The sequence below is a fragment of the Ictidomys tridecemlineatus genome, chromosome 2 (genome assembly GCF_052094955.1).
Source record: "Ictidomys tridecemlineatus isolate mIctTri1 chromosome 2, mIctTri1.hap1, whole genome shotgun sequence".
NCBI lineage: Eukaryota > Metazoa > Chordata > Mammalia > Rodentia > Sciuridae > Ictidomys > Ictidomys tridecemlineatus.
In genome coordinates, this window is record NC_135478.1 from 67088870 (window position 1) to 67233048 (window position 144179).

Here is a 144179-nt window from a genome sequence, read left to right on the forward strand (position 1 = left end):
GCCACATCCCCAGCCCCATTACCATAGTATTTTTACAATTTCATTTTCCAACCAGGTCTGTTTTGTCATCACAAGGTAACAAATAACTTAGTGATCTTAACACACTTTTCAATTTTTCAATATTTTTTCTAATACTTTAACACTGAAAAAAAACAACATTAATACATCAAAGAAAACTAGTAATTAATTGCACTTGGGACCCATCCCCTCAGGCTCAGGAACCTCCATCAGCATTCCTGCTTATTCCCTGCATGTTCACAGAAACCAGTGAGGTCACAGTGTTAAATGATGAGAGTCACAGTCTCAAGAAACGGTACTTATTTTCAGTGATACTGTACAAAATAGTGAAGGAGAGAGCTGGGATCAAGCTAGGTTTCCCTCAGATCTCAGGGCCGGGATAAGCCCAGCCTGCATTCCTAGCTTTTATTTATTTATATATTTATTTTACGTTTTTTTTTTTTTTTTTACAAATCTCAATACAGCTTTCCAGAGTTGTGCTTATTTGCATTTCTACCAACAACATATAAGTATACCTCCCCCAATGCTCACCAGCATGTAGTATTATTTGTATTCTTTATGTTTGCCATTATAACTGAACTGAGATAAAATTTTAGTGTAGTTTCAATTTTCATTTACCTGTTTAACTAAACTTTTTTAAATGTATTTCTTGGCAATTTTTATTTATTCTTTTGAGAAATGCCTATTTATTTATTTTGCCAATTTTCATTGAGTTTTTTTGTTACTGATGTTAAGTGTTTTGAGTTCTTTTATCTGGATATTAATATGTGGTTGGAAGAGAAGCTGCCAAAGATCTCCAATTCTGTAGACTTTTTTATACTTCTGTTTCTTTTGCTGAGCAAAAGCTTTTACTTCAAATTCATGACACTTATTTATTCTTAATTTTATTGTTTGAAATTTATGGGTATTTTCAAGGAAGTTGGAGCCTTGAAAATATATTGAAGAATCAGTTTTCTATGAGCCCAATATGGCCTTTTCCACGAACTTTCATGTTTATTTTAGAACACCATTATTTTGAATTGAATCACACAGAATAAATAGCACTTTACGTTTTGCTTTTCAAATGCTCTTCAGCTTCTGCCATATAGTTCATTGTCCATGAGTATTAAAATATATGAAAAGAATAAAGAAAAAGAAGGCTGAAAAAAGAAAATGACTTTAAAATAGCCGTGCATTCCTCTCCCTTTTTATCTTTTTTCCTTTTATTCATTCATTCATTCATTTTCAGTACAGGGGAGTGAGTCCAGGACCTCATGTATCCTAGGTAGGTGCTTATCTACTGAATAATATCCCCAGTTTTTTTATTTGGAGACACACTCTTGCTAAGTTTTCAATGCTTGTCTCAAACTTGAAATATTCCTGTCTCACCCTCCCTATTAGGTGGATAACAGGCATTTGTCACCATGTCTGCAACTTCCCCTGTTAACATTATGTAATGAACCCCTGTCACTTCCTTAGCATCTTTAGACAGCTAGAACAGAATAGGTAGTTTTAATTGGTGGTCCAAGGAAAACTGTCCCTGGATTCAGTGTGTCTGCAGACACCTAGTACTATGGTAGGTGGTGAGTATGGAAGACTCTCACTGCCTCTGCTCAGCTCAGCCTCAGCATAACCTAGATTGGGATTTCAGGAAGGAAGTTTGAAGATTGAGATGCTCTGAAAGTTAGTGACCACCAAGGCCTCTACTCCTCATCACCTCCTGCCCCCTCCTGCTCCCAGTTCCAGGCACTCAGAACCTTCTCCAGACCTCACATCCTCATAATGCCTTTCTCCATCCTCCATATACTCTCTCCAAATCTTCACCTTTCTCCATATCCTGTTCTTCCTCCAGACCCCACCCGCATCCTCCAGACCCTAACACTTCTTTACACACCATCTCTTCTCCTGATTCCCCCAACTCTTCTATATCCACTTTTTACTATGATCCTGTCAAATTTGCAGTCCCTTCCCCTCTCCCAATCTCCAGCCCTCCTCAAGTCCGTATACCTACTTCAGAGAAGTTCTCTGTTTCAGGATCAAGCCCTTTTCCAGATACCGAGCTCCAGATCCGACCCAGATTGAACCTATTTCTGTATAACCTAACCCTTCCTCTGGACATGTCCCTTCCTAAAGACCCCAACTCTCCCATGCCTTGCCCTCCTTGAGACTCTGCCCTTACTTCAGACCCCACCCTTTTCCAGGCCCTGGCCATTCTAGAGACCCAACCTCTCCTCCAGATGCAACCCCGTTCTCACTCCACCAAATCCTAGCCCCCTCTAGATTCCACCCCACCCCAGGCCCACCTCTCCTCCAGACGCACAGTCCTCCTGTCTCTGTCTTCCCTCCAGATCCCACCTCTCTCCTGGCACCACCTGCTGGGCAAGGTGGAGCAGCTACACACTGTGTTTCCTCAGTGTGATAATTGGCAGTTTTTGCAGTGGTACATAAAATAATGCCTATTTTATCGACATCTCTCCTGCAATGGATGAAGTACCTCAGGTTTTCATATGCATTAAACCAAATTAAAAAAAATCCCCTCCTTCTGTTTTAAATATTTATCTATCTATCTATCTATCTATCTATCTATCTATCTATCTATCTATCTATGTATCTATCTATCTATTTATTTATTTATTTATGTGCCAGTGATCAAAACCAGGGGTTTCTATCCACTGAGCCCCTGACTCAGTGCTTTTTTACTTATTAATTTATTTAATTTTGAGAAAAGGTCTTGCTAATTAGATGAGGCTGGCTTTTAATTCCTGATTCTCCTCCTCCTGATTTGTCAAGCAACTTGGTTAGTCACAGACATTAAAATAAAATCAGCTGGGGTTGTGACTCAGAGGTAGAGCTCTTGCCTAGCATGTGTGAGGCACTGAGTTCAATTCTCAGTATTGCAATAAAAATGAATAAATAAAAGTCGATCAACAGCTAATATATATATATATATATTTTACAAAAATAAAATCATAATTTGTCAAAGGTTAATTAACAGTCATTGCTGATCCCTGATGATTCTATGGTCTTTTTCAGTGAAAGATCTCTTAGCATCAGTCCATGTTTTCTATGTTTATTGGTCAGTTTATAGTTTCCTTATTTTAGAGTCATTTTATAATGTCAGAAATCCTCCATGTCCAACTGTCTTCTAGTTCAGCATTTGTTTTTTCTTTTTCTAGTTTTCAACAGAATCTTGTGAACTTTTGCTGTTTTTTTATCAACAATATTTTAAAAACATACTTTTAATTTACTTTATTTTTGATTAAAAGACTTATCTTTTGGAGATTCTTTTGGTACTATTGACTTATTTTAATTAAGTTGAGCTTATTTAGACATCTTTAAGGGCTGGGCATGAAGCTCATGGCAAAGCACTTGCCTAGCATGTGAGAGGTCCTGGGTTTGATCCCATCACCACACATCCACACAGAAGATGTCTTTGAAGGACTCAAACATAAGAGGTATCCAGAGATATGGTTAAAAAGATCGTGTGCTTGTACATATATGTGCTCATAATCCACAATACATCTTTCTTATTTGGATGACATTATTCTAAGCAAATTTTTTTAAATCAGTTTTAGAAGATAGAAGCAGGATGGTGTGTTTTAATTTAACTTTTTTTTAAATTTTAGGTACTTGTTCTAATCAGTTATACATGACAGCAGAATCCTTTTCAATTTATTGTACACAAATGGAGCTTACTTTTTCACTTCTATGGTTGTACACAAGGTATGGTCATGCCATTCATGAAATTATACATGTACCTAGGTTAATGATATCCACCTAATTCCACCAACTTTCTGACCTAGGATGGTGATATTTTTCATATCAACTATTATAATGCATGAAACTTAAAACCACTATAGATTAAAATTTCTCAGGACTCAAACTATTACAATATGTAAGAGATAAGTCATGAGCTGCATTTTGTAATTTAAATACATTTTCTAAATAATCTATTTATTATATCTATTTATAATTATTTTTTATAATTTTAAAATTTAGAAAGAATATCCTTATATCTTATTAAAATATACATTCACCAGAAAGTTAATTATTTATTGGTTGCTAGTAAAAAGACAGGCTTTCTGATAAACATCAAACTTTATTGATATCAGGAATAATTGTTGTAGAACTCTATTATGCTTCACTCCTCTTCAAAATATCATTTAAAAATGCACCAATTGTGATTTTGGTGTTAGAAGTTTGAATTTTTTTCTTTGAGATTGTTTGTTTATTTAGGGTTATTTCTTGTGAAAGTTCCATGATAATATTTTATCTTAATGTTGGTGCCTCCATGTGCTTATAAGGTCGCTTTTAGAGCAGATTCAAGTGTACATTCATAGTATTTGGTGGATTCATTAGAAAAGCACACACACTTCTCTTTTTTAATAGTTATAGATGGACACAATAATTTTATTTTATTTATTCATTTTTATTAGGTGTTGAGGATTGAACGCAACACCTCACAGATTCTACGTGAGTTTTCTACCACTAAGCTAAAACCCAAGCCACAACATATACTTTTTATAATATTTAAAACGTTATCTTTTTTTGAATTTTTGAAAGCAGAGTTTAGACATGTTAGTATTGTGAGTTCAGGTATAGTTTAATAATTTTTTGTAAGTTTACATAGTGGCTTCTGCCCTATTCTACTTCTTCTATGATTGCCTGTGATCAGATATATGAGCTTGAGAATTTTTTGCACTGTTGATTGTACCTTTGGTTTACACATGCAGGGCAAGCACTGAAGTACAAATATCCCCCGCCCTCTTATAAAGTATATTTTGAGACAAAGTATTTCTAAATTACCAGGTAGGTCTCAAATTTGTAATCCTATTTCCTTAGCTTCCCAAGTATCTGGAATGACAGGCTAGTGTCAAAGTTTCTGGTGTGTCCTGGAGTATTCATGTCAGTATCATGTTTCCAGTATATTAATAATTTTCTAAGCTATACTATGCCCATTTTTTTTTTAATTTCCCAAAAGTAAAAAAATAAAGCTTTTTTGGTTGTTTTGGTGGTGTGTTTAATGTAAACATACTTACAATGTTAAACTGAAAGTTACTCATAGTCTAGCTATGCAATTTAATGAGAGGAAAGTATTTTGATTCTGATAATATCAACTGTATTTCAGGTCCAACATGTTTTCCTAAAAGCAGCGATTATTATTATTTTATTTGATTATACAAATAAGGCCATTTGTTTTCCTTTTATGTGCTGGGAGTTTAGCCCAGTGCATTCTTAATGCTTCTACTGAGCTCCATCTGCAGTTCTCTAAATCTTTTAGTTATTATGACCTTTTTGGCTAGTTAGATTGACAATAAAATCACATTCAATTGAATAAAATTCAATTGAGGTTTTTCCCCTGATTTATTAAGGTGTCATTGACAAATAAAAATGATATATTCAAGCTATAGCATGTGATGTTTTCATATCCTTATACATTATGAAATGATTGCTACAACTGATAAGGCAACATAGTCATTATCTCACAGTTAACTTTCTTTTTAATGGGAAGATCATTTAATATATAATTAATATCTATTAAGATAATACTCTCTTTGCAAATTTCAAATATGCATTGTTAACTATGTCTATTAACAATATGTAGTATCAATTATAGTCCCCATGCTATACATTTGGTCTCCAAAACTTAAGTGGTCATTTTTGTTTCAAGGCTTTTTTTTTACTTTAAAATTTATTTATTTATTAAACATCAGAAATTTATTGTTTCTCAAAACATTACATTGATCTTGAAATATCATATATCATACATTTGTTTCAAATGGGGTATGAATTCTTATTATTCCCACGAGTACAGATTACAGGACCACATTGATTATACAGCCACATTTATACATACTGCCATACTAGTGTCTGTTGTATTATGCTGCCCTTCCTATCCCCTTCCTATCCCCCCTCCCCAAATGACCAGGCAGTGTCCCTGAGTGGGTGCGAATCAATTGAGTCTTGAACCATTCAAGAGTTACAGCATCTAGTAATTCCTTGTGATTTTTAAAACATAAATTATTTTTTATAAGAAAGCACCTGGGCTGCCATCCATGCTGCTCTCCTCACACTACTTCCTTCAGAGCAGCAAGAGGAGGTGAACATTTATTTTCTATTAAACACTTCTGTTGGGAGGTTTCATTTATTGTGATTACCAAACCTATTTATATTTTTTTGACTACTGGTCACAGTAACAAATATTTGAATCTATCAGTGCTAAAGGATAGGCATAGAAACAAATTAAAGACACTTCTTTGGGAGTGATGATTCAGACACAAGTAGCCAAATTGCCATTGCAATATATTATATTTTTAAACAAAGTCACTCTTTTAAGAAAATTCAGCCATTAAATTTATAAGACTTTTATTTTTTTATTCCAGTGATCATATTCTTAGAAGGCATACACAAAATGTAGTGACAGAACATATATAATTTACATATGTGTCATGACTTCACATAAACATGTAAAAGAAGAGGCACATATCTTGAATTATATATTAGTTTGGATTCTTTTAATTTTCTTTTGGGTGCTGTGGATTGAACTCAAGGCCTTGTGCAGGTGAAGTAAGCACTCAACCTAGCCCTTGATTGGATAAATTGATTTTATTTAATAAATTTTCATAATATAATAGACAACTAGCTGAGTGTGTAGTTAACAGTAATTTACTGTATAAATAATTTTAAAAGTAGTATGTGTTTGAGAAAATAGAGCCATGTCTTTATGTTTTATTTTACTGTGATCTCTGCCCTACCAGTCTCTGCTCCAACCCCTTTTCTTACCTCAGCACGAGTAGTCAGGTGGATGGAGCAGGTGCAGAGATGCAGACCATGACCTGAATGAGGTGTAAGAGCAGAGAAAGCAGAGGGCCATGACAGGTTCACCAAGGGACACCAAGCCTTGCACTGGGCTGCCTGCAGGCTATGCTGGAGCAAGGTGGACAGTGAGGAGCAGGGGGGACAGAGAGGAGGAAAGGAGCTGGAACAGAAGCCCAGCTGTCTGCCTGAAAGAGCTCACATTGGGATGTGCACAATGTAAGAACATGGAATTAAGTGCTCTTGAGCATACTGGGCAAGGTGATGAGGAACAGCAAGAAAGTGCTCAGAGACTGGCGGGGCTGCATGGCCACAGACACCATTCTGGTTGCTCTGCAGAAAGGCTCTCTTTGCCTACATCAACCCCTGGTCACAAAGATGACAGAAAAATGGCTTGAATATTACTGTAGGCCTGGTCTTGTACATCCCTAACTGATGAGAGAGGAATACAAAGATTATGGCACATGATTTATAAAAACTAAGGAGCAGAAGCCCAAGGCTTCATGATCTGTGATGACCCTCAAGTGGGCCTGAGGCTCCACACAGAGTGTATGGAATGGGATGAACCAAATCTGGCAGGATCTGCTCAGAAGTGTTTTTGTGATTCATATCAGTGGAGATAATTGATACATAAGCTGCATGAGGAATCAGATAACTTGTTGAACTACAGTTTGTATTTAACAAGTAATAATTTTAATACACAATTTTTTTCAAATTTTTAAATCTGCCTACAAATACAATGCATGTGGTTGTGTAAGTAATTGTGTAATAGAAAAGCTGTACCAGCATCTTCATATCATTGAGAATTTTTTTTCCTATTATGGTCACTTACAAAAAGCACATGGCAGACCACTCTTATTCCTTTGAGATATTCTCTGCATTAGAACCTGACATTCTATTTTACCTTAAATGATCCATTTTACATTAAGTCTGAGATATGGAAACTGTACAAATTATCCACAGCAACACAGAGAAACAATCCACTTTTATTTTATTATTAATTTAGTTCCTATTTTAACCAATAAAATCAAATCTTTTAGGAATAAACTAATATATATATATATATATATATATATATATATATATATATATATAGAGAGAGAGAGAGAGAGAGAGAGAGAGAGAGAGAGAGAGAGAGAAAACTTCACATAGCTTCTTTAAAGGGTATTTTTGTTTCCAATTCATCATATTTAGGTTTTCCAATATGCTTCTTTGAGCATTTAGATACTAGTGGATAGATAAGAAGGAATGCCCTCAAGTGAATGTTCTTGCTCTAGACTCTGGGCAGCAGTTGGGAAGAGAAGGAAGCAGGCATGCCTCTCACTGAGTAGATCATGTGAAATTTCTTTCTTCAACTTTATTCACATTTTTCTACTCCAAAATTGCCATGAAGAGAATCTTTGGATTATTCTCATCTTTAGTCATCATCTCTGCTCTAAACAAATGCTGTTTGAAAGCCATGTTGATTGGGAATACTATACAATGCAGAAAAATGATTTTTAAAATGCAGAAAAAACAATAGTAGATTATCTATGGCCTTTTCCTTTAATGCTAAAGTAGTACTCATGATATACCATGTAAAATTAATATAATAAATACACTTGCCTTTCAATATAAATATAGTATCCATGCATCTAAATATACTATCCATAGTATGCATCTAAAACTCATATAATAACTTCTCTGTAGATTTCAGTACTAATATATTATTTATACTGTGGCTTCTAAATCTAATATGATAACTGTTTGGAGGCCTTTATTTCTACCATATTCATACTATAGCATGGGAAACTAATAAAATATCTGTCGTATGGCTTTTACTACTAGTGTGATTTTTATATTGAAACATCAAATACATAAATAAGAGCATTCAGAGAACTTTAATACTAATATGATATCCAAATTATAGTATCTAAAATAAATAAAATCACTGTAGTGTGAACTTCAAATCTATTGAGAAGGTCATATTCTAGCATGTTGAACTAATATAATATCACCACTCTAGCTTTTCGTACTAATATGATATCCATATTATGGGCTCTAAAACCAATGAAGTAGATATCTGATTTTTTAATATTAACATAACATTCTTTTTATACCTTATGAAACCAAAATACTAACATCTGGGTACATTTTAGTATTCATTTTATATCCATACTATAGCATCTAACACTACTATTTTCCAAGATTGTATAAAGATAAAAAAAGTAAAAGAAAAATAAGCAAAACTGTTTCTCAAATGAATAAAAATACATTCTATCATAATGCCTTCAACCACTTAATCCTCAGATTATTTTCATGTTTCTCTAGGAGCCTGATATTGTCCTTTATAAAAAATATCATTCAGAGTCATGAGATGAACTTAAGTGCTGTATTTTATAGATGCCTTTAGATTTAAATATTCCTTAGTCTTTTCTTGACCTTCATGACCTTGAATCTTTTAAGGGAGAAAGCTCATAGAATGAGCTTAAGATTAATTTTCTGGTTTCTTTATGATTGGAACTAGATTACATGTTTTTTGGCAAGAGTATCATAGAATCAATTCTGTGATTTTCTCTTTGAATCATATCATATGACCTATAATATCCTCATTACTGCTGATGTTAATATTGGTTATTAAGGTGGTATTTGCAGATTTTTATTTCTAATTTTTTTCTGGGGAGATAGTTTGAGACTATAAATATCTTAGTTAATTATTCATCACTAAATTTATTCATTTATTATACCTATACAGATTCATGGTTTATTTTATTGAGTATGCTGTTACTTGTTAATATTTTAAAAAATTATTTTTCTCTCAGAAATATTCTACTTTTACAATCTCAGATTGATAAAAAAGTTAAAGTAGTTAAAAAAGATTTTCTAAGAAATATTCCCAGAATGTTACTATTTTGTTATCTTGTTGTATCTCTTCTTCTCCATTTCTAGATAAGTATAAGTACATAACAGTTTTTATCCCTGCACCATGCAAGATGCACACAATGTATTTTTATTCCTAAATACTCATATTTTCTAAAAATGAGAAATTATCTTCTATAACTATGGTGCAATGATCAAAATAGGAAAAGTATAACTATATAGTCTGTAAATCTTTTTCAAAATTCGTCAGTTATTTCAACAATTGTCTTTAAACAAAAATAAATTCAATTTTGGGAAATTTTTAGTATTAATTATTCACTGTGTCCTTGTTTCTTTTTTATTATTTTTTTATAACTGGGATTGTTCCTGAGTATCTCTGGACTATTCATAACACCTATGATTTTTGAATGATGTCTGTCAGTAGTAGTTCTGTAGATTTTCCTTCAGTATAGAATCATATGTTTTCTCATAAGTGGATTCAGGTTATGCCATTAGAGGAAGACCATCATGCATACAATGCCTAGTTTTTACACTAGATTGTATTCTGGCAGCACTGACAGACATGATCACAAATTATGATTAGCCTCTAGTAATGGTGGACATATCCTCCCACATTTAGACTTAGCCTCTACTTAAGAGTAAACAAATATCTGGGGTCTCATTCACATAAGCCCAAGAAACTATGGAAGTATACAGTGTCTCCATCACTGGTTATTGTTGACTAATTATTTGGGTATGTAGTATCTGCCAGTTTGGTCCATGATAATCATAGTATTTATTTGTGTTTATAATTTATAAATATTTTATGTGGAGATACTTTGAGAGTTTGTAAATATCTGCTTGGTCCTTAAGATTTCACCCACTAGAATTAATATATTTCATTGATGATTCCTCCTTGTGTCAAATTATTACTATGATGGTAGCCAACGGACAATTTTTTTCATTGATTCTACATTAACAAATATAGCAAAACCAACCAAAAGAGAGCAAGAAGAATAAGCTTATCATTTTGGTACTCACATACCCCAGATATGGACAGTAACTGCCATTTTAAGCTGATTACACCAATTTTTTTATGTGTTCCTATTCATCCTGGAGTGCTTTTGATTTTCTTGCACAACAAGATCTTTCAAGCACATCATTTATTTTCTTGTTATAGAGCTGGAATTAGCCATTTTTTTCTAGTAGGTCTGTTTTCTCTTAGAGGAAAAACAGCTGACAAGTATTTGTGATGGTTGTCATTATTACTTTTGGGGTTTTCATGTTAAGGACATTTATCATATATATAATATAAAAATGTGTATTTTTTTCTTTTTAATAGCTTTTTAGTTGTCAATGTCCCTTTATTTTATTTTTTAATGCACAGTGCCGAGAATCAAACCTATTGCCTAACACATACTAGGTAAGCGCTCTGCCACTGAGCCACAATCCCAGGCCAAAATGTGTACATTTTATATATAAAAAAAAAACATAAAGAAGGGTCTTTTGTATATATTTCTGAAATATCTTGCCATTACTATTTCTGGAAGCATATTTTTCTTGATTTTATATTATCACAAAGTTTACAAAATTTTTGTACATATTTGTGGTTTGAAAAAGATCTTAAGTCTTCTGACATCGCTTAATAAAAATATTTTTAAATAGAACAGTCAATTTATGAGTCTAGAATATTTAAATCTACTTTACATGGGTGTATTTGTTTTAATCATTTAAATGAAATTACATAAATAGCAAAATCACTGTTTTCTAATGTAACAGAATTTAAAAATTGAATTTTTTCTTGTAATTTCATTGAAACTCTGAAAAGCCAACCTAGAGGAACATGAATTGCTGCAAATATCATTTGCCTAGAGAGTAGATAATTGCAAATTGATTCAAGATCAAACTAACAAAATAAAACAACAAGCTCAAGAAACACACACACAAAAAGATTTTTTGTGTACATTGTTCATCTTTATTTTTCACAAACTGTTATGTCCAACATTTAAAAATTAGAGCAGTAACTTGGTGATCTTATTATATGCAATTAATACTCAGGCTGATTTAAGAATGAATACTGTTACAGAGCTGCTTTTGTAATCTCCAATTCTTTCCAGTTATGCTTCATAATTTTATAAGTTATTTCAATTGCATTGTAGGTGTGATATCGCCAGTTACAGGTGATGAGTTCTGCTTCCCTACATGTTGAAGTTTTAATATTAGAGAAACATGCAGAGGCAAGCATATGAATCAGGATTTATATAAAAAGGGGTAACATAGACTTCTCCCACGAGAAAGAAGGTGGCCATAGCTGGTATTATGATATCCCAAGAATCGAGGTGTTCTGTCCTTTTTATATATCCTAGGCTTCCTTTGTTCTCCTGCTTTCCCCCTTTATCTTTCTTCTTTCTGCTTACTTGACAAGGTGCAGGAATGCTCAGTTGGATGCCCAAAGGTGGGAAACAGGTGGGCAAGTGTAGTTCTGAAGGGGGAAGAGCAGGACAAGTAACCAAGGTTACTTAACAAACTTATAGCTCCCTGTTGGGAGGGGAGATTTCTGGCATCAGGATGGAGCAGGGGCAGGTTCTTGATAAGATTCCTCAGGGAACAAGCCCCCAACTTCCCAGACTCACTCAAAGTTGGCCTGTTGAATGACCTAACTTGATTTACCTATCCACACTGACTGCTTGTCTAATTTTGACATCAGGTGCATATGCCTATAAAAACATGTTTTTGACATGCTGTAAATAGGTCTTAAAATATGAAACAGGAAACTACCAGTGATGTAGAAAGCAATATTAACAAAATGCATAAATGTTTATAAAAGTTAAAGTTAGAAGCTGATGTGTAGCTCTGTGGTAGCCCTGGGTCCAATCCCCTGAAGGAAAATATGAGAATTTATAAAATGTGCAGTGCTAATGAAATTTGGCTTCAAAATTGCTGAAGTCAGTAACAGGAACTTGAAATCTAGAGGCTAATATCCATATTATTTTTTTTTAGTCCACGAGTTCAAGCTTAGTTTTCAGTCAGAGTTTGCAAGACCTAATGGTGATATCTTTACCTTCATAGGATTTGGATTTTTATTTTCATAAAGTACCATAGTAGGGGCATACTATCAGGCAGCACTTTCAGACAGAAAATAGATGCAAGTATACAAACAGCCCAGTTGGTTACAAAGTCAGCTATCAGGTTGCAGATGGTGTTTGTCTTTTTTTTTTTTTTTTTTTTGTCTCCCTGCTGTTATTGGCCGGAACTTTCTGATAGTTAGGAGCATTCTCCTAGCTTGAATTTCAGTCTTCTAGATAGTAAACTAGATTACAAATGGTGGTTAATTTCAAAGTAACCCTGAGGGAAGGAGAGCCAGAGTAGGAGCAGGGGTGCACAAAAGAAGTGGAACAATGCTAAGCTCTTATGGAGTTGTAAACAACCCAGGATTTTTTTGCTAAAGGGAGTAAGAGCCTGTACAGGAGCTTCCAGTCAAGTGGCATAAAGGCCCATGGGTATGCAAAAAAATCATCCCACTAGAAAATGAGAGGGTGTGTGCACCTGACTTCATCACACACCTCAGCCACAGCTAAAACTTGCAGATTCTTTGTGAGACAAGACTCAGCAACAGCTCTATTGCTAGTTAAGCATCATGTGAGAGAAGTCACCATCATTTTTCTGAGGCTGTGGTCACTCCTCCTGGTTTGGCCAGGTTTAAATGTTTGTTTACTCTCTTAGGAGCTTAGGGATCAGCTAGTTCTCCATATTTGCAGGTTTTACACTCTCATATTCAATCAAACTTAGCTGCAACATATTATAAAATGTACTAAGAAATGTACATTTGTTCTTGTAATTACTGCTTAACTTATTACATGTTGTTTATGTTGTACTGAGTATTTTATGTAATCTACAGATGTTTTAATGTATTCAGGAGGGTATACAAAGAGTACATGCAACTAGTATGACATTTCATATGAAGGACTTAAGCATCCCTGGGGCTTTGATATCAATGGGGATTCTGGAACCCATTCAAGCTGGAAGTTAAAAGCCAGATTTCTGGTGATGCTGACCCTCTGCAAAAGGTTAGGTGAACACTGCTTCCAGCAATACCTTCTAAGTCTGGCCCTTGTATTCTCATTGGCGAAGAGGAAATAATACCAGCTAGTGAGTTTAAACTATTTCAGAGATTTAATCTTAATCATTCTAGTTAACAAGTTGGATATTAAGAGCATTAAAAGTAGTTTCATTTGGTAAATTATAATTATGTAATTTCATTTTACAATTAAATTCAAATTATTATAAATATATTATTTTTATAAAAATTAAATGAAATACTGAAAAATAATTTGCATTGACAAGTCATTAGAAAACATGAAGAATTGTAAAAACAACAACAACAACAACAACAAAAATCTTCCAGTATAGGTCAAAATCCAGAAAAAGCTGAGTTGAGGCTGATTGATCTTCTAGGACACTTTTGTCACAAGAGGAGGTGGGTAATGGCTTCATAATTAGGCCAATTACACAGTTACATAGAAGGCCAAAAAATAAAATGGTAGAGATTGACATAGGAAATAAAAGGAAGAGATGAGGGCTACACAGGGTATGATATAAGGTGATGCAGAGCAAAACAGAAGATGAAGGCAAAAAAAAAATGGTTGAGGGAAACACAAAAGGAGATGAGGAGCACTGCATAGAATATGTGATTATATGACACATGAGTACACTGGAGGCCATGAGAGAAGGAGGGGGGGTTGGAGGAGGTGGTGTAGTGGAGGAATACACAGGGGCTGTGAGAGGACATAGTGGTGGGCTAACCAGGAAGACAAAGAGGAGGTAGGGGAAGGATTTCAGCACCCTTGGGAAGAGGTGGTGTAGGCAGAATTACTAGGCCAAAGAGAAAAAGATGGGAGAATACATTAATTTTTTTATAAAAATTTAAAGAAAATAGTGAAAAATAAATTTTCCTTGTCATTACTCTTTAACCTGTTACATGTTGTTATGTTCTACTTGGTATTTTATGTAATCTAACCAGGATTACACAGAGGGAAAGAAGGTGGGGGAGATCTTTCTAGGGGCCATGAATTGTGGTAGTGTGGCTAATCAGGAAGAGGTAGAAGAAGTGGTCTAGGGATACATGGGAGATAACAGGATCCATGAAGAGCTATGCTGGAAGATGTGAGAAGAGGTGGTAAAGGGGTTAACTGGGGCCGTGAGACAAGAAAGGGTAGGGCATGCCATATATGTGTGGCAGTGGTAGTATAATCGACAGTAGAGAATGAAGAGAGGTTGTGGAGCTTATACTGACAGAGATAATAGGAGGTGGTATAGGGCCACACAGATGAGAAGAAATCATAAAGGAATGAAAGGAAAAGATGAGAGGAAATGATGGAGGTCTGCACAAGGGATGAGAAGAGTTGGTAGAGAGTTATACAGAATGGGGAAGGAGAAGGATGTTGATGCATAAACAAGAAGCAGAGAGAGGCAGTGGTGGAGGGCTACACAGTAGCCTGTAAGAGATTGTGTTTGAGGGTTACACAGGTTGATGTGTAGGAGGTTGAGCAGAGATACACAGGAGATGAGAGCAGTTGGTATAGGAAGACACAGAAGTTGAAAGGTGGATGGCTGCAGAGAATAGGAAAAGAAATGAGGTTAGAGTGCTACTGTTGAACACACGATGCAAAGAAAAGACCACTGATGACAATTTTAAACCAAATTAAAGCTCATCGTTTTCTGGGTCCTGCCCAAGAAATATCACAGGGAGGCCTTAGGAAATTCATGCAATGAAGCTGAAACATTTTATTGATAACAATTTTATCCAGACCAGGTGTATTGTAGCAGATGACCTCCTAGGCGTGTCTCTGTTCACCTTGGTGAACATTGGGGCCAGGGATGGGGTGGGGAATAAAGACTAGGGCTAAGAGGCAGTGCCCTTGATGCAAGCAGGGAGAGGGCCTGGGGGGTTGTCATGGAGGGCACTGGTATGGACACCAGAGGAGCCCAGATTCCAATGTTGTCTCTTGCCACTTCCTAGCTTTGTGACTTGGAGACCATTGCTTAATCTTGCCACTCCAATTTTTCCTCTGTAAAATAGGGAGGATGGTAATACCCTCTTAGGGCAGTTGTGAGGATCCTTGGGTGTCTAAAGACCTCAGCTGATATGATTACTATTTTTACTACTTTTATGTGTTCCAAGCTGGGGCTAAGGCTCCCAGGTCAAGGGCCTAGACAGGCAAATGCGCACAAACACCTGGAGGCCATGTGAGACCGAGGAGCTGCCTACCACCTGGGTTTTAATCCTTTATGGGGTGGGCAGAGTGGATTCCAGGGCGGGGCTGTGGATAGGAGGTCAGAAGAACAGCTAGTCCTGACCATCAGGCGCCATTGGCACTGTAAAGGGGAGGGGCCAAGTTAGTTCCAGGCCGGGTTTGCTCAGCGGTGAGGGCGGGGTAGTGAGGGGAGGACCAAAGTCTCGCGAGATCTCACTGCGTTGGCGGTCGTGGCGGCGAAGGAGGCATCCTGAGAGGTGAGCAGCGGGCTGCTAGGTGGCGTGGTGGCCCTTGGGGGCTGAGGAGGGTGAGAGCAGCAGAGACCAAGGCCCCTGGCGAGGGGGAGCCGGTTGGGCAGGCGGGTGACCAGCATCTTTGGAGGCAGTCCCCCACGCCCCGCGGCTGCAGCGGCAGCCTGGTCTGCACCATCCCAGACCTGTGGAGGTGGGGCAGCTGGGCCAGAGGCCAGTCCCCCTGCCCAGTCAAACCTCAGGATTGGTGCAACCCCGGTCCCACCTCAGTCTCCCACGGTGGCTTGGTAGGCAATGCTGGCTATGGCAGCTCCACTTTGCTGTGTGCCGGTAACTTGTGCACTTCCATGCTCTGGCTGCCCAGAGAGGTGCAGCACCCTGCCCAAAGTTGCACTGCTGGGACGTGGTGGGATGGGGCTTCCAACACCCATGCAGGCTTGTGCCTTTTCCTTGTATCAGGCTTTACTCCCAGCAGTGCTTGCAGCTGGTTCCCTGGGCTCCTGGTGGGGCTTCAGAGGGTGTGTCTGGGACCTACTCTGAAATTGGATGCTGCATGGTATGTGAGTTTTTTGGGACAGGATTTTCCATGCCTTTTGTCTGATTCCCAGAAGGTCTTCCACCCCTAAACTATCATTTTGCCCTGTGTGAGAGAGCAGAGGTGGGATTAGAGTGACCTTTGTGTGCTAGGGGTGGGGTCAGTAGCCCAATGAAAGTGGAACACTGGAGCCCAAGGCTTGCCTCAGGCAAAGGAATCTTTGATTCCCTTTGAAGCAAGTGATTCTAGTCTGGTACAGGTTGTTGTCAACCACAAAATCAAGGCTCCTCTCCTTGGTGTTGAACGTTTAAGGAGCCTACTTTGCTACTGAGCAGTGAGGTTTTTAAATAACAGAACCTGCCTACACACATAAGTGAAAGTGGGTATGATACATTCAGTTACATGTAGAAGAGAAATAAAGGGAGAACAATGTATGATATGCAGTGCTGTCTCACTTATAACTAGAAATTTCAGCTGTGGTGGAAGACAGCATGCATTCAAGTGCTTGCAACTGCTGCTAATGAAGAATTTTGAGTTGGTTAAAAAAAAGTATTAGGATCTACAAAAATCAAAGAGGGAGATGAAGATGGAAACTAGGGAGAAAACATTTAACATTGGGATAATCTTATTTAAGCTAATAAAAAGCAGAGGCTAGATTGAAGTAGGGATGACATGCCAAGGTCAGTTACAGGCTGCCTCAGTCTATCCACAGGTCATACTATGGCCCTTGCATGGATCCTATTTCCCACCATGTTGCAACACATCCTTTGTGTCTTGTGCTTTGAGGTACTGCTACTTGAAGGAACAGTAATGAATTCAATTGCTAGTAATAACAGTAAAATATTAACAAGATTGAAATTTTTGGATTCATTAGGGTGCAACTTATGTGCCATCTCATACTGTTAGTATATATACTAGTCTATGTATACTTGTTATAATTTTAAATTTATGTTGAGTTAATGTGTAGTGTGAAGAAATGAACACTAATTTTCAATTTCCTTATTCTCCTGAAGCATCGCTTATTAGTTTGTCTTACATAATTTGAGGCAATCTGTGGGGTTTCCTATGAAAACTTTTAAATATTGTGTCTTAAAGAAATGCTCATTTAAAGTGGGTTTGATTAAACCATTTTAAAGATCAAAATTCTTGTGACCAGGATTAATCTTGATGATGCAGATCCATCCTACCCAAAGATTGTGTGAAGCCTAGATCCTGGCCCCCAAACACTAGATTCCCCAAGGTGTCCCCCAAACTCTTTGATAACTTTTTTTTTCTGGGAAAATTATCATTTTTTCTGAAGTGTCTGACATATAACAAAGACATGGTCTTGGTTTGTGACACTTTTGTCAATTATTCTAGAATTGTGGGAGGCAAGGTTATTTCTTGTCATAAAATTTTGTCTGTATTTGATGGGAATTCACATTAGAAATGTTGACAACTAAACACTAGAACCATTTTATCAGTTTGATGTGAGAAAAGAGTTGGGAAGTGACAGCAGTGTGTATGATAGCAGGTCTGAGTTTAGTAGAATATACATTTGTGTCATCACTTAGGGGCTGGGTCACTTATAGAGTTTGGATTGAACCCATAGGCAATCTACCACTGAATTCCAGCCCTTTTCTTTCTTCTTGAAATGGGATCTTCTGAAGCTATTGAAGCAGTCTCAAACTTGGGATCCTTCTGCTTCAGCCTCCCAGATTTTTGGGATTACAAGCAAGCAGCAACATGCCCAGCTGTAATCACTTTTAAAATAACCCTTTCTACTTACTGGTGTTCATATTAGCAAATTTGGGAAATGTAGATAAATGTAGATATACCAGTCTTCGTGGTATGACTCATTACAAATTATCTTTTCATTTGAAACACTGCTAGTTATGATAGAGAAAAATTAAAGTTTAGCTTAAACTAGCTAAAGTATAACCAAAATTTCTTCAACTTGATTAAGTCTAAAAAGGATATATATTTTGATTTTTAAAAAAAATCTTGTAAGGTGTCTTTTGCTTATTACTATTGAAATGTGCTATGAAAACAAATATTTAAGTAAAGACTTCTTGGAAAAGGATATATTTTCAATTGTCTAGAGATATATTGAATCTCTTTAACATGAGAAGTTAGCCAACTTGAAAATAATTTATTTTTATTATTTTGAGGAATTAAAATGTTCCAGAGTAAAAGAAGTCAGTACTGTTAAAAATACTCTTAAAAATCATTCCTTTTTTTCATATTCACATGTTACTACGTAAACTAAATAAATAACAAATTACAATGATTTTGAAAATGTTTCAGTTTCTAAGCATAGTGGATGTGTTTTCAATGGACAAAACATGTGTGACTTCATGGTGTTTTACATGTGAGAGACATAAGAGTTAGCTAGGATGAAATCAAATAATTTGCCCTACAATTCTGTGGTTTATAATTAAGGCATTTCATTGATTTTTAAGATGCCCATCTGAGATTGATGGAATCTAAAAATTGGCATGTTTTAACCACATGGCAGTTTTTCTTCTGAGTGGTACATAGAATAAGAATGTTCTAGTGTCTTAAAGGTGATGGCATCTCAGAGGCAATGAAATAGGAAATATATAAAAATGTCAATTTATTGGTTAATTTTAACACCAAAAACTATTCAATGGTGACTTGCAAAATGAAGATACACATTTCTTTATCCTTCTTTTTTTTTTGAGGGGGAGGTGGTGAGTACCAGGGATTGAACTCAGGGGCATAGAGCCACATCCCCAGCCCTATTTTATATTTTATTTAGAGATAGGGTCTCACTGAGTTACTTAGTGCCTCACTGTTGCTGAGGCTGGCTTTGAATTTGAGATCCTCTTTGCTCAGCCTCCAGAGATGCTGGGATTATAGGCATGTGCCACTACATTTGACTTCTAAATACTTCTGTCTAAACTAGAATTCTTTATTTAGATGATTCCTATAGAGATCTTTGTCCTCATGTAAAACAAATGGAAGACCAGTGTTCATAAACATGAGTACCTTTTATTTTGAAAAGTGTTTGAGGGAAACAAACTTCTTGGTGCTTTTTCATGGAGAGCACATGGTGGGCAGTTAATTCATTTGAGGTGAAGTTGCTCAGAAAACACAAGCAGAATTTATGAAATATGGATTATTTTTGTTTCTTTTTCCTATTTCTGAAAGCTTGAAGGTTCATTTATATTTTTTAAGACATCCTTAAGTTGGATTTTGATGATTCATAGTTGCTATTGATTTTATAAGAATGTATTTGAAAACATTTATTCTCTGTGTACATAGTTTATGTGGGAAAATAGCTCCATGATATATATTGGCTAGGAAGCCTGTAAAAGGACTTTTTTCATTTGATACTGAAAACAGATTTCATAGGAAACTCAACCATATGAAGGTTACATACCTTTTTCCCTAGAAGGACTTCAGCTTTGCTTATCCAAGTGTGGTATGAGGTCCTGGAGCTTGTTTGAAATGCAGACTGGTGCTGTTATGAACCTGTGGGAAGCACCAGACAACATATGTGACTCTCATGCTTGAGGGTATTACCAGCATTGCTGGACTAGTACAAAGTTTCTGATTCAGTTGTCTGGGTGTGAGCCTGAGAATTTTAATTTTAACAAGTTATCACATGATGCTGATGCTACTGGTACAGGAACGATACATGAAGAACCATTATACTAGAGGGCCCTCATTGTACATTTCTCTCCTCTTTCCTAATTTCTTACTCCTTCAAATAGATTTTTAAAAACAGATTATCATATCCTTTAACTTGATTGAAGGGGGGGAAAACATTTTTTTTTTTTGTGATGAGCATACCAAGATTACTTTTCAGCATCTAATTTCAGGACAGAAAATCTCTTTAAAGCTTGGCTTTAAGTCTTATTTATAGGTGTCTCTTTATCTTCTTTCTGTAAGTATTCTTTTTAATGTTTAAAAATTATTTTAATATAAATAACATATTTTTATGGTTCAAAAGTTAAAATGACACAGGCATGCTTGGGAAAATCTGATTTCAAACAGCTTCCACCCCCCCTTCACTCCTCTTTATTAGACAACCTCTTTTAATTTATTTCTCATAGATGTCAATTGTTTCCTTTTATCGTAGGAGAAATGCCAGTATACTATATTCTTTTTATATAAAATGTAGCATACTATGTAACTAATTCTGTTCCATGGCTTTTTCTTTATATGCTCTTGAGATATTTTTCTTTTAATATTTATTTAGAAAGAATATAATATTTGTTTATAGAAAACACTTTTTAACAACAGCTTTGTTTAAACAGCATCTATTAAGTACATTGTTTATTTCACCAGCCCCCTTGGTGGGTATTTGGGTCATCTCTATGTTTATCACAGACCATACTGTGGTGAAACAGCTTGTATACATATCATTTTATACATGTGCAGGTACATCTGTGGGATACATTCCTAGAAGTGGGATCACTACACCAGTGGGCATTGCATTTATACTTTTGTTAAATATTTCCTTTCTTAAGTATTGCACCATTTTGAACTCCCACAAGAACAGTTTCTCCTGTTATCCATGGAGTATTGGTTGTTTGTGGATACGTAAATTCAAGGATGATTGAGTCTCTTTTATAAAAAAGGCTTAGTATTTGCATGTAACTTATGCACATCCTCTACATACTTTTAAATTATCTTTAGATTTCATAGAATACCTAATACAATGTAAATGACTTGTAAATAGTTGTTATTGTTTAGGGACTAATTATAAGGAAAAAAGTTGGTGTGTGTTCAGTATGACAATTTTTTAAAAAATATTTTCACCTATGATTGTCGAATCCAGTCTGGATACCACAGATACAAGAGGGCAGATTGTAGTGTATGAGAGAATTCCTATTTTTCTGGCACCTTTCCAATGTACTATGTTTACAACCCTTGAATTTGTTAACAGTTTGATAGATGAGAATTATCAATATAGAGTAGTTTTAATGTGCATTGCTATCATTATTAATAAGGCTGAGCATTAAAAACTAGTTGTATTTCTTTTTTCTGTGAATTCTCTGTTCATGTGTTTTGCACATTTTTGTTTTGGATTCTTTTTTTCCCTTCTCAATTTCTAGAAATTTATAATTTGGAGAGATTAGTCTTGTGTGATATAAATTGTAGTTTTCCCCAGATTTTCACTTATTTCATTTACATTCACATATTTTAGTATACAGAAGTCTTACATTTTTTTCTTTGAATTTCACAGTATATATTACTTATTATGGTATCTAGATTTTAAGTCACTGAAACTCTTTCAAGATTTTTAGAATTTTCCCATGGTTCCTTTTAGTATTTTTATGGCATCATTTTTACATTTAAATGTTCAAACCAGGATTTATTCTGGTGTTCAGAATGATGTGTAGGTTCAACTTTATCTTTTATTGTGTGCCTGTTATTTTCATCTGTTGGTTTTAGAGCCCTTATTTGAACACTCTTATTGTATTTTAAACTTTTGGATGTCCTGAAGTGTCTCTGAGTTTGTATGCTATTAGTCTTTTTCTTCATGTGCCAGTATCACATTATTGGTTTTATAAAAGTTTTAATAAAAAACTAACTAGTTTTTCCTTCTTGCTTTTCAGAAAGGAAACAAACAGTCTTGTCTTCAAGTCCCTCCTGTTTATTGCTCTCTTGTGTGCACCCTAATAACAGTGCTACTCAGCATTTCCCAAAGGCCCCATGTGTCCTATGATGCCATCGTTTCCACCCAGAATCTTCCACACCGAATTCTGCCACTTAAGATATGTTATCTGCCACTTAAGATATGTTATACTTCCAGCCAAGTAAAAACCAGTGTCTGTCACTTCAAGCAGCTTTCCTGTGTTGTGGTGTGAGCCTTGGTAGACAGGACACTCCTTGGGAGAAACTGTTGTCTGTTCTGTAAAGGAGAGAATGCCAGAACCCAGCAAAATACCCGACAATGTTCACATTGAGATGTTTGTTAAACGAACAAATGAAGAATTCACTTTGGACTTTAGCCTTACATGTCTGGGTAGCTCCTCTCACCCATTACACATTAGTCTGTGTAGAATACAAAGACTATGCCTCTTTTCAATAAGAGTTTTAAGAAATACAATAAATAATAGGGGTGGATGTGGTGAGTGGCAGATTTTTTAATTATGTGAGAGGCTATAATGTTAAAACATTGAAAGTTTGTTCTAAGAACTATTTTAGAGACTCTGATGTGGATTATCCCTCATATTCCTTAGAAATCTTCCTTATGGGCATTGTTATTATACATATAAGGAACAGACTCAAAGAGGGGGGCTGACATGACTTGCCCTTGGTCACAGGCAAGTGGGAGAGGCAGGGTCCAGGTGCAGGAGATGAGCGTGCCATGGTGCCCCTGACATATGCACTGAATGCAATCATTTACATAGGTTAGATTTGTAATAGTGCCCAACTTTACTTCCCAATTGTCCTATTCTGTTAACTTCTGTTTTGTTCTGATTGATCTCACATGTTCACATTCTCCAGGAGGATTTCTCTAACTGCCTTGGATGCTGGCATGTGTTTGATAGAAAATAATCTTTACTTTTCTATTTTCAGGTTCCTAATGAAGGTGATAAGAAAGAATGTAAGGCCGGAAAACAACTAAATATTTTTACTTTGGTAAGTATTTTATGATTTTACATTTTAAAAATTCTTTAATTATTATTTGTTTAATCTGGTTCGTTAAGGTGTAAAAGGGATATTGTTTTAGGAGTGTTTGAGTTTATAGAACCTATGGGTGGTATGGTGAATGCCAGGAATATGGGCTGTTTGAATAATGATGTTTGCCTTTCTCTATCTCTTTGACTCTAATATTTTAATTTCTATTATCTTGTCATTTTAAAGTGTGGTTTTGAGAAGGAGATCCTGTATTACATCTACTTGCAACATTCAATGAATTCTTTTCTTTTAACTAGGAAGTTGAAAGTATTTGAAGTAATTTTGGTGATATAGAGGCACTTCTTTATCTTAAAATTTTGTTGTGATTTTTTATTATAATAATTAGAAAAATTTCTGCCCATATGAAACAACATAATGACAAAAGTAAGTCCTCATCTCCTACACAAAGAAATGGCCACCATTAACACACTTTTGGAAACTTATTGATGTATATGAAAGTATATATAGGACTTTAAATAAAATTCAGTCTCTCTCTCTATATATGAAGCTATGTGGTCATTTTTAATGTGTTTTATATATCTCTATTTGTGAGTTGAAACTGATGTGCATAATCATCTGTGATCATTTTACTGGCTGCCTCTTTATTTTTTTATTTTTTTTAGTTGTCAATTGATCTTCATTTACATATATGGTGCTGAGAATTAAACCCTGTGCTTCACACATGCCAGGAAAGTGCCCTACCACTGAGCTACAACCCTAGCTCTGGCTGTCCATCATTTAGAGGCATCATACTTTATGTATCTACTCCTTTGATAACCATTTAGATTGTTACTTGTTTTTCTTTCTTGTGAATAATGGTATGTTGATGACAGTATACTTATTCATTTATCTTCTTAGAGGTATAACTGCCAGGTCAAACATTATACATTTTAAATATTGATAAATATGGCTAAGCTTTTATCTGTAAAAACTATTCCCCCTCAATTTTAATGAGAATACTATTTTCAAAACCCTTGCTCATACCAAGTTTTGTTAATCTTTTTAATCTTTGCTAATCCAATAGGAAAAAAAAGAGCATTTTTGAGGTAACATGTTTTTTATTGGTACTGGAGTTTGAACCCAGTGGCACTTCACCAGTAAACTAGATCCCCAGAACCTTTTGTTTTATTTTATTTTGAAACAGGGCCTTGCTAAGTTGCTGAGGCTATCATTGAACTTTTGATCCTCCTGCCTCAGTCTCTTGAGTTGTTGGGATTACAGGTGTGTTCCACTGTACCCAACTATTGAAGAAAACATTGTATTATTCAAAGACTTCTTTTATTCAATATTCTTATTAACATAAAGAATTCTAATCCTTAAGAACATACTTGTGATTCTTATTTGTGATATATTCTTAGGTATTAAATGTAATGAAAATATTTAAACATATTGAGTTATTTTTAGGTCTTTTGCCTTGATTTTAACTTATTATTAATATTTGAAAACTTGATGGTTGGGGATGTGGCTCAAGTCATAGCACACAAACCTGGCATGTATGAAGCACTCGGTTTGATCCTCAGCACCACATAAAAATAAAATAAAGGTATTGTGTCCACCTTAATACTTTATCCTTTATTTCTCCTGTTACCTGCATTTGTTAAAATTTTTTATACTACATTTAAATAGATATTAAGACATAATTACATGGCTGGGATTTTGGCTCAGTGCTTGGCATGTGTGAGGCACTGTGTTAGATCCTCAGCACCACAATCAATCAATCAATCAATCAATCAATAAAGCTATTATGTCCATCTACAACTACCAAAAAAAGACTTTATTACATGTTAAATGGGATGGATTTTGTGCATTTGGAACAGTTTCTTCCTATATTAGGCATAAAGCTTAGTTTAGACTGGCATAGTAAGTGATCATTTAATTGGAAATTTGGGTAGACAGAGAAGTTCAGTCTTCCTTTGCACAATTTAAGACTTTGTACCCTTTGAGATGGAACAGCTATGCAGTCAGGGTGGTAGTACTGAGCTGCAGTGGGAGGAGAGATGCCAAGTGCTGATGTACAGTGTAGATGAGAGCTGCTCAGGGTTTCCTTCTGTAAACACTGCAACTGACCAGGTCTCCCCCAGGGGCACTGTTAACTCAAAGTCTTATGGGTGGAGTTTTAGAAAAGGGAGGAAAGAGCAGTAGCTTTGGGGTACAAGGTCCATAATGAGCTCAGAGTTTAGTGAAACTCTTTGGGGATATTCCAAAGTTCTTAGAAATTCCCATCCCTCTGAGGAATTTCCTCTCTTCTAACACTGAAAGTTTTTTCCAGTGTGTGGCATGATGCAAATTTGTGTGGAGCTATGCAGAGTGAGTCTATTACTACAGAGTCTAGACATCCAGCAATCCAGCATGGGAGTATGGCTGCAAACCACTATCACCTTCCCCACACCTTATCTATAGCAGTGCAATTGAAATTTCACACAAGCTTTTCCTTCTTTGGTTTGTACAGAGAGGACACCTTGGTGAAGCTTCTGTTTGTGTATGTTAAACCCCATGTGTTTTGTTTTAGATATATTTCAGTCTTTTCTTTTTTTTTAAGAGAGAGTGAGAGAGAGGGGGACAGAGAGAGAGAGAATTTTAATATTTATTTATTTTTTCTTAGTTCTTGGCGGACACAACATCTTTGTTGGTATGTGGTGCTGAGGATAGAACCCGGGCCACATGCATGCCAGGCAAGCGCGCTTCCACTTGAGCCACATCCTCAGCCCTCAGTCTTTTCTAATATAAGAAAGTTTTTCAGTATGAACATTCTAGCAGCCATCACTCAAACATTAACTGCTGTCAATGGGAAAGGATATGTTCCCACATCTTCTCTTGGTGCTTGAAGCCATCCCACTTCATTTTTCTTTTACTTTAAGAGCAGATAACAGACACTTGGGAATTATAATCAGATTGTATCATTTTTTATGGAAAGTTTACCAATTATTACACTGCAAAATAGTCATTTCATTGTAATAGAGAGTGTTTCTCTCCATGTCTCTCTTTCTCTTTCTCTCTCAGTTCAGTGCTCTGAAAATACCTCTTAGGTGAATGAATGCTTTGTGTCATGCCCTGATTTAATATGTTTTAAAGAGATCTTATTGATAGGGTTTTCAAAAACCTATATGGGAGGTGGATGAAGGAGAAAGATTATTCATTCAATGTGAAATCTTCATAGATCTTTAGATGTCCACAAGTTAGAAGGATGGCCAATGTTAATCATCCATCCCTACTCTGATATAAGTTCTGAAATGAGTATTTGCTGTGAAGAGTTGTGAACAGTGAGGATTTTTGTGGTGGGCTGTGGATTGAGCATTGCACTGTGCTCTTTGTGTGCATTACTTCATTTTGTTCTCAATACAGCAAGAACTCAGTAAAATTGTGAAGTTTGTCCTTGGCCATGTAGCAAGCATGTTTTAAAAAGATGAAAACAAACAAACAAAAAATTGTCACTTGAATTCAGTTCTCTCTAAGATCAAGTGCTTTCTTATGGATACAGAAAGGTGTATTGGTAGAAGCTTAGAAAATTATATGCGACTTCAGAGACTGAAAGAGGAAGATAGATAGTATAAGGCCATCTTCAGCAACTTAGTGAGACTCTGTATTAAAATAAAAAGGTCTGGGGATGTAGCCCAGAGGTTGTACATCTCTGTGTGGTTCAATCCTCAGTTCCACAAAAAAAAAAAAAAAAGAAAAGAAAAAAAAGGAGAAAGTTGTTTGAATGTTTCCATGGTTGTAGTCTAGATAATGGAAGTGTTGAAAAGACTGACAATAACTTTATTCTGTCATCACCACTGCCATTATTAATACTATCCTCTTGGGATGAGGATGTGGCTCAAGCGGTGTCGCGCTCACCTGGCGTGCGTGCAGCTCGGGTTCGATCCTCAGCGCCACATACCAACAAAAGATGTTGTGTCCGCCGAGAACTAAAAAATAAATATTAAAAAAAATTCTCTCTCTCTCCTCTCTCACTCTCTCTTAAAAAAAATACTATCCTCTTTATTTTTAATGTTCTTCAGCATCAACTAATGAAGTCTAGGAGCATGCCAGGGTGTCTGGCTCATAGGCTTGTATAATTTAGCAGCACTCCAAAATGAAAAGTTTATGCTGCCAAGTACAAACAGATGTTCTGTGGATTGTTAATTTGGTTATAGGAGAGAATGCTTGTTTTTCCTTTCTATGTGCTAATAAAGAATCTGGAAGATTTTCTTATAAATGTAATGGATTTTGACTTGTTCAAATCCATGTAATTGAAAAGAAGTAGGCATTCCTAATAAACATTTTTTTTCTTTTGTAGTGTTTGGTTAGTTTCATTCTGTAACCTGCCAGCTAATTGTGAATTGCATGCTCATTTATTCTTTGCTCTTTTTACTTTGGATCTGGTTTTATGGTTGGTTTCAATAGGAATTTATTGGTAGGAACATAGATTATTTCCCAATTTGAACACATTGTGTGTTTTTATGATAGAATATTCTGTCACAGGCAGAGTGATTTAACCAGACCCTTATGCAGAGGTGTTACTATATGACTTTGTGCAATCATTTTAAAAAAGAACAGTTTTATTGATATATAATTCACATTGCCATCAAGATCACTCCTGAAAAGTACAATTCACTGAGTTTTAGTATATTCACATGGTTGTGTGCCTATCTTGCTGTCTAATTCTGAAACACTTTTGTCATCTCCAAAGAAGACCCATACCCTTTAGTCATCACTCTCCGCTCACTCTTGCTTCATGTATCTATGAATCTCCTTTTTCTCTTTGTGGATTTACTTGTTCTGGATATGTTATATAAATGTAATCATTCAATATATGGCTCTGTGTGTCTGGCTTCTTAGCCTATTTTTGAGGTAGCCCATATCAGAATTTTATTCCTTTTTTATTGCTAAATAGTGTTCTTTTATATGGATACACGACAGTTTGTTTATCCATTTATCAGTTGTTGGATATTTGGATGACTTGCACTTTGTGGTTCTTATGATCATGCCACTGTGAATATTTGTGTTTTTTATTTGACTTATGTTTTATTTGGGTAGATATTTAGAAGTGAAATTAATAGATCATAAGTAACTCTGCCAGACTGTTTTATAAAGTGACTCTACCATTTTACATTCCCATCAGCAATGTTTGAAGATTTCATTTCTCCATATTCTTGCCAACAGTTTGCCATGGTATTTTTTTTCATAGTAGTCATCCTAATGGGTATGAAGTGGCATCTCATTGTGGTTTGGACTTGCATTTCCCTGATAACTAATGATATTGAATATCTTCATGTACTTTTTAGCCATTATTTATCTTTGTTAGACAAATGCCTATTCAGATTCTTTGCCCATTTTAAAATTGAGCTGTCTTTTTCTTGTTCATTTGTAATAGTTCTTATGTATTCTGGATATACACAAATGTACTCTTATGAGATATGAGAAGTATAAAATTTTTCTTATTCTATAGTCTTTTCACTTCTTATGAAGCAAATAGATTTTTTGTTGGAGTCCAATTTACCAGTTTTTTTGACTGCTTATGCAGTTTTCTCTGAAATTTTCTATAAGTTAAAAAAAGACCTTATTTCTCAACATCTGCTATTAAATTTTTTTTTTCTACAGAAACTATGATCATTTCTTTAAGTACAAAATAGGTTAGAGATATTAGAAAATATTTTGTGTTTTCAAATATTTTCTTCAAATTTAATGGGTGAAGCCCAAGTTTTCAAACCTGATATCCAGTGTACTTTTTTTTTTAATCAGAAAATGTCTTTGAGTGTTCTGCTTAGCTCAGAATGCACATATTATTCTGTAAACATTTATAAATGTCTAATGTATTCTGAAGACTTGACTGGGCTTGGAGATCCAGGGATGCTGGGAACATGGTCTTGTCCTTAAAAAACAAGAGGTCATGTGCCAGGCTACAGATTTCTATGGAGTGTAGCGGCACCAGTGGAGGAAGAGGGGCACGGTCTGGGTGAGAAAGCCTCACAGGGAGTCAGTGCTGGTATTCTGTCTGCAGAGATGTGTGGGTGATCAGAACCTTTAGTTATAGTATACAATTCTTTCTTTTAGACACTTGCTGTTGTGTGTGTTGTGTACCTTGGTGCCAGTTATATAACAGCAATATTTATGGATATTGATGTAATAAAATGTAAATAACAATATGATGACTTTGATACATAGAAGAAAGCCTGAAGAAAGCCACTTTTCTTTGATTTCTCCAGGTTTTCGAGAATGGGAACTTCCTACTTACTAATTAATTCAGTGTGGGGTGTGTGTGTATCTGAGTTCCAGCCCAAACCCAAGCAGTTCTGGGTAATCAGAGCTAAAATGTGAGTCAAGGAGGAACAGCTATTTGGATGGAGAGAAGATTGTGTATAGACAGTGGGGTGAGTCCTGTTAAGGAATTTAGATCTTTCTTTAATAATGGAGATCCATTGATGAGTTTGGGCGTATGTGGGGAACATGGACTCTCCTGTTAACTGTAACACAGATGATGGTTTTGAGGACTAGAGATAGGAGATTTGTGGGGCTGTTGGACTAGTCCAGATGAGAGCCAATGAGGACCTAAGCTAAGGCACAGATGATAGAGGTGGATACACAGACTGGAAATGTTTAGAAGGTGTAAGTTGGGATGCTTTGCTGCAATCAACCATCATTAATTAAAAGGAGGATTATTGAAGAAGGAAGATTTCTGAAGAAGGATTAAAGGAATAAAATGCCACAGAATCCAGCATGATTTTAGGCCCTTGGGGGTAAAAGGTGACATAGCAGGGGGCCATTTTCAGGCTCTCCCACAAGAGGGATGAAAGAGTCTCCTCCCATCTGTGTTTTTTAAAATCCTAAGAGCACTCTTTTTTTAAAAAAATATATATATATATATATATATATTATTTTCTTTACTTGTTGATGAACTCTATTTTTTTTTTACTTTTATGTGATGCTGAGAATAAAACCCAGTGCCTTATACATGCTAAGCAAGTGCTCTAACACTGAGCCAAAACAACATCACTCAAGAGCACTCTTAGCTTGGATATTGTGGCCCCTGCTCAGGCAGAAGCTTTGATGGGAGTTCCTGCCATCATCACTAGCATTCCAAGAAGAGGGGAAGGATTGTGGAACAGAACCATCTGTTTCTCTTTGGTAATCCAAGCTGGCTTGGCCAATTGTTGAGATCTGAAGAGGAAAGTTGAGAATAGTTCAAAAGTTTGTGACATGGATAGCCTATGATTACAGCATTTCTGTGCAAGAACAAGGTTCACAAGTGAGTAGACAAGAATGCAGAAAATAAACAGAGTTTGCTTTTAGACCAGTTTTGTTTTGGATGTGACTGTCCAGATGTTATGTTTTTGTGACTATTCCCCTCTAGAGACTGGTTGTTTTCTTTGCTATGACTTTCCAGCATGGATTTTCAGAGGTACCCTTTTCAGCTTCTAGAAAAATTAATTCATTTTATACAGTGCAGCTTATTGAGTTTTTTGTTTTCTGCCTTTTTTTGTACTAGGAATTGAGCCCACAGTGCTCAACCACTGAGCCACATCCCCAACTTTTTTTTTTCTTTTCTCTTGAGACAGAGTTTTGTTAAGTTGCTTAGAGCCACACTAAAGTGCTAAGGCTGTGTTTGAACTTGCAGTCCCCCTGCTTCAGGTTTGCAAGCCATTGGGATTACAGGTGTGTTCCACCAACCTGGTTGAACAATCTTTCTTAATGGACAAAGAACAGTAGATGCGATTTAACTGGTTCTTGCTCCTATGCTAGTGAAGTGTGAATTTAAATTTCTTTATGCATCTCAAAGAGAACACAATATTGTACAGCAATTCTAAAAGGGTGGAAGTTATGTGGTTTCTGTAAACTACTTTTTTTGATGTTATCCATGAAACATCAGTGTGTTTAGCAGTTAAATAGAAATTTTTGTCAGAGGACAGTGGAAGGCTGGACTGGCACTACACTGTTACACCAACAGCATCATTCAAAAACAAGCATTCTTGGCTGGGGATGTGGCTTCCCTCACATGTGTGAGGCCTTGGGTTTAATACTCAGTTCCACAAACAAATCACTGTTCTATGTTTTCATTAATGAAATACAAAGTCATTTTTGGAGGAGTGAAGTATAAATTACTCATTTATATATCTTATTTGTTATAACATGACATGAATCATTTGCTTATGTGATAAACACTGCTACAGTTAAGATCAGAATTGTCTTGAATATATAATGTAACTTTAAACATGGTCAGGATTAATAATAATAATGCTGGTAAGGCCACTCTATAGATGTCATTTTACTAAGGATCTTGATCTTGCCTAACTTTCCAAGATATAACAATAAAGGCTAGCTGAAAGCCAAAACTCAGAAGACAAATTGTTGCACACACTCAGCTCTGCCACTATGTTTTTTCTCCTCCATGCCAAGGCAGATGGTCAGATTAAGGTGAATTCGAGAAAAATAACTGTACTGAGATTAAATTGGGAGTTACTCATGATGGGATGAATCCAATTTCTCTGGCAGGTTTGGTCCAATTTGGAGCCCTCTTGTTAAAAGGTTCAAGATATACTCTGTGTTGTCAGTAATGGGAAGTAGCTCAGTGACCTTGGACAAGTTATTTAAGGTTAGTTACACTCTACTTTTCTAAAATATTCTCCATTGTAGCATTGGTTTGAGGATGAGCACAGCTGCTGCATATAAACTGGTAAGCACAGTGCCAAGCACATTACAAATTACAAGTAGATCTTACTCCATGAAACAGTGTTTTTCTTCAAGGTAAAATGCAGCAGGAGGGCAGTAATTGACATTGGACGTATCATGAGGAACCACAATTTGGCTCTTAGCTTCAATGGAACTCAAGCTGTAGCAGGTATTATTTCACAATTTTAATTAAAATAAGTATCAGAGGTAAGATGTAAAGCTTCATAATTTTAATTAAAAGTGGTTAAATGTTTTTGCTTTTTTCACCAATTTACCTAAAGCAAACCATTTACATTTGTAAAACTCCAAAAATCAATAATTAGAAGATGCAATAACTGAATACTATGGTTTGTTTCATCTTTGTTTAGTGAATATTGCTTCTCCATGAGGATGAGAATTCTTGAATATTGTGCTTTCAGAACTCATGTTCTGCATTCCATGGTTACTGAACACTTAGGATTAGTAGTGTTTAATGTAGATATGAATTTGGGTATGATGTGTTTGGAACACATGCAGAAGAATCCTGTCAGTCAAAATTTACTAAAAGCTTATTGTTTAGCAAAACTCTATCTTTGAGAACACAAAACATGACAATTCTGAAAAACCTGAAGAAATTTAGAAGAGTGACTTTCTAAGCGAATCAGAAGCACATGCCGTCCATAGTTATTGCTAACAATTGATTTTTATAGATTTCTGTGTACCTGGCATGGGTTCTTTGGATTCTTTTTTAAAAATTATTCATTAGTTATAATCAGTTATACATGACAGTAGAAAATGCTTAAATTCATTGTATACAAATGGAGCATATGTAGGGTTCTTTTAGAGAAACAACCTTAAAGGATAGTATCATTTCAAGGGAAAAAGATAGTGGAAGATTTACAAATGGATTCCCTTGCTAAGCTGTAAAATGTCTTGTATATTGTGGCAGAGCTATGGATGATTTTATTTGTGATGTATAATTAAGCTTGGCAGACTTCATACTCACTGTGTGAGAAAGTAATTTGTAATCTTTGTTCTGAGTTCACTTAAGATATGAGAAATACTTGTAATTTTGGAATTAAGCTGTTAGGATACAGTTCTTCAGTCATATTATCATTGAAATTTATTATTTTAACCTTTAATTAGGAGAGTCACTGTTCTTGGCTGTCTGTGGCCTGTTTCCATTGCTATTCTTTCATCATGTGATTTAAATGTTTCTAAATCTTACAAATTATTCCAAAAGAAGACATGGAATAACTTTGTAGTTCGGTACTGTCCATTCTGCATGAAATCCAGCCCTTTTAACAGTGGCATACAGAGAGCACATGTGCAGTAAACATTTATTTGAATTAATGAATTGTTTTAGGGCAGCTTGCAAAAGTAATGTTGTCAATATTCAATCACTGAGCCTTCAGTACTGGTAGTTCAGCTAAACATTCAGACTTCATTTGAAGCCAGTAAACAGACAACTGTGCAATCCAGGGAGACCAATTTGTTAACTTTTCTATCCAATAGTAATTTACTTTCTTTTAAGAGAGAGAGGGGAGAGAGAGAAAGAGAGAGAGAGAGAGAGAGAGAGAGAGAGAGAGAGAGAGAGAGAGAGAGAGAGAGAATTTTTTTTAATATTTATTTTTTTAGTTTTTGGTGGACACAATATCTTTATTTTATTTTTATGTGGTGTTCAGGATTGAACCCAGTGCCTCACGCATGCCAGGCAAGCACATTACCACTTGAGCCACATCCCCAGCCAGTAATTTACTTTTACAATCATGTTTATGTAGAGTAAATGTCAAAAGAAAAGGTGTATTTGAAGCAGTTACATGAGTAAGTTTGCTACAGTGAAAGAGTTTTGGTATGCTGATGGAAAAGGGACAATTTAAAATTTATATTATAAATTCAGGTTGCTCTTTTTAAAGACAGTTTTATTGAAGTCTAATTGACATCCAATAAACTTCGTGTTTAAAGTGTATGATTTAATCAGTTGTGACACATGTGCACACCCAAGAAACCATCATCACAATAAGGAGAATGAACAGATCCATCACCACCCCAAATTTCTTTGTTCTTCTATCCTCAAGGTCCTCTGTCCCTTTCTCCAGGCAACCACCAACCTACTGATCTACTATCACTGTAGGTTAATTTGCTTATTCTAGGGTTTTATGTAAATGGAATTATAAAACATGTGTTCTTTCTCTCTCTCTCTCTCTGTCTCTCTCTGCTCTTTCCCTCAGTGTAATTATTTTGAGATTTGTCTCTGTTTCTGATTATATCAGTAGTTTGTTCCTTTAAGTGCTCAAAGTATTCTATTGCATGGATGTGCCTGTTCACCACTGACAGACATTTGGGTGTTTCCAGCATTTGGCTCTTAGAACTAAAACCCATCTGAACAACTGTATTACAGATCTTTGTGTGGACTTAGGCTCTCTTTTCTCTTTGGTAAATACCCAGAAGTGAAATGAGTAGATCATGTGCTAGATGTATTTTTAATTTTTTAAACTGCCAAACTATATTCCAAGTTATTGTTTCCTTTTACATTCCTAACAGCAGTGAATGAGGAATCAGTTGCTCCAAGTCTCTATCTTAAATATTACAGTGGTAGTCTTTTTAAATTTTAGTCCTTTAAAAAATACATAGTATTACCTCAATGTGATTTTTTAATTTTTTTTAGTTGGATATATACACAATGCCTTTATTTTATTTATTTATATTTATACAGTTCTAAGGATTGAACCCAGTTACTTATATGTGCCAGGCAAGTGCTATGCCACTGAGTCACAACCCCAGCCTCTCATTGTGATTTTAATTTGCATTTTCCTATTGGCTGATTATGATGTTGAGCATATTTTCATGTGCTTATTTGCCATTCCTTGGTAAAGTATTAAATCTTGTATGTTATTATTTATTGAGGTATTTGTTTTTCTTATTAAGTTTTAAGAGTTCTTTATATATTCTAGATACAAATTCTTTATTAGATTTATGATATTTTGTCTCAGTCTGTAATGTTTTACATTCCACTAGCAGTGTCTCTCAAAGAACAGATGTTCTTAATTTTGATGAAATTCAATTTATGAATTGTTCTTTAATGCACTTTTGGTATCATATCTAACAACTCTTTGCCTAACCCCAAGTCACAGAAGTTAGCTCCTGTTTCCTTGAGGAGGTTTATTGTTTTCGGTTTTACACTTAGGTATATGACCCATTTTGAGTTAATTTCTGTATGTGGTGCAAGGCAGCAGTCAAAATTCATAAGTTTTTGTATATGGGTATTTAGTTCTAGCACCATTTGTTAAAAATGAACATTGTCTCTTTGCTGAATTGCCTTTGTACCATTGCCAAAAATCAGTTTTTTTTGTGTACATGGGTCTATTTTGGCCTCTATTTTGTATCATGATCTACTTGTTTATCTTTATATCAGTACCACATTGTCTGAATTACTTTACCTTTGTAATAGTGTTTTATTCCAGATTTTTTCTTTTGCAACGTTTTTTGGACTGCTCTGGGTCCTTTGTATATGCATTGGAAGTTTATAATCAGCTTACCTGTTTATACAAAACAGCCTGCTGGGATTCTGAGATATTGAATATATGAATCAACTTGGAGAGAACTGACTTCTTAACATCATTGAGTCTTCCAACAAATGAACATGTTATTTCTTCCCATTTGTTTAGATTTTCTTTAATTTCTCACAGCAATCTTTTAAAGTAGAAGTTTTGCATATCCCTTTCAAATTTGTCTTAAATATTTGACATTTTTAGTGTTATTAAAGTATGTTTTAAAAATTCAATATAAAATTTTTCATTACTAACATAGAACAAGAATTCAGTTTTGTATCTAGCTCTTGTATCATGCAGCTTCGCCAAACTCACCTTCTTGCACTAGCTTTTTTGGGGGCATATTTCATCGGATTTTTCTATATAGATAATCTCATCATTTATAAAATGATGAATGTCAAGTTTTTCTTGCCTTATTAATCTAAGCAGAATCTCTGATATATTGTTGGATAGAAATGATGGGAGTGGTCGTCCTTGTCTTGTTCCTTATATTAAAAGAAAAACATTCAATCTTTTTTAATTATGTGTGCTGTTAACTCTAGGGTTCCCCGCCCCCCTTGGATTCCTTTTATCAGAATGAGACTGTTCGTTCTATTCCTAAGGTTTTTATTGTTGTTTTTGAACTAAGAATGGGTATTGGATTGTTATTATTTGTTTGCTAATATAATGATGTGCATTGTGTTTTGAATGGAAAACAAGCTTCGCAATATTAGCATAAATCTCATTTAGTCATGAGGTATTATTCATTTTATATATTATTATAATTAATTCATTAAAATTTTGCTTGGGAATTGGATGTGTTGGCATACACTTATAATTCCAGGTACTCTGAGGCAGGAGGGTCACAAGTTCAAGGATAGGCTGGGTAACTCAGTGAGATCCTGTATCAAAATAAAAAGGACTGAGGATGTGGCATTAGCCTAGCCACATTAGAGCATTAGCTTAGCATGTGTGAAGCTCTGGGTTCTATCCCTTTTTACAACCACCCACCCCCTCACAATTTTGTATAGGATTTTGCACCTGTGTTAATGAGGGGTATCCGAACCTCTTGTAATGTCATTGTCTGCCCTTGATAGCAGGTTAATGCTGGCCTCAGAATAAGTTAGAAAGTATTTCCTCCTATTCAGTTTTCTTATAGAATTTGTATAATTTTTTTCCCTACATGTTTATTGGAATTTTCTAGTGAAGCTATCTGGATCTGAAAAAAAAAAATTAAGAAAAGATTTTCAAGCTATAAATTTTCTTAAATATAAACCTGTGACTATTCAATTCAGATTTTGATTTTAGGTGAGTTTGGTGGTATCTTTCTAGAAAATTTGTTCTCTTCATTTAGGTTGATGGATTTATTGGCATATATCCTTTTCATGTCTCTACAAACTATGGTGATATCATCTTTTCTTTCCTGATTTTAGTAATATGTATATTCTCTCTTTTTTTTTCTCATTAGCCCAACTGGAGGTTTCCAATTTTTTTCTGTCTTCTCAAAAAACCAGTGGTTGTTTTTGGTTTTTTTTTTTTGTTTTTTATTTTATTTTATTTTTTTTGGGGGGGTGGAATCAAGACAGGGCCTTACACATGGTAAGCACACACTGTACTATTGAGTTATACCCCAGCCCAAGAACCAGCATTTAATTAGTTTATTATTCTGTATTTTCTCTATTTTTTGTTGTTTATTTATTCATCTTTCTGCTCTTTCTTCATTACTTCTCTTCCTCATTTGCTCTCTACATGTAATTTAATTATTTCTTTTGCCATATTTTAAAATTTTTATACATAAAATATGGTTCTTTGAAGATTATGATTTAAATTGTTCCCTCCCTGAGACATAACAATATTGAGGCACAGAGTAGTGTGTAGCTCAGTGGTAGAGTGCTTTCCTCACACATGTGAGGCACTAGGTTTGATCCTTAGCAGCACATAAAAATAAATACATAAAGATTAAAAATAAATAAATATAGATTTAAAAAAAGAGGAACTAGGAGAAACTAATGTCTGAGGTACCTTACTTTGTTGATATCTGTGGAAACATTTCTGAGAACAAATCCTAAGTGTTACTTTTTTTGTCACTTTCTTTTACTTTTTTGCAGTGGCAGGGAATGAACTCAGGGATGCTCTGCCACTGAACTACATCCCCAGCCTTTTTTATTTTGGGGCAGGGTCTCAATTGCTGAAGTTGGCCTTGAACTTATGATTTTATTGCCTCTGTCTCCCAAGCAGCTGGGATTATAGGCTTGCACCTGTGTGCCCAGTTTTCCGCTGTTAGTTTTATTTTTTTTTTTTAGATGGACACAGTACCTTTAATTTATTTATTTTTATATGGTGCTGAGGATCTACATGAGGACATGACTCTCTGAGGACTGGAAGGTAAATAAAATTTGTAATTTCAAAGTGTATTCCTGGAATTAGTGAAAATAGTAATTAAACCACATCTAATGAAAAGTGGCATAGCACATTTGAAAGGAACCCTCTTTTATGATTTTTAGCTCCAGAATATGATGTCAATTAGATACTGCCTTTGCCTTATTGAGAGATTTGCATCCCCATGGAACTTTATTTCTGGCAAGGGTGACACTGACGTAGCTCAGTGGTAGACTAGCTTTGTTTTCAACATGTAGTAATATAAATAAATAGGCCTAAAATGTTGACCCCATGATTTATTTTCCAAGAAAATTCTGGCATAACTGGACAGGATATGTAACATTCCTTAACAAACTGTTATCTGCTGAAGAAATGCAGTTTCAAAATAATGTTTATAAGAGCAACTTAAGTGACCCTGAAGTGAAGAGTTTTGTGACCTTGCTATAGGCCAGATTCTGGAACTCAGAGAAATAAAGATAATTCTTACTAATCATAAAATCTGTGAGAGTTTATGCTTAAGAATTCAATTAGAAATGGTGAACATGAGCCTAATTAACCTAAAGTTGTCATGGCAGAGGATACTTGAGAGTTTGATGTTATCCTGCTGTCAGTCCATAGTCAAGAAGTGTACCTGGTCAGGACTCTTTGGGATCTTTTTTTAGATCTTCAAAAAAACTGAAGTTCAAGAAAGTCATGCTATTATCTTTTCAGAGAGAACACACGTTCTTCTGTCAGAGTGTCACCCTGTTCTTCCTTCACATCACTTCTAATAAACTCATTGCCTGCCACTCTTATTGATAAGTTTGGAAAGTTATGTCTTGATTGAAAAAAAAAAGTTTGCATTTGAAGGGAGTGGTCTTCATTCTACCTCAATTTTTCAGAGTGTCCCAGCCCTGTATCACTAAAAGATCATTGCCAGCTGAAGGGCTATCAGAGACTCCCTGGAGTGTCTTTACTTCATAGTTTATACTGCTCTCTAGAGGGAGAGACCCAGGAAATGATATTCACTAGATACTCCAAAAGAATTTAGACATGGTGGAGAGACCCAGGGAATGATATTCACTAGACACTCCAAAAGAATTTAGACATGGTGGCTCTTCAAACCTTTTGTTAAGCACTTATGAAACCCACAAGTAGGACTATGTAGGAGGTTAGAATGAGGACACATCACACAGGAAAATCTTAAAGGAGGAATTTCAAATCAGATGTTCCTACACATCCTGTCTGACAGGGTCACAGTGTGGGGGATTCTGTGGCAGGGCTGCACAACCTGGAACCCAGAACCATGGGGAATTTTAAGTGTTTTGTTTATGATACTCATGAGATAGATAATAGGGCATACAACAATCAATAATAAAAGTCCATGTTGCCTGAGATTGCAAGAAAATTCCCAGAATGGGATTAAGGATACGACCTGAGATGTATTTTAGTATCTTTGACAATACAAACAATAGTGTTTTTTTTTTAAGAAATTCACAGGGAAAAGATTGCAAATCAAGGTTCCTGAGAAAAGCTTAACAATTTACACTAAGCCCCTCATTCTAAAGCCACAACCTATGCAACATACATTCCCTTTACTAACAGAGCCTTTTTTGCCCTACACAGGAATTTATGATGAAAATAGGAAACACATAGTCAATACTAATAGCAAATGAGTTGAAGTGCAGAGCCTGCTCTTTAATTAAAAATTATAAAAACATTAGAATTCATAATTTGATGAAGGATCAAAGAAACTCTTTAAAAATCAGTTAAATAGGTCATGTGAAAAAAGAAAATTACTTTGGAAAAACAGAATAATGTAAAATTTTATATAGGTATATTTTAGAGTCAGTTCAGAGGAGTAGGCTTTTAAGTAATAGGCTTTCACTGTTTTAAGTGTGTATTATTAGGACTTTAGTTTAGAAGCAAAAAAGCTTACCAATAATCATATGTGTGCTTTAAAGTAAAGTTAATAGGTCATGATACAGGTAGTCAAGTTGCATAGTCTAGTACTTAGTGATTGAAGTGAAAATGTAAAAGCTTAATCATGATTGGCAAAGGTTACAGGAACATATTTTAAACAATTTGTTCAATATCTTATGAAGTTAATATATGTCAGAAAAGATTGCAACTCTTGAAAATTATGTAAATGAAAAAAGTTTTGGGCTTTGATGCTATTTTAACCACATGAATAAATACCTTTAAAAAGGGTACAAAAATAAACACCCCTCTATGGGCATCAGATCCTTCTGAAGGCTGCTTGTAATTTGCAACCTGTTATCCTGTCTCCTCTTTTTTTGCTGAGACCACATATCCTTCAGTATCCAATGTCATTCATACTTCAGGACCCCTGGATTTCTGCTAGGGCTGGACCCTGGCAATAATAATTAAAATTTTCTTCATTTAAATTTGAGGTTGACTCTGTTGATGGGCTATATTGAATTATAGAAAAAAATATATATATAGACATAATGCCTGTGATTTATGCTAATATTCTCATGGTACCCCATACCAAAGAAAAAACAGACATCATAATTCTATTATTATGCTCAAGGCAAAATTGCAAATAATTTATTTTTTAATTTCTTATACTCTAGGTTCTGGAATACTGAGAGATCTAGAGACCTGGCACCATTCACCTCTTGTTTATTTTATTAAGCTAGAAACTTTAAAATTTTATTTTTGCCCCAGTTTTTGTAGGGGAGTAGGGACAGTGCTGCCTCAGGGAATTACTTATGAGTTGAAGTCTCAAGCTCTTTTCTCATAAGGCCAGAGAACAGAAATATTAAATAAAAATTTAAAGTAATTGTGATATGTAATTTTTATATAAATGCACTTCTGTCTGTACTAGATCTAAATATTGGGATGAAACTCTGTCATGAAATAATTTTATCCTGAGGCACTTAATGCAATTCACAGCAAAAAAATAAAAATAAAAGTAAATAAAATAAAAAGATTCCAAGGCTGTGGAGCAGTCCTCTAATATTGTAATATCAGTTACTTGAAAAGCCATCAGAGGAGAATTTGTGACCCTTCCCCAGGATTCTATGTATGTTTCTATCAATTCATCAATCCATTCATCTGCGGTCCTGGGACGCTGTAGTGAATAATACCCATGGGTCTGATCTCCAGTATTTTTTTTTCTACTGGCAATTGATCTCAGGGGCACATTACCACTGAGACCACATTCACAGCCCCATTTCTATTTTATTTAAACACATAATCTCAGTGAGGTTCTTAGTGCCTCACCATTGCTGAGGCTGGCTTTGAACTCACTGTCCTCTTGCCTCAGCCTCTCCAGTTGCTTGGATTATAGGCATGCACCCCTGCATGCGGTAGATCCCCAGTGTTTGAGAAATAAAACAGCAGACAAAAACCTGTCTTTGTGTCCTTATTTGATTGTGATCTGGATGAAATTTACTATTACTCAAACAGTAGGCCTACTGAATTAGGCAGTCAGTGTAGATAGGTAAATTGAGTCAGGATAAATCTAGGAGGCCAATTTTGAGTGAATCTGGGAAGTTGGAGACTGTCCTCTGAGGGATATTATCTAGAAACTGCCCCGCTTCAACCTGTTACCAAGGTAACCTGTCTCAGGAATTTCCCCTCCCTACAGGGAGCTATAAGATTGTAAATGTGTCCTTGTCTACTCCATCCTGCCATTCCCCCTTCAGCCCACCGGTTTTCTATTCCTTTTGTTTTTGGAGCCTGCTATTCATTGAATCCATTTCTCTGCTTCCAGGTTTCTGTGCTACACTGGAGCTGAAAAATATATATATATGGGGAACACTAAGCATCTTGAAAGCCAGGAAATGGTAAGTGTGTGTTCTTATTTTGAGACTGGGTAGGGAGGCTGTTTGAAGCCAGTGGGATTTGCAATGATGGCTGGAAACTCCTCATAATTGTCACCAGAGTCTGGTGGCTAGAGGGTCTCTCTTGGCAGCTCAGGCTTCAGTTCTCTCTGACTAGTCTAGTGAAGCATAGATCTGTATTTGAGACCTCAAGTGTTTTGTTCCATAATTGAATGGTGTTTTCAGGGCCTTCGTGAATTCCTATGTGGGCATCTGTGTGGCATTAGCTCAGCATGTCCCTAGATTGTGTGGTGAAGTCTGGGATAATCATCAGAAGAGGACCCCAACTTTATCCATTGTGTTCCTGTGTGAGAGAAGCTGTGGTGTTTTTCAGGACCCCTGTTCTTATTCCTCCTGTTTATTGTTGTTGTTTATATGTTTGTTTATTTTGGACCAGGAATTATTCCCAGGGATGTTTATCTACTGACCCACATTCTCAACCTCTTTTTATACTTTTATGCAGAGATAGGGACTCACTGAGTTTCTTAGAACCTCACTAAGTTGCTCAAGCTGGTTTTGAACTCAACATCCTCATGCCTCCTGAGCTTTCTATATGCAGACTAAGAAGTATCTAAAATCCAGAATGGCTATCTGATAGTTTAGCTATTTATAGGTCTGAGATTAAATCTCAAATTTCCAGCTCTCTTCACATTCTCAAAGGCAGGGTTCCCTGCTCACCTTGATTGAGAAAAAAATAAAATAAAATAGATAGTAAAATGACCAGGCAGCAGCATAATGGACATCTTATTTAACCACACCTGGAGGATAATGGATAGATATGTTAATGAGCACCATTAAGGCCTATTCAAATTAAAAATCACTTGAGACTCACTTGTGGGAATACATCCAACCAAATTCTTTGTCCTTGGGGTGCAGCCAGTTGGAAGTCACTGGAAGAAGGATGGGTTACAGAAAGGACAATCAAGAACCCAGTTGGTAATAAGAATGCCTTTTTCAATACTTATGTAAAATAGATTTTGCCCCATGCTCAGCCAAAAACCAGAAATAAACTTTGAAGCTGACACCAAAAAGAAAAAAAAGGGGGGGAGGTTCTTCTGCTTTCATGCCCTCTACCACATTGTGGGAGTTATATTTCTTCTTGCTAAAATAAATCCTATTATTTTACTATTACCTCCCCTGCATGTCCATAGATTTGATTCTTCAAAACTTGTGAGACAAGATCCCAGAGAAAATTGGTTAAATGGGAAATTTAGTTTTATCTCAAAACTTCAGTTTCAACATAATAATTTTTTCCCATGTTTTGTTTTAAAGGGATGCCTTATTTGTAATATTTTCTCTAAGAACTGGAGGGCAGTTTTAAAAGATTTTGATTTATCTTTATGAGCCTTTCACATAAGAAAAAAGCAGGGAAAATTAGATGACATTAAAAATAATGACTTTTTTTCTAAATAAAATAATGTAGTCCATGTGTCCCAGTTTCCAGGGTTCAAAATTGTGACATATGCAGTCAAGGAGAGAAATAAAATGTGTCCCCATGCTTCTGCCCTTTCAATGCTTTATTCACTCAAATTGCACTCTATAGGTTCTTACTCAAAAAATAACAATCCTGCATGCTAGGCACTGCAATAAACATAATCCATTCACAGCAAAAAAAATAGGTTGATTAATTTACTGCTAACAATCCTAGATTAATTCTAAACACTGAAAAACTCACCTAATCAAGACAGGCTATTGACAGACATTCCCTCTGTGTGCTAAGTTTAAATGTCAGATCAAAAGTTTTAAGCCTTAGGCTTTTAGTCCAGCAGATGCACACTCACTCAGACGATGGTGACCAGGTCCAGAACCAAGGCAGGCTTCTCCTGGCTTGGAGTGGACAACAGGTTGAGGAGAGAACCTATGGAGAAGTTGTGGCTTTCACCAAAGTTCAGATGAAGTGGTAGAGTTTGAGAGATGAGAAATTCATGCAGAGGATCAGAAGAACAATGAGAAGTGATGGGATGTCAGGTCCTCTTCAGGCTCTTCAGCTTGAGTGCATGCTAGTTTCTGCTGGCTAAATCCCCACTCATTAGCTCCATTATTTATACTAAATTTGGGGGCTTTTAACCTCTCTTTTGATTCTTATTAGCTATCATGGGATTTCTCCATGACATCATTTATCCTGGGGTCAGAAACTTCTGGTCTTGTGGTCTCCACTCTGATTTTCTTGTCTTTCTCTCTTATCAGGCAAGTGTAGCCTGCCAGATATTTCACTCTGTTTATAAAGTTAAGGGGAAGTAACTTTTTTTAGGCCATACTGGAGTATTCTGTGTGTGTGCCTGGTGCCACTGCATGTTTAAAACTGGAGTTTTTAAAATGGAGTTGTTTAAGCTCAGGGCTAAGGCCATCCTCACAGTCCCAATTAAAGACTTTTTAAAAATGTAATGGGACCTTAGTTGATGTTTTTCCCTCAATATATGTAAGGCCACTTTATTAAAATGACCTGTAGAAGCATTCCAAACATTTCCAGGAAACATCTTTGTCCTAGTGTGGAGGAAAATAAAGATGGGACTGGACTTGATTTAAACTATAAGGAAGTTTAATCATAAAGACTAGAGTACATAGTGAATCTGAACATAAAAAGCCATGTGAAAAAACCTGGTACATTAAAAAAATAGTTATCAAGGGACTTTTATTTTACTTGCTGATATGTGGATCTGAGGATGAACCCAGTGCCTCACCCATGCTAGGCAAGCATTTTTTTACTGAGCTGAAACTCCAGCCCTAATTTTGTACATTTTTAATAACCTGTTTTACATAGACATTAACCAGTAGCCTTAATACTTTTTCAATATCTGTTTGGATTGAATTAATAACCCAGAAATCAGTGAAGCAAAGAATCTAATTTTATCTCCAACTGTGGTTTCAGATATCACAGTGTCTGAGTTAAGATTCCCCTTTGAAGAACTTAACTGTGTGTTGTGTTCTCATTCCAATGTCCCATATTTGCCCAATCCTTAGTTTTAGAACAGTCTGACATAAAGTGTCCACTGTTATCAATGTCTCTAACCCTATTTAGAAAATATCATTATCTGAGTCTTGTCTTCTAGAGATCAGTTTGAACTATAAGTGTGTAGCATCTAAGGGGAGTAGTTCAATGCTGTGAAGCTGGAAGAAATCTTTTGATATTTTTTTTCATCTAAAAGGATGTTTTTTGGAGAGGTGCATACCAGGAATTAAACTCAGAGGCACTCCACGACATAGGCTCATCCCCAGCCCTATTTTACATTTTCTTTGGAAAGAGTTGCTTAGTGCATTACCATTGCTGAGGCTGCTTTGAACTCTCCATCCTCTGCCTCAAACTCCCAAGCCCCTGGGATTAGAGGCATTTCCCACCATGACTGACTGGCATTTCATTTTTTTTATTAGATACTATGAATAAAGTTACAATAAAAATGGAATTGCTGTTATTTATTTGAGAAAAGTTTTCCAATTCATTTAGAAATATTATTACTAGATTGTATGGCACTTTTTAGCCAGATTTATCATTATTATTTTTATTTTTGAGTCACTATAGATTAACCCATGGGCACTTTTTCACTGTGCTATACACCAACCTGTACCCCTTTTTTGAGACAGCATCTCACCCATTTGGTTACAACCTTGCCAAATTGCTGAGACTGGTCTTGAATCTTGAGATTCTCCCTTCTTATACTCCTGAGCCACTGGAGCATGGGCATGTGCAGCCTTGCTTTGCTACCCAAAATTATTATTAGTGAATTATATGTCATTTTTATCTTGAGCTTTGGAAGAACCTTAACATTTTTCAAAAAATATATTTATTAATTTTTAAATTTTCACTAATATTTTTACATGTATATGTACACTGGCATAATTATAATATTTCAGAAATTGTACACCTTAGTTTGTTTGGCACTGGGAGATAAATCCAGGAGTTCTAACCACAGAGCCACATCCCCAGTCCTTTTTATGTTTTATTTTGAGACAATTTGGAGAAAACAGGAGCCACTTAAGTGAAACTAAAAATGTATCTGATCCCAAGAAAGCAATTTTTTCAATCTACAGCATTTATTTTATTTTGAATATACCTCCTCTTTTCACCTATTTTTTCTGGTTTCAACAGCATGGACAAACATATCTGTAGCCTTATGCTATCATATAACTACATATTATCAGGATCAGAAACACAGTATTTTATATAGGCTTTGCTACTGTTTGAGGAATATCATATATATTAAATAAACACTTTACATGAAAAATAATAGCAATTTATATTCTTTCTCTAATTCAAGAGAAATTGTTTCTTGTCCTCATCAATACTGTGTAATTTTTTTTGGCATCAGATATTCACTTGCATTTTTATAATTTGTTAAGGTGTTAAGAGGTTTTAATTTTTGAACATTTCTCCTACCATAAGTATCATTTTCTTTTTTATTAAGTATTCTTAACTTTTATGTGAGCTCATAAGTTCTCCCACTTCTCTTTATACCTTTTCTTAAAATTATGTTATTATTTAGTTGTGGCTGGACATAATACCCTTATGTTATTTATTTATTGCTATGTGGTGTTGAGGATGGAACCAAGGGCCTCACATTTGCCAGGTGAGTGATCTGCTACAGACCCAGAACTTCAGCCCATCATTGTACCACTTAATAAAAAAGTTTATTTCTTAATGTTGCTCAATTTATAATTTTTTAACATATTTATGTAACTTTCTGAAAATAAATAACTGCTCTGTTTTGTGATTCTTGAGATTTAAACCAAAGTTGCCATTACACTCATCAACATCCCCAGGCATTTTTTAAAAGTCTTATATAGAGACAGGTTGTTGGCAAGTGGCCAAGCTAACCTTGAAATTTTAACCTTTCTGCCTTAGTCTTCCGAATAGATGACATTAGAGGCAAGTACTATGACATTTTCAATATAAATCACTTTTATTCATGCTGGGGATTGAATGCAGGGACAACTGACAAATGAATCACATTCCCAGGATTATTTTATATATTATGTAGTGACAGGGTCTCATTGAGCTTTTTAGTGACTCTTTTTATTGTGGCTGGCATTTAACTCACAATCCTCCTACCTCAGTCTTCAGAGTTTTGAATTGGAGGCATGTGCCACGACATCTATCATAAATTCCTTGTCATAGTAACTTTTGACAGATATAGATGGGTTATTAAATCTAGGGGTGGTATACCCTTAAGTCACAGCCATATACCCAGGCCATTCAATATTTTATTTTGAGACAGAAACTTCCTCATGGTGGTCATGGCCTTCCTCTGTTGACAAGGCTTTCTTTGAAATTTTGGTTCTTCAGCCTCTACCTCCCAAGTCATTGAGATTACTTGTGTAATACCATCCACAGCTCTATTTTATTTTTATATTGAAGTATATAATACTTCTGAAAATGAGTTTCTTCTGGTATTAAGAAAGTGTATAATATAGTTTTCCCCAAAAATAATTTCTTGACCCAATGACTTTTTGGAAAGAATGTCATATTTCTATTTGTGCAAAGCACTTCAAACTTTCTCTAAATTTCAAGTTTCTTGTTGTTTGTTTTGTTTCATTTTCTTTTTCTTAATAAAGGTTCTCTGTTACTTACATCTATTTATTCATATTATTATAAGGTACATAATTATTTCTATAAGTTCATATTGTACAACAATGTGTGTTAAAATTCATCTGTTGTTCAGTGATGTACTTCAAGTAAATATAATATGTAGCCTGAACATTTGGCAATACAAAATTCTAGATGTCAGTATTCACTATGACATATAAAAAATAAATAAGATAAATTTTTAAAAAAAGTTAAAAAAAATTAAAGTTCATTTCTTGCAATGTATACCTATTATTAAATGAGGCATATTTGGTACAGGTACATATATATTACTATTATATACAATTAATATTTTATTGCTACATCTCAAATTAATCATATCTCTTTCAATTTAATTTGTCTTCTGGAAACACCCATACATGACACTCTATGCAGATGTACATTTTTTTGTGGTGAGAAAATTTTGCTTTTGCTTAGTATGTTCTGCCCTTTACTCTCCTTTTTATGAAATTGTCATTTCAAAATTATACATTTTCCTGAATTTTAGACCTTTTAACTAGTGAAGTCTGTAGATTTTCTTTTTATCCTCAGCTTTACGTGCTTCCCACTATATAAAGTTCTAATGTTCTGTAATTGACCTCTAATATTCTGTAAAATTTACCCCCAATTCTTAGCACTCTGGACTATTGATGTCTGAATGAAAAAATCTCAAAATTATTTATGCAAAAAGCAGGAAATGGATGGATCAGAATGTAAGACTGGTGGATGCTAAGTATGTAGGTGACATTGTTTTTTTTTAAGTATTGGTGGAGGGGCTGGGCTTAGCTCCAGATTTTTGACCTAGTACATAAGAGGCCCTGTGTTTGATCATCAGCACCACATAAAAATAAATAAATAAAATAAAGATATTGTGTCCAACTACAACTGAAAATAAACACATTAAAATTGTGGAATATATGGGGGTAGGAAGGAAAAGATAATGAAAAAAAAAACTTGAGCAGCAGAAGGGTTCAGATGCAACAAGTCTACAATGGCATCGTGAGGTTAGAGGGGTAGTGTTCTTGGAAGCAGAAATAAAATTTGGGAAGAAACAAAAAGGTAACTCTTGCACTATTCCCAAGTGAGAGAGCCAGTTGAGTGGGTTCTGTTTTTAACTCTTCCCATCTATAAGTGGAATTTACAATTCATGAGGTATGTCTCAGCAAGTAGTAGAACACCATATCGAAGTACCTTTACACTTTTTCAAGGCTACAAGCTCTCTTTTACAATTGCAGTCACATTACATCTTTGTACTTTTAAATTATTCATTCATTCATTAAATTATTTTTTCTTTATTTACTCACTTTTTCTTGTCATTGTTTTTATATTACTAGTGATTATATAATGGCATAAATATCCCAAATGTTAACTTCTCTAATATTGGTTTATGTGTTTAGGTATATACTTATTATTTGAACAATTTCCCCCTTGCCAAGCCTGATTAATATTAGATCTTAATCTTGTTTTATAAATACTTGATAAAAACACATTATTTTAAACAGCTTAAGGATCTATCTCCTGAGCATGATTCCAATTACAAACTAAAGTGGGCATCTGGGTCAATTAAAAGCTGTGTCAAATATTTTCTTTGTTCCTATTTACACCTTAAAATAGGACTCCTCTCTCACTTGTATATGTTTGAGAACATACTAATTTGAATGTAGCATTTAATAAATATAGATGAGTTTTCATCAACAAACCCACTATTGTTTTTAAATTGTTTAAATCCTTGACACTGAAAGTTTCACTGATTACCCCCACATCTCTCTCTCTCTCTCTCTTTCATATTACAGATTGAACCCAGGAATGCTTTTCTTCTAAGAAACATCCTCAGCCCTTTATAAAATATTTTATATAGAAAAGGGGTTTTGTGGAGTTTCTTAGAGACTCACTAAGTTGCTGAGAATGGCTGGCTTTGAACTAGTGATCTTTCACCACAACCTCAGAAGACTCCAGAATTACAGGCATGCACAACTGCACACAGCTTTTGATACTCTCTTTAAAATAATCAGTCACAACTCTAATAATTGAAATTGCATTCACATCACTCTTTTCTAATGCAGTAATATATTACCATCTAAAATATTTTTTGAAACAAATTTATTAGATGACCACTATTTTATTCCCAGAATTTATTCTGTTACCTCTTTAGGATTGATAAATGGTCTTCTTCCTCTTCTTTCTTCTTCTTAGATATGTGTGGTCTCTTGTTATCAAATGGGTCTATGATAAGTGTGTTGAAAATTATGATTCTAAACCTATCAAGAATCCCAACATTTCCAAGAGTATTGAGAGCAGAAAAAGAACAATATTCATAACTAATGAATCACTTTCAGTGGAAGCATAGTACCAGTGTCCAAGGTGGAATGCAATCAAGATGCTTCAGTGGTAAGGTGGTGTCAGAACACCACCCTAGGGATTTGGGGACCTCTAAAGCACCATGTCCATATTAGAATCTTTTATTCACCTTTTAAATACAGTTATTGCTGCTTGCATACAAAATAAAACACTATATATAAGAAAGGTGAATGAGAATTAAATCCTCTGGAGACACCAAGATTGATCTTTAATTCTAGCAGATAATTAGTAAAATAAGAAAGACCTTGCAATAGCCCCATCTTTCCCAACTACATGGAATAGAACATTTAGATGTACTGAACTGAAGTGACAAAAATGCATTTCATGGAGGTGGTATCAAAGAAATTTTAATGGCAGAATCCTGGAAATGTTAGATAAAAATATACACATACATATACAGTTATACAGAGAAAAAGATAAATGATAAGCTCATAAATGCAAGGGTAAATTCAGTGTACATGAGTTGTATGTACAAGATAGTGATAACAGCATGAGTTGTATGTACAAGGTAATGATAACACTTAAAAGATGAAGAAAGTAGTAATTGAGGTGATTCAGAACTCTATAATTGTGGGGAATAATAATAAAAATTTAATAAAAATAGATACTGTTATATCCCTTTGGGTATGCCTCTTTCCTCTGCTTTTCATCTGAATTTGATTCTCTCAAATAAGCTTACGTGGGTAAAGTGCTTTCTGAATTTTTGTTTTCTTTTGTTTTCAGGATTTTGTAAGCTAAGTCTTGTAATGCCCAGTCCTGAACTCACTTTTGCTGCTTTTTTTACAACTTATTCTCATCTTCAGAGGCACAAACCCACTTCACTCATTTTGTTCAATGAACTGACTTTTTTATATCTTTGCACACAATGTTTGGAATAGTCAGTCTATAGGAGGGTTTTCCATATCATATAATATGGTTCTCAGACCCTGTGGGAATTGAGGGTAGTTCCCTGCTGTTTAACTATCATCTTCCCTGTGAGAAGGCTTATCTATCTACTGTAATCCACCAACTCAGAAGAGAAGTATTTGTGGTCACAAGCTAAAGAACACTAGAAGCTATAAGATTTGAGAAAATGCAAGGAATAATTTTCTCTTAGACTTTTATAGGAAGTATGACTATTTCATCAATTTGATAAAAATTTATATACTCACAGTCATTAACACTGTGAAAGTCTTGTATTTAAATAATCCATAATTATAAGTAATAATTTCTGGTTATTTCATTCCAATAAGTGACTTAATTTTCTTAGCCATATTAAAAATCAGAAATTACTGAAAATCAAATCTATGTATTCAAATTTTCATCATGATAATATGATCAGAATTAAGTAGGAATTAAAAGAACATTGAACAAAGTTGCTATAAAATATCATTGAAACTTCCCTGCCTTTTCTGAGTGTAAGAAGCAGGTTGATAAAACAACATTAAATTTCTGAATAGTATGTAAGTTTATTTGTGATTCATTTTTCAGTACTAGTTTCCAGTGCTGAGGATATAGCTCAGTAGGTAGAGTGCTTGCCTTGCATGCATAAGGCCCTGGGTTCAATCCCTAGCGCGCGCGCGCACACACACACACACACACACACACACACACAGAGGGGAGAGAAGACCTGTTTCTTTGTGATGTAACTTATTGGTATTCTTTGCTAAACCATTCTCTTCGTGTTAGATACTCACATGTTCTCTTTGCTTTTAGTTACTTCTGATAACTTCTGCCTTAACTTTTATTTTCTTATGAATCTTATAGGGATACATTTTATTATTTGGAACTAAAAAATGATTTTCACAAAAGGAGGTTTTCTACTGTTTTTTATATATATATATATATTCTGATCATTCTAGTTTTATATTTTGGTGATTGGCTGTTTTATTTTCAGCTTTTTAACTTACTCAATTTAAACTTGGTCAATTTGTTGACTAGTTTCCTATCATTTTTTTCATCAAGTGAATGTAGTTTGATCAATTTTATGGTCCCATTCTCTACTTTTCTACCTCATTGATATTGGTTTCTTCAAAGTTTCCCATCAAAGTCTCTGATTGGTGGTGGGGATAATTAGAAACTAAACTCAGGGCTACTGGAGTACTGAGCCTCATACCCAGACCTTTTTTGTATTTGATACAGTGGCAGGGCTTCACAGATTTGCTTAGTGCCTTGCTGCTGAGGATAGCTTTGAAGTTGAAATCCTCCATCCTCAGTCTCCAGAGCTACTGGGATTCTAGGCTTAAGCCATCTTACCCAGCTAGATCCTGCACGTTTTAATTTGATGTCATTTTAAACTTGCAAATACAACTATGTTGCACTTACAGAAATATATTTCCATTCATTATGCAACTATTATTGTGGTAGCAATTTTTTTGGGGGGGGTAATGTTTCTCTCTAATTATTCTGTTGTACTTACTAAATTAAATATATATATCATATTAATGTCATGTTATTGGCAGTGTTTTACAACATTTACTATTTTTGTAGTTATGTAGTAACTAAAAATGAATAAGCTCATATTTCTTCAATCTTATATGACCATAATGTAGCTAGTTTCAGACATACTTTTTACTGTTTGTACTCAAACTTGTCATTTTATGATGAGTATGCCAATGACAAAATTTAGTTTCATTCAAAAAATCAATATTTAATTGTATTTATTCAGGTTATCATCACATCTGATAAGCCTATAAAGAAAATAGTAGTGTGACTACTTCATAGGTGATTGTGAGTTGTTTTAGTAATTAATATGTTACCACAATATGTCCATTAGAAACAGCTCATAATTTACTCAGTGTACATTCATTAAAATATGATATTTTGGGAGACCTTTAGCATGACAGCATGAAGATATTCATGAAAAGTTAGCCCAGCAGAACTAGTGAACAGGAAAAAAAAATCCAACTATTTATAATTGCTGGTCCAGAAAAGTAGCTCAAGAAAATAGACAAGTAAAGGTACAAACAAAAGTATAAAAGGCAATAGAAATAAACATTTTCTAATTTCTTAATGGATATTAAAAGCAACATATAAAACTGCATATTTAGAATATATGTCCCTAGTTCCTCAAAAACCCTACACTGAAAACTAAAAACAAAAACAAAAAAACCTTTCACTATGTGGTAAGCATTCTTAGTATTCTTCTTTATATTGTTTGACACATATTTTGAGGTTTCTAAAGAAAAACATGTAAAAAAATAGATAGTATCTTCAGACTGAAGTGTTTAACATTTTTTTTCATCACCCATACACATACATTTGGCTTGGTACAAAAATCCTTGTTTAATTCTACTAATTTGAACTTTTTTTTCAGAGTGCAACCAAATATTTCAGGATGTGTATCTTCTAGTCTAGCATGTACTTAGTGCCACATTAGTTATTCACCAATGGAAATCAGTCCTCAAAAGGCACTGATTAATTAATTATTTATTTTTTAATTTTACTGTGGAATTGACTTAAGTAAATGTGTGGCTCTTTATTTTATTCTTCTTATTTTTGTTCTTCTTTGTACTAGGGATAAAATCTAGCAGTGCTTTATAATTGAGCAAAATAATCTCTGCCTGCGTTGCCCAGTTAGGTTTGTACTTTCATTAGTATCAGGAATTAAACCCAGAGGAACTTAACCACTGAGTTACTTGAAAAACTTTTTTTGGTTAAATTTCTGAGATTGCTTTTAACCTTGAGAATTACCTGCTTTTTCCTTCTGAGCTACTGGTATTACAGAAGTTCACCATCGTAACGAGGAATCTTGTACTTATTTGGTTGGCCTCACCATCACAACTTATTAAATTATAGATGTACACTGTCATGCCTGGTGCTTGCTGAGCAAGTTTGAGGTACTGGGTTCAATTCTAAGCATCACATATACATAAGTAAATAAAAATTAAAAGTCCATCTACAACAAGATACTTACTTCAAATTTATTTTTTATTTTATTACTAAATTAATATTTGTTAATAAAACTGGTTATTAAACCCATACTATTATAATTAAGCTTTATGAAACTGAATAATGAACTAAAAGTAATGTATATGTCCTGGTCTCAGGAGATTACAGTTCATCAGTTATTTACAATATATATCATGTTCCTTTGATTTGCAACTGTTAGTTATCTCCTTCAAATAGAAATTAAAGTAGAGGCTAAAAAACTTTTAGGCCATATTTGTTTCACCTAAGTGCTAATTTTGTAATTTAAAGAACTATTAGATAATTAATTTTTAGTATATTTCAGATATTAGTCATTTTAAGGGTTTTGGTGATTGACCCCATTGACACTTTACCAATGAGTCACAGCCTGAGAATTTTCAATTTTAAGATATGGTCTCTCTGTGTTGCATAGGATCTCACTAAGTTGTTGAAGTTGGACTCCAACTTGCAATCCTCCTGACTCAACCTTCAACATTTCTGTGATTACAGTAGTGTTCCACTGCCCTCTAAAGTTATTAGATTTTAAGAGAGGACAATTGGAAATAGAATGACCTTGCTTAGTTTGCTTTGTATTTGTAATTCTCTGACCTCAGCCTCCAAAATTGCCAGTTTTACCAATGTATGATAAATTGTGTAATTTGCATCTTTGTGAATTACTCATATAACTTATGTGTAAATAACATGTCAGGAAACTTTATGCTCAGGATCTTATTTCTCAGGTTTCATTTTGTCTTTTAGTAAATGCCTTGTGACTCCTTTTTCATAAATCTGACTGTCCCTATGCATAGTTTCTTCTGTATGAAAACATGGCTATGAATTATGGATGATTTTTGTTTGTTTTAATGCAGACTTGTTCCTTGCTATGTTAGAGTAAGACACATGACATATGCAAGAGCATAGATAAGAGAGACTGCCAACACTGAACTAGAGCAAAAGCAGGAGTGAGGAGGCTGAGGAGCCCAGAGAACTGAGGATTGTGTGAGACTGAGCACACTAATCAGCAGGGAGATCAAGTTTATATTCAACATAAAATAAATAGGCAATACAAGAAAGCATATATGTGAAGTATTAGAAGATACTAGTTAATCATGTGAAATTTTTACTCTCTCATAAAACAGCAACAACAATCAACAGAGTATTAGCAGAATGTTAATTAGAACATAATAAATGTTTACTTTTGCAATAAGAAATATATATAATACAGTTGAAAATTGGCATTAGATATCTTTTCAATAAGTGAAAATAGATATAGCGAGACACGCCTGTAATCCCAGGACTGAGGGCTGAGGTAGGAGGATTATAAATTAGAGGCCAGCCTAATACACTTAGAAAAACTCTCTGCCAAAAAAATCAAAAGGACTAGGGATGTAGTTCAGTGGTAAATGACCCCAGGGTGCCATCTGTGACCAAATATACAAAACAGAGAGAATGAGAGAAAGATAGAGAGTGATGGGCTAAGAGAGAGACAAAGAAAGACAGAAAGAGAGGGGGAGAGAGAGAGAGACAGACAGACAGACAGAGACAGAGACAACCAAGATTAAAAATATATATTTTACATGGGTTGTGGCAAAACAGTCAAACACCTGCCATGCTTGTGCAAAATCTTGGGTTTGATCTCCATTGGTGCATGCACACACACACTCACAAAAATGAATATTAATTCATATAAGAATATTAAAAACTGATGACTTTACAATAGTGGTTGATGTATAGACATAGTTTTCTTGTATACTTATTACAAATTATAAAGTAAAAATGAAAATTTTAAAAGTCACAGTATATTCACATAAATGTAAGTGGATCTCATAATGAAAACTCAGTGGTTTTTTTTAACAGTAATAAGTTACAATTTTATTTCCCCATTTTACAGGCTTTAATTTTGGCTGCTTTATGAATTCCATAAATTATTTATCTTTTCATTCCTAGAAAGCACATGTGAACTTAAAATTAACTTTATAAATATTTTCAGGGTGTAATTCTTTATCATTTAGTATATTCACATGTTTACCATCCCCAGAATTTAGTTTCAGAAACTATTTTAGATGAAAAGAAAGTAGTGCCCACTAGGAGTTTTTCCTTTTTGTATTTTTCACATAGCTCTAGGTAATGACTTATATGTGTTTTGGATTCATGAATTTACTTGTGCAAAAAATTAAATATAATATTAATTGTAAATCACATTACAGTTTCTCTGTTTACTTTCAATTACCTAAAGGTTTCCATGTACACAGTCATTGTAACATTTAGTGCTCTCATGAATCATATTTGCTCAATATGGCTGGGATAATAACTCACAGGTAGAGTGCTTTCCTAGCCTGTGTGAGGCCCAGAGTTCAATTTCTAGCAACTCAAGTGTAATATTCCTGAGTAACAGTCTACTGTGAGGATTTACATGTTTCCATTTATCTATTTACCTTGAATTGATTTTACATATTGGTTCTTATGAATAGTTCAGTTATAAATATTCCTATATGAATGACAGTCTCAATAATTTCCAGTTGCTTTTGGTATATTTCAGAAATAAATGCTTCTTCATCTAGTACTTCTTTATTTTACCAAGAAACCATCAATGTAATTTTACTTTTGTATCAGAGAGGCATGGAATTTTCAATATTCTGCATATTTACATTTTTTTCTTTTCCATATTGTTTTTTGTTTTAGGGTATTTTTGCAAATATTTGTATTTTTTTTACATAATATAAAACAGTTGCTTTAGATAGGCAAAAGGAACAAAAGAATAATGTCAAAAATAAACACATAGTTGTTCATTCAAAGGTATAACAAAGACATATTAGAACTGTGGTAGCAGTTCTATGTACTCTGTACTATATACTATGTACTATAAAGTCATCTAGATTTTAGGAATTTTTATTGACTTAACAGCTTAAAAATTTGGGGGTCTCTGGGATGTATAACATTTTTTTTCAATGGTTTAGTCCCTTATTGTTGGGTAATTATGAAGGGTGCATTTTGGCACTGGAGTATGAGAGTCTAAAAGGTAATTATTTGGGCTCTGGGCTCAATCATCCTCTCAATAAGGAGGAATGACTGCCCTCTAGCCAAGGCTAAAAACTTGGAAAAGATAGTTCTTAGCAAACAAAAAGGAAAACTTTATAATTATGTCTTCACTTTCATGGTGAGGTTATTTTTTGTACAGAAGTTTTTTCAAGTCCAATTTCTTATTTTTTATTTTTACTTTGGAAGCATAATGAGGACTCCACAGCTGAATCTGATTTATAAATATGTAATTGTTTTTTTTTCTTAATTTTTTAGTTTTAATTCTTATATTCTAGAATTAAAACACATTTTTGTTAAATATTGTACATAATTTCATGTAAAATCTAATAACATTACTTAAATCATAAACATGCATTTATTTCAATTTACATTAAAGAGGAGACTACTTATTCTCCATTTAATTTTTCTGACACAATTGTCAAAATTAAATTGACCAGAGGTATGGAGTTTACTTATAGACTTCTAGTTTTCTTCCATTGTTGTGTTGTTCAATCTTATTTGTATATATACTCCCTGAATATTCAAATAATTATAATGATTAAGGTAATAGGATATGTCAATGTTAGTAAGATATAATATGTAATGACAGAACATTTTTACTTAATTTTATGAGACATTAACAAGAACAACTAGTAGAAAAAAATGAAGCACAACATTTTTAGAAAAAATAAACAACACTTTTTTTTTACCTTGGATTGAGTCAGAGGCACTTCACCACTAATCCACATCTCCATACCTTTTCATATTTATTTAGAGACAGAACCCCTCAAAGTTGCTTAGAGCCTCACTAAGTTGCTGATGCTAACTTTGAATTTATTATTTTTCTACTCTACCTCTTGAGCCACTGGGATTTTAGATATGTGCCATCATGTTTTGTTAGTTTTTGTATTTTATAAAGATGAAATATTGTTAACTTTCATTATTGAAAATCATTCTCACAGAAGTGTTAATAATCAGAAAACTTTAGGATAAATGTGGCCTCTTTAGTTAATAACTGGAACTGAATTTTTATCTGTATACCAGGGATTACTCTTGTGACAGAGGGGGGTTTACATACCTCAGGTTTCTCTTAGAATTGATTTTTATTTAAATTATTTTGGGGTTTCTATTCATTTATATTTTTTTTACTCTAACTCATATATGGATTTCTCTTGTTATATTTAAAATAATTTTTGCAATTAAATTTAAAATAGTGCTCTATCAATGCATATATATCATAATCATGGAATGCATTTCCCAATTATGTCTATTTGAAATCCTTTTGTATTGACACAAGTTCCATGTAGCTTTATGTTCTCATATAGAAAGGCACAGATAATAATCTCATCAGGGATTCTAGTGTATTCCGTAGTATCTTGTTTAAAAGTGCTGTGTTCTTCTACACTCTTTCATGGGTTTTTAAATTTTCATTTTTAGCAATTTTGGGACACAGATGATGTATTCTTTTTCTAAAATTTCCATAGAATATTTTAATGCCATGCCTGTGGGATGCATTGTAGCATTTTCATATTTCTCACATGGTAAGAAATTAAGAATATATTGTTGATAAATGATTTTTTTTAATTGAGACATCAGCCATTACTCAAAATTATTCCAAGTTCTTTTTAGAAGGCTCAGAAGTACACTCTTGAGTATATTATCCCCACTGGTGATGTACACAATATGGATACAGATCCTGCTCTTTTTGGTATGTCTCTGTTCGAACCCTAAGAGAGTAAGCAAATTTGCATGTAGTATGTGGTTTAGTGAAAATCTTTAGGTTTGGAGTCATGCATAGTTGATTCTGAATTCTACCTGGTAAGCTTAATAGCTGTGGATATACAAACACATTTTTCCTTCAAACCATTATATAAGCTTCATGTATAAAATAGGGTTGAATGATATAGAGTGCTTGATATCAGCATTTCTTCCTTATTTTCTGCCTTTATAAAGTACGTATTGTGTTTTTCATCTTCACCTGTTAAAATGCAGAATCTAAATTCCTAAGTCTATCTAATATTTATTTCTTTTTTTTTAATTGGAGTGGGGGTGGAGTACCAGGAATTGATGTCAGTGGCACTTGGGTACTGAGCCACATCACCAGCCCTATTTTGTATTTTATTATAGACAGGGTCTCTCTGAGTTTCTTAGTTTCTCAATATTGCTGAGGCTCAGTTTAAATATTTTTAAGAATTCTCCAGCCACAGTATTAACACTTGTATTGAGACACTTGTATTAAGTTCAAGCACCATTGTTATTTGCATTTTTTTAAAATTTATTGTGGCTCATAGGAACCAGTAAAGATGAAAGTGAATAGTATAGTACCTACACTCAGAAGATCTTGATTTCTTTTGATTTTACTTTTCAGACCCTATTGTGTCCAAAATAACAAGAATACATTAGTGGAGGAATTATCAAACCAGAGAATCAAGGTGCTGCTTTTGAGGATGATAGCTAACCCTCTGAAGTTCACCAGCCATCAGCTAACTTTTTCTACCAGAAAAACCCAGATAAGCCCAGCTTGAATTAATAAAGCAGCCCAATCATAATCTAATAAGCTCTAGAGTCAATTATAAATCATTCACCATTTATAATTGGAAACCAAGATTCTGTCACATACTTGGAGAAAATTCTGTGGAAAACAGCAGTTGCCTATTGGTAGTGTTTTCTATTTCCCCTAAGTAAAGTCTGGACCATTATTGAGGTGCTTTTAGCTTATGCAGACATGTATACATCAGATTGATGCAAAAACTGTCACAATACCTCATACAAACTGAGGAAAAAATATCAGCCTAGGTAGGCATTAGGTCAAAGGCTAAGTTACAAAATAAGATATTTGTCTTTAATATATTTAAGTTTTAGAGTCAAGGCTGTGAAAAGATATACCAAAATGAGACATCCAACTCTTGGAACTCTCTGTTTTGCTATCTGACATCTGAAATGAGAATGAATCTGTGTCCAGCATCAAATAGAAAAAGAAATCATTATCTTATATACTTTGTCTTTTGGTCTTCCTTCTCTTTCTGAGGGCAGTGCCACTACTGATGTTTGGTTTTGTGAAAAAGCATTTATTATAAAGTGTATTCTCATATCTCTTGTATGGAATGCAGGGGTCCACACCCTTTGACTCCCCAAGGACAGGGAAGCCATATTCTCAAAATGGAATGTGATCATTATGAATTAATTTGTGCTAGAGCATTAAAATTGTGGGAGTTGTGAGGATGGAGTTCTAAATACATATATATTATTTATTAGTAATTTTATATTTGTCTCATAATAAGAATACTCTAGATATATTCAGTTTTGTGATTAAAATAAATTTCAACTATGTCTATTTTATTTTATATACTAAAATAGTTAAATATACACCTGTGCCTAACATATTATTTGTAGTTGGAGATCAGGGGAGTGCTTCCCAGTTCAGAGCTCTAACTGTCTTAGATCAAGAGACTTTAATTTAAAAAAAAAAATTTGCTCATTATATAGTTTTCAGTAATTAACAGTATGTATGCATTTAATTCATACATTGATATTATCCTATATAAAAGGCTTAATGTAAATATCCTATTGCCAGGCTAGATTCCATAACTTTTGGATAAACTCTCCTTTTAAAAAAAGCTGCTGTCTGTACACAATTATAATCACCTTTAAAAAATGAAGTAAATGCACACAAGAACATGCATTTCTTGACTCATTCTGGCTTCCTTCATTCCTGGAGTTGATGCCATCTACTGTTATTAGATAGTAGGCTCAGTGGATTCAGACTAGGAGAGCAGCAGTTTCCAATTGGGTGCTCTTGGATGATAATTGTTTAATCCAACATATGATAAGTACAAAAGCTATGACTTACACTATCTGATCGAGTTTTAATTTCTGGAGCTTGTCATTCTTTCAGATTAATTTCTAGGCTTTTTTCACAGTGATCAGGAGACTGAGGTTCTACTTCCACCTAGATAATAAAAAAATCTATTGGAAAAATGCAAGTCACCCTGAAAGCCAGGCAATAGTTACTGTCCAGTGTATTGAGACTGTATCTATACACTGTAAAGGGAGAAGCACTCTGAAATATTGTGTGGAGATTATCTGGAGAGTAGTTGGATGCCCTGCACCTGAAATAAATCTCCTGAAACAACCTTCGCTTAAGTCTTTTTTTTTCTTTGACTATTGGTAATACTGCTACACGATAATGGGCATGCAGTCATTTCTTTTACTTACTCATTTTAACTCCTTGAATTTATATCCAGAATTAATTTAACCATGTTATAGGTTATTTCTGTTTTAAATAATTCAAGTTTACATTATTTTCACAAGTGACTTTTTTAAACTTACATTTTCAGCAACAGAGTGCAAGGGTTTTCTTTTTTTCCATATCCATAGTTTCTTGTCTCTTTGTTTGGTATTAGATTATTGACAAAACTATTCTTCTTTTTGGGGGGTAGGAACTCAGGATTTAACTCAGAGGCACATCCCCAACCCTATTTTGTATTTTATTTAGAGACAGAATCTAACTGAGTTGCTTAGTGCCTCATTTTTTCTGAGTCTGGGCATTGAACTTGAGGCCCTCCTGCCTCAACTTTCCAAGCTGCAGGGATTACAGGCATGTGCAACTGTAGCTGGTGACGAAAGCTACTCTACCACCTGTGTTCAGTATACAAGTGTCCATTATTTGACTTGTTTATCAAATATGTCAGGGAAGATTGTGGAGTCCAATTTGTCAAGTATCCACAGAGAGAGTGTGTGGAAACCTTTTCTGGGAATTAACAAATATATGTGCTTTAAACACCTTATCTGAACTACTGCTTGGGATTTTAGAAGCCCATTTAGATGCTTGCAAATCAATAGTAAAAAAAATATTTTGTGATCTAGGGGAGATTTGCATATGATCAGTAAGCTTTATTCCCAGAACTTGAACATATGGAATGGCTTTTTATTTGGGGTCCTCTGCCTAAGCCTCCTACTTTTCTTTCTCTAGAGTGTTTTCTTATATGTGAGGAAACTAGTTTCTTCCATTGAATGGAAGATGTTGAGATACATCAGTCAGTACAAAAAAAATTTTCTGCTGGGAAAAATTGGCTGTCATGGAATTTTTAGAGGGGCAAGCTGAAGACTGGAGCTCTTTGTGTGCTGAACACCCATAAATGCATAAACCAAGTTATTTGTGATTTAACTTCTCTGTCCCAATCCCAGGGTCTTAAGCTCATGGATGCCCTTGCAAGAACTATCATTTTTTTTCTGTATTCTTAGTAGTTTTAATGTGAGGATCTTTCTTCAGCACAAGCAAAATTAAGATCTAAAGCACAGAAAACAGTTTAGAGGTAGGGTGTTATATATATGGTCCCAATCTTCCTCTTCTTGGGGTTTCACTAGCTGTTGGTAATTCTGTTCCTTTTACATAGCACATTGCCTAAGCCTGGACTAAAATCCCAGCCTACCCTAGCTTTTTTAAATCATCAAAGTGTAGACATTTTCCAAGTTGTAGAGTTTATATAAATCTTTCAACTCATTTTTTACTTTGCCTAAGAGGAACATAAAATATAATATTTCCATTTAATGTACTCATTAATGGAAAGTGAGTCAGGAGCTACTACTTATTTATATTCCCAACATTGCCCTCACTTAATGTATGCCTTTTATCATTGGGCTATTATTGTAATCCTGTGTTTTGCAGATTGTACACAAACTATTCCAGTGAATTCTTCTCCCAAGTCGATCTTTCTTCAGATTGGCCATGTCAACCATTCACATGTGATGTTGTTCTTGAGGTGTTTAGATTTATGTTGACCTTTCAATTCCTATTAAGTATACATAAAGTTTTACATACATATACATTCATCTATGGATTTTGTTTTTTATTATTGTAAAATAAGTTCTTCTTTAAATTCAGAATTTGGGGGTTGCTGGTTTCATATATAACATATAACATTCCAGATGAATTTTAGAATTTTTTCTCTGGTCGCTTCTCTCATTAAAAGTTAAATATGCTAATATTTTAATTAAGTGATATTGTAGATTTAGGGGAAATTTTACATCTTGGTAATGATAAGTTTTATCATGTACACAATGATGTATATGATAAAGTCTTTTATCTTCTTTTGTATATTTTTATTTTCTCAAACTACATATTTTTATACATGCATGAATGCAAAATAACACATGTACGACATAAAATTATGTGATGACTCACATATTTGTCAAACTGGATATGTTATGATGAAAATGGGTTTTGAAAATCATTTTTCTCACTGTATTCCCTTTGCCTTTCTAACCTTATTCTTGTTAAATCTTTCTCAGTGTACATTGCTTTTTCTCCATGTCCTGGATTTCAGCTGTTTGGACCAATACAGCTATATCCTTATATGTTGTCATGGTTCAGATATGCAGTAATTTTAATAAGCATATGCTTCTGCTGTGGAATAGACATGTATTTCAATAGCCATTTCTTAAAAGAAATAACAATTTTTACTCTCTCTTTAGTTCTGAAAATTTTCTTGCTCCATGTTTTTATATATACTATTTAATTTTTGTGCCACAGATATGATTTTAATTGTCATTTTCAAATTTCTAAAGCTATTGAGCTATTTTATATTTATTGAACACTATGTTTCCTTTTAAAAGGTGGCTATTGAAGTCTTTTCCCTTCCTTTTATTGGCACGGAGGATTGAATTCAGTGGCACTTAACCCCTGAACAACATGCTAGATTTTTTAAAATATTTTCTTTTGATACATGGTCTCACTTGATTGCTTAGGCCCTTACTAAACTTCTGAGACTGTGTTTGGACTCACAAATCTCTTTCCTTTGTATCCTGAGCTGCTGGGAGTATAAAATTCTGCCACCAATCATAGCTCTTACTTTCTCTATTTTGGAGTCTCTGTGTTTTTATTTACTATTTTAGTGCCCAGTTTTAAAATCAGGGATTCTTAACTACTGTGCAACATCCCCTAATATTTTTATTTTATTTTTTTAAGTTTTAGAAAGGGTCTCTAATTTGCTTATGGGCTTGGATGTGTTGCTATGGCTTGGGATACTCTTGTCCTAGCTTCTGTTACTCCTTTTTTATATGTGAGGCAATTAGTTTTTTCCCCAATTTGTTACTTCAGTTTGTACCCTTTAATGATATCATATTATAAATATGATTTTCATTTAAGTATTTTCCTGGTTTGTTATAAAAATATCATTTAGGGGATGGGGATGTGGCTCAAGCCATAGTGCACTCACCTGGCATCTGTGGGGTGCTGGGTTTGATCCTCAGCACCACATCAAAAAAATAAAATAAAGATGTTGTGTCCTCTGAAAACTGAAAAATAAATATTAAAAAATTCTCTCTCTCTCTCTCTCTCTCTCTCTCTCTCTCTCTCAAAAATAAATAAATAAAGGTATCATTTAACTTTGAAAATAAACAACCATATTTCTGTCTCTTAATGTTATTATTATTTTCATTCTTCATGATTGAAAAAAGGTGTGTCATACTACTCAGACACATTCACAGCCATTTCTAAAGTTTATTTTGAGTAAGGATCTCACTAAGATGATTAAGCTGATCTTAATTTTGCAATATTTCTTTCTTTTTCTTCCAAGTAGCTGGTATTACAGTCACCAACCATTAAGTACACTGTATAAATTTCTTTCTTGTAAAACCTTTGGCATATTTTATATTTTTCTTTTATATTAAGGTGTATTTTACCAGTGAATGATTTATTAAGTAATAACAGGAAATGATACAATGGCATCTTTTGTTATGTAGATACTCCATTGTTTAAGCAGATTTTTTTGGAAAGTTTATTCTTTTTTTTTTCTCCTTCATGGTAGTTCTGTTTCTGTGTTATATCATTGTCTAAATGGCCAGAGTCTTCTTAAGTATTCTGTCTTTAGTTCCACAGGGCTAATAACTCACCTCATCATGATATCTATATTGATTGCTATAATGTTAAATCCAATAGACATATGTAGCACAATGTTTTCATTAATGATGGAATTTATGTACTCTAATGGCTAAATTATAACCTAGTTGTGTAGTGGTATATAGCATGTAGAATTATGTTAGTACCCTGCATCATTAGTAAAATAACAGAATCCCCTTATGGTGTGTTTCCTATAATGTATCCACATAATTAAATGAGGCATCATTATACATACCATACATTTTACAAGTATATAATATATAAATAATATAAAAATTTTACTTATAAAATTTACCAGAGCTCTTTTAATTTTACTTGTGTTCTCAATGCAACATTTGGAATTACTGATAATTTCTATGCTATATTCACTGTTAATATGTTCAAGTATTACTCCTTTGTTAGTATTTTCCCTATACTCTCTACCTATAAAAATTCCCTTTCTCAAAATATTGAGACTGATATTTAGTGAATGAATTCTTACTTTAATTTTGAATTAGTCATTTAATAGTGTAATTTCTAATAGCCTAATTTTTTAGTCTCCCTTATGCTCTTCCCCACCAACTTTTATGAAATTAATTTGATTATATTTAAAAATGCAAATACTTGATCAGCATCACACTCTACCGATTAATGAATTATTACAAGTGGAACATACTATATGACTACTATTTCTATTAAGAAATAGAACATTAATGATGCTACAGAGAACAGCTTCATGTCCTCTTGCTTTCACTATATACTCCAGTCACCCTAGTTGTAACTTCAACTTTTTTGTTTCAACTAGTTATTTTAAAGTATTATTCTTTAAACAAACAAACAAACAAAAAACAAGTGGGACCATTTATTTATTTTATTAATTGTACAAGAAATGAGTAAAATATGTATCTCATTGTGTAGGAAACAAAATCTTACACCAATTATGCCTGAAGCTTTTTTGGTGGAGCAAATATGAGGGTGATTCAGGAGTCATAAAAAAAGAGGGGTAGCTCAAAATGTCAGGGATGGAGCATTAAGTGTTCAATTATGAGAGGTTACCTGAGTTTAAGGATTGGTGGGATGGTTTGAAGAAAAAGAAAGAAAAAAGATTAGGTATGAGTTACTGAAGACAATCTGAGGGAGCTCAGACAGAACAGGTAGAGGACCAGCAGTTTTAAGTTGGATGAGCAGTGCCTGGAGAGGGATAAATTCGAAGTCTTGAAAGAAAATGAGAGTGACATTTCTGGTAAAGCTCTAAGAGCAGGAAGCCAGGTGTGTGGCATACTTGATTGATTACAGCATTATGGTTTTTAGGAATGTCCAAATATGAGGCCACTGGGGTAAGTATCTGGCTGCCAAAATATTCCCTGTCTTTTTCCCCATGGGATCAAACTCTTTTCTCATCTAATACACAGTTAGCAGTTTCTTCATCCTCCTTAGATTCATTCATTTAGTCAGTGGAAGATGGTGGCAGAAGCACTGTATTTTCATGATGAAAACAGCAGTGACAGTAACCTGTTGGAAAATTCAGAATATTTTATTGTCCAAGATTAGAACTGATGACTCATTGAGGTATACCTATGTAGGCAGTATAAAATCAATTTTCCACAAGGCTTGTAATTTCAGTCATTTTTTTTTTGCCATTCTATTTTATGTTCTTCTTCCTGATTGATATGCAATAGTAAATTTGCTTTTTTTGTAAACTTGTCTAAATAGTCATGATTTATACTTTTTTTGTAAATTTACATAATGGTTTAATATTTCCTCTTTAATTAAGTGAATTTAGAAATATTTTGACTGAAACATACTCTTTTGGTATGCCTTCTTTCCTCACAAATATAAACCACTTTCATTCTGTCATCAACTTTTTGCTACATATGTACTTTGTAAGTATTTTCTCTCACTTTATATTTTAGCTTGGATACCTGAGTGTTCCTCATCTACAGTATTAAAAATTGGCCTTCACATACATAAATCCATGAAAATAAACAGGAAAGGGTCTTAAAAATTGAGTAATATAGGTCACTTATATAGTTTCTCTTTTCACAGTATTCAAATAAGTACCATGCACATTCATTGTAAGAGGATGACCAAGGACATGCAGAAAGTATAAATAGAGTATTAGTTGGAATAATCCAAAGCTCCATGTAATTGAAAGGGTTTACAGGGTTTCAAGAAAAAAAATAAGACTTCCACTCTGTACACAGCTCTGTCCTCTGCTCTGCATCTGGAGACAATGTATTATGTCATAATTTAATCTATCATAGTCAGTTTTGTGCATAATTAACCTGTCTTGCTATGTTCTCCTGGATAAATGTTCCCTCTCTTCCTTCATCCACTGTGCATGAAATTTTATTTTTTGTGATTCTGTCAAATACTCTGTGCAAGAATAAAAATAAGCTCAATGGAGGATCTAACATCTACGTTGCTATAATTCTCAGATTCTATGAGGCTTGAATGTTGTAACTTGTTATGACAGCACCATTCCCTCTTGCTCTCTCTCTCTCTCTCTCTCTCTCTCTCTCTCTCTCTCTCTCTGTGTGTGTGTGTGTGTGTGTGTGTGTGTGTGTAGTCTCTCTTTATTCTTTTGAAGGCTGTATTAGTACTATAAGAAGGAAAACATTTGTAACCACAGAAAAAATACTAATAGCCATTAAAAGCAGGAATGATTTTCTTCCAGAGTTTCTGAAGGAGTGTGTCTTTGCTAAAATTTGTTATTAATCCTCTATCCTGATAATAAAAACATCCATAACTATAAAAGAATGAGTTTCTATTATTTTAAGCTGTTATATTTGTGATTATTTCCTTTAGTAGCAATAGGAATCTAGGAATTTTTTGCAAGTTTAATTGACAATGTAACCAAACTGAATCCTCCTAAAGTGGTAGGTATCAAATATAAATACTGGTTGTCCAGGTTGTTTATATATATTTGCAAGTTTAATTGAAAGCTGCCTAGCATATTTTCAGAAACAGAATGAGCTTGGTAAGGCAAATTCTTCAGTATTTCATTTATTTATTTATTTAAAATCTTAGCTGCTGTTTACTGCAGATGTTACTCTATCTTTTATATAACTTCTCATTACTTATTCTTTATAAAATATTTTGTTCAAAAATACTTTTTAATATATTTTATTTTTGCAGTTTTCAAAAGTGTAGGGCTGATTGTGACAAACTTTCTGAAAATGTTTTTATTTTTAAAAATTGGAGGAATTCTTTATTGCTTCTCTCATCTACTTAATTGAGAACAGAAAATTTACAGGTTCATGTTTCTTTCACTTCTTTCACTGAGTGGATGTATTTGCTTCTGTTTGGTGGTCTTGTTTTTTTGTTTGTTTGTTTTGTTTTGTTTTGTTTTGTTTCTTAATTGTAGATTTTTGAGATTCGAACCAACGTTTTTAATATGGTAAAAGTAAGGTATATACCAAGTAGCTTACTTGTGTCTCTTGCTATTTAATTTTGTTTTTTCCCAAAATGAGTTACAACAGAGCTAAAAAAGTAGATATTTTCAAGGTCACCATAAATGAAGTGTGTAAAAATAGAAAAAAAATTAGACAAAATGGAAAAGTCAACAAAACATATGCACTTGGGCTTCTGACTAATGTGGTAGATTTCTCGCTGAATGTTATCTAAAGTGTGCTGTCATTGTGTACATAAAAATTTGAGAGTGAAGACTTAAATTCAGAATGGTCACATAGAAGTCTTTTTCATCTCTAATGTGTGTTAGAGTTTTTACCAGGGGTATTAAAGAATCTCTATACTCCTTATTGGGTAGTGTTTAGTGACTTTGAAACCGTTTATGAATTCACTTTCCTGAAAACTTTAAAATGCTGAGAATAAGTATCTTGTAAAACATAAAACAATCAGTATAAAAGTTCTGTTGTTTAAATGGTATCTCAACCTATAAATAGTGATATTAAAAATCTATACTTAGAAATATGTGCACATAGCAAAGAAAATTTACCAAAAACTACATACCTATTAATATTGCAGCCAAAATGTCACTAATAACATTTTATAATTTCTCAGTATTATCTATTAAATTCTGTATGTGGTGCATTATTGTCAAAGTTTTACCCCACTGCCTAAATTTTGTAATATATTAGAAATCTTCTCTTTTTTTTTTTTTTGGTACCATTGATTGAACCTAGGTACACTTAAGCACTGAGACGAATCCTGTGCTCCCATGCCCTTTTTATATTTTTATTAGAGACAGTGTTTTGCTGAGTGACTTAGAGCCTTGCTAAGTAGCAGAGGCACTATTTGTCCTTATTATCATACTGCATCATCCACCCAAGTCACTGGAAGTATAGGTGTATACCACCATGGCTAACATATATTAGCAACATTAAGATTGACACTTGTTTCTCTTTGTTTTATAATAACCTATGGTTATTTTGTACAAAAATTATGCAATGTATTTTGGGATGTATAATGTGTACATAAACATTTATAGTACTTGCACAAAGGGTACGAGAAAATAAATAGTCTGTGGTAAGGTTTTTATTTTGTATTTAGTAAACTCATATAATATTGGCTCTAATTAAATTGAAATGATAAGATGGGAGTTATAATTTTCTTAGCAACCAGTAAAAATAAAATATAATGTCATTGAAATACTAGGAAAGAATAAGCTGAGTGGAATAATTATTTGTTTAAAATTATTGATGGCCCCACTCATCCTAATTGTCCAAAATAAGAAATAACTCAAATATTCTTGAATGTTGAAATGAACAATTTGTAGTGCATATAAAATACAAAAGCAGTCACCAATAAAAAGGAACACTTTACTAATGCACACATGATTATTGACTCTTACAGCAGCTGTATTTAAATTATATTGCATTATGACAGGCAAAATAAAATTATAGTTTTTATAATACATTACAGTAACATCATTCTGGGGAAAACAAAGTTGCATGTAAAAGAAATTTTTTGGGGGGTGGAGCAATGATGTAAATACTTTGTGCTTAAAAGCAGTGAAGGTTTTTAACATTCTAATTTGTTAAAACTGTATAATGTATTTCTATGACATTCAAGATTTGTACATATGACTTCACTGAAAAATAAATATACAAGGAGGATGGCTGGCCTATGTTGTGAAATGGGTAGAAGCATAAAAAAATAAAAATGGCATACAATACACAGGTATTAAATCTGGGTAACTGGTAAAATATTCACTTTTTTAAGATGCATTTTACATTTATGTAATAAGACATTCCCATGCTAGTTATTAAGAACCTTTTTTCTCTTTGGGATACTAGATGAAAAAACTTATTTAGACTTTACTGAGCAAGGCTGATACAAAATGTGTTTACTTTTGAGTAACTTCTGAATCTTTTCATAAATGCTTTATGTGGTTTTATATGTGCATCATACTTTAATGAAAATTTTAAAAGTTATGTTTCTGAAATAATTATGTTTCTCAGAATACTAGTAACAATTTATGATTTGGTATAAATCTCAAATTGGTTTTCTTTCTATTTAATATTTTATCATTCTCAAGCATTTATTCATGTTCTAACACTTGGACGTAACTTTATTTATTTATTTAATTCAGCAACCATTTGGTAAAGATTATTTTTTATTCACTTTTTCCCACAGTACACAGGATGGAAGTAAGTATCACCAAACACACACACACACACACACACACACACACACACACACACACACACACCAGTGGATATATATATATATATTCATTCATTCACTGGTAAAATATTCACTTTGTGAATATACTTTTTTTCCTTTGAAATGACACCATACTATGTTATGAATGCTGTCATTGAACTTGCAATCCAAAAGCATAAGTTACATTTATTGCTAGGATTATTGGCATGCAGCACAACACATGGCTTAACACATTTTTAAAATAATTTTCTCCAATTAAATTATTTGATAAAATGATGTGGTTCATAATCAAGGCACTTAAAACTGTGCCTGGTGTATTTCCAGTAATTTTTAACTGAGTTGAATTGGCAAAATGAATATCAATGATCCGTGTATGCAAAGGATATCAATAATATAATACAGGCACTCTGGTTTGAATAATTGCCCAATAATAGTCCATATATTTACGGTTTATTTTCAAGGGTGTTTTATTTAGTGGAAACTTTGCAAAAATAAATCATATTTGAAATTGTTTAGTTCATTGTACAGTATGTACTTGAAAAGAATTGTTGATACCTGGTGCTTCTGTTTGCCATGGGCTTCTGTCATAATGTGCTCACTCACCTCAAACATAAAGGAATAACACCAAGCATTTATCAACCATAATCTCCAGAACTTTGATTTAAAAATAAGATTTTTTATTTGTTAGTTGATTATCACAAGTATATTTCATAGCTAAAAAAAAAAAAACCACAAAAACAAAAAATACTGAGAAATTGGGTGGCCAAAGTAATGAGCACATATCTTATATGTCTTTGCAACTCATTCATCAAAAGATGTTAATTTAAAGTAGTAGTTTTTTGTTTTTACTACACATGATAATTTATTTCATATCTTTCAAAGACACACATGCCTGGGTTTCTCTCCAGGGATATGGATTACATTGTTTTAATGCAATATTTATTTATTTTTATTTTTGGAAATTAAGGAGCCCTTTAGGTGACTGTACATTTTAGCCAGAACTAGGAACCATTGGTTTATAGTTGAAATCACATTAGCTCTGTGTGGTTTTCTTGTGTGTTGTGTAGAGTTGCCCACTTCAGCCTTGCATGTGGGGGTATATAGAGAATAGATTTGCCATGTTGAAAAAAATCAAAGAATTATATATATATATATATCTTCAGTTGTTTAGTCAAACTAGTTGTGGAGGAAATATTTTTTTCAGTATACCTATCTTGTTCTCTTGCTTTCATGGTAAGAAACTCTTTAATTAAAAATAATATTTAGGGTTATTCTAGGTTAAAAATTATAAGTAGACTATGAACACCAAAAAAAGAATAAACTAAGTTGAAGATACATTATGTGTTATGCACATTTTTACTATTATTTCATGATGAAAAGTAAAAATGAATCATTTACCTTTAATTTCAAAACATAGTCCAAATAAATTTACCCAAATTATTCCCTACTAAACACACACACACACACACACACACACACACACACACACACACACACACATACACACCCACATGCACAAAAACTTGAATGTTCTAAAAAGTGTTTGAATAGGAAAAAATAGTAAAGGATATGAGGCTTAAAAAATTGTGCTTCTATAACATAGGTGTAATTCTTCAGTTTCTTAATTCTTAGAAAAATTTTTTATGATTTTTTTTGTGCTGAGAATTACACCCAGGGTCTTTTGCATTCAATTGAACTATATCAAGAGCCCTAGAAAAGTTTCATGATTATTGTGACCTGGGGAAAATCTGAATTCTTGAGGCAGGCTGTTGTGATTCTAAGTTTAAAACTTGAATAACCTTTTAGTACCTGTGGCATTGTAAAGTTTTATTAATTTAGAATAAACATAAAACTTATTCTCTGAAAGAAAAGAAAAAAAGCATAAAATGCAAAAATATCTCCAGTTCCATATCCTTTCCTGTATCCCAGCAATTGGCAGTATTCTTTTATAACTGTCCTTATGAAGAGGCAGTATCTCTTTGCCAATATGTGAATTTAAAAATAGCTATTATATTACACCAAGTAGAAGAGAGAGAATATGCAAATGTACTGGTATTGTGCTTAGATCTAAAGTGTCTTGAATTCTTCCTGTTTTTGTCTTTGTAAACCTCATCATCTTAAGAAGAAGAAGCTCATATTAAGCTTATGAAGGAGAAGAGGTTATGTGGATGAGAATGAAAAGACCAGAGTGGACAGCCATCTCTCTTCCAGAAACAGGGTAACCATGTCAAGTAGCTGAGCTTACACTTGTAAAGTATCTGCTGAAATCAGAATAGCCCAGATAAACCCAGTCCAAATTTGGCTTGCTCATTAACTGCTCATTTGAATCATGAATTAGTTGGCTGGTAGTTTGTGATACTTAACAGCTTTGTAATACTTAATAGCTTAAATACATTTAATAGAAACAGAAAGCCAGAATTTACACATGCTAATTTCAAGTTAACTGCATAGATTTAGGCTTGGAAGAAGCACTGAATTTATTTTTCTTGATTTAATGTTGAAAGTCCTATAAAATTATATTGAGTAATGCCAAAATTCATGTAGACATGAAAATGTTATTAGTACATTAACTCACAGCATACTCTGCAACAAATATAAACCAGACAACCATAGCTGGATTACTAGGATGAAGGCCCAATGAGAAAACAAACCAAAAAAAATTGATCTTTTTGTTCACAACTAAATTTCAGTTTCAAGGTTTTGACAGATATCAAGACATGAGAATACTTTTCCCTGGATTTTTATCATCCTTTGTTTTCTGTCTAATATATGAAAAGGCTACTGACCTTAACAGTTTTCAGTTTGGAAGAATGGCCTGCCTTAGGCAACTCTCACCTTATAGCACACTCCTGGGTCTAAAAATACCATTTCTTTCTCATTTGGTTTAAAGGAGAAATATTGTTAAAGAAGACATATTTCCTCACCTCTGATAAGAAAGAAGGGTTTTAGTCATTCAATTATCTGCAGTCCAGGGAATCACAGCATATCAGATATACACTTGTGATGTGACAGCCATTTGCCACATGTGGCTAATGAGTTCTTGGAATGTGGTTGATCTTCATTGAGAAGTATTAGAAGTGGAAAGAAGTGTGAGATTTGAAAAAATTAATGAAAAATACATAAAGTTAGCAAACAATTTTCATTGTTTCTATATTGGAATGATAAAATTATGAATATTTGGGTTAAAATATAAAAAAAATTACTTGGAAATTATAATCATGATTTTATTATATAATGTAATGTTTAATTATTTTATAACTTAAATTATTATAAAGTACCAATTATTTGTAATAACCTATAAGTTATAAGAATTTATAGGAATTTTTTTATACATTCTTATAATTATTTATTTTTTTTGTTTTCCTTACAAACCCTAAAAGTTCAGTTACACATATATTTATCATTTTATTTCTTCCAACTATGATGCTGTAGAAGATTGTCTACTTTTTATAAAATCTAGTTGCTTCAAAATTTCTGAACATGAGCTGGGCATGTTGTTGAATACCTGTAATGCTGGTGCATCAGGATACTAAAGAAAGTTAATCATAAGCTTAAGGACAGCCTCAAACACTTAGTGAGATTCTGGCAAAAAAATAAATAAATAAATAAATTTTGAAAACAACTGGAGATGTTCCTCAGTAATGCATCCCTGGGGTCTATCTCTGGAACAAAAACAAACAAACAAAAAGCCTTATTTAGCCAGAGTATGAAGGTTATGAAATCCAAAAATGTAAAGTAATTCTCGCTCTATTATTTGCATTTGTGAATCAGTCATTGGTATTACTGTCATTGATAATTGATATAAAATTATATTCAACATTAAATACTTATGTCCCCTTTTATGGCCAGTATTCTTGCACATAGAAAGCTCTGTCTGAGAAGGAGTATAATTAACATTTTGTTATTTTTGGGTCCTACAGCCTGAATTGAAATTATTCACCTTGCACTCAGAGGCATAGGGGTCCAAGCATGGTATTTTTTCTATTCAGGTCAAAATTATAAAAATAAAAATTATTGAGGTGATAATTATTGAATCAGAGGAAAAAACAAAGAATAGAGGTAAGGCTTCAAAATCTGGGAAACAATTTATCTCTGTCTCAGGCAAATCTCTTGATACACCTCCAGGTTTTTGGATGCATGAATGGCTCTGTAATGGACCCTTTCCTTCTGACTTTCAGGGTCTAGAGTATTTAAAAATAAGAAGTCTTCAGGGCTGGGCATTATAAAATAAAAACAAATGGGCTGAGTAAAAGTATTCAAAACTAATTGTGAGAACTGCACTTTCCTGAGGTCACCTTTGTAATATTTTAACCCTACTCTAAATTTGATAGACCTCAATATACTGCCATGTCTGTCCCATGGGGTTGACAGTCAGGATTCTACTTTTTGTCCTCTGTATGGTGACCTCTGTCTGGCCTGAAACCAGCTCTGTACTTTCTTACCTACACCCCTTCAGAGTGGTTGTTAAATACAGGATCAGGACATGAGAATTTTGACTCATATAAATAATTCATATTTGAGAGGAGTTGTGGTCCAAGGAGTTTTAATTTTCTCTTTTTTTATCAGGGGGCACCCACTTTTTTAAATGCATCTTCCAATGTAGGCAAGCATGATTTTCCTAAATGCCATATTTTCTCTGCTGTATATTATGAAGTATTGTTCCCTGGAACATTTCCAATTACACAGAGTTTTAATTCATCTTTTCTCTTAGCTTTGTATGGAATTTTAAAAAGTGAGTGTGTGTGTGTGTGTGTGCATTTGTGTGGTTGTACTTTTACATGAGAGGAACGTGTGGTTATAACTTGAAACTCTTTATAAAGTATCTGTACCTAATGTCAGGTGTGAAGATGCAACTTCATAATCTCAGCATTTTAATAGGCTGAAGTGAGAGAATTAATATATTGAGAATAAAAAATATAAAGGAGAGGTGAATGTTTCTCAGTGTGTAGGCACTGCTGAATTTAATCCTTGATATTAAAATAAAAAAAATCTTTAAACTTTTGTTTATTTGTCTTTCGTAAGCATAGACAGCAAGTTTAGGTGCCCCTTAAGAAAGTTTAGAATATGATGTCTCTTCAGTATCTGCCATGTCTTTGAGTGGCTCTGGGGTAAAAATTACATGAAGCTGACTGAAGGTCTCATCAGGTTCCATGTTTGTTGAATTACCTAGAGAATGCTAACCTGTGTGTAATCCTCTCTTCTTACAGAGCAGCTTTTGGTCAGAGAATGGAACACCTTGTTGGACTAGCTGGATACTCTAGATACTCTAGAGATTGCAGGAATATCCTTTATAGGTTTCATCTAAATACTTCAGATATTGGAATATTAATATTATTTTCCCCAAATGTTAGGTTCAGCTCCCCAGAAACACATTACTGCTCAGATCTATTGATTCTGTAACTGAAAAGAAAGGGAAATTTGATTTTTATCCTCCTTTTTCTTTCTCATGCAGGGAAGATTGAGTATAAGGGGCCAGAATTTGAAATGAGAATAAGCTGTAGCAAGAATTTAGAAAAAACAACATCCTAGTGTTTTTGTGCACACGTCTTCAAGGAAAAACTCAGTATATGCTAATTGGAAGACATAATGTAATACCTCAAGTTTGGGGTGGTAACTAAATATTTAAATAAATAGGATGGTGGATTTAGCATGTCTCACTTAGTCTAATATTTTTATTACCTATAAAATGCAATTTATCACTAATATTTGAAAGATTAAGAAAAGTTGCCAAAGAGAAAATATACAGGCAAATTCCAAATAAAATTATATTCAAACTAAGGTAATTTTTTGAGCCTGAAAAAGAACATCATTGAAGGTTAAGTAAGATCTTAGTTGTATCTGTGGCTATAATTTTCTTTGCTGTGGAGCTATTTCTAGAATGTCAGATTGGAAAAAATTAAGAGATAGGTAATAAGTAGATTTTGTTTTTCTAAATCTACTTTGCAATACTTCAAATTCATCAAATATAAGATATGGATGCATCCAAAATCTTAGGCTGTCAAATTTTTCTTTTTAGAAGAAATAGCAAATAAATAAGGTGAAATAAAAATGGACCAAAGAAAGTTAGAGCATTCATATTTTTCTGGGCATATTGTAACATGCCAGAAATCACAACAACCTGGAGGTTGAAGAAGAAAGATCAAAGCTGAAGCTTAGTGTAGCAACTTAGTGAGAGACTGTCTCAAAAAATAAAAATAAAAGGCCTAGAATATATCTTAGTTGTAGAACACCCCTGTACCAAAAAAAATCAAAATTCCAAATGAAGTATCCTTTTCCCTGAAGCCAATGAATACTTAGGAGTTTTAAGAAAATTCTGTGTATGTTGGTTTGGGCTGCCATGAGATGGCTCAGTATTCTAAGGGTTTCATATAAAGGAAATTATCTAAAGAATACCAACCTGTTTTTTTTTTAAACAAATATTTTGTTCTTACCACTGAATGTAAAAGTGTTCAATTAAATATTATTTTATGTAAAACAATGGGAATATTCAGAATGAGTATCTGAATCAGCATATTTAAAATAGTTAGGATCTTCTAAATCACATTGGGAAAGGGCTCTTCTATGGCACTACATAAAAATTGGAGGTAATATCTTCAACCACTTATTTCTTAAAATGGCCTATATAGTGTCCCATTTTTCTCTGACTTTTTTTATATTCTATGCAAGGTTTCAATTGTCAACTTCCATATTTATATAATTTATCTCAAGCTGGTATACATAACTGTGTTTTTTTTTATCAGAATAAATTACTTGAGTGAGTAAATGTAGAGTCCCCTAATTTATAGGAAATTGATTATAAATATGAATATCGTTCTATTCTGGGGCTTGAAACTGGTACTTCATTTAGTAAAACTTGATAGGAGTGAACACCAAACTTTTGGGATCTGTACTAGATGGTATCAGAACTGAATTATTGGACTACTAGTTGTTGAAATATTGGTTGTTGAGCAAATTTACACATTTGGTATCAAAAGTGGTTGCAGAGTCAGGAACACTGGCACAAACCTGTAATTATAGTGATGTGGAAAGATAAGGTAGTAAGAAAGTAAATATGATTCAAGACTCAGTAATTCAGAGACCCTAAGCAACATTGTAAGCCCATTTATCACAATAAAAAAAACAAAACTTCTTGAAATGCATTTCAGGGGTAGAGTGCCCCTGGATTAAATCTCTAAATTAAAAAAAAAAAAACATGCTGTTTCAGAAAAAAGACATCACAGATCAGAATGTTAAACTAACTTCATGTATGTGTTTGTTCACTAGTGATAATTGAGACCCTGGTAAAAGGAGTATTTCCAAGCTGTCAGAGAGGCATTTAGGGTACAAGAACCATTCAGAATTTTTTTCTTAACTGCTTATTATTCTCTCACTTTCTACTTTGAAATGAGCCAAGTGAGGCTAGAGTTTCACAGTGAGAGTGGTTTTACAAATCTGGGAATGGTAAACCTGATATGTCTGTTTCCTTATGAACTGAGAGAGTAACAGTCTATTCACTTAATTTGCTTTTTTATTTTTATATTTTGTTATAACTTTGTGCCATGTGATTCAAGTTCACCCAAGTACCTAAGTGTTTTGTAATAGTTTGATAGTTAAAAATTTTATTCTTTTGTATTAGAAGTGAGTTGTGATTTTGTAAAAGTAATTCTTTTAAATACAGTATAGATTTATGTTATATTTAAATAATGAGAAGATAGACAACTTTGGTGATAAACATTCAAATAATTATGTGGACTGTTGAAAGTTTTGGTGTGTCTTTAGTGATCTCTTATGTCTTCTATATACTAAGGTGACCACTGTCATATGAGTATAGTTATTACTTACAATTTTGCTATGCATATTTCAAGTATCATTGATTTGTTTCATTGTGCTTCTTTTGAATATTCAATAACTAATTGCAACTATTATTTATCCTTTGGAATTTTGTTGGATTTTTTCCCACTTTTTTTGCTTCATTGATTTTCTTTACATGTGCTGCTCCCTGGGTTTTATTATAACAAAATTATCCACCAATTTTACTTCTTAAATTAAATTATTTAGGCTGAGGATATAGCTCAGTTGGTAGAGTGCTTGCCTTTCATGCAAAAGACCTTGGGATCAATCCCAGGCACCACAAAAAACGTATCTTATTGAATGGTTGATATCACTACCATTTGTGAAACCCACCTCTTTTAACTCTCATTAAAATTTGTATGAAATTAAATACTATGTCATTAATCTTATGATTTATGTATTATGTATTTCTTCATTTTTATTTCAGGAACCATTGACATTAAGGGATGTGGTCATTGAATTTTCTGAAGAGGAATGGAAATTCCTGGACCCTTCTCAGCAGACTTTATATGGAGATGTGATGTTAGAGATCTATAAAAACCTACTCTTTATTGGTAAGCCTAAATTTCATTCAGAATTTTTAATTCAAAACCAATATTTATTTTTCTAACTTTATACAGTATCTTATGATAGATTTTATTCTGCATTAAAAAGTTTGTTTCTTGCTTTTAGTACAAAGATTGGGAATTTGTTTATGTAGAAAAGAAAATATTAAAGATTTTTTTTTCTTTTTATGTTTAACTTATCTTTTCTAAGTAGTGCTCACAATGTAGAGAATGAAAATGGTTTCAAAGTATTTTAGAGTTTTTGTCTAGAAAAAAAATGTTTAAGAAAATAATTTTGTAGACTCTTATAGGATATTTTCTCTTTCTTTTTTTTCCTAATAAGGGTAACATTAAAAAGACTTCTTTAGTTTCCAAGAAAATAACAAAACGTGACATATTACATCAAAAAATATTGATGTCTCTATGTAATCTTTGGTCACCATTTGATCTCCAATGAAATAACCTTGGGATTTGAAGAGAAAAGTGAAAGTAGACATATCAAATTGGGTAGAAATCAATGAAGCAAAGATTACAGATAAAAGGTCCAAAATTAAAGAGGAATTCACATTTAAAAATGTTAATTGATAAGCTAAAATCTGACAGAAAATATTTTTTCAAGCCTAGGTTTGTTTCAGTTGCAATCATTAAAGAGCATTTCATTCTCTCCATTTACCATGCATATCAATTATTTAAGCTCCTTTGCTACTTCTTGTTCTTCAGTGATCTCCCTACATTTAAATTAACAAAATATTGTAGGAAAATCAAAAGAAGAGGGGCTGGGGATGTGGCTTAAGTGGTAGCATGATTTCCAGCAGCCTGGGTTTGATCCTCAGCACCACATACAACAAAGATGTTGTGTCTGCCGAAAAAAAATATTAAAATTCTCTCCCTCTCCCTCTCCCTCTCCCTCTCCTCCCCCTCTCCTCCCCTCTCTCCCTCTCTACCTCTCTCTCTCTCTCCCCCTCTCCCTCTCTCCATCTCTCCCTTTCTCTTCCTCTCCCTCTCTCCCTCTCCCTGTCTCTCTTAAAAAAAAATAAAATCAAAAGAAGACACAGACAAGAGACAGGAAATGTGACATAGTACAGAGAGGCCAAACTGCCAAGCTTTATTTATATCAACAGGTTAATTTAGGTCATTGGCATCACTAGTACATACTGTTTATTTTATTACTAGGCAAGTTACAAACTTAGCAACATTATGCAGCTTATTTCTCAGTTATATACTACGTTGCAAAGTGCAGTGTTAGGAGTTTTGTGTAGCTCTCAAGAAAGTCCATTTTATAAACTTACTGTTTTGTGGACAGGTTTAGGCTCAGTGAAACATTGTGCTTGTAAAAAACAGAGTTTCTTTATTCCAAGAAGTTGTGTGCCAGAGATTATGTTTGAGGCTGATAACATTCTAGTGCAGAACCTTTTCAAGCATGGCACTGCCATAGCAGCTTGACATTGCACATGTATTTAATTACTTGACTAGTTCCTAGGGAAAATTGCAGGGAATTCTAAGGCAGGGAAACAAAGTACTGTTACCCTTGGGAGTTTTCTCACCAGAGGAATGCTTCTCTGCATATTTCCACAGTCAGAATCCCTACAAATTATTCCACAATGACTGTGAGGATATGCATAACCTGGCATTTATTTGCATTTGGGGGGTCCCTAGAAAATCTGCTCATTTCCAAATATCTCTAGGTTAAACCATTGTAAGATATTAATATTACAGGAGAGTTTCTTTAATATAATTTAAATATTTATTTATTCAAATTTTTCTCATCAGAACTTTATATGAATGCTTATATTGAATATTCTGTGAAGTTTTTCTGCCATGTAATGAATAGCAGTATTTCACAATACCTGCTCCTAGTGGTTATGTAAGTATAGCTGATCAATGTGGTTCAAAGAAGAATTTTCAGGGCTAGGGCTGTAGTTTAGTGGCAGAAGGCTTGCCTCACACATGTGAGGCATTGTGTTTTATCTTTAGCACTACCTAAAAATAAATGAATAAAATAAATGCATTCTATCCATCTATAGCTACAAAAAAATTAAAGGAAAGATTTCTATTATAATACAGAAAATTCATACTGGAGAAAAGCCATACAAATGTGAAGAATGTGGCAAATCTTTTAATACAAAATCAAACCTTATTCGACACCAGAAAATTCATACTGGAGAAAAGCCATACAAATGTAAATCATGTGAAAAAGCTTTTAATCGAAAATCACACCTGACTGAACACCAGAGACTTCATACTGGAGAAAAGCCATACAAATGTAAAGAATGTGGCAAAGCTTTTAATAAAAAATCACACCTTACTGAACACCAGAGACTTCATACTGGAGAAAAGCCATACAAATGTAAAGAATGTGGCAACACTTTTAATCAAAAATCAAAACTTACTCAACACCAGAGACTTCATACTGGAGAAATGCCATACAAATGTGAAGAATGTGGCAAAGCCTTTAATCAAAAATCACAACTTACTAGACACCAGAAAATTCATACTGGAGAAAAGCCATATAAAAGTAAAGCATGTGAAAAAGCTTTTAATAACAAATCACACCTGACTGAACCCCAGAGACTTTATACTGGAGAAAAGCCATACAAATGCAATGAATGTGGCAAAGCTTTTAATACAAAATCATGCCTTACTCAACACCAGAGACTTCATACAGGAGAAAAGCCATACAAATGTAAAGAATGTGGCAAAGCTTTTAATTGAAAATCTTGCCTTACTCAACACCAGAGAATTCATACTGGAGAAAATCCATACAAATGTAAACAATGTGGCAAAGCTTTTAATCGAAAGTCACAACTTATTCAACACCAGAGAGTTCATACTGGAGAAATGGCATACAAATTTGAAGAAAAATGGCAACGTTTTAAATAAAAAATCATGCCTTAATCAACACCAGAGAATCCATACTGGAGAAAATCCATAGAAATATAAAGAATGTGGCAAAGCTTTTAATCAAAAAATCACACCTTACTCGACACCAGAGACTTCATAGTGGAGAAATGGAATACAAATGTAAAGAATGTGGCAAAGCTTTGAATCAAAAATCATGCCTTACTCAATACCAGAGAATTGATACTAGGGAGAAACCATACAAATATCTATAATGTAGCAAAGCTTCTAATTGAAGGTCACTCCTTAGTCAACACCAGAGACTTCTTATGGGAGAAAAGCCATACAAATTTGGAGAATGTGGCAAAGCCTAATCAAATATAACTTATTTGACACAAGAGAATTAATACTAGGAAAAGTCCATACAAGTTTAAAGAATGTGGCAAAGCTCTTTATCAAAGATCACACATTTCTCAACACCAGAAAATTCATGCTGGGGAGAAACTATACAAATGCAAAGAATGTGGCAAAGCTATTCTATTAGGAAAAGTATTGTTGTTCACCAAATATTCATACTGGATAAGAGCCATGTAAGTGTTAAGAATGGGGCATATTTTAAGTATGCTTCAAGTGTTAACAAGAAACAGATCATTCCTACTTGCAACAATTCTCACAAATGCATAGACTTAAAAGTCATTTCCTGTAAGATCAAACCTCATTGGTCACCAGAAACTTCATACTGGGAAGAACAATTACAATTGCCCAGAAATAGCTCTGTAGCATTGACTCCATAAAATTGCAACCCTTGCCCAAATGGCCATTACTCATTAGCCCATGGAAGTGGGCAGGAAGCATGATTGGATGCTTCACCTTCTTTCCTTCTGTGGACCTCTCTAGGTTCAATTGTCCTTTCCTCAGTTTCTCTGTATTGATTGAAATCAAATTATCTTTTTTTTCAAAAGCTATATCTGGACTTACAGGCCTATTTGTACCAAACCAACACATTAATAAAAAAAACCTTATGCCTGAAGTCTATGGTCACATCAATTTATTCCCCATAATCTCAGCTGGACAGCATGGTCCTATGTCGATGTCTTATTTTATTTATTTAATTTTGTTTTGGTTGTATACCGAGGATTGAATTCAGGGACATTCAACCCCTAAGCCACATCCCAGCCCTATTTTGTATTTATTTAGAGACACAATTTCACTGAGTTGCTTAGGGTCTCACTTTTACTACTAAGATTGGATTTAAACTTGTGATTATCCTGCTTCAGGCTCATTCACTGCTTGGATACAAGGCATGCATCCCTGCACCCAGAAATCAATGTCTTTTGCTTTGTAGTTAGTTAAAAAATTTTACTCAGGATTTTATGTCCATAAAAAGATGGTTTTGTCACACTTCAGGCATCAGATTCTGGCTTTTGAAATGTCCTGCATGAAACATCTTAGCTTTCTACATCAAATGCAGAGATCACAAATTTGAAACCAGGTGGCTGAGAAACAAAGATATTGAACAGTAAAATGCAACATATGTTGTGGTTAAATCCACACATGTAGTGGGTATGAATGCTCACACTAAATAGACATCAAGAGGCCTGTCCATGACCCCTGAGGATCCTGAGCCTCCAGGGAGTCTGCAAAAATGAGAAAGAAGCACACTACATTTTCCCACCCCTAGACATACTATAGCTTTTACTAGACAGACCAGGGAAAGCACTGTGTGTCTTTGTAGCAAAGTGTGGCTCTGCTTGCATATATATGACATCTGTTTTAGAGAACACTGAGACAGTACCTGATAAAACATAGTTGCCCTTTTTCCTCTTAATAGAAAACCACAGCCCTGCAAATTTTTTAAATCAATAATTTTGTTACAGTTGAAAAATAATAATAATGGTTAAAAATGGTGTCAATGAAAAGCATTTGAACTAGTGAGTCCATCCTTCCAGTAATACTTACAAGGATACAGCTCTGTCACTCAGAAAAAAGTCTGTCCCAAGCCACACAGTGAAAGCTCAGAAAGTTACATCTTTTCCTGGACCCATCCTTGGCTCTTCAAATTGCTTCTTCCAAGTAAATGATATTTTTAACAGTTAATAAAGTATGAGAAAATCTCTTCCACTGCAGTACTTCAGGTCCTCTCAGGATTCTGGAAGGCTGGGCACACTTTTTATCCAAGCAGCAGGGGAGTTCAAGGAAGGAGAATCACAGTTTCAAAACCAGCCTCAGCAATTTCACATGAATCTAAGCAACTTAGGAAGATCCTAACCCTAAATAAAAAGATTTTGGGATGTGGCTTAGAGGTAGAGAGCACTTTGGTTTGATCCCAAGTACAAAAGAAAAGAAAAAAGACAAAGATGCTCAGGTCTTGTGGTCATCAGACTCAGTTTTTGCTGTACATAAGTCTGAACAATTGCATTATTTAAAAACTTTTTTTTAAAAAAAATGTACTAACTATAGTTACTTAGTGATCACCATAGTACTATAAAGCAGAGATACCTCCACTAACTTTTACTGTCACAGAAATACCTGCATGATAATCCCAAATATTAATATGGTACCTCTGTTGATGGAGCGATTCATCTGTTCAATTACTCTCTCACAACAGGTGTGCACTAAACCCCTGAAAGTTTCAGTAATTTAGACTAAAAAATCATGCCTTACTCAATACCAGAGAATTCATACTGGAAAAAACCCATACAAATGTAAAGAAGGTGGGAAAGCTTTTAAGAAAATATTATGCCTTACTCAACACCAGAAAAGTCAAACTGGGAAGAAACCATTCAAATATCAATGATGTGGCAAAGCTTAGAAACTTATGAAGCTAAATAAAGCAGACTCCAAGAAGGCACAAAGACACCCATGCAAACTCCACTGCAGGTGTGAACTTAGTTTTTGTGCCTCACTGCTAAGTAGTTCTCAGCCATGGCAATGGTTACACCAAGTGGATATTGGGCATTCTAGAGGCATTTTTTATTTTCAAGTAGGGAATAGGATTACTAAACATCATCATGATGGGCAAGCCCCTTACCAAAAACAAGCTTTGGTCTCTAAGTATTACCATGCTGAGGCTCAGGGTAGATCATACATGCTGAAAAAAGAACTGATATTTCTCTAATTTATTTTTTCTCCCAGTGCTTTAAGCATAATGATTGTCTCCCAGTAGTGAGGAAGGGAAGAAAGAAACAAAAGAAGGAGCAGAAGGAAACACACAGCATATTATAAGAAGAAACATAAAGCCTGCAGGCAGGAGAATTATTAATTTGGGCCTGATTGTGTTGCTACTAACTCTGTCAAAGAGTTCTACCAACCTTCTAAAACTTACCAGTCTTGCGTCAGTTGTCAGTATCAAGCCAGATGCCCCTACTTGAACAACAGGCAAGATTCTTCCTTAGCAGAAACCCGATTGAATAAGCAGTCTTTCCACGTCTTCTTTTCCAAGAATGAATAGTGAGTCATTGAGGACTTCACCTGCATTCTTGTGTGTGTGCACGTGCACACACACACACACACACACACACAAATTAATATGCAGACCATCAGAATCTGCAACCCAATGCTGGATCTGGTGACCTGGGACATTATCTTGCCATCTACAAGAAAAATCTGTGACTTCTGATCCTGCACATTCCAGAATTTTCTGTGCAGTGTTTCACTTTCCCCTTCTAAGATGCCATCCGAGAGAAACAAAGCTACAGTGAGATTCAAAGCCTTGCCACTGCCATCTTCTCTCTATCTGAGTATTCTGTACTTGTCCCATACATCCTGAGTTTGCCCCAGGCAGGTATCACCTGGTGACAAATTGAGGAAAAAAGGACAGAGGAGAGATTGTTGAAAGGCATCAAAATTCTCTGCTCTTCCGGCCAAGATTTATGGCTCACTGGAAGACATTCTATTAAAACAAGAGTCCTGCTGCTCTGCAGTAACTCACAAGGCTGCATAGGGCCCATTAAGCAAAAAAAAAAAAAATGATCACAGTTCCTTGCCCGAGGGAGCAGAGAGCAAGCCTCTAGAAGAACCTACAGAGTCATTTTCTTTTTCTTTTTCTTTCTTTTTTTTTTATGGAAATACCAAGTACTTTTGTTACCAAGGCCTTTTACAGTTGGGACTTTTTTCTTTGACAATAGGGCTTTGTTTACCATAAAGGGGATAAATTCTTAGACTGTGTATGTGTGTGGGGGTGGGGTGGGTGGGTGTATTTGGGGGGCAGAGGAAGTTACTGTGGATTTAACTCAAGAGCATTTTATAGCTATTCTACTATACCTGAAGAAGATCCCTAGATGTGTTTTTTAAATTTTACTGTGATCCAGGATCTCACTAAATTGTTGAGGCTGACCTTGAACTTAAAATCCACCAGCTTCAGTCCCTTGAATCACTTGATTTATAAGCATGGACCACCTCACCCAGGCATGAACCACTTCACCCAGTCATGACCTTCTGGAGAGAGCTAATTTTTAGTGATAGTCAGCCATTTTCCCAAGTTGTTCATTTGAAAATTAACTAATATAATCTTCATACTACCAATATCTTTTCTATTTTGCTCCCAGCATCCAAAGTCAGTCTTTGTGTGATCTAATCATGGCATGTCTAGTTACCAGCATAACAGAGATGGCTCATGGCCCCTAAAGCTCACTGAAATTATAATAACATAATAACCCTAAATCCACTTATGCTGTATCATCTTTTCTTCCTGTTTGAATAGAAAAAAGTCTCTTTTCCATGTTCTTCATCACCTCCCACACCCTCATTTCCTGACCAACCATGGAGCTTCCCAAATGGCTCTCAACTACTGCTTATAGAAAGCTGTAGCTCTCTGTGACAGTTCATGTGTTCATGTGCATCTTCGCACTCTTACGACAATGGCAAATCTATAAATCTCCTCAAAAGGGCCAGAACAACTGCATCTGTAACCTGTACCACTTGGACTTGGTTATAGGGATGCACCAAAGCCTCTGCTTTCTGTTAGGCCTTCCCCATCTTAGTGCTGGGGAACACAAAAGGCTTCCAGAGGTGGGAGGAAAGGAAGGGCTCTGCACCTGGAAAATGGGAATTGTGCAGGCACTGTTCCTGTTGCATACAGTTTCTTCCAGCATTGTTGTAAACATGGTTGCAGAAGAGGTACATTAGCAGATAATATCCATAATAGTGTGGAGTAGAGCTAGGCTTGGATTCAAATTCGAGATATCTTCCCACCTTCTCAGTTACCTTCCTTATAAACACTTTAAAGCATCAAAAAAAAAAAAAAGGCAGGCCATATGTTCTGGGTGTTCATAACACAGAGTATAAATTTCAGGAGAAGAAAATATTGTCTCTAATTTTCTATTTCAGATTGGTATTATTAGAGCCTATGACCATATCTCTGCCACTATCAGGACTTCAGGCTGTGGGCAAATAGTCAGCCTGTCCTGTATGAGGAGGAGGACCTGCATCATTTTAAATAAATTTCCTGCTACAGTACTATAGTAGTACTGTAGTCAAAGACCCTGGCTTCATATCACTTCCTGGAATCTGCAGTAAAACTTGCCTCAGCATAGGGACACTTCAGGAACGCTGATGGGACCAACCAAGAGAAGCCCCCAGCCACCTGTAGAGCACCTCCACTGGCAAAAAAACAAAACAAAACAAAAACGCTCTCCATCTAGTGGTCTTAAAGGGCAAATGTGGGTATCTGAACATCATGATCCAGAAACTTTATTTAAGAAAACCATAATCCATCCAATCATGGTTACAGTGCAGTAACATGGCCTTTAGAGATTTTTTATTTTTTAAAAATATTTTGTTTTCAATTGCTCTGGCCAGTGTTTGAAGAACTATATTGAAACACTATATAGTGGTGATAGAGGGCATCCGTGTCTTGTTCCAGATTTTAGAGGGAATGCCTTCAATTTTTATCCTTTCAAAATGATGCTAGCCTGAGGCTTACCATAGATAGCTCTTACAATGTTGAGGTAAGTTCCTGTTATCCCTAGTATTTCTAATGTTTTGAACATAAAGGGATGCTGTACTTTGTCAAATGCTTTTTCTGCATCTATCGAGATGATCATATTAAGTCTATGGATGTGGTGAATAACATTTATTGATTTCCTTATATTGAACCATCCTTGCATCCCAGGGATGAATCCTACCTGATCATGGTGTACAATTTTTTTGATGGGTTTTTTTAACTGATTCACCAGAATTTTATTGAGGATTTTTGCATCTAGGTTCATTAGAGACATTGGTCTGTAGTTTTCTTTCTTTGAGGTGTCTTTGTCTGGTTTCAGAATCAGGGTGATGATGGCCTCATAAAATGAATTTGAAAGCGCTCCCTCTTTTTCTATTTCCTGAAATAATTTGAAAAGTATTGGTATTAATTCTTCTTTAAAGGCTTTGTAAAACTCTGCTGTATACCATCCAGTCCTGGGCTTTTCTTGGTTGGCAGTCTTTTGATTGCTTCTTCTATTTCATCCATTGATATTGGTCAGTTCAAATTGTGTGTATCCTCCTGACTCAGTCTGGGCAAATCATATTACTTAAAAAATTTATCAATGTCTTCACTATCTTATATTTTATTGGAATATAGGTTTTCAAAATAATTCCTAATTATCTTCTGTATTTCTGTAGTATCTGTTGTGATATTAGCTCTTTCATCCTGTATGTTAGTAATTTGAGTTCTCTCTCTTCTTCTCTTCATTAGCATGGCTAAGGGTCTGTCGATCTTATTTATTTTTTCGAAGAACCAACTTTTAGTTTTGTCAATTTTTTCAATAGTTTATTTTGTTTCAATTTCATTAATTTCTGCTCTGATCTTAATTATTTCTTGCTTTCTGATATTTGCTGTTGTTTTGCTCTTCCTTTTCTAGGGCTTTGAGATGAAGTGTGAGGTCATTTATTTTTTGGTTTTTTCTTTTTGTGAGAAATGACCTCCAGGCAATGAATTTCCCTCTTAAAACTGCTTTCATTGTGTCCCATAGATTCCGATATGTTGTGTCTGTATTTTCATTTATCTCTAAGAATTTTTTGATTTCCTCCTTTATGTCTTCTGTAACCCATTGATCATTCAGTAACATATTGTTCATTTTCCATGAGATGTATGATTTTTCCTTCTTTCTTTTATCGTTGATTTCCAGTTTCATTCCATTATGATTAGATAAAATGCATTGTATCAGCTCCACCCCTTTATATTTACTAAGGGTTGCCCTGTGGCATAATATATGGTCTATTTTTGAGAAGGATCCATGTGCTACTGAGAAAAACATGTATCCACTTGATGATGGTTGATATATTCTATATATGTCAGTTAAGTCTAGGTTATTGATCATGTTATTGAGTTCTATAGTTTCTTTATTCAACTTTTGTTTGGAGGATCTGTCCAATGGTGAGAGAGGTGTGTTGAAGTCACCCATAATTATTGTGTTGTGGTCTATTTGATTCTTGAACTTGAGGAGAGTTTGTTTTATGAACGTCGCAGCACCATTATTTGGTGCATAAATAATGATAATTGTTCTGTCTTGTTGGTGAATGGTTTCTTTTAACAGTATATAATGTCCTTCTTTATTCTTTTTGATTAACTTAGTCTTGAAGTCGATTTTATTTGATATGAGGATGGCCACCCCTGCTTGTTTACGAGGAGCGTGTTTGTGGTATATTTTTATCCCAATCTTTTACCTTCAGCCTGTGTATGTCTTTTCCAATCAGATGTTTCTCCTGGAGGCAGCATATTATTGGATTTGTGTCTTTAATCCATGTGACCAGCCTATGTCACTTTATTGGAGAGTTTAAGCCATTAACGTTTAGAGTTTCTATTGATATATGGTTTGTACTTCCAGCCATGTTTGATTATTTATCTTTTTTTTTTTATTTAATTTGCTTCTCCATGATTATCTTTCCCCCCACCCTCTGTCTTTATTGAGGTATTTCCCACTGTTGGTTTTGGTTGTTGTTTTTCAATTCTTCCTCATGTAGTGTTTTGCTCAAGATGCTTTGCAATGCTGGTTTTCTGGCTGAAAATTCTTTTAACATTTTTTATCATGAAAGATTTTTATTTTCTTTTCATACCTGAAGCTCCGATCTACATATTGTGGGGTCGGGCTCCAAATTTCTTAATAGAACACCCATAGCACAAGAGTCAATAACAAGAATCAACAAATGGGACTTACTTAAACTAAAAAGTTTTCTCTCAGCAAGAGAAACAATAAGAGAGGTAAATAGGGAGCCTACATCCTGAGAAGAAATTTTTACTCCTCACACTTCAGATAGAGCCCTAATATCCAGAGTATACAAAGAACTCAAAAAATTAAACAATAAGATAACAAATAACCCAATCAACAAATGGGTCAAGGACCTAAACAGACACTTCTCAGAGGAGGACATACAATCAGTCAACAAGTACATGAAAAAATGCTCACCATCTCTAGCAATCAGAAAAATGTAAATCAAAACCACCCTAAGAAACCATCTCACTCCAGTAAGATTGGCAGGCATTATGAAGTCAAACAACAACAAGTGTTGGTGAGGATGTGGGGAAAAGGGTACTCTTGTACATTGTTGGTGGGACTATAAATTGGTGTGGCCAATTTCGAAAGCAGTATGGAGATTCCTGAAAAAGCTGGGAATGGAACCACCATTTGACCCAGCTATTGCCCTACTCTGACTATTTCCTGAAGACCTTAAAGAGTTTACTACAGGGATATTGCCACATCGATGTTCATAGCAGCAAAATTCACAATAGCTATACTGTGGAACCAACCCAGCTGCCCTTCAATAGGTGAATGGATAAAATTGTGGCATTTATACACAATGGAGTATTACACAGCACTAAAAAATGACAAAGTCATGGAATGTGAAGGGAAATGGATGGCATTAGAGCAGACAATGCTAAGTGAAGCTAGCCAATTTCTAAAAAACAAATGCCAAATGTCTTCTTTGATATAATGAGAGCAACTAAGAACAGAACAGGGAGGAAGAGCAGGAGGAAAAGATTAACATTAAAAACAGACATGAGATGGGAGGGAAAGGGAGAGAAAAGGGAAATTTCAAGGAAATGAAAGGAGACCCTCATTGTTATACAAAATTACGTATAAGAGGTTGTGAGGGGAATGGGAAAAAACAAGGAGAGAAATGAATTACAGTAGATGGGGTAGAGAGAGAAGATGGGAGGCAAGGGGAGGGGGGATAGTAGAGGATAGGAAAGGTAGAAGAATACAGCAGTTACTAATATGGCATTATGTAAAAATGTGGATGTGTAACCGAAGTAATTCTGCAATCTGTATATGGGGTAAAAAGGGGAGTTCATAACCCACTTGAATCTAATGTATGAAATATGATATGTCAAGAGCTTTGTAATGTTTTGAACAACCAATTAAAAAATTGTTTTTAGTTTGAGGTGGATGTATTTTTTTTTAATTTTATTTTATGTGGTGCTGAGGATCAAATCCAGTGCCTCATGCATGCTATGAGAACACTCTTCCACTGAGTCCAGCCCCCTTTAGTTTTTAAACACGAGATTAGGTATCACTTTAATCTCTGGAAGAGAAGTAAAGGTTAAAATGTTTACAGGGATTGACTCTTAGCTGTGGGTGTTGTGGTTGAAGGTCTTAATAAGGTTATTGCAACAGTATTCCGTGAACATCTCAGCAGTAGAGATCCATGCACCCAGGCCTTTGCATCTCAGGGTCGCTCCACCAGGGCTGAAACTAGACAATTTTGGATTCACGTCATTAAGTTAGTGAGGTCAGAATAACTTTTTTTTGTAAAGTGGAGAAAAAAAAATTGTTCTTGGAGGAGAGACCAAATCAGGGCATAGATTGTAAGCCCCAACCAGGCAACTGAATAGATCATAAAAATTAAGATTTGTGAGCCACTGTGAGTCTCATATAATAAAGCTGAGCTGCAACCTGAGAACCCACATTTCTATCCAGTACTCTGATAAAACTGATGTTTGTCTGGGGCCCAATCTTTGTGATGTAGGATCAACAACAGTATGAGTTAGGCAAAACTACTTCTTGCTAAATGATAGGGGACAGATGTTAGTGGTGAGAGCATGAGGTTCAGAGAATAATTCTATAAAGTAGGGGTCACTGTGCTCACCCCCCCATGCTTTTCTTTTCATGAAGAAATTAACCTGCTACCCTGCCTGCCTTAAGTGGACAGGGTATATCACATTTATCAGTAAACTGTCTGTTATCTGCAGGAGAAAGACAGGTATAAAATAAATGTCCATAATAGGAAGCCATGTTACCTTTAAGAAGGGAACTTTTCTGATTCTTTCTACATACCAGCTTCTGAAACTCAGAGAGATAAAAATATTTTTTCTAGCTCTAAAATCTACAAGAATTTATAGTTAAGAATCCAATTCGAATCAGTTGCATTGGCCAAGGTGACTTAACGTTATCTTAGCAGTGGGGACTTGACAGTGAGATGCCATCCAGCAGTCAGTTCAAAGTTAAGTAGTAGGCCTGTGTGGGACTCTTTGGAAACTTCTCTGGGATACCCAACAAAAGTGGATTGCATGAAAGGCACACTGTCTCTCTCCCCTCTCAGAGGACCCATGATATACTATGACAGTGTCCCCTTTCCTTGTTTATCTATTTAATAAACTCATGCCTGTTATTCTGAGTGAAATGTCTGAAATCTTTCTGACTTAGTTACAAGAATTAGAGTTTGAAAGGGGGCCTTCTTACTCTCTCAGTTTATTTGAAGTCACGAACCTTGTATAATTAAACATTTACAAAGTTCTCATGATATACATTAAGCTTGCTCCAGCTACATTTTCAAGATTTACAAAGTTGTAGTCTCCAGCTCTTTCTTTTACCATTTTTAAATGGTGTGACTGTCTTTTTCCTCACACTCTAGTGGTTAGGACCACCAGGAGATAATGTTGAGCCCAGTTCCTGTGCAACAAAGACCTTTGTTTCCCACTTCTGCATCCAAATTACCAATGAGGTTAGAATGGTCATCATCCACAGTATGTGAGGCCAAATATGAGATTTTTTCACAAGATACATGTGCATTTTCATTACTTTCAAATAAAGATTTGCATGTGAGGTGTTTTATGCTAGAAACTCACCAAAACAAATGGTAAGCCTGTGCACTGGGGAACCAGAAGAATTTCATCAGAGGATCAGTTCCATTCTGTATCTCCAGCATAAAGGGCTCTGGTAAATGCTTGGCTCAATAAACAACTCTTAGTTTAGAAATAAGCAATAGTCTGATCTCCACCCACAAATTCTTCTCAGCTTATTCAAACCACTAGTACATGTAGCCAATCAGAAGTTATCCCTGCTCAAGGGGCACTCAAGAAACTGGAATCCATAACATGGCTCTACCTGTTCTACTCACTCAAGAAATGTATCTCAGTTGATATGGTTTTAATATGCATTGCAGAACTAGTAAAAAAAAATAATGTGCCTGAAACTAGAAACAAATTATTGGTTATGAATGTATGTATGTGTATATATATATACAGTAAAATAAACAAACAAAAAACAACACTTTCAGAGTTAGTTTATTCACTGAGCAACATCCCCAGCCCTATTTTGTATTTTATTTAGAGACAGAGTTGCTTAATACCTTGTTATTGCTGAGGCTGGCCTTGAACTCAGGATGCTCCTTCCTCAGCCTCCAGAGCCACTCGGATTACAGGCATGTGCTACTGCACCTGGCCACAAATTTGTTTTCTTTTACACGTAAAATATCTGTGGGTAGTTCTGACTGAGGCACAGCTGACATCAGGAATCCGTGTCTTTTCATCTCTCACTTCCCATTTTATTTTCTGGCCCTGTAGTCATAGTTGGCAATAAGCTTTCCATGCTCACTTTCTATTTTTATTTGTGGCCCTCTGGATGAGTATGTTCAGACCAGCTCAAACCCACTTTGCAGGTTAAGAGCATCTTGTTCAGGGGGCTTCATGCTATGACTTCCTGGTCTGAGTAACCTGTCTGACTCGCCCCACATGGAGTGGACAGCAGAAGGGGATTCCCAGAAAAAAAACACAAGCAACTTCTGGAAGAAGAGAAAAGAGTCACTGGTGATAAATAACAAATCAGACTCCCTTCTGATCTCCAGGAAAGCCATTGTCTATACTGTAAAGCTGAGAATATATTTTAGTTCATGACACTGTTTAAGCACTCAGGGCTCAGAACATCTCCATTTTATAGATGAGGAGACTAGAGCTCACAGGGAGTTTAAACTTTCTGTCAAATGCCACTGGCCTTGAAAGTGGTAGACCTGAATATGAAGACAAATCCAGACTGTTTTGAATCAGTGTTGAAATCCCTGCTCAAGGCTGTACTCTCCATCAAGTACAAGATGATTATCATTGACATAGAGGAGGAAGAGGGGAGGCAGGAAAGATAAAGATCCCCTGATAGAACTTCACATAGACCCTGTACTGGTAAGTTTGTTCTTGAGTTTCGGAGGTTGCCTGCCTAGTAATATCTTGTAGTGGTTGATAAACATATATATTTCCACATCACCTTTCCAATTTTGGCATTCATATTGTTTTTTTGTTCACTTATTTTTCTTAAGTCAACTTGTCTTGTATACTTACAGAAATGTCCTCAAAACCTTAAGTGTTTGTGGCAGTTTTAAATCAAAATGAGTAATGCTTGCCTCAAATAAAAATTACATTAAAATTCCATGAAAGAATTAAATAAAAGGCTAGCCATCTGCTCACCTTTTAATATCATCCCACAACTGAGGTAGGGTCTTCTGAATCAATTTGAATAATTAGAGCTACCAGGTCACACCAGAACACAAATGACCACTATGCTTCTCCTACACATGCAGTTTTCCATTCCTGTATTATCCTCTGCACTCTAAGAGCAAGTCTAAGGAAGTACCAGGTCCTCTAAACCAGGATTCCAGGTTACCCTACTCCAAATGTGGCCAAGTCTCCACACCTTTCCTCAGGCACTAGATCCTGGCCACTGCACTCCCTAGTTTCTGAACACATAGTTTATAGGTTAATAATTTTATTCAGGGGCCTTGGTTTCTTCCAGCATTATTTTGTGTGAATACTATCATGTTGTAACTCCCATTTTACCTTTAGTGTGATTATTGCTTAAGTGCCCTTGGAAGAAGTCAACAGGATTGCATTGTGTATCCAGGAAGCCAGGCCATGCTAGGCCTTGCACATCTTTTTCCACTTTTTTTCTGCCTATCTGTTGCACAAATGTCTGTCTTAGACGAATTTTCAGGAGAAGACAGAGAGGCTACCTACCTCAGAATAAAGAAGAGCCTTTGAGAGTAAGAACAAATACCAGTCAATGTGAAGAGAAAAAAAGTCAGTCCTCAGGGACCTGGTCTAACAATCTTGCACAAACCACTAGGACAGAGCTGTATTTGATCAATATTCCCTGATTCCTTGCACAAGGATTTCTTTTATTCAACTGACATTATTTCTATCACGAATGACATTGATCTCCTTTCTCTGAGAACAGAGTGTGCAAACTTCTCATTTTAAAATTGACTAGTCTCTGTGGAACAGCCATGTAGTCATAATGACGTTCTCTCACTTAGGAGATGAACCATGTGACCTCCTAAAAGCTAATGATCCTATAGAAATAGAAATTAAAAAAAAAAAAACTTGGAAAAACAAAAGGATATAGAGAGCCCCATCACACCTTGCCCTCATCCTGAAGACTCCAAGACATTTTATCCTGTGTATGGAGAAGGCTTCATGTGATTGCATAAACCAGAAGGCTGCACATAAAGTACATTTCCTCTGTCTCAGAAAGCAATATGAAGTCATTGTAGCTTGAACTCTTTTCTCTCACAGTTGGCCACTCAGCTCCCTTCTGCTCAGCCATGTTTCACAACTGGGTTTCAATCTGGCTACTCTCTCAGTGCTGGTAAGGGTCATCCTTAGGAGGTCAATACATCCCATCTGCTCAAAATCAGTACAACTAAACCAGAAAGAAAGATGAGTATGGGTAAGAGACACAAAGAGTCTAAGGAGTAGAGGTCCAAACAATTTAAGGACAGATATTATCCCAAAAGCCTAGACTTCCAAGAAAGTCTGGTCTTGTTAAAAAGGGAAGGGAGAGGAAAGAAATCATTCCATAACCAAGAATATTTTCTCTACACTCACTTCTTGTTTTATTATTTGGCATAAGATGTTTATTATGATTATTTTTAGAATGGCTAAAAACTATAAGAAACCCAATCACCCAAATAGTAATATGGCTGGGTATCTATGGTGCAACTATTCTACAAGCTCTTATGCAGACCTAAGAATGATGGTTTAAAAGTATGGATGATTTATTTCAGATAATGTTCATATGTAAAAACAAATAGTTAATTGTGTGTGTGATGAGATTACTACTGTGCTAGTTGATGCTGCATTTCTTGAGCAAAATATTTCAACCCATATACAACTATAGTGGTCCTAGTGAACTTCGTGCTAGTGCATACAAATATAGAAATACATGACTGAAGTATAATCCCTGTTTCCACTCAGTGCCTCAGAGTGACCTGGGATACCCAACTCTGGCCTGCATGCCCTGTACAGCTGTCCCTTAGAATTTATGCTAGGAAGCTCATCCAGGTACCAAACCTGTCCTGCTTCATAGGAGGTGCCACACAAAGAAGCATGACACTGTATTTTGCAGAGTGAATGTGGTCTTGAGGAAATTTTTTTTTTTAATTTAAGGCTTGGAATGGACATTCCTATGAGAATGTTTGTGTCAGTGTTGCTTGGGGGTTGAGCCCTGACCCTAAACTCAGGGGGTTTACAATTCAAGATGACTATTCACAGGTCTTGCTCATTCTCCAGTATTGTAAGAGAACTCAAGGTCAGTAGTACCTGTCAAGTACCATGACCACAGTTCTCCGTGTCTGTTTCTCTGTCTCTTCTTGCTGCCCATTTTTTTCAACAGGATCCCACAGGAAGTTTCTTCATCAGCACTATGTAAAGCCATATTTGGCATGTTTCTTGTTAACACTGGGATGAAACTAGATCTTCCTTGTTGGGGCTACTACCTCTACTGGTCAGAAAATACAAGGGGAGTGTGGGTCATGTCTGCCATTACCAAGAGTCTGTGCCAGCATTAATCTCAGCTCTTGGACCAATGTGCCCAAAAGGGGTGTCTGCATTAATTAAACCTTGAAAATTCAAGAGGATAGTTACCTCAAGTTGTAACTTCCAGAGATACATGGCACACCATAGCTGGGAGCATCTTGGGCACATTGCTACCAGTCTCAGGTTGGCTTAGCTAAGCAACTGGTCTTTGGAGAAATGGCCCATCCCTCTCCTAAACATCTGAGGACCAGGCCTGGTTTGGATTCACTTACACTTAATTGAGGAAGATATATTTCTTCGTCCCCAATATGTTTAAACTCTTTCTTGCTCCCTACTTTTTTCCCTCTTCTCACCCTATATTCATTTTTTCCATAATCATGGTCATGACAACAGTGTAAAAGTCATCCATGGACTCATGGTCATGTGTATTAAGCTTCAGAGTCATTCCTTCAAGTGAAATTTTGTTCACACTTCATAAATAAAGCAACACTGGTTCCCAAAATGCCATAGATGCTGCTACCAAGAAACAAAAGTCAAAAACACTGAGAAAGCAGCGCCTCTAGCAATTAGAGAAATGCAAATTAAAACTACACTGAGCTACCATCTCATTCCAATTATAATGCCAATTATCAGGAATATAAGTAAAAGCAGATTTTGGTGAGGATATGGAAAACAAAAGGAAACACTCAAACATTGTGGTGAGACTGCAAATTTGTGTAAACTCTCTGGAATGCATTGTGGAGATTCAAAAAAACAAATATCTAGTATTTAACCCCCCGACTTTGAACCAAATATCACATTTATATATATATATATATGACTTGGTATCAGCATAATACAGTGTTACAAAGTCACATCACTATTTATAGCAAAACAATTAACAAGAGTTGAGCTATGGGACAAAGCTAGATGCTCATCAACTAATAAATGGATAGAATCATTGTTGTATATATAAACAATAAAATATCACTCACCCATAAAGAAGAATGACTCTATTACATATCCCAGTAATTAAATGGATATGGAGACTCATTGTGAGCAAAAGAAGAAAAAAAAACATAGGTGGAATGTTTTTGCTGATAATTGGAGGCTAAACCACAATAAATGAGAGAGGAAAATGGGAGAAGTTCAGTAGATTATCCAAAGAAAACTTCAAGAAAGATAGAATAGATAGAAATAGGAAAGACATTAAAATGAATAATTAAAATAATTATGAATTATTTTTTTAACTGGACAAGATATCATTATTTATTTTTATGGTGCTGAGGATTGAACCAGATCTTTACATGTGAGGCAAGCACTTTACCAATGTACTATATTTCCAGGTCGAAAAAATTATGAATTATAAATGAGAGTTTCTATGCTTGTATAATTTTATCAAAATGGATTCTGTGCCATGTAAACTTATGAATAACAACTAAAATAAATTTAAAACTAGGAAATAGGAACATGAAACAAAATTGATAGAATAAAAGTCTGATGATTAAATGTCTTTAGGTTCATTTCAGAATTTTCTGAATCTCTCCCTATGTGGAGTCTGCCAAAGGTATTCAGGACTGAAAGAAAGGTAGAAGTTCAGGATGCTGCAAAGAGAAGAAGAAGGGACTGCACCCCTGCTGCATTGATATACAGGTGAAGGCATCCAAATGAGAAGATAATCTCAAGGTCCCCCATGTTTAACTAGGGCAGAGAGGAGCAAGGTGCTTGATTATATGTTTATTTAATGGCACATACATGGAGATATATATAGAATTATAAAAATCTGAAATTAGTTTTCCTGGATTTACAAATGAAAGCCAAATGTTTTTTCCTTGAAAAAAGAGATCCTTGACCCTCTTTTAACACTAAGTCTCATCTGTATTATATGACTTTTTGCACCCCTGATGTTTGGGGAGAAAGATACAGATCTCTTTTTTGAATCTTATCAAAACAAGCAGGCAGAGGTGAGAAGTAAGTAATGCTGTTTTTTTTTTCTTTGTAAAGTACAGAGTGTCCAGATGCAATTAAGGATGCACCCCTTGGCAGGGCTTTTTTGACTGTTGTAAGAAGGCAGGTGAGCACCCAGGTCCCAGAATCAAGGTGAGTGGTGGGAGGCAGAAAGATTGCCCAGGTTTGCCTTGTTCTGTGGAAAGCTGCCATCATGTGGCCACCATAGGTATTTCTTTCAAAAAATGTCTCACCAGTTGTCACGACCCCCTTGCCCTCAAGGAAGACGCGACTCAGGAATCTTCTTTCAGCAGTTTATTCAGGCCCTTGATATTCTTCTAATGATTCTTCTACTACCCGGAATAATAATTGGATGCCCCTCCCAGCCTTAATAAAGCACCTCGAACCCCAATGCAAAGCTGCCACGTGTACCCTTCTCACAGGGTGCTAGAAAATGACACGCCAACTTTCTCTGATAAGGAGCTGGGAACACGCCAACTCTCTTTGATATGGAGTTGTCCTTCACAGACCACAACGGAGCCAGCGCCATCATGTAATGGCGACCACAGTCCGCAGGAACGGCTCACCACAACCAGTGACCAAGGGAGCCCAGGGACAGCTGGATTTTACACGTCTGTGCTCTCCGATGTCTCTTCTTTGCTAATCTTCTTATTCTGCCTCCAGAATAAACCACTTAGAGAAAAACCAGGCTCTAATTCTGACATCCACATCCAAGTCTACTACAGGGCACCTGTAAAGGCTGCTGGAAGCACTCACCAATGTGGGCAAAAGGCAATGTGTTTATTTGGCACTGAATATTTCTTTTCTTTTTCTACTGTTTTTGTTTTAGCTACCTGCCCCAGGTAGCCCATGTATCAGTCAATTCTACTGGCCTTCCAGTAATTTTACAAGATGTACTGACAACTTTCCAACAAAATGAAAGGCCATATTCATTTACATATGTTTAAATATATAAAAGATGAAATGTCAGCACTCCAAAGAATGCTTTGTGATAGACTTATTATAGGAAGTGGCCCAGGTAATGAAGCTTTCAAATCAACCTCAATTTTTTAGCATTAGAACCAAATAGAACTTAGAACTCTGGTAACCAGGCACACACATTCCATAGAGGGTGCATTATTTATCTCATGTAAAGGGAGATGAACAAGATAAAGAGATGTTTTCATGATGTATTCAAACCTTTCAGGGTTCTAGGCAGAAATATGTCCAAACCACATTTGCACGTTGGCTCAGCCGTCACAGCAGGACCTATGACTATTTATCAGAAGGCATTTATGGGTAAAAGAGAGAAGTTCAGAGAAGACCAATCCAGATAAGTCCTCATCTGGGATCACAGCTGGTAAGTTTTTTGACATTCCCCTTGTGTGTTTGTGGGGGGGGGGAAGTAATTGAGGGAAGAATTAGGTTATATCAGGACATGGGTGATAAGGTGGATATATAAATATTGGGTCCTAGTTTTTTTTTTTTTTTTTTTTTTTTACTGAAATTACTATTCAAAGACCTTATTCTGTAATCCAATGTGTGGAGGTCTATGCATATATTCATCTATTTATAATCTGTCTAAAAAATTTTTTGGTAGGAATGTCATCTTTGGAAACAGCCAGTATTAATTATTGTCCTACATGTAGAACAAAATTTTTGCCAAGCTCCTTGTAGACCATAATGAAGCTACTTGTTAATTCTGTCTCCTGGGGAAAGAGGAAGTGCACCAGAAAACTCACAGTGATATCTGTGTTGCAAGGTTAGCTAAGCCTTCTGGAGAATTTTCTCTTCAAGAGAAAAAAAAAAGCTGGAGATGGCCAGAATATGCAGAACAAATACCCATGATGAGGAATCTCCTAAACTCTAAGAATTTTTCCACTTGAATAGTCTACATGCCCATTTCAAAAGAATTCTAGATTGTATTATTCTCCCTGACAACATAATACATGTAAATCTTCAGATTATATACGTGGAGAAATAACAGAGAAATCATTTTCACTTTGTTGTCGGTGTTTATTGGGCACTTATATTTCTTTTCTGTTGCTACTGTTTTTGTTTTAACTACCTGCCCCAGGTAGCCCATGTACCAGTCAATTCCACTCACCTTCTAATCCTTTATGAAACTTATATATGAACATCCTTACTAGGAAAGTTTTGACACAAAGAGAAGTGGGAGTTACACAAACAAAGGAGGTAAATGTAGTCTATATTGTTTTATGGATGTGCCATACCAGAAAACAAGTCTCTATAGCCCCATCCGGTAAGAAGCTATGTCCTTGAATGCCTTTAGAATATTCTAGTAAGAAATTTATTTATTTATTTATTTTTGCAGCAGGTCAGCCTTTCAATGCTGTTGGAATGTGATTTGATTCAATTGTACATTCATTCAACCAAGGGGAAGGAACAGTATATGTGTATCCTAATGGGCTGCATCAGTGTCACAGGGATCTCATAAGACAATGAATAGATTGAGTTACACAGATATTTATTTGTCCTAATTCTTGAATTCTTATATCAAGATACTTGCTGGAATGATTTCCTTTGAGACCAACTTTTTGAGATGTAGATTGCCATCTTCTGTCTCCATGTTTGCAAGACATTTTTCTGGGCTTCTCTGTGTCCTTAGAAAGTAGGTTGCTCTAAACATTAAAGCTTCAAATACAATTGATCATACCTCCTGGCACCATTTGCATATTAAGTGAACCAAATAAATTACCAATAATTTGAAAAGAATATCCTAATTTAAGAGTCGTAACTCAGTCTTTAATGAACAGCTATTTTGAGAATAGCTTTGTTATTTTTCAGCCAGTGCCCATGTAACATTATTCTTTGCAGCTCATAGTTCTGTTCTTCAATAGATGTTTAGGTGTCACTCTTACCCCTGAATTGTGTCCAGCTTCTAGTATAATTTGGCCAGGCCTATTGTTTACTTGTACAGCTGTGGACTTTCCCTCTTTTTTTTTTTATTGAGCTGCATTTTATATCACTTTCTCTATCTTATCAATCTTATCAATTTTATCTTATCAATTTTATTTACTTTTGTCTAATTAAAGGCAATCTATTACAGAATAGTCTCTTTGTGATTGGTTAAGCATTATTTCAAGGTTTTCTTTCCTATCTCTAATTCAAGATATTTTTATAATGCCAGACAGGTTTTTTTTTATTTCGAGATTTAAGTTGTTAACAACAATATTTGGTATACATTTTAAAAGATTGTATTTTTAATCTAAAGACAATATTCTGACTATAAAGGTTTTAAAAAATAATAATTTTCAAAAGAATCATGAAAGCTTGGATTAAAATATATTTATGCAGCCAAGTGGCTTCACTTAAATGAAGAAATTTTATGTAAGTGTAAGAAGATTTTGTTGTGCTTTGTTGTTGAAAGCAGATATTCCTAAGACAAATTTCTGAATAGATTTTATTAAAATTATGAAAGTAACTGTGGTATAAACTTTTATTCTCCCATAATGAATCACCAATGGAATCTTCTCTTTAAGCCCAGTTTGGTCATTTGTCCACCTTGGCCTCCAAAGACTGTTTGAATCTATAGTATTTTTAAGCTTATTTAGCAAATATTTCCATTTTGGTTATTGAAACAGGAAAACAATCCTGAAATATATGTAAAAGTCATATTTAAAAATTCTAAAAGTATTAATTACCTTAGAAAATGTGGTAACTGCTATCATTTTTATTTTTTATGAAACGTAATTTAGATATACACTTTATATCAAATTCAATCATAAGAGATGCCTTTTTTGTTTGGGTGAAACAAGAAAGAAAGAAAGAAAGAAAAAAGAAAGAAAGAAAGAAAGAAAGAAAGAAAGAAAGAAAGAAAGAAAGAAGGAAGGAAGGAAGGAAGGAAGGAAGGAAGGAAGGAAGGAAGGAAGGAAAAAAGAAAGAAAGAAAGAAAAAAGAAAGAAAGAAAGAAAGAAAGAAAGAAAGAAAGAAAGGAAGGAAGGAAGGAAGGAAGGAAGGAAGGAAGGAAGGAAGGAAGGAAGGAAGGAAGGAAAAAAGAAAGAAAGAAAGAAAAAAGAAAGAAAGAAAGAAAGAAAGAAAGAAAGGAAGGAAGGAAGGAAGGAAGGAAGGAAGGAAGGAAGGAAGGAAGGAAGACAGACTCAATATCTCATTGCCTTAGAAAATTGTTAGGCTGAGCAAATGGCAGTGCAGAGTTTTATAGAAATATTCTGGCAAATATCACTCAGAGTTACTGAAGATTGAACTCAGGGGCACTTAATCACTGAGTTACAACCAACCCCATTTTTATATTTTATATAGAAATAGGGTCTCACTGAGTAGCTCAGTGCCTTGTAATTCCTGAGGGTGACATTGAAATTGTGATCCTCCTATCTAAGCCTCCTGAGCCACTGGAATTAAAGGCATGCTCCACATGGCTAGCTGTGTAAGATATTATAAATCAGTATATGCAAGACATTTTTTACAAGTTTATGTGTTACTCAAAGATGTATAGTTTTTTGTTTCTAATGAAATTCTACTTTTAGTTGAAGATGGAAAGACAGTCCTGCATTGCTCCTGCCCATATTGTTGACAGGAAAAATCATATGTCATCAGATGTGTTCTGTACCAGCAGAGGTGCTTTTTAGCCTGAAAGATGTTGGGAACCTCTCTGGACAGTACACACATTTAAGTTCTGAGTAAGGGGTACTGAATGGTTATTGCACCCCACAATATATTTTATTTTTACCCTCACTCCAATAATGAGGTGTGGTTCCAATTTTGGAAATCACTCAGTGAGGTTGAGTTACACACTCCTGTTCCTTAGGAATCCTATCCCTTTGCACTTTTTGGGATAAAATGCTCCATGGAACTTCCCCTTGTGTGTCCCCTATAAAAGAATAAAAATTTCAAGTGGCTCTTTCTCTTTCCATGGAAACTAAAGGTTGGAGAGCCATCCCAAAGTGTATAATGGTACCTTTTTTTGTCTTATGTGCTTCTTTTACCATTTTCTTACTTTTTGAAATAGAGTTGTGAACACAGCATACGTCACCAGCTCCATTGGATGGCAATAGGAATATTTGTCTGGAAGCATCCTACACATTAGAAGATTGCATCAGCTTTAAATTTCCTCAGTTCGCAGACACAACAGGAGTGAGAGATTTTTATCGAGAAAGAGGAACCTCTTCTCCACTCCTACTACTTGTTAATGTTATCTTATGTTGAGCTTTTATGCTTACATGTATTTTTTTTCAGTTTAAAGAGAAACCATAAGTCTTATTTTCCAACTTGAAAAATTACTTATATAGCCTACTAATAGTTTTAGTGGCTATTATATATTGAGGACCTCTTGAAACATCTTTTTTAATTCCTCCAATTGGATTCTGAGGCAAGTATAATTAGTTTCACTTAGAATCCTCACAACTGCAGATTAGAGCTGATAACTTACCCAAGGGCACAAAGGATGAGCTAGGATTCCAACCCAGGTCTACACACCATGCTCTCTTCTGCATCAGCCTAATTCTTCTTTACAATTTTCTCGCTGAACTTTTTTCATGCTCTTGATAATTTTTTCTCATATTGTTTTTCTTTTTCTTCTTTTGTGTAGAAGATTCGCTTTCAATTTGAAAAAAAAATCCACTTTTGGCTAAAGATGGAAAGGCATTTTACTTTTACTGTTGCCCAAATGGTTTGCAGGCAAAAATCAGATGGCTTCAGCTGTGTTCTGCACCACCAGATATTTTTTTAAAAACTCTGAAACATTTGACCAAAAGTTCATTGTGCAAAATAAAACAATTTTATGCTTGTTATGTAGGTTTTATTTAGACTAACCTCAGTTTGTTTAGCAGTGTCAGTTATTTCTGTAATTCAAAACTATAATCAATAATATTTTTTGATATGGTATTGGCAAGCAGCCATGGATAACACTTAGGATTTCTGGCCTGATCAACTGAGAGGATAGATCTTTTTCTGAAATGATGAGACCCTTTTTATATTTATTTATTTATTTATTTGTTTGTTTGTTTGTTTGTTTAATTATTTTGAGATGCAAGTTTGTGTGTGTGTGTGTGTGTGTGTGTGTGTGTATTGATGGTTGTGTATGCAGTTTATTTTGGACATTTGAAATTTGAAATATATATTTCTTAGTGAATGTTTAGAGAGTTGTATGTATTGAATCCAAAGTAAGCAAAGGTATCTAGGTTAATTTTGGCATGTTAATAAAATTTAAAGTTTTTTTACAAACTTTTAAAACATGTGAGGCAATAGGTCCAGCTCAGAGACTCCAATTGCATTAGGCAAGCTCTTATCTTGGAGTCACAGTGTTGGTTTTGGTTTTTTGATTCTATAAAAATCATTGACATACCATTATTGCCTAATTTAGTATTCTAAATTATCATTTACCAGTGCTTTTTAGAATTTTGCAAATTTTGAAATCTACATCATTCCAAGAACTTTGGAAAAGTAATTCACTCCTGATACATTTATTAACATTTTTTTTCTTAATTTCAGTCTGGATAGAAGCTGCCATATTTGGACTAAAGTTACTTAGTGAAATTATAGCTAAATTTAAGAATTTTGTCTGTAGAAATGAATTTGAAATGTACTTGTGTCAATTCAATTTGAAGTGAAAAAAGATATTGGCAACCTGCCTTTGGCTGATCTCTGATCCTTGTTTGTGAGTGGACTATCTAGTTATTTAGAGCTTGGCCTTCAGCTACCAGACTGTTTATGAATTTGAAAAATTGTAAATGCCATGGGTACAAATTAATAATTTATTTGATTTTGTGATGAAATAAAGAATATTCGCTGTCAGGTAATTTTGAAAAGCATTTAGTAATTAAAATATAAAAGAATTCTGAATTCTTCATTGAAAACATCCTTTATTTAATACAATTTTGTGTTGTTACTATTAACGTCTTTAGGAATATATAATAGTTACAAATTGAAAAGAGGTAATGCAAAATGTTAGGTAAGAATGTGAACTTAGAAATCTAACTGACTGCCTGGGCTCAAATTCTGCCTCTGCCATGGCGCAGCCACGTAACCTGGGCACACTACTCAACATCTCAGGATTTTTCTTTCCTTTTCTGTAAAGATGGCATAATAATAATGCCTGTGTCAGGATTGCTGTAGGATGGATACCTGTTGAAAAATGTGTAGAAATATGTAAATCTTTGGGCCTTAAGTAGGTCATAGAAAAGGCCATCATAACTTTTCTTTCTTTCTTTCTTTTTCTTTTTTTTCTTATCACAGGAGGTCCCTCTTATTGAGTTTTCTTTCCATAATTTTAGTTACTAGGTCAGCTGCAGGTCTAAGTTGTTGTATGGAAAATTCCAGAAATAAAGAATTCATGAGTTTTAAATATGTGCTATTCTGAGTATAGTGATGAAATATTGATCCTTCCCATTGAGGAATAATCTGCTGGCCACTCTGAAGATGCTCATAATGCCCTGCTTCACTGGGGGAGAGCTCCAGCAGATTGTCGCTGGTGTTCGCATGCAAGCCACCTATGGGACCGTCTGGGAGCACCTGTATGTGGAAGCCAATTCCCACGTTGTAGTATAGCCGATGTAGCCGCTTGATGCCTAGCAGGTAATTGCCAGTGCCACTCTGGATGGCAGCCTCTATGTGCTGTGAGGCAACTAACAAGCGTGCCAGCAGGCTCTCCCAGCGGTGCTCCAGCTCCGCCTCCAGCGTGCTGCAGTGAGGTGGTTCCTGCAGCGCCCCCTCGGCCTGCCTGGGGCGCCATCAGGGTCAGCAGGAGTGCCAGGAGCAGAGCCTTCCTGGCCTTCCCGGCCCGCCATCCCGGCCCAAGGGCCTTTGTGTCTGTCAAACAGTCCGTGCCCCTGGGAAGCAGGGAGCGAGCTGTTCCAGAGACGCCCAAAGGAGCGCATGGTCTGGGCCCAGAGGAGCGGCAGAGAGAGGAGCTGGCAGTGAGCGACTGGGTACCCTGGCATGGACACTAAGCTACTCGGGCTGTAGAGGGACGTGTGGCTGCAGCTGGGATTCTACCAGGCGGTGCATACCTCCCTTCTCACTAGTTATGCAGGTTTTAAAGTTACTATCCAAATTTCTCACAGTGCTTTTCAAATGACATTGTTCTTGGTTACAGAAAATTCTTGGCTTGATTCTTCGTATGAAACTGGAAGTGAAAAGCACATCTTCTCTTTGCTTCATTTTCTCACCTTACACATTAACCCTGAAAGTAAAACCCATTCTGTGGACAACCCTTCAAAGGTGCTGTCCATCATTCAAGACCCTGTTTTAGCAGACAGAGAAGGTGCTGGTGATCCAGACCTTATTTCTTGTTATTCTGAGGAAAAAAAAATGTTGCTGAAAATGCCTGCTGAAGGGAGAGTCCCGCCCTCACAGTCTAGGTCAGAGAAGGAGGTGCACAGTAACAATGACAGATATTTTGCCCTCTGCATCCTCCAAATGCATCTCATTTTACATTATAAAACTATGTAATGTATCTTCAAGTGTGTGTGTGTTTGCACAGATGTGCATATGTGTATCAGAGAGCCAGTATAACCATTTTATTTCATTCTGAACTTTGATAATTAGACTTGATAATTTCAATTTGATGATTAAATAATCAGATTATTTCATTTCCATATATTTAACTTATTACAGGGTAAAAAGCTTTGATTCTTGTCCATGTTTCAAGTAAAATCAAGATATTAATTTTTAGACTAAGATTTTTTATTATTATTATTTTTTTTTTTTTTGGTGCTGGGGATTGAACACAAGGCCTTTTGCATGCAAGGCAAACACTCTACCAACTGAGCTATATCCCCAGCTAAAGGAAGATTTGTAATTTAAATAAAATATCTCACATCAGAAAAGTGAACATACATGTTTTTTTCCAAGTGTGGTAGTTTCAGTTGGAGAATAAAAGCAGAATCTTGTTTCATACATACCGATCATCCTATTAACATTTTTAACTAAAAACGTTCATGGAAGTAGGATTTAGGTTCAAAATATATTTCTTTGGTCTCACGGTTTGTTGCTCTACTTTCTTTGAAGCTGTTCTCTTAGAAGTTTCTGCTGATATTGAGCATTCTTATATTACCACAAAGGATATGTTGAAGAGAGAGAGACCATTTAGACCATATGTCTCAAAGTTGCACATGTGAGTGTAGGGTAACCAGATCAATTTATTTTGCCCTACATTGTCCCTGTTTCAGTGGTTAATATTTTTTTAGTCCCTGGGAATGTCAAGGTGGTTGGCCACACTTCTTGTTCACTGCTTCTGGGGTTATATAACTTGCCCTATTGTATTTGTCTTTTATTTACTACTGTCAAAGTTTCTATATTTCCAAGGAACTATAGAAAGTTCAATGCTAAGCAAGGCTGAAATATTTTGTGAATAAAACTGAATTTATTTCCAAAGTATTATTCTCAGTAATGTACCATTATCCCTACAGTAGAACTTACTATAAATTCCACTTATATAACATTATTAAAATTAGAAGATGACAGGCTGTTGGGGGTTAGTGAGGTAGGGGAGAGCCAAAGGTGAGTGGACTAGAGAAGAAGAGCCCAATGGAGCCTTATGGCCATGGAAATACTCTGCCTTGACTGTTTCACAGCAGCATTCTGGTCAGGTGTCTGGTTATTATTTTTCAGGATGTTCGTATTTCAGGAAATTTGGTAAAGGGGATGCATCATCTGTGAATTATTATTTCTTAAAAAACCTGTGAATCTGTCATTATGTCAAGAGCTTAGACACAGGGAATGGGAAGAGAAATATTAAACCTGCTATCAGTATTATGCAAGGTTTTATTTCCAGGTTTGTTCAGTGGCTTAGTGGCAAAATAGCTTGCCTAATATGTGTGGGGCACTGGGTTTGATCCTTAGCACCAAATACATGAATAAGCAATAAAATAAAGGCATTCTGTCCATCTACAACTACAAAAAATAAGGAAAAATGTTTCATTACCAAAGTCTGGATGGTTTCCATAAGGAAACTCCTTTAGAAATTCTTTATAGCTGTTCCTGGACAGGCAGTGTATTAAGAGCTTTGAGACCATGGATACTCATTGTGGTGATAGCACAGCTACTGCTTAATTTTTTGTTTGATGCTGTACATACCATGTTTAGCATATTAGTACTCTTTCAAAATGTAGAGGCTTCTGAGTATTTCTTAGAAATGTGATATGCTGTCTCATTGCCCCAAAGAGCAGTGAAGTGAAAAGGAAGCTGTGGTCAGTACAGTCTGGTGGTGCAGAGCCTGGGCTCAGACACCACACCAGGGTTCATGCCTTAGCTATATTTCCTCTGGGTAGTATAATCTTTGGCAAATCAGTTATTGTTTTTGGCATCGATTCTTAAATGTAGCATGAGATCAGAAAAGTGAGTTGTGTCTCTACAGGGTAATGTGAAGAATAATTGAGACAATAAATGCATTCTATGAGTGCTTTGTAGATGCCAACTTTTATTCAGTTATTATTTGAAGCAGTTATAGTAGTGGTGCAGGAAAACCAAGAAATATAGTTCTTCTTTCATTTCAATAACTGTGATTTGTAGAAAGTCTCTTAGCCTTCCATAACTTTGTTTTCTTCTGTGGAATCTCATAATGTCTTAGTACATGAAAGGTCAACAGGTTTCTTGGTTCCAAATGCTTGGATTATGAGGTGAACTTTCTAGAGGCAATAAAGCCATGACTGAAAGCATAGGCTAGAGTCTCACAGGCTTCAATTTGTAACTTGCCTCTGCCTCAGTTTCAAGGCACATATATCTCACTGCTTATCCATATCTTTTCCCTCTGCTTTTCTATAAGACTGCAATTTTCTTTTCCAGAACAGAACTGTAATCAACCCACCCCAGGTGAAAATCACAATTACTCCTACAGTTCTAATACCTCTAATATCACTACTCATTCTCTACTCAAACTATTACCCAATAGGCAAATTTACCATTGCCACCACCTTCTGCATTATTTTGGACTGCATTTACTGATTCTTTACACCTTGGCTTTCCTTCTTTTTCAGCCCTATGGTTAGAATTGGGTAAGTGGAAGAAACCATAGAGTCTGAAAATTCTAGCTGTTTGCTCTTTGGTTCTTTGTGAAACATATTTGCTGACCCTCATCTAAGAAAGTTATGACAGACACATCCTTCAGTTTCTTGGTTTGCATTCCACCTGAGGATTTGTGGCATGTGTTTTCCTCCTCCATTTTCTGGTCGAGTTGTATTAAATTGTTTTAAGGTGAGATGTTTTTGGTGTGATAACCCTCCATAATGATATAGCAGTGAGCATGTGGACAGGCTAGGTGAAGTGGAGCAGAAGGAGGGCAAGGAAGAATTCTCCACAGCCATGCCACAGCTGCTTTCTTGCTCCTAGGCTACCTATATTAAGTGTTTTATATATATATACATATATATATATATATATATATATATATATATATATATGTATATATATATATAATATTTTTGTAACACTTTTAAAACCATTGGTTGTTGTTGCCTGTGACTAGATGAAACAGACATAATATATAGTCTTATTAGTAAAATTGTGAAAAAATTGTTTGACTTCTCTAACCTTCAGATTTTCTATCTGCTTCTCATTTTAATAATAATTATGATGATAGGTTATCAATACAAAGCTTTGTCTCAGTTATTTTTTGTGAAGTAAGCAAGTAATTGGAAGTTATTATTTTTATTTCCTAATAAGTCTATACATTATTTTAAATTTCTTTGAGTCTATGTCTATGTGGGCATAAATTCACCAAATTAAGTACCTTTATTTAGAAATGATTTGACAACCAGAACATGTATTTTAGCTGCAAACAAAAAATATTTTCTCTGTAGATGTAGTTAATTTGATCATCTCTGTGGAAATAAATGTTTTGTATTTGAGTTGAGCTACAAATATTTTTGCTGAAAGTTTTAGAAAACATATGCATCCATTTTTTAGAATATTGTCTCAAGCAAGCATTCAAATGTCATTTATGCTATTATGTAATGTTTACAATTTATAACAGAAAACAATATCAAAATTTTTTCTTTTTAAAAAATAAATGATATTAATAATAAAAAAATGATGGATACTAATTTTGGCAGGATCTGAGATCTAAATATAACATTGTTTTAGATATTTATTTCATGGTACTTAATCCATAAAACTTGTTAATGGCAATGCCATGTAATGATGGCTATTTGAAAGTACAAAATTCAAGAGATGTGTTCCTTAGTATTCCTATGATAAAGAATTCACAATTACTGCTTTTGACTGGGAGGACTTTAATACAAAAGTAGCCATATATTTTTTCCTGAGTTGTATTACATCAGGGATTTGAAAAAAAAATATAATTATTTTAATACAAGTATATCTAAATTGTTAGCTGTAAAGAAATTTTTTCACAATATTCAAATGATCTGTTTATACCCAACCCCAACTAGGAATAAAGATATTCAAATTATGTATTGCTGCATTAAACCACCTCATGTCATGCAGGCATGCGATGTCCATAAAATGACTTAGTTTTCTAACCAAGTCACCTATCTGGCATTTCAAATTGGCCAATGAATCTCAATTATAATGTCATATTTTAAGCAGGCTATCTCAAGCCTCATAAAATTCAGGAAACAGAGATAGGTACGTGGCTTCTTGGAAATATAAGTGTTATGATTTAGATATTAATTTTCCCCCAGAAGCTTATGTAAGAGACAATGCAAGAAGGTTTAGATGTGAAATGATAAGTTCATGAGAGTTTTACCTATTCAGTAAATTAATCTTCTGATAAGGATTGAGTGGTAGCTAGAGGCAAGAACGGAATAGCAAAAGGAGAATTGTCCATGGTGTCAGGTCTTTGAGGTTTATATTTTCTCTCGAATGAGCCAAGTACTGTCTGTTTCTTGGCAACATCTTTTCAGCTTCTTTTTTCCACCACACTCTACTGCCATTGTATTTTTTCTCATTCCAGACCCTGAGGAATGAAGTTAGCCATGTCTGCACTGAGACCTCTGAAACTTTGAGCCCCAAAATAAACTTTTCCTCCTCTAAAATTTTTCTTGAACTTAATTTTAGTCACAGCCATATAAAAGCTAAATAAAACAGTAAGATGCTTCCATATTTGGGTACCTAATTTTAGACTAATAGGCAATCTATGCAAGGCCTTACAAAGTTCAGATAAAGTGTTGACTCTGCATCAGAATTTCAAGATTCCTTTGAAAAGTTAAAATAGCATCATGACAGGACCTGCCATAGGCTAGTCTGGCACATATAAAATGGTAAGGCTATATACATATGAGAAACAATGTATACTCCTTGAAGATCTCATACAAACATTAAAGACATACTGTGATCAGTAACCTATGTGTCAGAAGACCTTGACCATACAGTTAAAAAGGGTTTTCCTTAATTTGGGGTATAGTTGTCACATTTTCAATAGCACAAAATATTGAGAAACCCACTCTCAATTACTTCTTTGGGGTAAAATACATATCAACAGAGTACTGCAGAAATGATAATTTTTTAAAAATCACATAGGAGGAAATATTCAATTGATACATAAATATATGAACATGAGTACAAAGAAACACTATTTGAGGAGCGAAAATTTAATCCAACAGAGAGACTATTGTACACTTACCAGAAAGAAAAAAAAAGAAGAAAACACACAGAAGAGACTAATTGTAACAGACATGTTAAGTGATTGGAATTGTCTAGCCTGCTCTGGCAAGGTAAAAGTTAATGACACTTTGAAAATGGGGTGGTAAACTATCTACTAAGGCATATACTATGGACCATTAATTCTAATCCCACACAGAACTGAAGTGGAACAAGCATTCTATAGAAATGCTCTAACTGACCCCCATCACTGTTGCCTTTACCACTGGGAACTAATCTGCCAGCTTCCACCACACTCTTCTGTCTAGGATTCTCCAACCTGGACACTGAGACCTAGTTTTCAAACAAATCTAAACACCACTTTAGCACAATGTCAGAGAAGGTCAACAGGTAGTGCTCTTTTAATGCCAGGGACCAGAAGAATAAGAAAATGAAGAATAATGCAAGCAGGAAAGACCAAAATAAAGAATGAGAAGGAGAATGAGGAGAAAAAAATTGTCTGATGAGGATGTAGAAGGGAATAAATAGGATACAGAAGGTAAGGAAGAAGATAAATTGAAGCCCAGTTGGCATAAATTAGAAACTGTGGTGACAGTAGTAGAACCCTTCCAGTGGGTTTGGGAATGGGTTCCTCTTGGGTAATGAGAGTGAAAAAAAAGTGTGAACATTTTACCTGCTTGTAGCTTGGATAACTGCTCCAGAGATGACACTTTCTAAAATTCAGGCTTTTTATTTTCACCTATCTAAATGCTGACCTGCTTGCTCTACCATTGTCACACCAGCTGACCTGTTCCATTTGAGCTTTACCCTGGTTTCCAATTTCCTTTCTCCTCTTCTTTTCTCTTTTTCTGCATCCTACCACTTATTCTCTTGGATCCTCTCATAGCAGGCCCCAGCATTATGTCCTACCTTAGCCTCCTCCTTCTACATATCAGGATTTACCTCAATCCTCTTCTATCAGAGAACAGTGGGCTGATGTGAGGTCAGGGTTTAAAAGAACCAAACAGATTACTTCTTTTTATATTGAGTAAAAAAGGAGTAACCCTTCTTTTTTTATTATTTGCTTTTTTGAAAGAAATGAATAGCCCTATATAGAAAACAAAAAGAGTAATCAACATTGGGGATTATGGAGGGGTTTTAAGAAGAAGAAAGAATGAAGTGATTTTCAGAACATCATTAATGTTCAATTTCTTGATGTAGAGAATAATACATGGTTTGTTTAATTTGTGATAATTCCAGGATCTCTATCAGTTTTATGTTTGCCTATTCTTACTGTGTTCAAAAATATCAGATTTATTAGGTAAAATATTGTAAAGGAGATTAAAATGTGGGATTTAAAGTAACTCTAGGAGACATAGTAATGGACATGATAATTTTGTTGATTTTGATGCTGGTTTCATGGGTTTGTACATATACAATAAGATAAAAATATACACATAAGATATATACAGACAAATATGTGCCAATTAAACCTCCATAAGGCTGTCAAAAGTGGCATGCCTCTAAAGTCAAGTTTAAAAAAAACATAAATTAGTAAGCCATAAAATGACTAGGAATTTGTTAGTAAATTATTTATCTAAATATTTGGAAAAGTACATTTTAAAAAACTAAGGGGAAAGAAAATCTAAACAATAGAGCAAAATTAGAAGCTATTGAAAATTAACATACCAGAGAAGAATGTCAATTTTGGTGGTTTTAAAATGCAAATAAGCATTTTAAAATAAGCCTGGGGCTCAGTAGAAGCACACTTGCCAGGCATGTGTGAGGTAATGGGTTCAATTCACAGCACCACATAAAAATAAATATAATAAAGCTGTGTCAACAGCTAAAAAAATTTAAAAGCATATAAGCCACAGCAGTGGTGATATCTTTTAATTTCAATGACTCAGATATCTGAGGCAGAAGGATCATGATTTCAACGCCTGTCTCAGAAACTCAGTGAGGCACTTAGAAATTCAGCAAGATCTCTTCTCTAAATAAAATTCAATAAAGTGCTGGGGATGTGACTCATTTTTTAAGTGTAGACTTCATAATAAAATAAATAAGTGGAGAACTCCCGACAAAACCCTTTCTTGCTATTTAGGCAGTGGTACCTCATAGATGTTATAGTGTATGGAAGAAGAAAAGTGGCATTCATTCCAAAAAAAGATGTTAGGGTATTGAGACATCTGTGTGATAATATAATGCTATTGTGCCCTTCACTAATACCACATAACAGCTTATTTTCACATACTAAATATTGAATATAAGAATTAATAATAAATATTCTTTAATAGAAAATAAAACACAAAGAATTCATAAGTTAACATAAATAAGAGGGACATACAATTTATATTTTGTGCACAACTGAAATATTCTGTACTCTAAAAGCAATAGCAAGAGCATCACAATTCTAAAGTAAAACCACACAACTGAGCAAAACCCCATCTCATAACAAAATTTTAAAAATAGCTCAGTATATAGCTCATTAATAGGACACCCTGGATTTAATCCCCAATATCACAAAAAATAAATAAAAAATAAAATCACATCATTTACACAAATATTATTGATTAACATATGAAATAAATGCATTCTCAAAAAAGAATATAGAGTTTAAACTCTTAGTATCAACTTTTAGAAAATTTTTGTTATTAAACATACATGATACACTCCTACCACATACAGAAACTAAATTTATAAAACTTGCACATATGAGGATACAGTTATATTCCTTCAGATTTAAAACCCAGGGCATGTTTAATGTGAATGTACATTTAGGAAGAAATAAATAATATATTGGGGAAAATAATGGCTATAGAAGACAGATACTTTTATTGTATTTCATCTAGTTTAACAAAAAATATGAAACACCAGGTACATTTTTTGTAGATGTCACATGAATGTTGCATTTTATATGTAAGCATATTATAAAAGGAAATGTGCAGAGTTTGAGAAAATCAAAATACAAAAAGCACACAAAAGACTCAATGTACACCCTATTTATAGATGATAAATCTGTCATTATAAAGAAGACAATTTTCCCCAACTTAACCTATAATACCCCATCAAAATTTTACCATACTTTGCTTTTTGTTAAAGAAAGAGTCAAAACAAAAATTTTAAAATTCTCTTAAAAGGTTAAATATATATAAAATTTGTCAAGGACTTTCTGATATATAAGAGCAAAAGTACCAGCTGTCTTTACCTGACACTAATATATGTTATAAAATTAGAAATCACCATAGATAAACTCATATGCATATAAATCACACTTTTATTTTTAAGAGCAACAAATTTTTAGTGCACCAGCCAAGTGTAAGATCTTTTGTAGCCAAAGCACAACTGTTAGAATGGCTACTATATAAAAGTTAAACAATTATATAAATGTGGAAGTGGGCTACACTTTCACAATATACTAGAATAGTAATTTAGTGGAGACATTTTTTTAAAGCAGTGGAATTTGAAATTTTCTTTCAGCTACTTTTCTGAGAAAATATACCTGTTATATTTAGACTTATCTTTAACAAGAAAAGATCCAAATATTGACATGAACAAGACTCTCAAAAGACATAAAATATTCCAGCTGTGGGATCCTCATATCAGAAAGTTCTGAAATACAGTACCAGGAAAATACCAGAATGGGGAATGAGAACACTCTGACATAAATTTCACAAGAGGGCTTCTCTGCACAAAGACACTTTGACAATGTGACTGCTTTTGGAGAGACAAAGAAAAAACAAAGAGACACATTTTTTTTCAAAGGTTAAGTGATTCTTCTCCAATTTTCTATCATGTAAAATGTTCATAAACAAACAAGAAATCAAACATTTGATGTTGAGTTTTTCTAGGATACTGGGAATTTGAAAAAGAAGCATGGTAAGTCTGAGGTACATATCCAGTCCTTGTTTTAAAATTTGAGAAAAGTCTTTCTGACTTTCCCATTGTCTAACTTTCTCACGTTGACCTTGAAAATGTAATCTGTGCAATTATATGCATTTGTCATTGCACCCCACAAGGAAAACAATCCTTTAAAACATTTCACGCAGCTTTTAGTAAAACAAATAAAAATACTGGGCTCATTTTGTATTTAATATGTAAAAAAATAATTGATAATACCAGGAAAATGTGAAGTTGTCATTGGGAATGTGGGCACACGCATATACACACACACACACACACACATACACACAATATTTAGTCTGGAAGACAGTGTTCTAGATTTGAAATTTTGCTTCCCATCAATTTAGAACATTCAAGAGTATGCAGGCATTGTGACACAAACTTATAGCACCAGAAACTCAGGAGACTGGGGCACAAATTCAATATCACACTCATCAACTGTCTAAAGATAAAAAAAAAAAATCAAAAAGTACCAGGAGTGTAGCTAAGTGGTAAAGGTAATCTGGATTCAATATACAATACCATGATCTCCCAAAAAGAATAAGAAAACTCAGGAAGAGGAAAAAACCAGGGCACCTACAGGCCACAGACCCCACCTCATGTAGAAAAAAAAATCATATATTTGTGATTTTGAATTTTTTTAAATATACAAGATATGTTTGAAAAAGATAGACAGAAATCAAAACAAGTTGGAAGAAAATGTCGGAAACTTCCCAAGGCACACAGGGAGCAGAATAGTAGAATGATGTCAGAGTACCAAGCATATGTGATTTTTAAAACAAGCAAGGTGGAATTTAGAGGAGAAGACAAAACGAGTACTTCCGGTTTTACAGGCTATCTTACTTATCTGTAATGTGCTTTAATTCATTTCACTTTAAATTGTATTTTGGATATATACATTGTATGTATACTTTATACCTCTTGAGGAAAGATGTTTTGTAGATTTCTAAAAGGAAGAATACATTTGATGCCTCCTTCAAATATCTCAGTTTACATTATTCTTATAGCTAATTTTAACTGAGTAATGATTTTCTTAAAATAATCATGTGATATTGGATAATAGTGGGCATAAATAAGACTATGAGGAGAAAAGAAAAAATGTGATATAGAAATATAATATACTTTTAAATTGTTAGATTAAAATTTTCAACTTTTATGTTTTGAAATAATTCTATTTTTTTTAAATTGTCAGATGATCTCAGTACTTACATGAGAATGATTCATGACTGAGAGCACACTTCAATGGTAGATACCTATCCTAGCCTGTGCCAGGCCTTGGGTTCCATTCACAATAGAAAGGAGGTGGAGAAGACAAGAGGGGGAGGGAGGATGGGGAGGAGGGTGGGCAGGGGTTAAAGAGGAAAAGGAGGAGAGGAAGAACTCAATTATTATTAGTTCAGATTTAGTGTAATTGATACTGATGACAGAAGTTTAAAGTCTAGCATCTTCTTTCTTCACATTTAAAATTGCTGTCTGAATTTTTGACTCAGAACTAAATGAAACAAACACGTAATAATTATTTGGATTCTAATTGATTTTAAAATATATTATTTTTATTTTCTATAGACACAAGCAGCAGCTGCAGAAATTACAGAGCAGTTAAGAAAGACTACTTTTGCTTCAATAAAAAGTCAGATGCACATCAGAATTAGCAATCTGGAATCTGAAGGAAAATTCTAAGAAATACAACTGAAAGAATATAGGCACATTTGTATAGAAGAATCCAAATTTTATAAGTATCTCAAAACCTAGAATAAAAGATAGCAACCTAATCTCATTAATTTGTCTCTAGTGCATAACTTTGAGACAGGTTCCTGAGATCAATAGCATACAAAAGCTAACTAGACCATATAATTTGTTGAAGCGATGTTAGGAAATTAGTGTATTTTTGAAATATTTGTCTAGAAAGTTTATCTCTCACCACACTTTGCATTTTACATTTTTAAGTGAACTATCAACCTTTTTTCCTTAGTTTTCTCCTGTGTGAAATCTGTTCTACTAGACTTTCAGTTAGGTATTTTTGAAGTTTTCTAATTCAGATGGTTATATTTTGACAAAAATTTTTCTAAATATTCCATTACATGGAAACATGAACAAATTTAATGATTTTTAAATGATTATAACATAAACCCTTAGTTTCCAGTGTGGCTATAACTACACTCTGCAAATTCTGACACCTAATAGATTTACTGCTTTTATTTTGATCTTTGATATTATCCTTAGATGATACCTAGAGACAAAATATTCTATATAGTTTTTTCCTCTCTACATTGTCATACTGGTGAAAAAGGGAAAGATAATCACAGGATGAAGGGAAATATAAATTGAAAAGTGGTTAAAAATATTCTCATAGTCAGTTTTGGGGCTTGTAAATTACAGAATAAATAGGCAGGAGTCTCTCAAAACCCTGGTAACAAATTCCTGAGCCTACTTTCTTGGCAGCAGCTTTAATCTATCTTGATCACCAACCCAGCTATCTTGTTCTGCACCAGTGATTGTTGCTCTGAATTGGCTCAGTGCCAAATGCTTAATTTATCTAGGTAATGGGTAGAATGTACATATGGCAGTAGTAAATGCTTAAAAACATCTTTAAGTCCTTGAACTGTTTCTCTAAATATGAAGTTTCTAGCTTTACTAAAATTTTCTGGTTGCATATTTTTAAGAAAACCATGATAATTTAATATACTTCAACATATTAAAATGGCTTTGGTATTCAAATAAACTATGGTATAGATCATCTGCTCTATTTACCTTTAAAATACCAATATTTCTAATGGCATCCTCAAGAATCTTCCAAGAAGAGTCTTTCAAGGAGGCAGCATTGTTACTTGCAAAATCATTCATCTCTGATTGCTGTCTCTCATCCACCTACATTGCTTTACTTACAAGTTTGAAGCCTTCCTAGAAATATGTACAATTCTTTTGAGTAAATACAAACATATAATTGCATGCATTACCTCTTCTCTTACTCTTTATATTGTATGTAACCTTACTGTAATCTCAGTGTCTACTTAGAATTTCCACCTGCTCTTTTTAAAGATATTTTATTTAGTTGTAAATAAACACAATACTTTTATTTTGATTATTTATTTTATGTGGTGCTAGGATTGAATCCAATTCCTCACAGGTGTAGGCATGTACTCTACAACTGCACCACAATACTTTCACTAACTCTTCTAGCAACTTTTAAATTATTCTTTTTTGATGAAAATTTTAATAGTGTATTTAGATACACATAATATTGAGGTTAATTTTGACATAATTTAACAAGCAAAAACTATAAAGTGCTCTAATTCAATGACCAGTACTTCCACTTTATCATCCCTGCTTCCCATGTGTTCTCTTTCTTTTTCTCTATCTCTTTCTTCTTCTTTTCTATCCTATAGCTATTTGCATTTTTAGTGGATTATCGATATACATGAAGATGAAATTCAGTGTTGTATGTTCATATGCATACAGAGAAAAAAAAATATTAGATTCATTCCACTATTCCACATTGAGTGCTTTCCCCAACTTTCTGGGTTGGTTTGGGGTAAGGGTTAGGGTTAGGGTTAGGGTTGCATTTTTTAACAGAAGCCCTTCAGTATATCTATGGGATTGTCTTGATTCTAAGATTTCATGTGGAGATGTCAAATCTTATATCAACAATGATGGGCTATATTTTTTAAAAGCTGACAAGAAAAACAATGTTCAATTATGTTGAACCCATTTCAAGATACTTCCATAATATTTAATCATTTTTTAATCAAAACAAATATTACAATAATGAAATATCTGTTTGAAAATAAAAAAATAAAAGCCTCTTGCTTTCATTGTGTGTTATTATTGTTATAATACCTATTTTATGGCTTCTTCATTTAGAGTTTCCATGATGTTTTTGATGTTGTGTGTTTGTTTGTTTTGGTACCAGGGATTGAATTCAGGGGCACATGACCTCTAAGCCATATTCCCAGAACTATTTTGTGTTTATTTAGAGACAGGGTCTCACTGAGTTACTTAGAGCCCCACAGTTGCTAAGGCTGGCATGAACTCAAGATCCTCCTGTATCAGCCTCTTCAGCCACTTGGATTACAGGTGATCAATAGCACACCCTGCTTCCATGGCATTTTGATGGTCTTCATAAAACACAGTGAAGTCATGCATGTCTATTTTAAATATGGCCTCAACTTTAATCACTTATTTGGATTGTTGACCTAAAAAAATCACAGAACAAATCTAAATTTTATAAAGAAAATGCTGCATTCAAATAGGTTTGACAGAAAAAATTAGGTTTTAATACAAAAAAAATGTAATTTAATAACATATATGTGTTATCTTACATAAATATATTTCAGAAAAAATGAAAGAATCAGATTTGAAGTGCTTGAGAGTCATGAAATTGAATGACCATGTACAAAAAGACAAAAAAATTCAGTTGTTATGCAGGCTACAAAGTATAAGTTGTACTCATTAGTCCTTACCAGAAAAATGAGATAATTGATTATTTTACAAAACAGTGATAAATAGTGTGTAAATGTAGAAACAATGCAAAGGGAGATCAATTATTGTCTAATAATTTCTGGGAGAAAGTGATGTTTATTTTTTTACTTATTAATAAACTAGTTTACTTAAAACTTAATTTAATAGTTTCTAGATTTTCTTATGGAACATTAATTGGCCATATCATGCTAGCCCTAATATGAGAGTGTAAAAAACAGTGTTCTATCAAGATACAAAAATATGTCTTCTTAATCACTGTAGAATGCCTTCAAAGGTAAAGGGAGAGGAAGAGAGGAAAAATGTACTAGAGATAAAGATCAAATTATTTTAAGTGAATCTGTGAATATTTAATAATTAATTCCACTATTATGTATAATTAAATGCACCAGTAAGCATTTTGTTTAAAATAATTTCACTTTAAAAAAAGAAAAAAAAAAGGAGAAAAACAAGAATGGGAATTCTGTCAATAAAAATCATTTGTTTTTATTCATTTGTAAAGGAATTGGGTATAACATTATTATTATCACTGCAATATAAATACTATTATCAGTAATCTATTTCTGACCCTGTTATGGGAATTAATAAGTGAACAACTTTTATACAAAGAACACTCTACATAATGACACTTATACAAGAGTTGACATATTTTCACACATTTCTCATCAAGTGCACACCTATAATGAACCAAATGCTTCAAAAATTTTGGTCATAACTTCTGAGAAGAAATCAATTACAATTAAAGATCTATGTACTTTTTCCAAGTCTGAAAATCAACATATAAAGGATTGTAAGTTTGAAACTCCCTCTTTTTTCACTTCTGCCCCACTATGAAACTCTCATCCTGCATGCTGAAATTCTTCTGTGGAAAACAACAGCATCACCCATTTTCTATGATTTATGGCCAAAAGCCCAGACTGACCTAGTAACAGTAAAGCATTTAAATACCCTTTCATGACTCTGTTATTAGTTTATATTTTGCCCTCAAGAAAAGTATAATTTTTTTGGAAAAAATTAAAATCAACTGGTTCTTGTCAGGTTATTAACTTTTATCTCTCCTCACTTGCTTTACTTTCACTTTGCTCTAGATTCTAGTGACATTGCACCACTGGTGATTCTCCAAGTGTTCTTTCTTATCTCATTGTCTTCATGCACCTCTTCTGCCTCTGCACAATTTCTCCTTTTCTTTCAGGTGTTACCTCACATATCAGTTCCACAGAATGACCTCAAACACTAAAACAAATTTGGGACAAAATTCCCTTCTTAGTGTTCCAGTAATATCCTGTTTTATCCCTGTCATAATGCCAATGAATTCATATTGAAATCACCTGGCTGCCTGCTTTTCAAGCTTTGGTATATGGCTGTTGAGGGGTGTCCATTATTCTTTCCATGTTGTTATCCCAGTGTTTGCCAGAATACCCTAGTATATGGTTGTCGAATTCATGCATAAGAGGTGGAAAATCAAAAGCTCTGATACACAGTCATAATGATAACTGTGTATGAGAATGTGAGTATATTGCTTTTGATAGTAATTTTGTATTGTTGACATACATATCTATTTTGCATTCTTATGAGGAATGAAAAGTTCTCAACTTTTTTACTGATTCATGCTTATAAAACCTTTCAGACAAACTATAATTCTTTTTCTCTCCACTTGCTACAAAATTTGAATCTTGACTATGGGAGCTTCTGCCTGAACAATTACTAATAAGCCAAGAGAAGATCAACTTTTGAAAAAACCATAAGGATATAGATATATTAAGAAAAAGCATATGAAAACTAATATTGTGTTTTTAGACTGTTGATATAATATTTGTATTGTTTGATGAAATGTATGATGTTAAAACTTTATTGAAATGGATGTGTGTATAATATAGATGATGAAATTCTCAAAATATGAAGCTTTATATACATCTGTAAGAAAATTTGAAGTGCATGTGCAAATCAGTTTTTATTGAGATGTTTTCAAACTGTCTAAATGCTAACATTTAAACTTCATTCAACAAGCAAATGGTCAACACTAATTTGGTGAATCTAAATATCACATTAATGATAGATTATTTGTATTTTAAAAAATGTATCCCTGAATATGGATCCAGAGATTTAGGTAACATTACTTTGGTATTCCATTACTATATTCACTAATGGGTTAATTTATTAGAATTATTATACTGCCATCAAACACACAGCCTTTCAATTTTTATAATTTTTAATTTGAAGCATTGACTTAAGACTTGTTTCTAATAAAATCAGTGTTTGCTTAATACTTTTTTTAATTTTCTCTTTGTTTATACAATCTTGGAAAATAATAGTGAAGTTTCAGTTTCTAATATAAAATACTTTTGTTCACTGAATAATTTTAAAGTGAATTGTTGACATATGCTGTCATTCATGATATTTTTAGTATTTTCTACAGGTCAGAACATGCTACATAACTACAATATAACCTTCATTCCTTATGAATGAGTTTTTCAAATGTTACCAAGTAACAGAATACTTGTTAATCATATCAGTTTTATAATAAAGGCTGTATTGTAGTTATCTAGCATGATCTGATTGTAGTAAAAACTAAATGTATCATGAATGATGTCATATGTCAGCAATTTACTTTAAAATGTTTCAGTGGACAAAAGTACTTTTATTAGAACCTGCAAATTTACTATTTATTTCAAGATTATATGAAGAAAAAGGCAAAAACATTAAGCAATTGCTTTTTCTCAAAACAATAATAATACATTCTATCATAATGCCTTCAACCACTTAATCCTCAAATCATTTTCATTCATTGCTAGTAACCTGATATTGTCCTTTATGGCAAAATATTTTATTCAGAGGCATGAAATGAAATTTATTGTTGTATTTTAGAAATGCCTTCAGATTCAAATGGTCCTTAGTCTCTTCTTTATCTTTGAATCTTTTCAGGAAGAAAGCATGTATAATGTGCTTAAAATGGATTTTCTGGTTTCTTTATGATTGAATCTAGATTACACGTTTTTTGTCAAGTGTATCACAGAATCAATTCTCTTATTTTCTCTTTGAGTCACATCATGTGACATATAATATCCTCATTACTGCTGATGTTAATATTGGTTATTAAGGTGATATTTGCAGTATTTTACTTTGTAATTAAATTTTTTGTAGGGAGAGAGTTTGAGACTATAAATATCTTTGTAATCATCCACCACTAAATTTTTTATTTAATTATACCTGTAGAGATCCACAGTTTATTTTATTGAGTATGCTTTACTTTTTAACATTTTAAAGAAATATTTTTCTTTCACAAATATTCTCTTTTGACAGTTTCGGATTTATAGAAGATTTATAATAGTAGTGCAAAGAATCCCTAGGAAACATTTCTCAAATGTTACTATTTTATTAACTTGTTTTATCTCTTTTTCTCCATTTCAAAAAAAAGGTACATAATAATAAAATTAAATTATGAATATCTACTCTACAAACCTTATTCAAAATTTGACAGTTATTTCAACAATTGTCTTTGAACCAAAATAAATCCAATTTTGGGAAATTTTAATATCAATTATTCACTGTGTCCAGTAGCCTCATTTTTTTCTGTCTCTTTTAATCTGGGGCAATTACTGAGTTTTTCTGGGCTATTTATGATATCTATGATTTGAATGGTGTACATCAGTAGTAGTTTTGTAAATTTTCTTTCAGTTTAGAATCATACATTGTTTTCTCATCAGTGGATTCAGATTATGCCATTAGAGGAAGACCATCATTCATACAATGCCTAGTTCTTACACTAGAGCATATTCTGGCAGCACTGACAGACATGGTCACAAGCTATGGTCAGACTCTATTAATGGTGGAAAAATTCTAGGATCTAGAGTTAGCCTCCACTTAAGAGTAAGCAAATATCTGGGGCCTCAATAACACAGGCACAAGAGACTGTGGAAGTATGTAATGTCACTTTGTTCCATCACTGGTTAGTGTTGCCTAATTATTTGGTTAAGAAGTATTTGCCAGGTTGCTCCATTATAAACCTAGTATTTGTTTTCCCTTTATAATTTATAAATATTTGGGGTGGTGATATTTGTGACTTTTTAAATATCTGGTTGGTCCTTAAATTTTCACCCACTAGAATTAATATTTTATAGATCATTTCTCCTTGTGTCAAATTATTACTATGTGGTGGCTAAATGATGATATTTTTATTGATTCTACAAAAACAAATATAGCAAAAACAACTATAAGTGGGCAAGAAGATGAAGCTTATCATTTTGGTACTCACATACCCCAGATATAAACATCAGCTGCCATTTAAAGATGATTACACATCTTTTGGATTTGTTCCCATTCATCCTGGACTACTTTTCACTTTCTCACAAAACAAGATGTTTCAAGCACATCATTTATTTTCTTGTTCCAGACCTGTAATTAACCATTTATCCTAGAAGCTCCCTTCTCTGTTAGAGGAGAAGTGTCTGACCAGTATTTGTGATGGTTATCATTATTGCCTTTGGGGTTTTCATGTTAAGGACAATTATCATATATATATATATATATATATATATATATATATATATATATATATATATATATATATATAACATAAAAATGTGTATATTTTTTCTTCTTAATATTTTTCAGTTGCTAATGATCCTTTATTTTCTTTATTGATGTATGGTACTGAGAAACAAACCCAGTGCCTCAAACATGCTAGGCAAGTGCTCTGCCACTGAGCCACAACCCCAATCCCAAATATGCATATTTTATATAGAAAACATGCAAGAAGAATCTCTTGTATATATCCTGCTTTTACATATAAATATTTATATATAAAATGATTTATACTGATATATTACATATACAAATGTAAAGAATATTCGTTATAGAATTTTCTTATGAATTAGAAATAGTCCAAATACACTTTAAGAATTCTATTTTTATATCTGTAAAATAACATATTATGCAATCATTTTTTAAATGAAGAGAGATTTATAGAGTATATACTATTTCAAATATAAAGCATATTTAAAACACTTAGTGGCTTTGGCTGGGGCTGCCAGTTGGAGCTGCCCAGAGTTGAGAGCGCGGGTGGGGCGAGGTACGGGCTGCGGGGCAACTATGTGCCCAGCACCACTTGTCCATGCCCGCTGCTCTCCTGCCATATCTGGCTTCAACTACAAGTTCCAGAAGGTTGTGCCCTCTGTGCCGGAAACCAATGCGCGAGTCCCTGCAGGTTTCTACCTGGGGCAACCACTTCTGCAACACCAGCCTGCAGGAGTTCCTCAGTGAAGGAGAATTCAAATGTCCTGAGGACCAATTTCCCCTGAACTATGCCAAGATCTACCCAGTCCCAGAGCTGAAGGTCCAGGTGCTAGGTGTGCCCATCTGCTGCATCCACAGTGAGGAGGGCTGCCGCTGGAGTGGGCCACTTCATCATTTACAGGGACACCTGACTACTTGCAGCTTCAATGTAGTTCCCTGCCCCAATGGCTGTCTTGCCAAGCTGAGTCGCTTTGATCTGCCTGCACACTTGCAATATGACTGGCTCAAGCGGCACCTCAAGTGCAAGTTCTGTGGCTGTGACTTCAGTGGGGAAGACTATGAGAGCCATGAGGGTATGTGCCCCCAAGAGAGTGTGTACTGTGAGAGCAAGTGTGGTGCCCACATGATACAGCGACTGCTGGTCCAGGATGCCACTTCTGAGTGCCTCAAGTGCACCCAGCCTTGTACCTATTGCACAAAGGAATTTGTCTTTAACACCATCCAGAGTCACCAGTACCAGTGCCCAAGGCTGCCTGTTCCCTGCCCTAACCAGTGTGGTGTGGGCACTGTGGCTCGGGAGGATCTGCCAAATCATCTGAAGGACAGGGGTAGCACTGCCTTGGTGCTATGCCTGTTCAAAGACCGGTTGCAAGCACAAGGTGAGATGCCCCTTTTTCCTGTCAACCCCTCTTTAGCCCATGAAGTCCTAGATGAAGGCTAGGTTTCCTGGCAGTTTAGTTCTTTGAGGTCCTTCCTCCTGCTGTTCAGCTGCAGGTTCTTCCTAGCACCCTGTCTTCCTCATGCAGAGTTTGGCACCTGCTACCCCTGAGCTTTCCCCTTTTGGTAACAGTCCTCCCTTCCCTCATTTCCTGGGGCTTTGCCAACAGTGTCCTAAGCTGGCAATGGTGCAGTACATGGAGGATAGTGTGCAGCCACATCTGGCTATGATGTGTGCCCTGGTGAGCCGGCAGTGGCAGGAGCTGCAGGAGCTGCATAGAGAGCTGTAGGGACTATCAGTAGGCAGTGATGGCATGCTCATCTGGAAGAATGACTGCTATGGTCAGAGGCTACAAGAGGCCAAGGCCAAGCCCAACTCGAGTGCTACGGCCCAGACTTCTATATACATAAGTATGGTTACAAGCTACAAGTGTCTGCACTGCTCATTGGCAATGGCAGTGGTGAGGGCACACATCTGTGTCTGTACATTCGTGTGCTGCCAGGCACTTTTGATAATCTCCTTGAGTGGCCTTTTGATTGTTGTGTCACTTTCTCCCTGCTAGATCAGAGCGACCCAGGGCTTGCTAAGCCATAGTATGTCATTGAGACTTTCCACTCTGACCCAAACTGGAAAAATTTCCAAAAGCCAGGCACGTAGTGAGGCTCCTTAGCTGAGAGTTATCTCGGCTTTGGATACCCCAAGTTCATCTCCCACCAGAATATCCAAAAGGGAAACTATGTGCGACCTGATGCAGTTTTCATTGGTGCCTCTGTTGAACTGCTCAGGAAGATCCTCAGCTGAGTGCAGAGCTAGCAAGCTCAAGGAGAGAAGGGGGAATGAATGGGACATAATTTATCAGGCATTGGTTGAACCTGGAAAGGGGACTGGACCCCCTTTCAGCTGCTTATGCTGCCAGGGTTGTTAGCCTGTTCTCTCCCTACCACTACTACCCTCAGGTACCTCCAATTGGTGCTTCAGCCCTGGCCTCTGCAGGGAGCAGGTCTCTGGGTTATCAAGGGCTGAAAACAAATGATCCCAGGACCTGTCTCCCCTCCTGGGCAGGGCAGGTATGCCTTGGTGCCGGCCACATTCTACCTGGACTGAGGTACCTGCTCATGTGCTATGTCCCAAGAGCACATGGCCTGACGTCCCTGACCCTGTGGCAGAGGTAACAAGTCTCTACTGTCAAGGAAACTGGGAGAATACATGAGAGAACTGCAAGATGCCTACAGGGGGCTGAGCTGCCAAGCTATGGTAAAGCTGGCGCGGGAGTGACAAGCGGAGAGCCCTGGCAGTGTCGTCCTGTGTTCCCTGCTCTGGCTGCTGGCTGGATCCTGACCAGCAGAGATGGAATTGAAAGGCACTCCCAGGAACACCCTCATCCCTTTACTCTCACCACACACATCAGTTAGTAGATGAAGAAGTCCCATGGGCGGCCAGCAATGTGTGTCGAGGTCTCCTGTGACCAGGCACCAGGAAACATGAATGCACAGTCTCTTTTCTCATTTCCCCAACAGCTCTGGGAAGTCAGAATGAAGACTCCTATTTTACTGATGAGAAAATGAGACTTAGAAAATCTGCGGAGATGGGAGGAGGTGGGGCTGAGGGAGCAGCCAGGCTTGGCCACCGGATGCACCAGACCTTTTTGTGATGTGGGGTGGAGATGTATGGACCAGGCACAGGCGCTGGCCTCCCAGCCCTGGAGGACAGCAGAGGTCCTTGGCCACCATTGCTGTTATGGCAGCCGTTCCCATGGCCATCAGGACAGGAGGGCTGGGCATTCTGGCAGAGGTCCCATGCTGTGCATGGTGACGTCCACGTCATTACCTTTGCATGGCTTTCCTGCTTTCTTTCCAGTCTGGGTGACCAACAGTGCCATCTCTGTGGAAACCCCCACAGGAAATTCTTCAGGCTGCCAGGGGAAAGAGTGCCACCCTTCCATGCACCTACCACATTTCTTTCCCTGACAGAGATGGATTTATTCAGTGTGACAAGCTTCTAAGGACTCATTCAGTAAGGCTCCATGAAAGGCTGGGGCATCACGGGGATGGGTATCACCTGACCATGACCCCTCCAAAGGCCAACAATACAAGGTCTTCTGATACCATCCGCAGAATCAACTGCACCTGCGGGGTGGGCCGGGCAGGAGCAGGTGTGTCAGGTGAAGGACGGCTGGAGTACATCATCTTCATTTTCGAAGTCACCTGTCCTCAGATCTCTCCATTGGCCAGTCTCGAATGACCTGATGGTTCCAGTAGAGTCAGTCCTCTCTTTGATTAGCATACTCCTCACTCTAAGGCTGGGTCATTTGATGGGGCCCTCCCCATTGAAAACCTGTTCCCACCTCCCCCCAGTTCTATCTACATGGCTCCACACCCTGGTCCCCCGGTACCGTGGCACTGTCTGCATATGCTCCTCTGCCCCCGTGGCTTGCTTTCACCCCCACAGTCAACTGAGCGCACCCGTGTTTTCACTATTAGCCTTTGGGACCCAGAGGCCCCCCCCAGCACCCGGATGGTCTCGCCCTGGCTCTCTCCAAGCCCCCCTGGTCCCTTTGAGTGACACTACCAGGCTTGCCATTTCTCTACTCCTTCACTGGGTGGCTTTATCTAGCCTGCGAGTCGGAGAACACCTGCCTGTCACTGCCCCCAAACCCTCAGCCAGCTGTGATCGCTGCCCCGGGCTGCTGCTGGCCTGCTTTTCCGGGAGCCAGCAGTTCTTCTTACAACACCCCCTTCCTCCCGTTTCCTCTTTTGGAAAGGACACCGACCCTGGAGGGCTGCCCCGCCCTGATTCTAAACCCTCTCCAACCCTGGGGCCTGCCTCTTCCACGCTTTACCCCATCACCCGAGTGTACCACCACGACCTGGTCTGGGGCCAGCGCCTTCCACCTGAGTTGTGGGACTGTTTTCTTGGTGGATCCCCTTACCCCTTCCAATTCATTCTGTACCCCACTTCCTAAAATCTGAGACTCTAGTGCCTTCAAGGTAAGATGCAAGCTCTTCAGCCCCACGCAGGCATCCCCCAGGGCTGGCTTAGCATGGGCTCCAGAGCTCAGGTCCAGAGCCAGGTGCCCAGCTGGAACCCAGCTCTGCCGCTTCCTGGGCCACGCGGCCTGGGAAGAGGCCTGAGCTCGGGGTGCGCTCTGCCTCACGGGATGCAGCTGGAACCCTAAGATCCACCGGGTGAGGTGTGAGCTGACACACGCCAACTGCTGGGACGTAGCCAACGCGGGCAGGCACTGCCCAAGGAGCAGCCACCACTGGCCTCCCCCGCCCCCTCCCTGCCATCCTCCCTCCAGCTCCTTCACACTGACCACCGACTGGTTCGTTTGCCCCGACGTCCACTGGCTCCTCCCAGCAGAGCCAGCCCAGCCCTCCGCTAGCTAGTTCTCTGTTATTTTTCAGGATTCCTAGCCCCTCTCTTAGGAGGCCCCCGAGCTCCACGCCTAGAAGTGATGCCTGTCTTGGGCAGTCCCAGCGCTGGCCTTTGAGGTTGCCAACTGTGGCTGCTCTCCAGCCCATCACTCTTGGGGAAGAGCCCCCAAGTTACCCATCCCTGAGTGCCAGGAGCCAAGCAGGAGCCAAGCAGAGGCTCAGCAAGGCCGAGGACACATGGTCAAAACCCCGCACCTGGCTGCCTTGCCTGAGCTACCTGCTGTGCCTTTACTGCAGCTCGCTGAGGCAGGCACAAGAGGAAATTGGGTCACAGAGAGGTCAAGCACATGCTCAAGGTCACCCGAGCAGTGAGTGGCAGAACTGGGGTTGGAAGACAAGCAGCCTGGCTGGAATGTCCGGGTCCAGCTCTGCCATGTGCTGTTAGGCCAACAATCAGTTATCAGCACATAAATGACTTCCAAAGCCAGGAGTCAAGAAAATACAGGGGGCTGGGCCTCTGCTGCATGCTGTCCTCCCAGCAGCTCAGTGGTGAGGCAGGAGTCCCGAGTTCAAAGCCAGCCTCAGCCACTTAGGAAGGCCCTAAGCAACACAGTGAGACCCTGTCTCTAAATAACAAGGGCTGGGGATGTGGCTCAGGGGTTGAGTGCCCCTGGGTTCAATCCTCAGTATCAAAAAAATAAAAATGAAGTAAAAGAAAACAGAAAAGAAAGTGAGTTGGAAGCCCTGGGTGGTTGCACGCGGCAGGTGCTCAGTCAGCACGGGCCGTCTGACTGAAGGGGAGGAGACAAGGTGCAGGTGATCAGCCAGAGAGGCCCGAGGGATCCCAGAAAGCCCACTGCCACACGAGTGCCCCGGGGGCTGAACTGCCCTGCCCTTTCCCAGGGTTCCAGTCCTTCCACTTAAGGTGAACCCTAGACCTCCCTGAGGGACAGGAGCTGAAGGCACCACCAATGGGCACCTGCGCTGGCTCTGGTCCGAGGGGCCTGCGTGTCTGTGCCTCTGGCTAAGGCTGGATATGAACTCGGAACTTTAGGTCGTTTAGTCTTCCAAATGAATTTTAGGAATGTTCTTCTCTGAAGAAAGTAATTGGTATTTTGATGGAGATTGTATTGAATTTGTATATTGCTTTTAGTAGTATAGACTTTTTAACAAAATTAATTCATGCCTATTCATCTTCTTGTGTCATCTTCAGTTTTTTTCTTCCAATTTTCTATAGTTTTTAATCACAGAGGTCTTTTACCTCCTTGTTTCGATTTATTCTTAGGTGTGTGGGGAGGAGGTGTTTTGGTTTTGGTTTTAAAGCTTTTGTGTTTGGAGTTGTTTTCCTGATTTCTTTCTCAGCAGATTCATTGTTGGTATATAGGAAGGTTATTGATTTTTGTATGATGATTTTATAACCTGATACTCTGCCAAATTTACTAGCTCTAGCCATCTTTCAGTGCAGTGTTTTGGATCTTCTAAGTATAGAATGATATAATCTGCACACAGTGATAATTTGACTTCTTCCCTTCCTATTTTTATCTCTTTATTTTTTTCTCTTGTCTAATTGCTCTGGCTAGAATTTATAACACTATATTATAAAGAAGTGCTGAGATTTGACAACCTTATCTCATTCTAAATTTTTAAGGAAATGCTTTCAGTTTTTCCCCATTTACTATGAGGTTAGCTTTGGGGTTTTGATATATAACCTTTATGATATTGAAGTAGATGTTAAGTCCTTTTTTGTGATTTTTTAAAATCAATGCAAAATGCAAAATTAAAAATCTATGCTGATGGACAAACAATGTACACAGATGTAATTAGTTACAAGAATAGCATAAAGATTCACTGTGTGGGGTGATGGTGCTCCCCTGTAATTTCAGGGACTTGGGATGCTGAGGCAGGAAGATTGAAAGTTCAAAGTCAGTATCAGCAATTTAATGAGATACTCAGCAACTTAGCAGGACAGAGTCTCAAAATAAAAATAAAAAATAAAAAGAAATGAGGATATAGTTTAGAGGTAAAGTATCCCTGGATTCAATCGTCAATATAAAAAAAGTTACTACCATAAAAAAGCAATGAAATGGAGATACACAGGAAAACAGGGTTTTTGGGGGTAAACATTTGAAGCTAAATTGGTATTATTACAAACTAGATTGCTATAAATTAGGATGTTAATTATAATCTCCAAGGCAACCAGTAAGAAACAACCATATAGAAAAAGAAACAACAAGGAAATTAAAATAGTACACTAAAGAATAGCTATTTAACATGAAAGAAAATAGTGATGAAAAATTCATAAGGAATAAAAGATGCAGTACATATAAAAAACCAATAGCAAAACGTTAGTATGGACTCCTGTATTGTGAGTAATTACAATAAATGAGAAAAAATTAAAGACTCATATAAACATAGCAAAACTTATGAGATGCTGCAAAATCAATGTGTAGTAGAAAATTTGTGGCTGTAAATGCTTACATTAACATTTTAAAAGAAGAAAGGTCGCAGATGAACAACATTTAAGCATTTTTTTTCAGTCCTGAGAATCAAATGCAGGGTTACATATCCAGGCCTTTCTATTTTGGTCCAGTGTCTCACTAAATTACCCTTGTTGGCCTGGAATTTAGAATCCTACCTTCAGCCTCTCCAGTTGCTGGAGGTGTGCACCACCATGCCTCACTTAACCTCTAATCTTAAGAAATCAGGAAAAGAGAAAACTCAATCCAAAACAACCAGAAATAGTGGAGAACAAGATACAGGAAATTTAAACAAAATAGAAAACAAGTAGTAAAGAAAATAAACAAAGCCCAAAATTGGTTTTTTGAAAATATCAAAAAAATGACAAATCTTTAACTAGATTGACCAAATATAAAAGAAAATATTCTCCGATAACTAAATGCCAAGAATTAAAAAGAAAACTTAACTGCCACCCAACATTAAAAGGGTTATAAATGAATACCATGAACAAGTGCATGCCAATTAATGAGATAACCTAGGTGAGAAGGACCAATTCTTGGAAACTCACACTCTACCAAAACTGGCTCTGAAGAAATAGAAAATCTAAATAGAATTAGATTAAACAGAATGAGCCAGCAAATATAAAGCTTTCGAAAAAGAAAAGCTCAATGCCAGAGTGTTTCAGTACTTAATTCTACCAAACATTTTTTTGGATCTGGTTTCCACTATGCTGTCCAAACTGGTCTTGAACTCTGATTCAAAATATCCTTTTGCCTCAGCCTCCCGAGGAGCAGGGACTACGAGCATGTGCCACCATGCTCAGCTTTTTCTTTTATTCTTCATTCTAGGGATCAAACCCACATCCTCAGGCACACTAGAAAAACACTCTACCACTGCTACATCCTCAGCTCCTACCAAACTTTTAAAGAATTATCAGCAATTGTTCTAAAACACTTAACAAAAAATTAAATAAATAGAAGAGAAAAGAAGAAACAATATTATGCTGATGCTAAAGCCAGACCAAAAAAAAAAAAAAAAAAAAAACCACAGAAGTATAAATTGGTTCAACCACTCTGCAAAGCAGTATGGATACTCCTCAGAGAACTTGGAGTGGAACCACTATTTTACCCAGTTATCCCACTCCTCAGTATATATTGAAAGGACTTAAAAACAGCATGCCACAGTGACATAGCCACATCAATGTTTATAGGAGCTCATTTTACAATAGCTAAACTATTGTGTAAACCTATATGCCCTTCCACAGATTAATGGATAAATAAAATGTGGTATATATACACAATGGAATATTATTCAGTCACCAAAACAGAATGACTTTATTACATTTGCCAGTAAATATATAAATCTGAAGATTACATGCTAAGTGAAATAAGTTCGTCCCCCCAAAAAACAAAAACTAAATGTTCTCTGTGAGTTGTAGATGCTAACACACAATAAGGGAAGTGGGGAATAGAAATTCATTGGGATAGACAAAAGAGAGTGAAAGGAGGGGAGATAAAATGGGAATAGGAAAGATAGTAAAATAATTTGGACATGACTTTCCTATGTTTATATATGAATACATGACCAGTGAAACTCCACATCATGTACAACCACAAGCATGGGATCCTAATTAGAATAAGATATACTCCATGTATGGTATAATATATCAGAATCTACTCTACTATCTTGGATATCTAAAAAGAATGAATTTTAAAAAGACAGCAGAAGAAAATTACAGATCAATATTCCCTATGAATATAGGTGCAACAATCCCTAACAAATAATACAACAGTATATTGAAATGATTATACACTGTAGTCACATGAGATATATGGCAGAAATGCAAGGATGGTGTCACACGTGATAATCAATCAATGTAATATATCTCACCAAAAAAGTAAAGGAAAAACAAAACTTGATGCTCTCAATAGACACAGCAGAAACCTTCAGCAAAATCTAGCATGCTTTTATCCCAGTGTGGTGGTGCATACCTGCAATTGCTACTACTCAGAAGGCTGAGCCAAGAGGACCAAAAATTTAAAGCCAACCTCAGCAACTTTGTGAGACTCTGTCTCAAAATAAAAAGTAAAAAGAGCTGGGAATGTAGCTCAGCAGTAGAGCACCACTGGATTAAATCCCCAGTACTGAAAGAAAAAAATATCTAGCACTATCTCATGTTAAAATACACTCCACTCCACTCTTTCAAGTTAGAACTTCTTCAACTGATAAAGGGCTTCTCTGAAATTCTCACAGCTAAATTTGTACTTAATGGCAAAAAAACTGAAAGTTTCCCCCTCAGATCAGAATTAAGACAGATATTCACTTTTACTGTTTATTTTCAACATTGTATTGGAAGTTTTAGCCAGTGAAATTAGGCAACAAGAATGACATCCATATGGGAAGGTAAGAACTAAAAGTATCTCTGTTTTCAGATGATGTAATTTTGTTTGTAGAAGAATCTCAAAGAACCCAAAAAACACTATTAAAGCCAATATAAAATCTCAGCAAAGTTGAAGGTATAAGATACAAAATTTTATTGTATTTTTATATACTAGCATTGAATGATCTGAGATTAATAGAACAATTTTACTTATAATAGAATTAAAAAGTAATTCATTAAATCATATTTAATGAATAAATATGATTCACACATTAGAAAAAGAGCAATATTTGTATATTGAAAACTATAAATTGTATTAAGAGAAATTTAAAAGTCCTAAAAAATAGAAGGACATCCAATGTTCATGGATCTGTATGACTTAATGTTATTGAGATGTTGTTATAATTTGAATCAAGTATCCTCCAAAAGCTCGTGTGTTTAAGGCTTGGTCCCTAAAGCATCAGTGTGCAGATCAGGCCTGTGAGAGTTAAATAGAATATGAGGGCTCTGACTTAATGAGTGAATTAATCTATGCATGGATTCATTGCTTAATGAGTTTGGGAGGAGAGGCTTTGTATAAAAGCAGCTCTTTGTTTTCTTCCCAGTCACCTTGAGCTGAGAAGCTTTCTTCTGCCATGTACTTCTTCCATAATATATTGCTCCACCATAGCCCCAAAGCAACAGAGCTGAGCAAGCATGACTGAAATCTTGGAAACCATGAACCAAAATAAACCTTCCCTCCCCATAAGTTTATGAATCTTGTATTTTTTTTCACAGCAATGGAAAACTAACATAGATACAAAGTCTCCTTTAACTTAGCTACAGAATCAAGGCATTCCTTCAAAAATTTCAACTGCCTTTTCACAAGACAAGTTTCTCTTAAAATTTATGTGGAAATGCAAGAAACCCCGAATAGCCAAAAAAAATCAGAGAAAAAAAATTGATAACGTTTTAGGTCCCACACTTGCCAATTTTAAAGCTTACAACAGATGTACAGTTATTAGAACAGTGTGGTATTGGCACAATGATAGACATTCAAATCAATGGAATATAATTTACAGTCCAGAAAAAAACTTACACATCTATACCAAATGGATGCTCAACCAGGGTATAAAGACCATTCAATAGAGAAAAGATACTCTTTTCAACAAATAGTTGAATGGTTAGGACAAATGAACACAACCAAAAGATGAATTTGGGCTCTTGACTTACACCATTTACAAAATTAACTTAAAGTGGATTTTAGACCTAAATATAAGAGCCAAAACTATAAAACTCATATAAGAAATAACAGGTGTAAATCTTTGAATTAGGAAAGTTTCTTAAATGTGACACACATACAAAAAAAATACTAAATTTGATCAAAATTTGAAACTTTTTGTGTCAAGGACATAATACAGAAAGTTAAAAGAGAATCTACAAGAGTGCTGATAAATTATAAAACACACACACACACATACACACAAACACACACACACACAACTCTAAGATCTCGATTTTAAAAAGGCAAAAAACTGAATTAAAATTTGTCAAAGAATTTTTCTTAGGCCATTGTCTATTCATAAAATTGAATACCACATCTCAGTAATTTATAGAGAATATAGGTTTATTCAGCTCTTGTTCCTGAGAATGGCTCCATCTGGTAAAGGACATTGCTACTGAAGACTCTCTGCTGAGTCCCAAGGTAGGCAGGGCATCACATTCACGAGACAGAGCCAAAACTCGCTTTCAGACCAGATCTCCTTTCAAAATAATCCATTAACACATGAATCCATGAATCCACTAGTTCATTCAAGAGGGCAGAACCCCCATAACATAATTACATCTTAAGTTCTATCTTGGTGCCACCTTTAAAAGTCTCACAATAGTGTTAAATTTCAACTTGAGTTTTGATGGGTCACTCAAACTACAGCCAACTTAAATAGGCATTCTTCCAAAAAAGAGATACACATGGCCAAGAGGCACATTAAAAAGGTGTTCAACATCATTAATTATTAGGGAAATGCAAATCAAAACCACAGTGAGATACTACTTCATACCACACGGATGTCTATCATTTCAAACGTGTGTGTGTGTGTGTGTGTGCATGCATGTGCATTTGTGTGCTTATACACACACACACAATAATAAATGTTGGCTAGAAATTAAAATGTTAGGACTCTTATACAGTACAATGGGAATATAATGTCATTCTGCTACTATTTGGTGGTTAATCAAAAAGTTAAACAGAGAATTGCCATATGACAAAGAAATTCCATCTCTAACTATATACCTTCGGAGGACTAAAATATATGTTCACTAGAAACTTTAAAATCTTTAGACCAATATTAATAGCAGCATGATTTTTTTGAATAAATGAAATATACCTTCTCATTCTTCTGGTTGCACATGATGTAGAATCACACTGGTCATGTAATCATATATGAACATAATGTCTGATTCATTATACTCTTTTTCCTACCACCTTACCCACTCCCCTCTCTTCACTCCTCTTTACCTAATCTAAAGTGACTCTATTCTTAGCTAACTCTAACCCTTTATTGTGAATTAGCATCTGCATGTCACAGAAAACATTCAGCATTTGATTTTGGGGGGATTTGCTTATTTCACTTAGCATGATATTTTCTAGCTCCATCCATTTACAGGCAAATACCAACATTTCATTATTCTTTGTGTGTGTGTGTGTGTGTGTGTGTGTGTGTGTGTGTGAGAGAGAGAGAGAGAGAGAGAGAGAGAGAGAGAATTTTAATATTTATTTTTCAGTTTTCGGCAGACACATTTTTGTTTGTATGTGGTGCTGAGGATCAAACTCCAGGTCACACGCATGCCAGGTGAGCACGCTACCACTTGAGCCACATCTCCAACCCCAAAACACTTCATTATTCTTAAGACTAAGTAATATTCCATTGTGTATATGTACCACGTTTTCTTTATCCATTAATCTGCTGAAGGACACCCAGGTTGGTTGCACAGTTTATCTATTGTGGGTGGAGCTGCTATAAAGATTGATGTGGCTTCATTATATCCCAAAAGTGAAAATAATCCAAATTTCTAGCAGTCAAAATACAGTATATCCATACAATAAAATAAATAATATTCCATTGACTATTATTCAATAATTTATTTTAAATTTTTTTTAGTTACCAACAAGTCTTTATTTTATTTATTTGTATGTGGTGCTGAGAATCGAACCCAGGGCCCCACACATGCCAGTCAAGTGTTCTACCTCAGTCCTATACATTTCTTTTTGATGACTGTATTTGGGGAAATTTTAGATCCAAACCATAACAGGGAGTAACTGTTAAAGGATACAGGATTTATTTAGGGGATGGTGGAATTCATCTGGAATTAGGAAGGTGGTTTTTCTTGTCTAGCACCATCAAGACCATGGATTCAACCTCCAGAATCACAATTTTTTTAAATAAATCTTTTAAAAAGTGTGCCCCCCCGTCTCTCTCTCTCTCTCTCTCTCTCTCTCTCTCTCTCTCTATATATATATATATATATATATATATATATATATATATATATATATATATATATATATGAACTAGATAAACGTTTCTTTTCTCACAATGAAAAACTCTGAGCTCTGAGGAGCTACTAGACCTACTCCACACTGTCCGGGACCCACCACTCTGGTCTCCCTATATGTGGATAATTCTTCTTAGTCAAGGTGCCATCCTTGTTCTAGGTACCAGAATGCAGGACATTTCAAAGAAAGGACAAAGAACACAAATTTATCTTAAGTAAAGTTCTCAGAATTGTCTCATAACATGTGCACTCACTTCCCATTACCTGGATTGTAGCCACAGGGTCATGCTCAGAAGAAGGGAGGGTGAAAATACAGGCTTATTTATAATTTCAGCACCCATGTAGTCAGCTAAAATGCTTCTATTTCTAATACTGTGGAAGAGGGGATCAATGAAAAATTAAAGGTTGTCTTCATTGTTCCAGGTATCCTGCATACAAAAGGGACCCAATATCCCTGAAGACAAGTCCTAGCATGACAGTTATGAAGGAGGCCTTGATAGCCATTCCACTTTAAAGCAATGACAGAGTCTAGAGGAGACTTTGTGAGGGATCAGGATACTTAGGATTAAACAGAGAGGTGCTCTATGCTGAAATACATCCCCAGTCCTTTTTATTTTTTTATTTTGAGACAGGGTCTTGCTGAATTTCTGAGGCTGGCCTCAAACTTGGTATCCTCCTGCCTCAGCCTCCCAAGTACCCAGGATTACAAAAATGAGCCACGATTTACACGATTCAAAGTCAGTAGACAATTTCTATAGCTGAAGATTCAGAAATAACAGTATAAATTAATACTAAGAAATGTGGAGGAAAATGGCAAGCAAACAGCTAAGAAATTGAAAATAATCATCTTGGCTAGAAAGCAATAGGATCTTGGATAGAGAGTGGTATAAACAGGTGTCTTCTGCATAAGTATTTGATTCTTAAAGCAATGAACATTAAACACTCTTTGATACTTTTTTTTGGTACCAGGTATTGAACCCAGGGTCACTTAACTACTGAGCTACTTCCCGATTCTTTTTTTTATGTTTTATTTTGAAAATCTTACTAAGGCTCTCACTAAGTTGCTTAGTGAGATTATTTTTTTTAACCACTGTCTCCAAGTCCTTCTTTTCCTTCCTTTATTTTTTATTTACAGACAAAGTCTCACTACTTGCTTATTTACTGAAACTGGCCTCAAATTTGTGATCCTCCTGCTTCAGCCTTCTGAGCTGCTGGAATTACAGGTATGTGCCATTGCACCTAGGGATACATTTTATTAAAGGATTAATTAAAGTTTTTATTCAAAAATCTGCTTCCCCAGTCAAAACTTTATAAATATCAATACAAAAAATAAGAGTAATAGTACTTATGCCAAATGGATTTTAAACCAGACTTGTATATTCTTTTGTAAATTTTTCTGTCTCCACCGATTAAATTCTTTTCAAGGTCTCAAGTAATAATATTAGGTACCAAAGAAATATCATTTAATGTCTGTATGTCTTTGAATGTATTATAGTTGCCACTCTATTTTTTTAAATGTCTTTCTTTACTATTGTCTCAACATCAAATTTTCCACTGAATCAAACTCTATGAATAATTCATGGTGGTGAATTAAATGGGATTAATGACTCTAGCTTTCAGAGTCTACCAATCTCATCATTAGGAAAAATGAAGTTTTCCAATGCCAATCCCCTGGAAAAAAATGATCCAGCCGGAAGCTAGCTGGTATGCAGACTCTGTGATCCAATAGTTTTAATGCATGTAGGTCATATCACATCCTTTCTCTCTGGGTCTCTTGGCTGTGGGTGAGAGATAGGCTTTCAAAGTTCACAAAGGCCAGCTGACAGATGCTGTCCCTGCTGTGGGAGTGGACACCCTCAGAGGTGAGGGTTTTACAGTCACATGAGTTCTATAGCAAGATCTGATCCTGTTACCTAAATTCTCTAGTCACATGCTTCCAGAGAGATATTTGGTATTTTTCAGTCAATTACAGTTTTTCTTTCTTTCTTTTTTTTTTTTTATTTTGTACTGAGGATTAAACCCGGGGCTTTGAGAATGCTAAGCAAGTTCTCTAGCACTGAGCTAAATCTCCAGCCCTGGGGTTTCTTTGAGCTTCAATCCTTCTCCCTAGGAATCAGGCACAAGTCCACACAGGCTGGATCAGAAGAAAGCCATCCCTGCCTTGCCTTTGCTCAGGTAAATTAGTGCTTTTTTTCAAAGTCATGTCCTGAAACTCTCCAAGCACTTAGCATATGGAAGTCCCCTAATACAGTGATAGTTAATGGAATCAATAAGCACACAATCCTTAATTTTGAGAAGGCTCTTTTTTCTTACCTAAGAGATTCCTTGGTGCCTAGCAGAGAGTTGTTTGTAAGGTAAGAGGATGTGTATTATCAGGCCCATTTCACAGATAGAGAAACTGAGGTGTGGAAAGATTCAGTCAGCTTACTGTGGAGTCCCACTGCCTCTTTAAGTTGACCAAGTGTTTCACATAGCTTTTCATGTATATATGTAAAGCATTTCATGCCATTTGATTTACCTTGAACAGATTTTTATTTCATTTATTCAGGGAAGTGGGGGGGCATGGAAGTGGCATCAGTGACAGTCTAAATAGATTAAAAAATAAGTTCATGGTCAAAAAGAGTTTAATTATTGAAAATACATGACTACACTCCCCCAACCTAAGAATCCCCAAGGATACTCAAGCTATTTATTTCTCCGTAGAATAGGAAGACAAGGAGAGCATTGTACAGTTTCCGACACTGCCTGACCTGACAAGCTTTTCCAAGGAGAAAGAGATTCTCTATGAGCCTCTGTGCTGCTTTCTATGTATGTCCTCTGAATGCTCAATTGTCAGCAGGATTCCAGGGCATGGGGGTGGGTAGTAGGTCCCCAGTTCCATTCTTAGCTTTAAGTCATAGCCTTTAGCACTGCAGAAGTAGGGGAAAAAGCTGTCATAAACATTGAACTTGTCACCTTCAAGACTCTGGGAATGCCCCTCCGTGGAGGAGGCACAAGGACCCCTGAGATGCCATTGCCAAAGGGTGGTTGGCAGCCTCTTTCCAAGGACATGGAGCTCACTAGCTCATGTGGCTGCTCGGTCCATAGCTGAACCAATTTTGGAAAGCCCAATACTTGGAATATTTTAAAAAATATTATTTATAATACATTTTCATTATTTAAAAAGAATCTGGCAAAAAATTATAATAAAAACATATTAGCTGTGAACCAAGGACAAATGTTTAAAAATAAACCAGCAACAAGTTGACAGTGAACCAATCTAGGCAAATCATCATCAGTGATGCCAACAAGAACCTGAAAAAAGGACCATAGATCTCTCCCGCAGTCCCAGTTGCCTCTATGAATATTTCCCATTACTCTTGCAGGGAGATGGGATGTTTTATGAAACTTTTTGCTTTTACTGGAGGAGTGTCTCTATGGCATTATCTATTGTATCACATTTTATGAGAGAATCTGCAGGAAAAAAATTATTTCAGACTTTAGAAGCAATTTGACTCTTATAACTGATTATATTCATTCTTCGCTTTGGTTTCTAGGTTGGATCTGAAATAGAAAATTATTATCAGTAAATTGTTGGCACTTATAAAATGAAAATTATAGCAAGCTCAAATATACTTTGCATTTTCACTGATAGGCATTTTAGTAAGTGCTTCCATTTATTAACTCTAGACTTTCTTCTTCATCATAAATTATTTACTTTATTTAAAATGTCTTCTCCTAGACTAAGCAAACAAGATTGTACCAATGCCCATAATGGTAATGTGCCAACTGGCAGAGTTCCTGGGCTTTCCTTTTATATCTTCTTAAAATATTCACCATGATGTTTTCATTGTGATATATTTAACAACCCCTCTTTAATGAACCATGGGATACACCTTTGTATTGTCTTAACATATCCCCAAACTGTTCTTGATTTTACTGAGATGCCTCCTTCTTCTAGCACTTTACTTATTGCCCTTTTGGTTTGTTTCTTATTAATTTTTAATTCCATATTTCCGTGACAAAGATACCCCTCACTAAGATAATGCAAAAGAAAACTGAGACAAAATGAAACAATAATGGAACAAAAATTCATTATATCAGCCTTTCTATCCTCCTGAAATGTCCATCTATCCTTTCTCCCTATCTGTTTCTCAGACACAAATAGTTTTTCCTCAGATGTGAGCAGTTTTTCTTTTATCCCACCCATCTCCAAGGACTGACAACTTGAAACAAAAGCAAAACAAAATGAAAAAAGAATCTTTAAATGGTTACCCATCCTCTCATACTTCCCTCAGGAGCGAGCAGTTTACCTTATTACTTACCCTCAGGTGTTCCCTGCACGGGCCTCCCTATGCTGCAATCTGGCTGGGCACAAATCACTAGCCACTGGAACAAACTTTATTTCCAAACTCACTCGAATGCCACCCATGAGGCCGTTCCAGGCACACCACACACCATCTGGAACTCCCTCCACGGGAAATTCACCAACCAATACGAACTCCCCAGTAATCCCTGAGAGAACTCAAAAGTAGTGGGCACGCGAGGTGCATAGCAGGGGTCTATATACAATCGAATACACAGCCTGTTTCAATCCAGCATCATCTTAATGGCTTGCCTCTCAACCATTACTTCTGGCAAAATGCCAGGGGCCATTCTGACTCAGCTTTGGCTCTCAACAGGGGTGAAGTTAGAGTATATTCTTAAACAAATGTGTTAAATGAACACACTATTTGAATCAAGACTCTAACTCAATTTTACTATGGATTTATGAAATATTCATTTCTAAATTTAATTTGTCACTCTATCTGCCAATATTTCAATTTATTTTCCTGAACATACAGTAATATATTTTGAAGGGAATGAAGAAAGTGTTATCAATTTTTAAATGCATCATTAGTTATAGGTCCAGGCCTTTTCTACTCACAGATCACACACTATGTGAGATGATGACTTTAGGAATATGTCATTCACCTTCTTTAATAAATACACAGACATGGGGATCTGAATAGTTTCTTTCCATTACACTGGTTTGCTAAATGTGATTTTGAGTGAATTAAGTAACTTAGGTAATATTTACACATCACTACCAAAAAAAACCCAAAAAACAAAAAACTGGTTAATAACACAAATACTAACAGACTAGATACAATTCAATGGTTTTTGGTTTTTCTATTTTTGTGAAATGAGGAGAAAACCACCAGAGGATACAGAAAAATCTAGTTTGAGTAGATGATAGTTGCTTAATAGTTTCACCTTTTATTTGCTTGACATCTTCTCTTTTGTTTTGAATCTAAACAGCATGCATGAAATTTTAAGCATTGCTCCACATAATGAAAAAGGCAAGAAATAATGGGATTTAATCATCAAAATTATTAAGAATTTCCATGAAATGTATTTTAATCCTTATAATTATTAGTTTTATTATATACAAATAATCCTCTGCTCTTATAAATCAGTTTTAATGATTGCCTCTGAAATAAGTATACACCTATTTTTCTTTTGATATGAGATGTCCCCAGAGAGCCCATGTGTGAGAAAATGCAGGAAAGTTTAAGAGGTGAAGTGACTAGATTATTAGAACTATCATCTAACTGGTGAATTTATCCATGTTATAGATTTATAATTTGAATAGATTAATGGGTGAAAAGCAGTAAACAAGTAGGGCAGGGCTCGAGAAAATAGGTTACTGGGGGTGTGCCCTTGGGTTTTTTTTTTATATATCTGGCTCTTTGAATTTAAATTCTGTCTTCTTCCTGTCTTTAATTGAGCAGCTTTCCTCTGCCATCCTTTTCATCTAGCCCAAAGCTATGGAGTTGGCTAACCATTAACTGAACCTCATTCATTCTCTAAATTATTGTTGTTTGGTATATTGCTCACAGCAATAAGAAGTTGACTGATCTAATGTCTTCTTACCAAATAATCTAGACCACTGAAAAAAAATGAAACAGTTATTTCTTAGTATTCCTAAAGAATTTATTCTAGGACTTCCAGAGGATATATTAAATCCAAGAGGGTTCAATTCCTCTATTTGCACTTAACTTAGAGGAATCTTTCTGTATGCTTTAAGTCATCTTTAGATGCTTTTAAGTGCTTAAAACAATTTAAATTCTGTGTGGATAGTCGTTATAATGTACTCTTTAAAACTTTGTGTTATATTTTATTTATTTATTGATTGATTTTTAGACTATTTCTTATTCATGATTTGTTTAATACATGGACAAGGAATCTATGAATACAGAGGTCTGACTATATACAAAAAATGATAACAGTTTTCATCCTATGGATAACATCAACATTATAAGGAAATTTCTTGTCAAGCAATTCTTGGATGATCAGAATAAAGCCCCATAGTTAGTTAAGTTTATAGGTTGCTAAAATGATAATTTGAAGGGTAAGGGATGTGTGAAATTGTGTCTCTGTTAGTAATATATGTTATTTATAAT

At 35.2% G+C, this 144179-nt stretch overlaps 1 long non-coding RNA gene and 1 pseudogene across 2 annotated transcripts; both read left to right on the forward strand.

The window, feature by feature from the left end:
- The first annotated feature begins 23052 nt into the window (after positions 1-23052).
- On the forward strand, positions 23053-111150 carry LOC144375119 (uncharacterized). Of its 2 annotated transcripts, XR_013434559.1 has the most exons (7): positions 23057-23291; positions 41586-41658; positions 78280-78406; positions 97734-97868; positions 98220-98289; positions 99370-99522; positions 111052-111150. It is a non-coding gene; the product is annotated as an uncharacterized LOC144375119 (long non-coding RNA). The 2 variants fall into 2 exon arrangements; XR_013434558.1 differs by lacking the exons at positions 99370-99522; positions 111052-111150 and having other exon boundaries at positions 23053-23291; positions 98220-98432.
- A 14016-nt stretch (positions 111151-125166) lies between these two features.
- Positions 125167-126807, forward strand: LOC144368140 (TNF receptor-associated factor 4-like; annotated as a pseudogene).
- The last annotated feature ends 17372 nt before the right edge of the window (positions 126808-144179 follow it).